The 141396-nt window shown below is 50.2% G+C and overlaps 3 protein-coding genes and 1 long non-coding RNA gene across 6 annotated transcripts in view; 3 read left to right on the forward strand and 1 right to left on the reverse strand.

Moving 5' to 3' along the window:
* Positions 1 to 2597: 2597 nt before the first annotated feature.
* BACE2 (beta-secretase 2) lies at positions 2598 to 75299 on the forward strand. Its single transcript, XM_053917302.2, has 9 exons — positions 2598 to 3221; positions 30676 to 30764; positions 37362 to 37578; positions 40776 to 40904; positions 41965 to 42099; positions 43711 to 43812; positions 47426 to 47575; positions 52889 to 53057; positions 69125 to 75299. The coding sequence occupies exons 1-9, from the start codon at positions 2922 to 2924 to the stop codon at positions 69376 to 69378; spliced, it is 1545 nt and encodes a 514-aa protein (XP_053773277.1). The 5' UTR covers positions 2598 to 2921; the 3' UTR covers positions 69379 to 75299.
* A 10941-nt stretch (positions 75300 to 86240) lies between these two features.
* On the forward strand, positions 86241 to 116878 carry FAM3B (FAM3 metabolism regulating signaling molecule B). Of its 3 annotated transcripts, none has more exons than XM_045195964.2 (8): positions 86241 to 86418; positions 98894 to 99037; positions 100122 to 100245; positions 100540 to 100598; positions 101490 to 101540; positions 103001 to 103088; positions 104485 to 104617; positions 116753 to 116878. In XM_045195964.2, the coding sequence occupies exons 1-8, from the start codon at positions 86256 to 86258 to the stop codon at positions 116840 to 116842; spliced, it is 852 nt and encodes a 283-aa protein (XP_045051899.2). In that variant the 5' UTR covers positions 86241 to 86255; the 3' UTR covers positions 116843 to 116878. The 3 variants fall into 3 exon arrangements, with proteins under 3 accessions (XP_045051899.2, XP_045051903.2, XP_024415579.2); XM_045195968.2 differs by lacking the exon at positions 86241 to 86418 and adding an exon at positions 87688 to 87763; XM_024559811.3 differs by lacking the exon at positions 86241 to 86418 and adding an exon at positions 94276 to 94534.
* Positions 106472 to 113465, reverse strand: LOC128779981 (uncharacterized). Its single transcript, XR_008426000.1, has 2 exons — positions 112877 to 113465; positions 106472 to 112329 (listed from the first exon to the last, which is right to left on the reverse strand). It is a non-coding gene; the product is annotated as an uncharacterized lncRNA (long non-coding RNA).
* A 3501-nt stretch (positions 116879 to 120379) lies between the features above and the next one.
* The window catches only part of MX2 (MX dynamin like GTPase 2), a 30486-nt gene continuing 9469 nt past the window's right edge, over positions 120380 to 141396 (forward strand). Inside the window, exons 1-8 of the mRNA XM_024559822.3 lie at positions 120380 to 120581; positions 126274 to 126587; positions 127117 to 127309; positions 128678 to 128818; positions 133094 to 133248; positions 135887 to 136025; positions 137505 to 137703; positions 141242 to 141320. Of these exons, the coding sequence (XP_024415590.2) occupies positions 126342 to 126587; positions 127117 to 127309; positions 128678 to 128818; positions 133094 to 133248; positions 135887 to 136025; positions 137505 to 137703; positions 141242 to 141320 (1152 nt within the window). The 5' untranslated portion in view covers positions 120380 to 120581; positions 126274 to 126341. The remainder of the gene's footprint in view (positions 120582 to 126273; positions 126588 to 127116; positions 127310 to 128677; positions 128819 to 133093; positions 133249 to 135886; positions 136026 to 137504; positions 137704 to 141241; positions 141321 to 141396) is intronic.

Below are 141396 nucleotides of genomic sequence, written 5' to 3' on the forward strand. Positions count from 1 at the left end.
AATTTTCTCAGTTTTATTTCCTAATTTGGTAACTGTTGGGGTCCTCAATTTTTAAGAGAATAAAGGGGCCCTAAGAACCAAAAGTTAGGGGCGGCCAGGGTCACAGGAAGTCAAAGCTAGTAGCCACGGTGGTCAGACCAACCGTGATGGCCGTCTCCCTGGCCAAGCACCACACACTTCTGGAAGAAATCTCTGGCTAGCTCCCATGGGCTGGAGGGGGGACCCTCTCTCACCTTCAGGGATGTGCTTACTGGCCAGGCCCCCTCTTTGTGAGGGGGGTGGGCCCATCTCACAGCAGGGCTTTGTTTCCCAGGGGACCAAGGAAGTGTGTGGCTGGAAACAGAGGCTTGGGGAAAGGGGAGAGGGAGGAGACAGAGGAAGGAGAAGGAGCTGGAGCCGGAGAGAGGAGGGGAAGCCTAGGGTGCACTGACCGGCAGTGGGCCAGTGTCAAAAGGATGTGGGGGGTGCTGTCCGGGAGTGAGGGGTTCACCCTCTCCTCCCTCCTTCTGCATGGCTGCCCACTACATGGGAAGTGGCTGCTTTCTTGGAGAAGTGCATCAGGAAGGGTAGGAAGAAAAACCGATGCTACCCCACCAGAGGACTGACACGCATGATTTCCACGAAAACACCTAGAAAGAAAATCATTGCTCCCCAAATCTGGCCAGCGCCGTCATTCCGCGTAGGGATCAAGAACTCTCAGACATTTGTAACAGCAGAGTCCACCAAGGGGCCGGTCATCGGGTGCTGTCACTTGGGCGGGCACTACTTTCCGATGAGACAGCTCTGCCATCTAGTAAGACGGCCTCGGCTGCTCTGTGGCCAGCTCTTCCAGGCGCCGGTTCACCTGCAAACCCGAGCTAGCCCCCCTCAAATGAAAGCTCAGGCGCACACCAGATGGAGCCAGGAGTTTCACGAAGGACAAACCTTAATTAGACTTGATTTTTTAAAATTTCCCTTGTGGCTCTTAATTATTAGAGAGAGCAAATGTCTCTGATGTTGAACTTACCCATCACATTCCCCTTTATCAAAGTCCTTAATGCTTTCCGTGTGCTTTTTATAAGGTTACCTCCTTCTGGGAGCCATCTGAATGGCTTTTCAGGCCCCTCAAGACTGGACACCGAGGAGTACAAATAGTATTTTTTTAAGTACACTCCCTCCACAGCCTTGATTTTGAAATGGGAATATATGACTGTAACAGCTCTGGAATAACTATGCAGATTTATGGGGCATATCAATTTAGGTTCCATCAGGGCACCCAACCAGGCCTTTCTTTGTGTGGCTGGGAACTTGTTAAAGGTGGGATATAGTTTGGGGGAAATGTGATTTACAGTTAAAGCCATCTGAAAATCGATGCAGCAGACGCGCTCTGACACAGGGGCCCCTAGCAGAGTCAGACCTGAGTCTAAAATTAAGACAGGAATAAAAATCAAATCTTGAGGAGAAGTCACTGGAAATCGCTGTGAGAAGGGAATTGCCCTGTGAAGACGGACTTATTTGTTTTTTAAAATGCCCGACACAATTCAGCTGGAGGAGATGGAAGGATTTTTCTACTCCTGTTGCAGGAGAAATCGATGGGCTCAGCGTGTGTAATCGTCCTCCCTGCCTTTAGTATCTAAAATAAAATAACCTCATTGCTTGAATTACCGACCGCTCCACTGCGGCCCCGGAGCCCAGCGCTGAGCAGGTATTAATTAGATAACCCGCCGCCTAGAGCCGCTGGGGGAGTGGGGAAGGTGCAGCGGGACCCCGGGCCCTGAAATTGGATGCTGACAGCGACTTGCTAGGTGGACCGAGGGCCTCCTGGAAGCGGTGAGCCGGCGGCTCCCAGCAGCACCGAACCCGCGTCATGGACGAGCGTGGTGCCGAGAAACCCCGAGTCAAAGCCAGCTGTGGACTCCACGCGCGGCCCCCAGCGGGAAACGGTGGGCGCAGGAGAACCGAAGCTCCGGCAGCGGCCAGAGCCGACAAGCCCCCACCCCCCACTTCCCCCCGCCCCCGGAATCTCCACCGAGGCGTCTCCGAAGCTCTCGCGTCCTCGCCCGTCTTCCCCAGACCTTGACCCTCCCCCAGCCTCCACCCAGACCACCTCAACAGCACACAGAGGCCGAAGTGGGACGCGGAAGGGGGAAGGGGCAGGAGTGGGGGCCGGGGGCGGGGGTCGGCGCGCGGCAAATGCACCAGGAAGCCGCCAGACTCCGGAGGGCTGGAGGGCGGCAGGAATGCGCTTGGCGAGGGGAGGCGCAGACTCGCTGGCTCTCGCTGCTCACCGCCCTTTTACGATCCCCCCGCTACTCTCCCCTCTGACCCCGAGGCGCCCCTGGCAGCCCCTGCGCCCGCGGGCCCGGAGGACTTCGGCGGGGCGCCCGCGCGCGCGGGGCCGGGGGTGCAGGGCAGGCCCTCGCTTCCCCTTTAAGGGTTCCCGAAACTTTCCCCCCTGGAATCAGAGGAGCCTCGTCACATCCGTTGGCCGTGGCCGCCTGGGCGCGCTCCGAGGAAGTTCGGGACACGAGTTTCCCCGGGAAGGGGCGCGGCCCGAGACCTGCCAGGGTGGGCTGCGCCCACCGGCCGGCGCGGACCCCGCGGACCGCGAGCCGCGCGGTGACCTTGGCGGCGGGGGCGGGGCGCGGGCGGGGCGGGCGCTGGCGCGGCCCGGCCCTTGCGGGGCAGCCACCGCCCGCCAGAGGGGGCAGCGGCGACCAACTTGCACAACTTGGCGGCGCGGGCTGAGGCGGCTCCGGCGCCTCCTCCTCTTCCCCGAGCCTCCTCCCTCGGCCCTCCTCTCCTCCGCCGTCGCAGCCGCCGCCGGCCCGGGGCGCGCCCAGCCGGTTCCCGCAGCCCCGCGCTGAGTCGCCGAGTCGCCGAGTCGCCCGACGGGACAGGACGGACCGGGCCCGGAGCGTTCCCCGGGCCCCGCCGCCGGCATGGGCGCGCTGGCCCGGGCGCTGCTGCTGCCGCTGGTGGCCCAGTGGCTCCTGCACGCCGCCCCGGCGCTGGCCCCGGCACCCTTCACGCTGCCTCTCCGCGTGGCCACGGCCACTAGCCCCGGGGCTGCGCCCACTCCCGGGCCCGGGCCCCCCGCTCAACCCCGCGCCGACGGCCTGGCGTTCGCCCTGGAGCCTGCAGGGGGTGCGGCCAACTTCTTAGCCATGGTTGACAACCTGCAGGGGGACTCTGGCCGCGGCTACTACCTGGATGTGCTGATCGGGACCCCCCCGCAGAAGGTAAGTCGGTGGGCGCTCGCCCACCCACACGGACCGGCGCCCTGCAGCTCCTGTGGTCCCTCGGCAGCAGCCGCGAGCTTTTGGGGGGGGCTCGTGGGAGCGCCCAGCCGAGCCTCCGCGCCGCTTAGCGTGGCCCCAAAGCAGACTGGGGGTGGGGTGGAGGGGCGCAGAGGGTGCCACTGGCCGGAGCGGGGCGGGCGCACTCGGGTGGCGGAGCGCTGGCGACCCTGGGGGGTGCAGCCCAGGGGTGTGTGCACGTGTTTCAGAACTTGTTCGCTCCCCGTTCCTCGTGGCCGGGCAACGAGAGGAGACCCGTAACTTCCATCTCAAGGGATTTTCTTCTGTCGGACCTCATCTCCTTCCATTGCGGAGACTGTGCCGTGGGCCTGGGCACGATGCTGTTATTTCGGGGGAATCACTTCGTATTACTATTTACACACCCCCTCCGTACCCTTCCTCCCCCGCCAACCTCCCCCACCCCCGGCTCGCTGTGCGATTGCTAAGGAGGCCGGTGGCCGGCCTCCCACGGCACAGTACCCTTGGAAAGGGAGCCGCTGGGTCCGAGGGGCGGGTTGCTGCGGAGCGAGCCGCCTTCCCACCGCGCGGCTGTCCTCGGCTGTCCTCCCCCGGAGGCGTCCGGTCCCGCTGCTGCCTCCTGGCTCGTTTGGCTGCCCAGCCCCTCTGCACTGGAGGAAGTGTCTGCACACGTGTGTGAAAAGTGTTAAATGCAGCAAAGCTCCTGGGAAAACAGACCGGCCGAGCTAGGCTTCTGGGGACCAAGTGGCCTCCCAGTGACAAAATGAAACCAAACAGCTTTCTTTTTTCTCATTCTCAGGATGGTTTTCATTTATTAGCACTTTTTGTAGCAAGAAATGAATGTGCCCGGGCTCGGTAATCTTAAGACAAAACCCCGGAATCGTTCCAGCCCGTTCTCCAACTTCTACTCGAAGTGTGATTTGAACTCAAGTTGTTCTTGTCAGTAGAATACACTGTCTGAAGACACTTTATTTTTATTTCTAACGTTGTCATTTGCGTTTTAATTCAGCGATGATTCCCCCATAAATAGAACAGACTCATGACTTTGGCGTAATTCTAATTAAATTATTCAAGACTTAAGAGGGAAGGCATGCCATGCTAATTCCTTTAAAAAAAGAAACTCTACTGAGTAACTTCTATATTTGCTTAATTAGGTTTTTTTTTTAACCTTCAAACATGTATTCTGCTGAAAACTTTGATTCCAGTCGCCCTTCATCTGAGTGTTGTCTATTGGATCTGGGGGGGGGGGGGGCCTGGAGGCTGGAGGGAGGGCAGCTCAGGAAGTGGGAGGAAGTCAGCTGAGGAGGCTTAACTGGACCACAAGATGTTGGTGCTGGTAAGAGCCACCACGTGAAAACATGTGCTGGTAGTGAGACCCTTGTACATTTTCTTTTTAATAGCACTGTTTTTTTTTTTATTTTATTTATTTATTTTCAGAGAGAGGGGAAGGGAGGGAGAGAGACATCGTTGTGTGAGAGACACACCAACCCCACGAAGGATTGGTTGTCTCTCCCATGGCCCAACCCGGCACTTGGCCCCCAACCCAGGCATGTGCCCTGGCTGGGAATGGAACTGGTGACCTTTCAGTTTGCGGGGACAAAGCCCAACCCACTGAGCCACACCAGTCAGGGCGAACCTTGTACAGTTCCCCTTTCACAAGATACGGAGGCTGGACCTCTTCTGTGGCCTAAAGATACCTGGTGCAACAGGCCCCACATGACTCTCCGTTTGAGAAAGGTGTGCCTTGATGAACGACTCTTGTTGGTTTTGGGGGGGGCTGGAATTCTCCTTACTAAAGTCAAGCAGACTTGGGGGCTGCACTAAATGGGTGCTGGTACTTGTCTCCCCCCTCCAGAGAAGAGAGGAAGGGGGGAGGGAAACCTCAAGAAGAACTGAAACTATATATATACACACATATATATATATAGCTCTAGGGCTCTCAAAAACAAACAAACTTCATAAATAATCACTTGTCTTTATTATTTAAATCCAATGACCTTCACTTTAAAATGAGGAAGTTTACATTACAGGAATGTATTCAGTACTTAATGCTTATATCTTTTCCTTGGCCAAGGAAGTGGTTCATTCAAGGTTATTTCTCAGTTAAACATTAGCAGGTTCCCAGAGAAGGCTGTTTTTAACAATGCAGATTTAATTTTTACATTTTGACAGGAAATGAAATATTCTGAGCCTCCTTCTTGGCCTGATTTAGTAATAAGCTGCGTTATAGCAAAATCTATGTGTAGGATCTCTCCAAATGCCTGCTGTAAACTCTTAGGTGATAGTGACAAGTGCATTAGGATTCATTTTTTCCCCCCCCCCGTGTCCCAGAAAATGCCTGACTACCGGCAGGGTGCTGCAGCCGGTCAGAGGGGCAGCCAGCCACAGGGTGACTTCTGATCCTGGAGTGAGTTTTCCTGCTCTCTCATGGCCAAGGGTCATGCATTTATTCTCTGCAGATTCCCTGAAGCCTAGAATAAAACTTGCTTAGGTGGAGAGAAAAATGGAATTGTAAATCCAAGCAGTGAAGAACCAGGAGTTTTTCGAGAATTAAGTAATAGTCACAGATGGGGTGAAGGACTCTCCTCCCGGCGAGAGCTGAGCCGTGTGGCGTGTGTGCGCTGCCCCTGAGAACCCTGACAACCGCCTCCTGGTTCTCAGACCCGTTGAGAGGAGTGGAGGACTGGAGCTTGGAGAGGTTGAATGACTTGTCCAGGGCAACAGGATAAGAAAGCAGAAGAATCAGAAGTTGAACCCGGGAGCTGGATTCCAGAATCCAAATTCTGAACCACCTGCTCCCTTGCCTTCCTGCCTCCTGGCTTCTTTTCTTTGCCTGTTGGCCTCAAACTGCCCTTTCCAGCCAAAGATCCCTGAACCTTGCATCCCAAAGGGTTAAGGACTTAACATATGACTGTTAAGAGAGTCCAACACTGGACTCTTCCCAACCCCTGCTGTTCCCCCTTCCTTTGGGGCATAATGAATAGTTGGATGCAGGCAAAGATTCAGCAGGAACCAGAGTTCCACCGACCCTCCTCTATGGGGAAACCAACTGTTGGACATATGCTGGTTCCATGAATGCTTGAATCAAGAACTGAGGGTCCCTTGTTCTGCCTGACACTCTTCAAGGCAGCGGACACACGTGCCCAGAAGCCAGGGTGAGAGCAGGACCCCGTTGGCATGGCGATGAGTGCTGGGTGTTTGATACCATTATGTGACTTCTAACAGGAGAGAACCAGCATCTGCTTGAACTGTGCAATTTGGTCTTGTTAATAATAATAATGGTGTTCTAAAATGATTATAATTACAGCAATTTCCATGATAAAAAAAAAAAGGACTTCCATGCTAACACAATAATTCCAACCGAAGATGCTAAAGGTCTCCATTTACATACCTTGTAATGGCCACAGAAAGGCTGTTCGGGGTTCTGTTGAAAGGTTTTCTGTCTTCTGTACTACTGCGGATAAAACAGACAGCAAAACAATTTTCATAGTTAAACATTTGAATGTGAAAAAAAACCCAAGAAATTATTTTGGGGACTCGCACTTTAATCATGGTGCGTTGGCTTGGGTATCACTTGGTACACAACTTTGGGGAAGAATTTGGACTGAAAATGCGAACTCCAATGTAGGAGTTTGTCTGTTGCAGAGTAAGCCATCCAGTGTCCCCAAAGTACATGAAGCTCACTGCCAGCGAGGCTGAAAAAAGGAAGGCAATGGCAGCAAGGAGAGAGGTGATAGGACAAAACGAGAAGGTAAACAATTAAGAGAAAAAAGAAAAGATTACTGGGGTTGAAAGAACCAGAAAGTCAAAACCAGGTTCTCACCAACTTTTTTGAGTGAAAGGTGGCAGCCCCTGAGCTGGAGAGAAAGAATTCAACATCAAAGGCACTATTAAGAAGGACTGCCAAAGGCCAACACAAGACATCCGCTCAAATCAACTTGGAGGGACAGTCTGAGAAACGAGTAACAACCGTAACATTAACAGCTGACCTTTATCTCAGGCGTGTTGCATGTTGGGCACCATGCTAAGTGTCCGCACAGATCGCCTCGTTGAATCCTGGCCATAGCCCTTGAAGTTTGTATGACTGTCTGACTTCATTTTCAGCCGAGGAAACTATGACTCCGAGAGGCCAGCCAAGGAATTTGTCCAAGGCCACGCTGGTGAGTGGCAGTGCTGGGACAGTGGTCGGCTCTGCCCAGTTCCACAGCCCAAGGCGCGCCGCGGCTCCTGCCCTGTCTGTGGGCTCTTACACAGCACCGCCTTCCTTAGCTGTGAATGACGTGGGTGTCGGGGGAAGCAGTCTGGGCTGGTTGCAGGGGCCTGATGCTGGTTGCATCGCACACGTGACCAAGGGCAGGGCTCGACCTCCCTGAGTTCTCCTTTCCTCATCCAGTCACGATCTTGGAGTTTTTCTTTTCCTGCAGCCGCTGTAACACAGGACCGCAAACTAGGTGACTTAAAACAACAGAAATGTATTCTCTCACTGTTCTGGAGGCCAGATGTTCAAAACTGGGGTGTGCACAGGGTGCTGCTCCCGCTAAGGGTTCCAGGGGAAGGCGCGTCCGCCTCTCCCAGCTCCAGGGCTGCCTGCAGTGCCTGGCTTTCCTTGGCTCTTAGCGGCATCACCCCGATCTCTGCCTCCCTCTTCCCCTGACTTTCCCCGCTGTGCGTCTCAGTCACTGCCCAGGGACCCACCCCGATCCAGTCTGACCTCCTCTTAGCTGGATGGCATCTATAAAGACAGGTGCCAGGGTTTAGAACTTCGACGTGTCTTTTTTTTTTTTTTTTGGAGGAGGAGGAGGGGACATAATTTAATGCACAAATGTGTTCTAAGTGTATTGTTCTGCAGATGTTTTTCTTTCGTTCTATACCATCTTTTAATTGCCAGTACCTTTATTTGGAATTCATACAGTTCTCACTGAAGGCCTCGCAAATTGTGCTTTTGGCACTGTATTCTCTAGGAGCCTGTGACAAGATCTTGCCGTAAGGGGACAGGCGAGTGGCAGGCGGAGGGGGGATTTTGGATTCTTTTTCTGGATTTCTGTGTTGGTTTCCTCCCTACAACAATTTTTTTTTTGGTTGTTAAAGATTTTACCTATTTATTTTTAGAGTGAGGGGAAGGGAGGGAGAAAGAGAGGGGGGAAAACATCGATGTGAGAGAGAAATATTGATCGGTTGCCTCTCACATGGCCTGACTAGGGATCGAACTCACACCCCAGGCATGTGCCCTGACTGGGAATGGAACCGGTGACCTTTCACTTTGTAGGACGATGCCCAACCAAGTGAGCCATGCCCGTCAGGGTTGCTTACAATTTTAAGGAGTCTCTTATCATGGTGCACTAATTCTGGAATTGCTAGAATTATTGCATAATGTGGGAAAGTCCCGTTCTATTTGCGCAAGTCCATATCCCTGGCATTTACGTGCCTATGACGGATGCATTCCAAGGTGTGAACGAGGCAGGTGAGGAAAGGCTTGAAAGGAAACCTGTACTTCAGGTTCGGAGGACTTTATAAGGCATCTGTTCAAATCTGGTGCATTTGATGGGAAATGCACACCTTTTCTCCTAAGTTCATCTTCCCGCTTAACCCAGCGCTGTCTTGACTTCTGTCTGCTTTTCTTTGTTACAGGAAGGTGGGCTTACCCTGCTCTGGGCTGCCTCTTTCCTGCTGGAATGACTGCTGACCCTTCTAACTAAAGACCAAAAGGGAAAGACCAAGGCTAGCTATTACGTTAGTGACTTCTCCTCCATGGTAGGACCGACTGGCCGTGCTGGACCCCAGGAGGGGAACTTAGGGGTGGCGTTTTTCCTTCCCTGTGGTGTCTGGCAGTGCGCTTTGGGGTTCATTTTATATCTCAGACTCTGAACGGGGCAGGTCAAGCCCTCGCTCCCTGGATTCAGCGGCCACCTAGGCTGAGGGTGTGGTTGGTGGCTGCCGGCTCTTGTCCCAGCCCCACACAGAGTGCAGCAGGAGCAGGCGCTGGGTCCTGTGCGACAGGGAGCAAGGCACTTGTCCACTCCACCTAAAGAGCTGCTTTTACCACAAACAATGGGCCCTCTGCTTACACTTGGCTCCAGTGCCACCTGTCACAGATTCCTCCTCACTCTCCCTCTGTTCTGCTTGTCCAGCCTGGACTTGGCGTTGACACCAGGGCTCATTGTACACTAGTGACAGCAGATACCACCTGGAAAACAGCGCACCTGTGAGGCAGGTGGGTGGCCCACCTGGCTCCTGCACCTTCGTGCACACGGGTGTGGGGCCGGAGCGTGAGTGAGGGTGCATGCCCAGCTTCTGGGCTGGTTTCCCAGGCTGTGGAAGATTTGTGTGTGATGCACAGTTGGACTGCTTGTCACTTGGCTCCCCTTCATCCTCTCCTTGGCCCAGATGGACTAATGCATTCTTTTGCCTATTGCTACTCAATAAAAAGGGGTTGCTTTTTGGCTCTTGGAATTCTCACAGAGGAGGAACTACTCTCCCAGTGCTGAAATGACCACAGTCAGAAAACAAACCTAGTAGGTTTGCTTTCGAGTGAATGCTCCGTATCCAGCACAGACCCTGGGGCAGGTGTTTCCAGATTTGTATCACGCGGCACGTGATATACCTGTACCTGGGAATGTGCCGTCTCAGCGCTGCCGCTGGAGGAAGACGAAGGGGACTGTCCGAAGAGGGAAGAAGGCAGGACTGGGGCCAGCTGCATCATTCCAGGGGGCCGGACAGGGCCGTGGGAACCTCTCCGTCCGCTTCCCACTGGACTTAGAATGGCAGAGGGGAGAATTGACACCTGGCCTCCCAAGGACTGCCTCGTGCTCCCACGGTCACCTCCAGCCCCTCCCAAACATAAGGGGCTAAATGGCCTTCTTGGCAGTAGGCAAGCAGCCCCTTCTGTTAACCCGCCACGCAGCCCCCCCGCCAGAATCCGAAGAAAACAGCCCGCAGGGCAGCCCCCTCCGAAGGTGGTGCCTGGGGAGAAAAGGTGGAAAGTACTGAATCAAAACCTTTCCCTGGTAGCACAGAGGGCGGGAGCCTCTGGCCTGACCCTTTGGCAAGGTGAGGAGGACTTGTGGCTAGAACAGAAGCTGCTTCTTGGTGAAGATGGGCTAGGATTCCAGAAGCCTCCGCGGGGCACCCAGAGCCCTTTCCACCACATCAGCTGCCTCCTGGGGAAACTCGTCGGCTTTTTCCAATTGGACAGGCTCCTGGGGAGCAGGCAGAACTGTGTGGTTCACACAGCCTTTGAGGGGTTAGGCATTTTGGGTGCTGATCCCAGGTCTGCTGCTTGCCAAGTGCTGGGTGTGGAGCACAGATTCACCCTCTCGAAGCCTCAGTTTCCTCACCTGTATTGTAAATTAGGCGATTTGACCAGGGGACCTGGGATTCCTCCTACAAGCTCTAATGCACCAACATAATCCATTTTATTTACGAGGGGGTTTAGTAGCTTTAATTTTCCTCAGTTATATGCAGGTAAGCCCCCAGGGATCTGTTCAAGTACAGAACCTGGATCACTGTGGGGTGTTGGGGGGCGAGGGAGAATGGGCAGGGTGGACCGTGGGTCTCAGGCCACAGCTGGGGTTCTTGCTTCACAAAGCCAGCTGACCACTGGCGAAGGCTAAGAATGCCGGGAGTTGGGTAAAAATACAGACTCCTGGGGCCCCAGTCAGACTTCCTGGGTGAGGCCTGCTGCCCTGGAGCTTGAGAATCTGCATCTTATTGTGCCCCCCATTGCCCGCTCCCCCCACCCCCCAGCCCCACCTGCCACCTGCCCAAGCAGCCAGCCTGGCCCTAACTCTTAGACACTATTCTGAGGCTACCAGAGAGGCCTGATTCTCCTCTGTTCTGGTGTTCTGTACAAAATAGGTATGTTTTTCAAACTCCTAAACGTAGTTGTTTGGCTAAATGTTTCCTCTGCCCGTTTGGAAAAGCTCCACCTCACGCAGACTGTGTTCCCAGAGCTTCCTCGTGTTGGCAGGGTGGAGCCTGGAGCGGGTTTCTTCCGGAAAGTGCTCTGAAGCCCGGCTGCTCAGTCTCGGCACAAATTTCTGGTTTCACAGAAAAATAATTTGTAAATCAATAAAAATGAACAACTAGGCAAACAAAATTTAAAGAAAGACGGGCAGACACAAGCGCCACTTCTTAAATTATTGGATTCAGCAGACATCCCGTTTCTCTGTTGCAGCAATTTTCGACTGGTGTGCCGCTAGAATTTTTAAAACATGCAACATCTGACTATTTTTCAGTCAGGGGCCCTGACCTCCCTCCCTTAGATTGTCAAATATATATATATATATACATATATATATATATTTGTGTATATATATAGACATATATATAGACATATATACATATGTATTATATATATTTATATATATATTTATATATATATATGTGTGTGTGTGTGTGACAACAGCCAACGCAGCTCCAAGGAGAATGAATCAAAATTATACCTACTTTTTGTCAGATCGACAAAATATATATATATTTTGCTGTGTCACATAATTTTTGTAGTTAGTTTATGTGTGTCGTGAAATGAAAAAGGTTGAAAATTGCTGCTCTGTTGCGCTCATCTCAAAGTTCTGGGGCTTCCTCTCCTGGGTCTCCCCTGGATTGTTGCCGGGTACTTTGTTGCCGATGTGTAGCTGTTGTGGGTTAGTGCCTTAGCGGACTCAGGGCTCTAAACGTGTATGTGCTGGACCAGTTAAAAGTTGTTACAAATGGGTCCCTTAGCAGATTCGTTTGGGGGCCTCCTCCCTTCAGTGGTTATTTTTGCTAAAGCAAGCCGGAAATGTGGTAGTGTTGGGTTCTGGCATTCCTAGCCCTTTCAAGAGAGGCTGGGACTGGAGCTTTACCCCAGGGGTGGCGAGTGGTCTGACTCAGTGGTTCTTAACCCAGGACATTGTGCCCTGCAGGCGACTTGACACTCTCTGGAGACAGTTTTGGTTGTTATAAGTTGGGTGGTGCCACTGGTAGCTAGTGGGTGGAGGCCAGAGATGCTGCTCAGCGTCCTGCAGTGCACAGGGCACCCTGCCCTGTGACACGCACACCTGCCTGCCCCCAAATGTCAACAGTGCCAAGGATGAGAGTTCCTAGTAGCTCAACGCACCAGCTCCACTGGCCTGGGAGCAGCTGGCCAGAGCGGTGAGGGGAAGCTGTCTGTTGGAAGCACCTGCTCTGGGCACAAGTAGGGAGGGGCAGCATGCTGACACCTGTTGACACCTGTTCATCCCTCCCCTCCCTTTACACTCCTGTCTTGTCCTAGCATCATCTTCCTCTTGCCAGGAACAGCAAGGAATCAGGAGAGTTAAAAATCACTTCTAACCGGAATGATTGGGGATTACAGAGAAGGAAGAATTTTGAATTAGACTCAAAGAATGAGCATGCTTTCAATCCTTCAACATATTTATTAAGCGCCGTCTGTATGCCAGTCCCTGTTCTAAGACCTGGGAGGCAATAGCAAGTAGACAAAGGTGCTCCTTGCTTTTATAGAACCCGTGTGCTTACTGGGAAGGCAGACTGTAAGAAGGTAAACAGAATTTAGTCAAGGGCTCTGAAGACAATGCAATGTGGTAATGGGCGTGGATGTAAGAAAGGGGGCAAAAGACTTTTTTTAGAAAGGACTGCTCAAGAAGACTTTTCTGAGGAGGTACAGTTTGAGGTGTAAGAGCAGAAGAGAGGACCCAGCCTTGAGAGGTTGGGGGAACCATGTTCAGTTTGAAGCCAGACAGGTGAAGGCCCCACCTGGGAGTGGGAGCATCTCCCTTAGGTCCAGCTTTGGGAGCAGCTCCTCTTTCGCTGACTTTACAATTGTGCCTTGGAGTTAGATTTCACTAGAACAAAGGCCTTACAATGACTGTGCAAATACCCACTTGAGTGGCTGGAGACGCAGGGCCCAGCAGTGCGGGCCCGCCCGCCGGTCAGCTAAGCATCCCCCAGAGTCCCGAAGCTGTTTTGACATTATCTCCTGCGTTGGTGCCGTTGATTAGAAATGGTGCTGTCTGATTCTTTGTATGCTAACTGTAGATGAGATGCTGAAGTATAGGAGATATTGTAGATGTGTTATTATCAGGCCCGGTGTTCTGAAATTTCATGACATTGTCTTAGGGTGGCTTTCCTTTTTTATTTTTTTTAATGCTGGGCGCTTGCTGAGTCTTTTCAGGTTAGAAGCATGACACTCAGTTCTGAGAAAATTTCTAGTAAAATGTGTATTCTCTCTTTTTTGATCTCCTATTATCCATGTGTTGGGCCACATCGTTTGGTGACTCCTGGCTTGCATTTCTGTCTTTTAATTCTATTCTCTATATTCATTTCTCCTGTCTAAACTTTAGTTTCCAGTAGCCCTTTGTTTGCCTGAGAATGATTTTGTTGCTGTTGTTGCTCCCCATTCTCGTTTCAGAGTTGTGTGTCTCCTGTTGCTCTGAGGAAATATGATTTTTTTGAAGTTTTCATTCTGCTTCCTGCCTTTTCTCTGCTGTCTCTGAGTTCCTTTCCTCGGGGTGTTTGTCAAGGTGCCTGCCTGGTGCTAGCGGCTTTCCTCAGACACCTGGTGAGTCCTGGCTGCCTGTATTTAGAAGAGAAGCGTTCAAAGGCAGATTGGAAGCACGGGGCTCTATCGGGGAGGGGTGTCCAATCTTTTAGCGTCTCTGTGCCACACTGGAAGAAGAGTTTTATTGGCCACACATTAAATACATTGTAATCACACACACACACAAAAATCTCCTAATGTTTTAAGTAAATGTGTGACTTTGTGTTGGGCCACAGTCACAGCCATCCTGGGCTGCATGCGGCCCGTGGGCCACCAGTCGGACACCCCTAGATAGAGTTTGTTTTCATCATTTATGTCCGACTGTAGTTTTTGAAACGTGGCAAGGACGATTCTGTCACCTGACCTGGGGCAGGTGTTTTCAGTTGGCTAATCAAACCTACTCACCTTCCCAACAGGAAGTTCTCTCCAGGCCGAAGCTGTCGCTGCAGCCTCATTTGCGACAAAGGACTCAGCTGGGGACGTGCACCGAAAGGGGGGAGTCTCCAGGGAGATTTCAGGGAAAGCTTCTGTTTTCCTGATAAAAGTGCCAGATGTGGCTGAAATGATCATTTCTCCTCCTTCCTGCCTTTGATAAAAACGCAAGGCCTTCAACAGGGACAGCAGCTTCTGACCTTGAGTGAGAGGTCAAGGGAGAGGGCAGGGACCTGACACTGACTTTCCCTGAGACGTTGATCTAACACCAGCAAGCCCTAGAGACTTCTAGGGAAAAAACGAGCCTCTCCTTGTTTGATCCACTCTAAATCTGTACTTTCCTGTTTACTTCCAGCCCAAAATATTCCAAATGATGCACCGTCATAACTTTTAGAGAGGGGAAAAAGAGATGATTTTTAAAATGTTGAAGGCAATTTGCCATTCTTTTCTTCTCCTGGAAATCTCCAGAAAAGAAGACAAGTCTAAACTCTTTTATTATTTTCTTTGTCACTGTTGTTGGCAAGACACTGTTTCCAGTGGGCAAGACGTGGACCCTGTCCGAGGGGGCTAAACTTCGGTCACCACAAAAGGAGCCCCACATGAGAAGACCACCAGAGGGGGTCTGTATGGGCTAGATTGGGTGTCGGCAAACTAAATCTGCCTGATTTGGTAAAAATCAGGCAGATTCCAATAGAGGTTTATTGGAACACGGGCATGCTGATTTGTCTTCACATTGTCTGTGACTGCTTCCCCGCGACAATGTCAGAATTGAGTAGCTGAGGCAGTCCCCAAGTTGCCAAAGCCTGCCTTCCTCACTACCTGCATACAGAAAACCTTTGCTGTCCTTGGGATTCGCCTGTCAGGTGCTAGAGACTAGGGAGGGAGCATAAGCGGCCAACTGGCCAGCAGGGGTTTTGCCCACATCTGGAAGTCGCAGGTGGGGTCACACCTGGTAGGTACAGGGCAGGGGAGGCAGTGGCTCTGAGGAACCCAACGCATGCCCCACAAAAGAAAGGCTGAGTCTGCAGGCACCAGCCACACCCAGAACATGCCAACCATGACGTCCAATAAGAATGTCCCTCCCTTTACTCCTCCTTCCATCCTGGAGGAATCAGAGACATTGTCATAAGCAACATGGGGACGTGGAAATGAGTTCCGCCACGCCTCCCCTTCCCTCCGGGAGGTCTCTGAACCCAAGACAAGCCCATGATATTGGATTCCAGATCGCAGTGCTGATGTTAGCTAGGACTAGACTTATAATACCTAAAAATAAAGGTATTACCACAAAGCTATCAGAAAACTTATAAGCTTTGCCGAAGATTTCACTCAAGGATGGAGAAGAACAATTTGCAGAGCTTGTCTAAAGGCAGCTGTGTGGCAAGGGAAAGGGCTATTAAAATGCTATCTCATCATGCAAACCCTGCAGAGGGAATTTTGGAGATATCGGGCCAATTTCCATATGCATTTATCCTTGGACTCAGAAATCCACTTCTGGGAGCTTGCACAAAAGTTACATTGGGAAAAAATATGAAGAGCAATTCACAAGCCTGTTCATTGTAACACTACTTGTACTATAATAGCAATAACTCGGATTGTAACAACCCGAGCACTCGTCAAAAAGTCACCGACTGGCACCGTGACAGACATAGGCCACCCAACGCGGTGCGACTGGAATGAATGAGGACTCTGGAGAACTCCAGGTGGGGAAAGCTGATGGAGAAGAGAGTGGATGACGTGTCTACTCATCTAAGAAAGCGGACATACTCGCATAGGCACCCTGCTTGAGAATCTGTCCCAGACAAAGGTCTCCAAAGATGGGGGCATCGTGCAGGTCAGCGAGCACGACCTCTCTTCCCTCCCGTGTCCCTTTGCTTGCAGCCTGGGGTGTCCGTTTGCAGACTTCAGCACTTCATCGGTCTGGTTTGGGTTAAAAAGGAAGACCTCTAAAGATGAGTTCCGGGCTTTCCTTGCCCAGAAAGCTGCGGCCCAGAGTGGCTGGCACTTACAGGCAATCACAACTGGCTGGCAGGGGCATGCTACTTAGGAGGTGTTGAAAAAAATAAACACATTTAAAATGTGTCCCTCTGAGGTGGTATTTTAACACTGAGTTAAACGCTGCTTTTCAGAAGAAAATCCAGCTATGGAGAGAGTCTTTTGAAGATATGTCTGAATATTTCCATTATTCTTTGATTTTTCTACCACCAAAGATGATAGCAGTTTGCTTCCTGCAAACACACACACACACACACACACACCAAAAACCACTTTGAACCTTTAATCTGGAAACAGAATTTACAACCTGTGTAAAAGTCTTCCAAACCATTCCAGTCCTTTAAAAAAAAAAAAAAAAAAGCCTAGAGGCAAGTAGTACTTTCTGGTTAATTTGCTAGAGCTACTGATGGGCGTTAGGGAAGATGAGGGATTACCATCCACTATCCCCATTTTACAGCTGAGGAAACTGAGGCTCGGACGGTTCCATTGCTGAGGCAATGCCACTCACGAGGGCAGAGCCAGGGTTTGAGACGGTGGGCTGGTCCCCGACCGAGTGCTCCAAACCAGCGCGCAAGCTGCCTGCTAGCGCGTGAGGTATAGAAGTAAATGCTCGTAGATAGGGTTCAGTGCTGAGAAATATTTTTTCCTGATGGCATATTTAACCCCAAAACTTTCAGTCATTGTTCCGTGAGAATTCAGGAGCCTTTGTGGGAAGGGTGGCCTGGTTTGGTTCAAGGGAAGCGGCCCGTGGCTGAACAGAGCCAACGTGTGCGGGTACTCAAGGCAGTTCTTGGGTCAGCACAGATGCTCAGCAAACAGCCGTTCCTTTGCCCGTGTGCTGGTCTGTCCCTGGCCCTTGGCCTTCTGGAGAGTACACTGGCCACCTTCTTTAATAAGGTCCTCTAGCAGAGCAGTCCCAGAATAGAAGGGAGCCATTGAAAGCTTGATCTAATTACCCCTCTCCCCAATTAGCAGGTATGAATTTCACCCCCTTGAGTTTTAGCACCACCCACTTTTGTACAGGATCAATCTCAGAAGTCAAGGTGCAGCTTGGCATCTGCTCATTTCTTCCCACCTGCGTTCGTGGGAGGCGGGTTGGCTGCCTGAGCCTGCTCAGCCCCTCTGCCTTCCTGTGGCCATGCCTCTCCCTCCTCCCCACCTTCTTCCACTGGGAGCCAGATCGGGGAGGAGGAGGAGATTGGCCTGGAGGAGGTGCTAGGAACCCCTCTGTGGGTGGCAGCACGACCCTGCCCAGGGCCTAGCAGGAGACATCGGGTCTGGTGCTGGATGAAAATGGCACACCCAGGGGACTCAATGGGCCCTTCTGTCCCGTCAGTGTGGCCAGTTCCCAGGAACGGTCCCACTCAGCTCCCTTTACTCCTGGCTTTGGATCAGGCCCATTAGGACAAGAGAGAAGCCCAAGCACCTTCCCTTCCAGTTTGAACATGGCTGCATTTTCCTCCACAGCAGCAGCTGCTGACAGCAGGTCCCTTACCACCTCTGGCTCCCAACCTGCCCCTTCCAGCCGGGATGGGAGAGTGCCGGGGCTGCTGTGGGGCTCTGAGTGCCCTAGCCTGTGCCCCTCCGAGCCCTGTCCATACCCCACAGGTAGCCCTCCACCACCCCTCCCATGAGCCCGGGGTAGAATCTCTCTCCTGCTGGGCTCTGCCTAGCATGGCTGGTGATAATGACAATGAGATCAAAACTTTGTTTAGTTCACGATTCCGACCAAACTTTTTAACTCAGGCCACAGTTTATACCTTAGTGGGTTTGTAGTGAATATACTGAGCTGAAGAAGGGGCCAAGGTCACAGTCGAATCTGCTTGCCGCCGTCTCCTCAGTGTTCACAGAGCCATGGAGTGGGACTGAAACCAGGTGCTGTGCAGGGTCTCAGCCTCGTCCCTGCGTGTGCTGGCCCACCTCCTGCCATGGGGGGAATTGTGTCCCCCCCAAATCACATGTTGAGTTCCCCACACCAGAACCTTAATGTGCCTGCATTGAGGGGAAGGCCTTGTTAGGGCCATTAAGTTATAATGAGGCTGTCAGGGCGGTCCCTATTCCTATCTGAGTGGTGACCTTATAAGAAGAGGCCGAGACAGAGAGAGAGAGGCACCAGGCATGTGTGTTCACGGAGGGACCACCACGGGGAGAGGCAGGAAGAGGGAAGGCATCTGCAAGCCAAGGCGAGGGGCGGCAGGAGAACTCAGCCCTGCTGGCACCTCGGACCTCAGCTCTCAGAGCTGTGCAGAGAGGAGTTTCTGTTGTTGGAGCCTCTCCAGTCTGGTGTTTTGTCACGGCGGCCACACAAATTAATACTCAGACGTCCCAGCCCCTGAGGGGAACCTAATGCACACGGCCCTTCCAGCTCTGCCTCCGCCCTCACTCTGGTTCCGGGTGCGGGGGCCCAGGTCCCCCACCCCTGCCATTCTGTGGGGCCTGGCCAGATCACTTGAGGTTGGCGGGAATGAGGGTGGGGGCTGTCTGGATAGAATCGCCTCTATGCTATCATATTCCCCCTGGCCTATTTTCTGGATCATAGAAACTATTTGTCTTATTAAGTCTTTTGTTCTTCAACAAATGGATGTTACTGTAACGGAAACCCACCGACACCCACTGTGCACCCACTCTTACCGCACTGAAGGCAGGGCGAAGGGAAGCGTGCTTCCTAGCGTTAAGTTTGTTTTTCACAAATCAAGACACATCTACTTGGGGCAAAATCGTGACATCCCGGCGACCCAGAAAACTATGGCTTCTTTTTGAGCCGGTCCTCCGGGGGCCAGGACCATCTTGCTGCCTGCCCTTCTGAGCTCTTGGAACAAAATGGATTGAAATGTTTTGTACAAAACCTGCCACTTAAGAGCACGGGGCTTTCTGCTGCAGCTCGTAGCGTCTCATCCCCGTCTCAGCACTTCATTGATCTCCAAGCCCGGCGTCCCTCCGGGGAGAGGACATTTCAAATTGGGCAGCCCACTCACATCTCCACTGTGCCCCAGAACTGAGGGGCATCACAGGTGTGCAAACAGGGCATAACACGGTAGCAAGGCTGGGAGACCTTTCCTAAAAATCAGAGTTCAGGCACTTGTGTGCTGATATCTGTGTTGGCCGTGGACAAGGCCATTTGAGTTAATCTGGGCAGTTTCAAAGAGTAATCAATATTTTCCCAACTAGCAAACCCAGCATTTTTTTAGGATCATTGTCAGTAATTAAAACTATAACTTGATTGTTTTAAAACTTCGTTCAGTTGGATGCTACCAGTTAGAGGCTCTGATTGGATAGGGCAGGTGTATTGGATGCTGAAAAACATCCATCTGCCTCAAGTGCAAACCCCACCTCTGTCCTGTGTTGGCTTTTATACTGTTTTTAATGTTTTAGGGAATTGTGAAATCATATAATACAATTTTTACTAAGAATTATTTTCACAGGTCTTTGCACTCAAGGGCAAGTGTGACTATAATCCGGTGTTCGCTGTGCATGTCGTGACCTGAATGATGTTTAGTTGACTTGTATGGAACTTGGTAATAAGGTGTTTGATCAGTGGATGGTTGGAAGCTGAAATGAGGCTGGATAGTGACATTAAATGGACCCTGAGAAGATACCATGATGGGGAAGGGGCAGGAAGACTTTGCCAAGGTTAATATGTTGCGCTTTTTCTTTTTCTTCTTTTGCCTAGCCTCCTTAGTTTCTCCTCTCTAGAGTGCTCTGGAAGATTTCTGTGTGCCTCTTCTAGACCCTAATGAGGAACACATCTGTGTGTAGCTGGCATAGAAGCAAAAGAGGAGTGTTATATGTTATTTCTCCTCTGAGTTAACATTCTTTCAGAATATCTGGACACCATAAAAATGGGAGATCGATGGAGATTTAAGGTTGTTCCTGAAAGGAATTTACTTGGAAGGGCTTTAAAAAATTTCTTTAGCAGAGGATGATGTCTTTGATCACTCTAGACCTATTAAAATACTTTCTCCTTCCCTTGTGGATTTAACAAGGAAAAAATAGCAAAGCCTTTTGCAAACCACATACAAATAGCCAGTTTCGTAAGTGGCTGGCCTGAAGTTAGTGCAGGGCAGCAAACTGGGAAGCAGTGGGCTTTTGGGGTTCCAAGTCGCAGTGTGGGCCAACCAGAGCAGCAGGCACCGAGAGTGTGAGCTGGGATAATGTTTCAGATGTGAAGAAGGTGTCAGCGGAAATGCCGGGTCACAGCATCCCCCACTGAGCCGAACACCTGAGGGATCTCGAATTACGGGTCATTACCATTCACACACTCAAGTACAGACATCACTTAGCTAGAAGGTGCTGGTCCCTTTGTGACACTGAGGGCTAAAGTCACATTTTCTGCTTTCAAAGCACTTAATGATCATATCGTACGTGTATTTTCGTAGAACGGGCTCGGAGAGGCTGGCGGAGCAGGCCCCTTGCTGGGTGAGTTTTAAATACTGCCCAGTCACTCCGTGTTCATCTGTAGGCACCCCTCAGAGTAACGGAGTGTGTGATTGGCTGTCCGTCACCCTATTGGAAATTTGCTTTCCTGATTCTTGTTGTACATGGTATTAAAACTGGTGATACTACCTTGACAAATATAATAAACCCAGGGCATTATTTTTTAAGTGTATTAAGTGGCAGGGGAAAGGGCTGAGACAGGAAACTTTTAAGTCAGTAGCTAAACCTTAAATGAGTCCGCTCCAGCTCCCTGCGCTTTATTCCTCACCAATCCTTTAGTCGATTCAACAGACTGAAAATCATCATAAAGAGAAAGCCGGTCTCTTGTCTGAATGTTAGGTGGTCAGTTCCGTAAGGGACACTGTACCTTCTTGGTCCCCATGGTCCAAGCATGTGGTAACTGCTCACTAAATATTTGTTGAAAAAAAGTCCTCCCAGAAGACGTGAAACAGGCTTTCAAAGAGATCCTTGTGCACCTGTGGTCAAGCAGCATTACAGTAACAGCCAGAAGGTGGGGGCAGCCCACGCGTCCCCTGATGGACTTTTAAAACGCAGCCTACACGGACAATGTGTTAACATTCAGCCTTAGAGGGCAGAGGACCCTCTGACACCTGCTAGAGAGTGTGGATGAGCCTTGCGGACGTCGCGTGCAGTAAAAAAAGCCAGTCACTTATTAGGTACAGAGAATAGCCAAGTTCATGGAGTCAGAAAGGAGCCTGGAAGGGGCCGGGCGCTGGGGGAGAGGGGCGGGGGGCTTGTTTAACGGGGACAGTTTTGGTTCTGCCAGGTAAATGGAGTTCTGGGTGGTGGTGGTGGCTGCACAACAGTGTCGGTGCACTTGACACCGCTCAACCGCACACTCGAAAAGGGGTCAGCTGGCAAACTTCACGTTACGTGTGCTTTACCACACGTAAAGAAAGGCATCTTAGCGCCCCGAGTGACAGTGAGGCCTCACCATCCTACAGCAATAGTGACTCGGCAATCCTGCCTGTGGCTGCACTTTCTCTTTCCATTTTATTTTTAAACATTTACCCAAAACTGACAATATCTTAGTGTTGGGAACTAGGGGTAATCCCTTGTTTTTTTAAAAGAAAATTCATATCTGAAATAGTTTTTCCTTCTTTTTTTTTAAATCCTCACTGGAGAATTTGTTAGTATTATTGCTGATTTGAGAGAGAGGGGAAGGGAGAGAGAAACCTCAGTCAGTTGCCTCCTGCACACACCCCGACTGGGGATCGAACCCATGACCTTTTGGATGTATGGGATGATGCTCCCACCAACTTAGCCACCCAGCCGGGGCCGAAATGGCTTTTCAATTGCCATTGGCAACTTGTAAGCAGGAGGGACCATTTAGTGAACCTCCAGAAATATCCTGAGAGTGAAGACATTGAACTTTTGATGATAATCTGTTTAAACTCCTTTGGAACATGTGCAGAAAAGAGCTGATTTTTAGTTAAAATGACATCTGAAACCCCTGAAAAGGCAGGAAGGGTGTTAGGGAGTGGTTTTAGTTGTCTCTCCAGGGAAGAGAAGACTAGCTTGCACTCTAATAGAGGTTTCCCTGCCTGTTCCCTTTCCCCCATAATCACCAAAATATGGGGACAGACCTGCTTTTGTCCTTTGTACTCGGGGCTTTCTGAGCAGCGGTTCGGTGTGAACGTGGGAAGAGGGGTCATTATTCTTACCAGCGTCTGTGAATAAGGTTCAGCCTTGTGACTCTCTCGCAAGACTCTTAAATCTCCGCCTTCATTCCTCAGCCAGTGTGTTGGAGTCCTGCCAGCAGGTACGTTGTGTGACCTCGGAGGCTGAGGGAAACGCCCTCAGCCCAGGCAGGGACATCCGGGCGCCATGACATCCTCCACAGAAAGGGGGCCCCTGTGCTCTTCTCTGCCCCCCCCAGACCCCTCCCAATTTTGCCTACAGAGAGAGAAGGACTGGCTGAGAGCATGGAAGCACCCAGACTTCTGTCACCGAATATCCTCTACAAACAAACAAGCACTTTCTGGCTTCCTGCTCTGACTTCCAGAAGCTCGGCTGGCATGAGGCTGCTCAGGGCAGTTCCCCTCTGAGTTCCTGCTTGGCTTCTGCGTCTGAGAGGCAGAGAACCAGGCACTGGATGTTGTGATCTCTGAAGATAAAGCCACCACATGCAGAAACAACGGCAAACGGATGCCTCCCACCGGTGGGACCCTGGGTGCTCCATGAGCTCTGAGCCCAGTGGGGAATCAGTGCCCAGTTCTGGCCCTGGACCTGCTGGCCCCTGGCCCAGGGCCAGCCCTGGGTGTGTGATCACAGCCCTGGGACTTGCATGCGGATGTCATCTCCGAGTCTCAGCTGCCTAAAAGGATAGCGGGAGCCTCAGAATAGGAAGTGGAACCAGGTAGGAGTCAGCTCTCACAGGTCAGCAGGAGACTGAGCGGGAAATCCACAGACAGCTTCACGGGGGCGGCGGGTTTAGAGGACGGTCTTCTCTCTCTCCCAAGGATGCTGTAATGCTATTGCTACTCTCCTGTTAAAAAATGTCCTCAGCGCCCAGCATGCTCTGGGACTGGAAGACTCCTGGACTCACCAGAACCCTGGGGAGGGCAATGGAACCTGAGAAACCCAGGCCACAGAGCTCAAACTAACTGGACTTCAGTCTCTCGGGCTAGGATGGCCTCAGTGATGTTTGGGCGCCATTCCTTCATTCAACGGCCCTTATTGAGCACTTACTGTATGCCCAGCACTGCTCAGAGCTCACAACACGAAGCCGCTGGGGTGACCTCTGGAGTAGCAAGGGGGACAGAGGAACATGAGCAGCTTCAAGAAGATTCCAGAAGTAGAAGAGACAAGACACATGGATTCGTGGAGTTGGAGGCAGAGGGAAAGGGAATGGGGGAGCTTGGGCACCCAGGGGACAGAGTGGGGAAGAAAAGGCAGGCAGAACAAAAACAGGATCGCGGACCCTGGGATTCCAGCTGAGTGCGGGCTCTGTCCCCCCCTCCCCATGCTTCAGCAGGTGGTCATGTCCATCTCGGCCGCAGCTGCTGCACACCAGGAAGGACTGCTGAGCTCGGCCTCCCAAGTGTGCGGCTTGCACACGCCACCTCAGGTCTGCGCATGCACTAACCTCCATGCAGAGACGCCATGCGGGGGGGGGGGGGGGGGGGGGGCCTGGTGGGAACAGGATGCAGGTCGTGTGGGCCCTGTGATGGGGGAAGTCAGCCCTGCCACCAGAGGAGAGACAAAGTCACTCCGCCCTCTCAGAGAAATGATGTCACCGAGTGCGCCGGGCGCTCGTCTGGCTGCATCGCACTCACCCCATGTGCCCCTCTGCCACACCCTGCCTTACACTGAGGCTCAGAGAGGGTGTGCAACTTACCTGAGGCTCCTCAGCCCACAGGAGGCTGAGCCAGGGCTCGGGTCCAGGTGTCAAGGGCCCTAAGCTGGTAGTTTTCATGCTATTCTGCCTTAGAGACAGTGCAAGGTGCATCCTGGGACCCTAGGTGGAAAACGAAAATGCCAGCATCCTAGGAACGGGCAGTCCTTGCCAGCACGTTTAAGGCTGTGGGTGCCTGATAAAATCTCACCCCCTTTCCCTTTCTACTCTTCCTAACAGGGACGGGTGCTTTGAAAGGCTGCAAAACATCGGGAGCACCTCTCCCCCCCAGTAGATGCCCCACCACCCAGGGACAGGTTTCAGCTGCAGAGGGTGTGGCAGCTCCCATGTCCAGAAGGATTCTGATCTAGGGACGACTTTTTGGCTCTTCAAACAGGGACCCTACACCAACCCTCTCACACTCCAGATCCTGCTGTCTCAGCCTCAACCTCCTGCGCCCGCCTCAACCTACCCAGCCCTGAGCGTTCCCTGGAAAACAGTCACCGTGGCTGGAACCAGGCAGCTGAGCCTGGGCCCCTCCCCACCACGCATTTGGCAGGTTGGGGATTTTTCAGAAGGAGCCAAGGAATCTGCATGGTTCTTGACTTGTGTTTTCCTAGGAGGGCCCGTGGTGCAATAGTGGAAGCACAGGCGTGCATGGGCACACATGCTCACACACACACGCAGAGCCTGAATAAATGGCACCATCAAGCTCCTCTCAGCGAAGTTCTCCAACATCTGGTTGTGTTAAGTGGAGCCCTTTGGAAACGATTTTCCCCCTTCTTTATAACAACAACCTTAATTTTAGATTGTAGAGAAGTGGCGCGTGGCAATTATTTTTGCTTTCTTCAACAAGATGTGTTTAAGTAAATGAGATTCATTTCTAGAATTGAAGCGCTGAAAGAACCTGATTAACAAGATCGGCACCGACAATCACGGGTAATAACTGTGGGCAAACAGCCCGTGTGGCCGGGCCGGAAAGGACGCTGCTGTGGGTTCTCTTGCCGGCAGCCTCCAGCAGATGGGCCGCTAATGTAATTAGGAATCGTTGTGTTAAATGAGTCATTATTTAAATTATCTGCTAATTTTCCTATTAACCTGCTGCAAAAGAGACAGTGATATCTGAGAAATCGTGGGCTGCTCATCAGTAACTAGATGTATCACGCAGTTCTTTCCTTTAAAGCAACGTTTTACCTCATCGCAGCAATTAGCAACTGGCTTTCTGCGCAGTTACTGCCCGATGCATCAACAGAAGGCCGAGAAGGGACAGTGGAGGCATGCAGCCTCTGTGCCAGCTCAGCCAGTGGGAGCCCGGGGTGTGGTGGATGGTGCTTCTCCCTGGGAAGATCTTAGCTTTTCTGACCGCTCTGTGTTCGTTTGTTCGGGGTCTGAGTTAGCAGATATTTGGGCTCTGGGCTGCATAAGGCAAAGTCTGCACGGCTCGGCCTCCCCTCGTCTCTCTACATGAGGCATTCATGGAGGGGAAGGCAGAAAGGACGGGTCCCGAGGAGCAGTGGGCGCTGGGCTCAGTCCTGCTGGGGGGACTTCTAGGGGGTGGTGGGGCACACTCTAAGCTGTCCACTGGAGGAGCGAAGAAACAGAGGTCACAGTCCATCAGCTGCTGTGTATTTGGGGTTGAGGTCGCTCCCAGCACCGTTCACTCTATGACCTTCACTCTGTGACCTTCACTCTGTGACCTTCACTCTGGGCCTGCCCCGGATGCTGGACGGTGGAGAGGTTGCTCCTGCAGCTAGGAAAAGCTGCCAGGGCCCATGGTGGGCACCCTCAGCCTCTGCTATCTTCTCACTTCTAACTTTGGTTATCCTTAGATGTTTAAGAGGTGGTGTGTGTTTATTTTATAGAGCAGGTGGGACATTAATGAGGGTAGTCCATCCTAACCAGTTCTAAAAAAATCTGAATAAATTGTTTGCACAAATGTATTGTGAATTTGGCCTGGTGAATTCTCTCCGGCTTCTTTCAGCTTTTCTGCAGGTTTGACCACCTCACATACTCTTCCTCCCCGTCTTAGGAACAGTAATTAGTGGGTCCCTCTTGTCCTCGCTCTGGGGACCATCAGAAAGAGACAAGGAAAGAGGACTTTGTCTTCAAACATGTAGGAGGAGCTCACTGAGAGGAAAGATCGAGCGAAGAAATTTGAAGGCAATAAAAGATGTCACCAGGGGTGACAAAATGCATTAGAACAAAATGAGAAAAATAAAGCCCCACAATATGTTTCAGTTTAAAAGTGAATGAGCTTTGTCTGGGCAGAGCAAGGCGTGGCGATAAGGTACTAACTGTCCCCAAGAGTGTTCCAAAAGGAATCTTCCTAAAGAAGCTGTTGGACTCAAATCCCTCTGGAACCAGCCCTGGGGCAGAGGCTCTTTGGGAAGGTGCGGAGTCTGTCCCCACGGCTACTGATAACTGACCTCAGTCCTCCTGTCTCCTGCTGAGAACTGGGCGTGTACTGAACACTGGCATTTCCCACTCACTGGCCCGAGAGCCTGCAGTTAACCCCCGTGACTGTGTTCACTCCTCACCAGGGCCTGTGAGCGTGGCCGAGCACCCCCTTCCTAGATGAGGGAGCAGAGAAACAGGAGAAGGAGCTGCCCAGACCCGCGAGTGGTGGAGGGGCACTTGCCCCACGCCCCGCGTGTATGTCACAGCTCGGCAGAGTGAAGAGGTCTGTTGACGTGAAGTCAGCACTCTCACCATGGGAGAAAAATCACCCCTGATCACCTTCGAAACATGTTCAGCTCCCACCCACATGTGGCGTGTGCGTAATGGTCATTCTTGTTTTGTGCTTACTTCGTACAATCTTATTAAGCAAGTTTGGGTAGGGCTGCTGGGAGTGGAGAATACTGCCAAAGAAGAAAGGTTTTGTTTGGGGGGGGGGGTGGAAATAGAATTTTCATACATCTTTCTTGTCTTCGAGAACAGACAGTTTAAAATCTTCCGCCCTCTTAATATTCTGTGTATAATCAGTAGGTGCACAATGCAGACTTGTCATAAATGTATCAACATGTTCCTTTTTCTCAGAACATGCATTTCTGCTACTTAGTCTCCACTCGGTGGAAGTCTCTCCGTCCCCCAGTCTCCTTCAATTATTCGATAACTGTTTACTGAGCACCTACTAAGCCCTGGGCACTGTCCATGGTACTAGAGAGGAACTGATGAACCATACACAAGCCTTGCTGTCATGGAGGGTGCCCCGTGCTGGGGACATAATCTGGAGAAGGCAGCTGGATTCTAGAATGACAATGATGCAGCAGGGGCTGAGGATGGAGAATTCTCAGAAGCCATATGTAAGGTGTTTCCAAAGCACAGCTAGAGGAGGGAGACCTTGGCCGCAGAGACTGAGAAGGGAGGGCCGTACGGGGACACCAGGAAGGTGGTGCTTTTGAAGCTTCAAGGAGGGGCTGGTCGGTAGTGGCCAGTGGAGCTAGAAGGCTGCAGGGGGTGATGGCAGGGTTAGTGCACTGAGGTCGCTGGTGGCCTTGGCTGGCACTGGACGGTGAGGCCGAAGCTCCATCTCGGCAGGCCGTGGGGAGAAGAGACCTGAGAGGGGAGAGGCCCTGGTGATGCTTGGCCGGGAGGGGGGAAGGCAGGAGCGGGAGGCAGCGTGTTTGCCGTTTTGGACGCAGTGCACCAAAACCTTGCTCGGTCAACTCCTGCACGTAGTTCGGAACCTGCCTGCGTCCTGCCACTTGGAGCTCAGGCAGGTTTTAGGGGGAGGCCCAGGGACACTTCAGTTCTTCCCTGCTGGACTGCACCTCCCCCCATCTCTGCTGCTTGCCCTGTTAAAAGTTTAATTTTGAAGGCCTTCTCCCTGTCACTCCACACACTTTTAAAAAACAATGCATTTCTGCATTCCTCCCTGCGGAGCACAGATAGCATCTTCCTGCAGCACAGATAGTATCTTCCTGCAGCTCTTCTGAGTCATTGTCAGCGGAGCTTTGAGAGCACAAACATTCCAGGAATTCGAGGCTCTGTGTGTGTGTTCAGTGTCTCTCGCAGGCTGAATGGCGCGTAGTTTGGGGGGAGATTTCCACCTGTGTGCCCCCGAACCCAGGAGGCAGGAAGTGACTTGGGGAATTCCCGGGATAATAGAAGCAGCAGGTGACGTTGCTGGCCTGTGGACTGGGGTCAGGTGTCCAGGAGGGACCTGCACCCTGAGCCTCTGTGTTCCGCCATTTTACAGTGGATCCTGCAACGTTATAGGGCAAGTGGCATTATTGTTATTTTTTCCTTTTCAGTTGAGACTACTTGCAACGAGGGAATCACAGCCCTGGGGAGAAATCCACCTGAGAAATGTCTGTTGGCTGCGTCATCAAGCCGAAAAAAGGTGTTGGCTGGTTTGCCGCTCAGAAACTTGCCTTGCGGCCCAGGCCGGAGCACTTACTGCTCCCTGCATGTCCGTCCCTTGCCAGACGTTGTGGCTGCCTCGTTTACCGGGGTGGTCTGTCTCCTCTAGGAACAAGCGAGGTGGTGACCGCTTTGCCTAGCTGTGACTCTGACCTGAGTTTTCTTGAAGGCCGGCTCCTGCTGCACTAGCTCGGAAGTCTGTGCAGAATGTCTGGGCGATTAGCTGTCTGTGTGAAGCGGCGCATCCTGTGCTTGGGGCAGCTTCCTCTGCCTTTGTGGGCCCTGCTTCTGTCAAGAGGGGCCGGCGAGCAGCGTGGTGTGGGAAGGGACTCGGTTCTGGTACGATGCAGAGGCTGTGGGTAGAATTCCACACTCAGGAAAGAAGAGTGAAACTGTCCGAGACAGTTCCCCGTCACTGGAGCCATTATGCCAAGGACAATAGTCTTGTGTATGTTGACCATGCCCAGTTGCTCAGGAGTTTGGGGTGGGGATGCGGAATGCCAGCCTGGGAACCCGGGCCTCCGGGTGCCCGGGTCTTGGCACAGCGTCCTGCCGGCCTGCTGGCTGTGTGGTGGCCAGCGAGACCCAGGAAACCATTGTACCAATGGGAATCTTACCTCATGGAGCACGAGCTCAGAGAGGTGCGGGCCCAGGAGTCTGTCCTCTGTTTATATCTGTGACTTGTAATGACTGGGAAAGGGTGCTGGTCATTGCGCCTTCTCCAGGAGGCTCCCTGTGTCTTCACTATCAGCTGCACGCTCTTCTCTGAAAAGCTGGAATTCTCTGATTTGCCTCAGGAAGGAATTTTTTTTAATAATTAATTAATATTTTAGTGGGAGGAGAAAAAGAGAAAGAGATGGAGAGGAACATTGATGTGAGAGAGAAATATTGATCTCTTGCCTCCTACATGCACCCCAACCGGGGACCAAACCCCACAACACAGGCACGTGCCTTGACCTGGAATCCCACCGGTGACCTTTCGCTTTGTGGGAGGACGCCCAGCCCACTGAGCCGCACCAGTCAGGGCTCAGGAAGGAATTCTGTGGTAGGGCCCTGTGAGCTACATCTGTTAGCTTCCGTCCGCCTGGACCAGGTGCCTGCTGTTAGGACCGTGGCCTTGGTGCTTGACAGGTTGCATTTGGACTTGGTTCGGATGGTGGATATGGTTGGGGCGCTTGCTGTTTTCCCATGGACCACGTCTGATACTGCAGTTTATAGGAAGGAATGTATGGGGTCGGGCAGCAGTAAGGCCTGCTTGAGTGTGGTTGGTAGGGTAATAATTTAGAGTTTCAATTGGAACATTGCACCACAAATGTCACATGGTGTGCTTGAGTGTGATATTGCTACATTACTGAATTACATGCTTATGATTTTGTAATAAAAATGGGTGTTATTTATGCTGGACCTTCTGTGTTTGGCCCAGTTCCTGGCAGAGGTCCAGGAACCCTTGGACACTCCCCAGTGATTGCAGTGACAAAGGACTTTTGTTATTCACAACAAGGCCCTTTCAGCCACACCCTGGGTACTGTACGAGCTGGCTTTGGAAACCTACCCTGGGATTAGAGGACCTTCAGCCTCGCCTCCCGGGGGCAGAGAGGGGCTGGAGGAATCGATCACCAGTAGACAAAGATTTGATCAATTATGCCCAGGGATGAGGTCTCCATAAAAATCCTAAATGACAAGATTAAAACAGAATGTGAAGTAGGAAGGGGTGGGAACTGCCGAACAGGAGGGATCGACGGGGAAGGGGCATAAAGGGACCTTTTGGAAAGAATAGCTTGGTTTGGGTACACAGGCACGTCTAAACTCACCAGTGGAAGATCTAAGATCTCGCATTTTTATTACATGTAAATTATACCTCATTAAAACTAAAGAGTGACTGACACCCATGGCAGGTGTCCCCAGGTGCCGTGCAGCGGAAGTGAGGGGAGGCCCCGTTGGATCAGGGTTTCCAAATGAGATTGGAAAGGCAGGAGTTGGGGAGCCCAGGCAGGTGACAGGCCTGGACAGCAGCCCAGGGGGAGAGAGGGTTCTGCCTGGTTTGCAGCGGTGGCTTTAAAGGGAAACTGCGGTTATTTCATGGAGTTTGTTTTCTGTAAGGCTTGCTGTGTATCGGGGGCAAAACGGTGTCCCCTCCCTGCTGCAAGCTTCCCAATGCACTGTGCTCAGATCTCAATTTTGTAACAGCTTTTAAAATTTTTTTTCTAATTGATGTTTTTCCAAGTAATAAGTTATTGGGACTTAGTTTTTAAAAGAATCATTCAAGAGCATGGCCTTATTCAAGTAACCTGACAGTGTCTCTCTTTTCCCCTTAAAAATAAAAGCTGCAGATTCTCGTTGACACTGGGAGCAGCAACTTCGCTGTGGCTGGCGCCCCACATTCTTACATAGACTCCTACTTTGACACGGAGAGGTGAGTGATGGATCTGCGGGCCAGGTTTGGGGGCACCTAACCAATACTTCCAAGTACCCGGGAGCAAAACAGCCAAAAGTCTGTTTCATTTTAAGGAAGCTGTGTGTCTGTGTACATGTTTGTGAGTGTGTGTATAGTGTACGCGTATGCACATGTGTGTGTGGTTGCATGTATAATGTGTGGTGTATGTGTGTATACACATTTGTGGCATGTATGTAGTGTGTGCACATGTTTGTGGTTGTGTGTGGTGTATCTGTGTGTGTGTGTGCATGGTTGTGTGTGACATGTAGTATGTGTGTATACACATGTGTGTGGTTGTGTGTGACATGTAGTGTGTGTGTGTGACGTGTGTGTGTGTGTGTTCATTCCGGGGGGATCCGTAGGGAATTCTAATGGTCTCTGTACATCTCCCAAGATTTGCTTTAGGAAAATGCAAGTGGGACCGCAACTTTGTAGCTGCACCCAAGCTGCAGGGCGCACGCAACCCTTCCATGCTTAGTGGGCCGTTCTGGTCCTAAAGTGGAGGCAGCTCGGGCAGGGACAGGGGCACTGGGCGAGAGTATGAGGCTGTCTGCGCCGGGGCCTGAGCTGATTGGAAAGCCCCTTTGTGCTGCCGGTAGTTTCTACAAGGAGTTTCTTCACGATGCCCTGAAATGAAGGGCAAGCGTAATGTAACTTAACCTACATACATAATTCTGATTGTCCTGATGTAATATAGGGGAGAGTAAAAGGAGGTCATTTGTAGAGAGGGGATCAGCACCTCAGTACGTGAACACTCTGGTTCAACTGCCAGAGACACGCGACGTAGGGGGCCCTGTGACCCCACCCCAGGCAGGAAGCGCCGGGGCACACTGATAAAAAGCGGACTGAGATAGACTCAGGCACCCAGAACAGTGGGTTCACGACGTGATTCTCCAGATCAGCAAAGAACCTCGGCAACGGTTCCCCCCACAACTGCCTTGTCAGTTTCAGCCCATTGGTGCCCCGTCACCCAGACCTCGGCCAGACATCCTCCTCTGCGAGTATTGCTGAGATTTCCTTCAGATCTGGAGAACATGGTTCTCATTTGGCTTCTGTCCCTGATGCTGCCTCTCTTGTAAAGAGAACCATTCTTCAACAGGGCTGCGGGGTTTCTTCTTAGCTCAGCCAGCTTGGGGCAGCACGTCTCCGACCTGCAGGCAGGTTCTGTGCCACTGGCTGCGTCCCTGCCCCATGCTGAGGTGCACATTGCCTTCTCTCCTCTCCTGTCCTGGGTTTTCCCTTGCTTTCATAGACGTGTATTAACACAGATTTATTATTGCAAAGCTGCGAACTATGCACATAATTCATTCTCTGTGTAAATTACCTTTGATTCATTTGTCTGATGCATTTGGGTAACTTTGGAGTTGGCTACGGTACACTTTCCACCGTGGCACTTGATGGAAGCTAAGAGAATGTTCTCTCTGCTTTTCCCAGTTTTCACAAAGGTCTGCTCTGAGAGGCCGCTCTGAGCTGTGATGTTCCTGTGTTTGCTTGTCTCTCTGATCTCCCGTAGTTATAATAAGGGTTCTGGTTGGGTTTTTTCAGCCTCTGATTCAAGTCCCCCAGACTTGGGGGTTAGAGTTTAGGGCCTCCTGAAACATTTCCCCAGTAATTGGAGATCTGGCCTGGGGTTCTTTGACAAGATCTCTTTGATTTGTGGAATGAGACGTCAGGCTACCATTGGTCATTTCGGTGCCTGTTCCCATCAGAAGCCCGCTTTTCATGGTGGTGAGTGTTCAGTGAGTTACCATGTAGCAGGAAGAAAACAGGGTGTTTTGAAAGATGTGCTTCTTTTTTAGCCAATCAAACAGCCTCCAGCCAGTTGGCTCGATCAGAGTCAGTATACTCATCCCTCTGACCTACTAATCTATTCGGGAAATTAAGTACATTTCTACTGAAATCTCTCCTCCCATGCCCACCTGGGGTGAAGCCCACACAGCAGCCACGGTGAGGGAGCAATTCCTTTTCCTCCACTGACGCCTGTCAATGGAATTAGAATATGCTAGAAGTACCTGGTGACCTCCTTAGAGAGGCTGACCTGGGCCTCTTCTGCCCAGGTGACAATGACAGCCATTCTTGTCTGATCCTTTAGCTAACTGCTCAAGCGTGCCGGTGTTTGGGTGTCTGGGTGGGGGGGACTCATCATATGGGACCCCAGCAGCCTTTGCTGTGGTGGAGAACGTTGAGGAACCACCAGGTTGACCAGGCTGACCAAGAGCCCCTGGGCCATCGGGACCCACCATTCCAGTCACTTCCAGAACTATGGAAGAGTCCCAAGGGTATCTGGTCCCCGGGTCAGACCAACCACCCTGAAGGTAACCCTCTAAAATGTGCAGACTCACCCAGGAAAGTGTCGGCAGAGGTCTCAGGGCCTCCCCTGGGCGGTGGGGGGTACGGGAGTGACTTAGGAGAAGCAGGGCTGACCCGAAGGCTCAGCTCCCGAGCTCTGCCCTTGTGCCTTCTCCACGTTCTCTGAAAACAGTCCTGTTATTTTATGAAAATGAAATGTGCTGGACTCTTTTCTCCTCAAATCAGTTGATTTCACTTTCCAATCCCGCATTTCCTGGACTCTCTTAGGAGAGGGAGAATGTCTCCTGAATTTGCTCCAAAGTGATTTTACTGCTGTGAGTGGACTTTTTCCTGGCTCCTCACATCCTTGATTGATTGCTGTTTCTAAGCACACAGAACGGATGCTGCAAAGGAGAAGCCAATCTGGGCTCTCTCTTGGTTTGGTTAATTAATGTGCAGGGTAATCGAGAGCCAAGGCCTTTCAATGCCAAGAGTAGTGGGTTAGAACGTGGAGAGGGAGGAACATGCTTGTTTTTTAACTTAGTGCTGGAGACTGTGTGTTAATGAACCTGAGAGCTGCTTGCAGTTCATCCCTGGGGCTTTTGCTCTGTGTGGTGTAGTTTGAGGATCCCGGGGAATACGAATATAGGGCTACTTTTCTCCCATTAGCTAGCACTGTGCTTTCCTCAAGGGTAGCCATTAGCCACATGCGGCTATTTAATTTAATGTTAAATGAGTGTTTGGTGTTTCAGTCAAACTGTCATCACATCGTAAGTGCTCAGTAGCCACCTGTGACTGCCGTATTGGATGCCGTCAGTACAGTCTGTTTCTTACAGCAGTGTCTCTTGGGCAGTGCTGGTCCGGAACACCACAACTCTACCTTTTAAAAACCTGCAAGGTGCCCTGGCTGGTGTGGCTCAGTAGGTTGGAGCAGCATCCTGTAAACTGGAAGATCGCAGGTTCGATTCCCAGTCAGGGCACATGCCTACTTTGTGGGTTCAGTCCCCAGTCGGGGCACATGTTAGAGGCAACTGATTGGTGTCTCTCTCCCTCTCTCTCCCTACCCCTCTCTCTCCCTCCCCCACTCTAAAATCAATGAGCATGTCCTCAGATGAGGATAAAAAAAGAAAGAAAGAAGGAAACAAACCCGCAAAGCTCCTCTACCTCCCTCCACCTCCCCAGCCACCTTAACCAAGTCTTCTCCCATACACTTTCCCCTTTCCGTGGGGACAGTTAGAATTCAAAATGAGGCAGTTTTTGATATTCAGTAAGAGTAACACTAGAGAAGCATTTTCTAGGGAAAAAAACTTACACTTTTCACTAGTTCATACATTGGATAAAGGTAGCAAGTGATTAGGTCATTGTAATAACAGCAGCTACTTTTGTTGCGTGCCTGCTGTGTTCCAGGGGTTTGTTCTAAATGCTTTGCGATATTCACTCTTTTAATCCTCGGAAGTAACCCCGCGAGGTTAATGGCACTACATTAGTCCCATTCTTCAGTTGAGGAAACGGAGGCGAGGGAGGTTAAATAGCTTGGCCCGCAGTCTGAGCTCACACGTGGTGGGACCGGCAGTCGGACCTGAGCCACGTAACTCCAGCTGCCTGTCGTCTCTCAGCAAATGGCACCCAAATATCCTGAATGTTCCCCCCAAGAGGGGAATAGCAACCCGGTCAGAAGCTGTATTAGACGTGCTCCATAGGTGTTCAGTCTCTTCTCGTTAACACTAGCAGACTCTGATGTGTTTGGTAGCCCGGATACAGTAACAGTAAAACAACTTCTCAAAAGAAAGTCATGGTACTTTCTGCTGTTTGAGGGGATAACTAGTCTTCAAGATCAAGAGTTGGCAAATGAGGACCCACAGTCTACATCAGACCTGCTGTCTGTTTTGTAAATAAAGTTTTATTGGAACACAGCCAAGCACATTGGCTTACCTGCGAGGCTGCTTACTCATTATCCTTGCAGAGCTGAAGGGTGGTAACAGTTGTAACGGAAGTCACGTGACCCACAAAAGCTGAAACTTTTATTCTCTGGCTCTTTACAGAAAAAGGGTGTGGGCCCTGTGCTAGATTGCATTCTCTAAGCATTTCAAAATAATCAGCATCTTCTGCTAGCAATAGTGTATTTTTGAACTTGAGCAATGACCCCAAATTGTCAAAAGGGACTGAATAGTTTATTATTTGTGTTACTATTCAGCATAAATAAGTGCAGCTCTGGCTGTCTGCCAAGCACACTGGAATCTCCGCTGGCACTACAGCTGGTCATCTCACCACTCCTCGGGGGCCCACCTCTCCGTGAGCAGACTCTGTGCATTACCTGTGTCATTTCTGGAGGGTCCCAGGGCCCGCCCACTCTCACATCCATCTGTGCCAGCCCTTATCTGGAGGTGTGCCCCCAAAACGTTCACTCCATGCTGCTCTCCCTCTAAGGTGTGTGAGCTACCACAGTAAATATTAAAGCTCACATTTTCACATTTTATATTTCATTATGAAGTCAGAATGAATAAAAATTCTCCAAAATTTGTCTGCCGGACATTTTAAAAATAATTTCCCCCCTAATTAAAAAAGTTGTATATGCAGAAAATGTGGAAGGGCCTAACCACTAGAGGGAGCATTTCCGCCCCGGAAAGCTCACCATGCAGTGCAGGGGTAGCCTCTGCTGACATCTGAGTGTAAATCATGGTCTTGAAGAAGATTCTGCCACATAGATACTTCGTTACGTTAATTTTTTTACGTCATTGAAAATCTCTTAGTAAATACTGTTTTTTAGTGCTGTGTAATATTTAATCATATGGATATACGATAATTTACTAAACAATTTCCTTTTCGCTGGGCATGGAGGTGGTTTCTAACTGTTTGCTGTGATCAATAAAACATAATGACTGTCTGTCTTTGTACATAAACCTCTGTCTGCTTCCTGGGCATTTGCTAAAGATCAGATTCTCAGAAGTTCAATTTACTGAATTAAAGGTTGTCGTTTTTCTAAAAGATTTTATTTGTTTATTTTTAGAAAGAGGGGGAGGGAGAGAAACATTGATGTGCCAGAGATATATCTATCGGTTGCCTCTCGCACGCCCCCAACTGGGAACCTGGCCCACAACCCAGGCATGTGCCCTGACTGGGAATCGAACAGGCAACCTTTTGGTTCACAAGCCAGCACTCAGTCCACTGAGCCACACCAGTCAGGGCTAAAGACCATCATTTTAAAACGTCTCAGATGCACCAAAAAAGAAGTTCTTGTCGTTTCTGACTGAATTCCCAAGAAGGCTGCACTTGCTCCTGTAGCTGAAACAAAGCCTTGGTAACCTCACTGTTTAGAGACTCGCTATTAAACAGAGTGAAACGAAAAATGCAAACCAACCAGAACGCTCCAGAGTGATCTGTTTGGTGATGCAACATTTCTCTTAGGAATCTGGTCATTCTCCTTGCAGGAATGTGCTTTCAATGCCCAGATTTTTGCCCAGAGATCTTCCTTGGGCTCCTCACTATGTACAGCCAACCTGCCCTCCCCCACCCTGCGCTATTCCCAGGGTAGCTCTCCTCACTGTCCGGAATTTCCTGTGTCCACGTGCCTGCTGTCTGTCTCTGCTTCCCGGCCCCCTGACTGTGTTAGAGTAACTCCTACCCTCAGGGCTCCATGCCCATGGGGCTGCAGAGGGCGTCCCAGTGCTTTGCGTCAAAGCGTGCCATCTACCTCATCCCCCACACTTTGCTGTGAGTCTAATCAGCTTTGGGGCATCGGAGGAGAGCCTTGAAGGAGAGCCGTGAGGCCAGGAGGCCGTGTGGGGCCTGAGAGGAAGGCCCACGGCATTGGCGGGCATGGCTCCATCTTTATTCATCACACGGGTTGTTTGTATGAACCTGAACCCTAGACCACTTCTGGCACACGCTGGTGGCTCCTCGTTCTAGGCTACTAGCCCCTCCCTGTGTCACAAAGCAGTGATGCCGTGTCCCCACATAGCCAGATGGCCAGGCAGGGGCCCGGGATCGGTGGTGCCTTCACAGGCTAACACGGTTAAGTAAAGCACCTGACCTCCGGGTTGTCTGGTGCACAGAGAAGTGTTATACGTAGGGGCCTCATGTTAGCCCCCAGTGTTTCCTTACACTGGACACAGAAGCACTGTCACCCAAACAGTAGTGATTACCTTTGGTGGGACATGTAGCTTTGTCGGTGGGAACACTGTTAGGAATCGCTTCCTGTTGAGTCTGGGTTTAGGACAGCTGTCGCTGGGCCACCTCCTGAGACAGGGACCCCCAGACCCAACACGATGCTTTCTCTTCTTCCTCCAGGTCCAGCACGTACCGTCCCAAGGGCCTTGAGGTCACCGTGAAATACACACAAGGGAGCTGGACTGGCCTGGTTGGGGAGGACCTTGTCACCATCCCAAAAGGCTTCAATAGTTCTTTCCTCGTCAACATCGCCACCATCTTCGAGTCAGACAATTTCTTTCTGCCTGGGATTAAGTGGAATGGGATCCTCGGACTGGCTTACGCTGCCCTGGCCAAGGTAAGACGGGTCCCGGGTTCTCGGTAAATCGAGTGGCGCGAGGAGATTCTGAAACCCCCTCAGCAGAGGGGCCGACGCGTGGGTCCAGGCTGTCGGAGGCGGTCAGCTAGGATCACGGGGTTGAAGCAGGGCCCTGATCACACCACGAATAGACTTCAAAGCGTTGTAAGATTAAAGGTACGTGGCACGGTTCTTTGAGCCTTACTGCAAGACAGACTGGGGCCGTTCCTTTTTTTGTCTTTGTTCTTATCTGTTTTACTTGTAGAGTTCAAAAATATTGCACTAATAAAATCTGAATCACTTTGATTGTGGTTTTGTCTAGGAGTTTTGATTAGCGTAGGATTAAAAGAAAACAGGTTTATTCAATTCATGCATTTCCATGAAGACGGAGCCCACGGGAGACACTGGGACCTTGGAGGGGGAGGTGGCCCCAGCAGGCTGAGAGAGCCTCAGGCTGCCTCCCTGTGGCTCCAGACCCCCTTGAGGGGATACTGGCCACCAAAGCAGGACAACAGGAAAACCTGGCCTGGGGTCGCCGGCCGCTTGAAGGAGAACCGTGCCCAGGAGGAACGGTTTGGAGCCCGGCTTCCGTCAGCATTGGAACCTTCACAAAACAGGGAAAGGCAGAAGTGAATGGTCTCTGATATTTTTTCTGGGCCCACCCAAGGGAAGCCATGCTGGTGTGAGGAGGGAGGCTGGCTCCCCAAAGCCTGGGGAATTTCCACCGAGAAAGGTGGCCAGAGGCAGGCAGGCTGGATGCCAGGGGTGCCTCTGGGCAGGACACTCAGCAAAGCAGAAGGAGGTCACCCCTCCTGCCTGTAATCGGGTACCACACCCTGTTGCTCAGGGTCAGGCGTTGAGCCAGAGCTGAGTGGGAAACAAAAAAGAAGCCTGCTTGGAGGAGAAGCAGCCCGGTGGCAACAGAGCCCCACTGGTCCACGAGGATCCCCAAGGGAAGGCTTGTTTTCTCCTCCTAAGAACTTTTGTTCCAGCTCAAGTTCCCTAGCAAACGGTGCAGGCCAGGTGAGGGGAGGGGATGGTGGGGGGGCGGCAAGCAGGGGGTCCCTGGCCCTGTGACTTCCCGAGGTGGAGAACATCAGACACCCGCAGGAGGCAGACTCCGTAAGACCGAGTTAGCCCCACTTTCAAACCGTGCACACTGAGGGCCAGGGGTCTCCCCCTTGCCCAGGGCCACCAGAGCCCCTGTGTCATGTCCTGCTCTGTCCACAGGACCCAGGCTGGTCCTGGAGCCCCCTCTTTTCTCAATACCATAGGCCGAGCTTAATGTGAGACTCAGAACTAGTAATAACTCAATTCCTAAGAATGTTTTCACTGACGATGTGACCTTGGACAAAACATGTCATCGTCCTGTGACTTTGAAAATGAAAGATGTGGGTATGTCTGTTTTTATGCTGGTTATTTGGAAGATGGTAGAGGAAGCATCTGGAATTAATCATATGTAAATCTCCCCTCGGGAACAAACTACTTGGGACTTTGGGGGGTCCTGTCCCGACTCCCCACATGACCTTTTATCTTTCATCTATGGAATTTCAAGATCACCAACAAGTGACTCCATGTTCTGGGCATTCAGAAGACAGTCATAGGCGTGTAGAAAGCAGAGCTGGCCACGGGGCGGGCAGGGCGGTCCTGGTCGTGGCCCAGAGGCATTTCTGAAGTAGTCTGAGCGAGCAGGGGGTGGTGGCCATAGTGTGTGGCACTCCCCAGATGCCGCCCACCAGACTTGTGTGTCAGAGCCCCCCACGGGCTCTCTCCCACGGCAGATACCTGGGTCTGACCACACGCCTCTGAGTCAGGGTCTCCTGGTCGTGGAAACGGTGCGCTTTGAAACCTGTGCAGGGATCCTGGGCACCGTCCTACTGAAGAATGACTTGATGGAATAGGGGCAGACCCCTCACCGTGTGCCAGGCACTGGGCTGAGCCCTTCACGTGGCGCCGACCCACTTAAGCCCCAGAATAGCTCTGGGAGCCTGATATGGTCCCCATTTTACAGATAAGGAAACAAAAGGGGCGAGTCACGGGGTTGGCAGGCGGTGGAGCCAGGATTCAGTTCCGGGCCAGAGACAGACGAAAGAGGAGCCCCAGAGTGGTCAGCACCCGGCCCCACCCACTCAAGAGTCACCCAAACACAAAGGCCGTGACAAAGATTACCCGTAGAGATTGTAATTCAAATTCTCCCAGATCCACCGGGGCTGAGTGGGAAAGAGTACAAACGGACTCAACAAATGGGAAGATTTGTATCTTTCAGACAATGGGGCGCTCTTCTTCCTGCCTCCAGAATTATAGGTAACGATTTTATCACGTTGTAGATAATAAGTGCCGTGCCTCCTGTTAACCCTGGGTGGTTTGAATGTGCTTGTAGCATCCACTACTGCTACTGCAGTTAAGTTTTCCCCAAGAACTGACAACACTTGTGTACTAACTCTTGTACCTTCCGGTTGTCAAAGCCAACATCCTAACGCAAGTCCATGACCTTCCCTTATGCCCACCAGCACCCCTGGCCCACCCCCAACTCAGAGCTGTCCCCACACCATCCCTCTTTCTTTTGAGTCCTGGAGAAATGGGGGCATCCTCTGAATGTGTGGCTACATGTCAGGGAGGCACAGGGTCAAATACGGCAATGGCAAATAATACAGCTTTTCAACTTGAGGACGATAGTGTTGTTCCTTTTCTGCGATGCCCTGCTCACCAGAGTTCCACAGGCAGCTGGCCCAGCTAAGCCATGTGTCGTGGTCTGGGATCTGGGCTGAACTGTCCCCTGGGCCAAGCACCTCTTACGCAACTGCAGCTGAAAGAGGTCAATGCAAACTCCCGCTCCAGGAGGCCCCGTTCTCTCCTTACTCCGAGATGTCTGCAGTCAGACTCCACCACCTGCCTCGGGAGCCCACTCCCACCTCTTCCCACGCCGGCGCCCGCCCGGGGCTGTCGTAATGAACAATGTGATAGCATCCCAGTAGTTTCCGGAAGTGCTCTAATTCTTACAGCCCAGCCGGACCAAAAGGAATAATGCCAAGTTGTAGCAAGTCCCGTTGGAGGTTTCTGAATTATTGTTGAAGGTACTTCATCATAAGACTCATTGTTTAGCGAGGAAAAAACTAAATATCAAGTGGTGTCCGCACTGGGTCATCCCTACGTAGACTGTGAGTCATGAAGCATTGTCCCTTCTCATCCTCTTACAGCCGTCAAGCTCTCTGGAGACATTCTTTGATTCCCTCGTCACACAAGCAAAGATCCCCAACGTCTTCTCCATGCAGATGTGCGGGGCGGGATGGCCAGCAACCGGCGCCGGTACCAACGGAGGTAGTCTTGTGGGTATCTTTTAGTCTCGAAGAGGCGAAACTCACACATCGTTGGGGCTCTTTCTTCTGTTTAAAGATGCTGATAGAAGTATTTTCATCTTTCCTAATGTGCCTGCCATGCCAAAGATGATTCTCGTTGCTTCCCCCAAATTCCATTAAAGCTTTTTAAAATTTCCCTTTGAAAGGCAACTGTCTTTGATGGGTGGGGGAGGGGCAAGAGAGTAATGGGAGGGTGTAGCAGGTGGGCCTTACTCTGGGGAGGGGAGGCAAAGGGGGATACCTATGCGTTCATAAGTTTGGAGAGACAGGGACCCCTGTATATCCTTTCTTTCTCTCTCAACAAACACACACAGCAGAAGTGCGTGTTAATGACACAGAATCATTCAAGGCCATCAGCACTCAGTGTCCCCTTAATGGAACCTGCACACAGACGTCTAAAGTAGGAGGTGACAGGAGAATGCACAAGAGGGGCCTCCCTCCGGGTGGCTGCAGCCACCACCTTTGTTCCCCAGCTGTGAGAAGCTGGCTCAGCTATTTCCACTGCTAACAGCGCCTCTGTTCTCAACACCTGTCTACCCTCCCTTCCAGGGGAGAGGGTAGCCGAGGCGTTGTAGAGCAGGGCTACGTAGTTTTGCAAAATGAAGTTTGGATTGAGGAAGCTCCATTTTGCTCTGCTTTCCATGCAGATGTGTTAGGGGGAAGAGGTCCTCCTCTGTCTTCTGAGGTGCTGAATGATTGTCAGTCTGCATGGTTCACAGTTTTACTGTGTGTCTCTGGGGGCGAAATCTCCACTTTGTAAAGCTAGAGATACATGTGCTTCCTTGACAATAGCAAAACCGCCAGAGCATCTTGATTAGACTAGGGCAGAATTCTGCTTGACCTTTGGATACGTGGCCCCCGAACGTTCCCTGTTTAATTTTCAAGCACATGTATTTCTTTTGTAACATCAGACTGAAGCGCAAGTACTGGTTCCGATGAAGCCTCGCCTTGCAAGTGCGTGCTGTTTTGTGTAACGTGTTGTGTGCCTGTGTCTTTCTTCTCTTACCCCTGTGACTCCTTTCCTCCCCAGGTCCTGGGTGGAATCGAACCAAGTTTGTACAAAGGAGACATCTGGTATACCCCGATTAAGGAGGAGTGGTATTATCAGATAGAAATTCTGAAACTGGAAATCGGAGGCCAGAGCCTTAATCTGGACTGCAGAGAGGTATCCACACCGGGAGCTCTTTGTGCCTGCCTGTCTGTGTGTGCCTGAGTCACCTAGATATTACAGCTGGGGCCTGACTGTGAAATCAGAGGGTGCATTACATTACAAGATAAATCAAAGATTCGTGACGTTAAAAGTTCCAGGGCCTTTTTGTATGACAAGTCTAAATCAACGACCCCTTTCTAAAGAAAAAAAAAGTTTTCTTACCACCACTTGGCTTAAGGGGAAAATTAGCATAAAATGGAGAGTCAGAAGGATCTAGAGCTACACCTTTTGCATTCACCTTGGCCTGCTGGTCCCTGAACTCTGTTGAAGGGGAGGCACTATATAAGTTTTTATCAGTGTGAGGGGACAGAGGGGGACTAAAAACAAGCCAACTGAAGCCAAAAGTAAATCACCAGCTTTATCTTTCATTCAGAGCTAATCCCCATCCCCCCCACCCCCCCAGGATCTAACTCTCACTCAAAGAAAAGCATTAGTTATGCTCTCGGGATTCGGACGGCGGCGTGCTGAAAGGAGGCAGGTGTGCAGAGCTGTGAGACCCAGTCTCCTGAACCTGTTCACATCCTCTCCCTGCGGTTTGGCTTGTTTGTGGCACACAAGGCCATTATGATTCTCATGTCCTGAGGGGGTCTCCCTTTGCTGCAACATTTTCAGAATGGTTTAGGAAAACTACTAGCATTTCGTTCTACAGGGTCCAGCAGAAGTAGCGCCTACCTGAGTGCGGTTGGCAGGGAAATAATATGGATGTAAGGGTTTACAGTTTTAATCTGAACAGTTCACCTACACTGTCATATGGTGTGCTTGAGTGTGATATTGTTATGTTGCAGAATTGCACGCTTATGATTTTGGAATGAAAAAGGGGTATTATTTGTGCCAGACTCTGTATTCCGACCTTACACCTCCCGCCTGGTCATCCCTCCCTTTCACATGTACCCTCTCAGTCCACCCCAAAGGCCCGTGCACAAGGGTGCCTCTGAGAAACCCACGAACACTCGATAAATGATGGTCCATTCCACTGTGATAGTGCCAAGTCCACAGATCCGAGTTCATTGTCAAGAGGCATGTATTTGCCGTTAAGGAATCCAGTGGTAGAATCAAAGGGCCTGAAATAAAATACAAACAAAATAAAATCTAAACTCTGTGTGTGTGTGTGTGTGTGTGTGTGTGATTCTCTTACTGAATGCAGCTCTGGTTCTCCTGTTCCATTGGCAGCATGATAGAGAGTTGACTTTGTGTGATCTGTGACAATGGCATTGAACATGTCATTGCAACCTCTGAAGACAAGTGGGTCTTGCCTCTTTGCCCGTGGAACTCCCTCTTTGACAAGGGAGTTTGGGCACCTCTGCGTAAGGGACCACTCTGCGCGAGGAGGGCTGTGGATTTTGGCCACATCACTTTCCCGGCCTCAGGTTCTTTGTCTGTGAAGTAAGAACTTTGGGCTAAAAGATCCTTGGTTTCCAAGGTCTGAGAAAATAAGATTAGTTGTAGCCACCGAGGAGGCCCCATGGCTGCCCGAATTTCTGTACAGCAAATGCACAGGGATGGGGGGCTGGAGCCGTGGGGGGCCATGTCACTCATTTGCCTTCCCCCACCCCCGCCCCTCTCTAGTACAATGCGGACAAGGCCATCGTGGACAGTGGCACCACACTGCTGCGCCTGCCCCAGAAGGTGTTTGATGCGGTGGTCGAAGCCGTGGCCCGCACGTCTCTGGTGAGTTCTCGGGACGCTGAGGAATCTCGGGGAACCCAGGTCATGACTACGTGCTGGGCGGCATCACCATGCACTCTAGTGGTCTCTCCTGAGGATTTTGAAGGGCTGTTTGTTTTTTTTAACTATTACTTATAAAGTTCACAGTCTTATTCTTTGATGTTAACCAGCAAAAAATTCTTCTGTTTTAACCTGGGAGGACTTAGATCAAATAATAGTGTAGTTGGTGCAACACCTTTTTAATCTAAAAAAAAAAAAACCACTTGGTAGTATACCACCTTAAAGTAAATAGTAAACCAGGAATATGTGTGTAGCCTTTAAAACTAAAGAAATAAATAAACCAAAGATCATACTGCTTCTAGGCCTTCATTCAAGCTGCGTGGGGATTTTAATTCTGTGAAAGGATGGGATTCACGGAAAACAAGGACCAGCCGGCCCATGTAATAATTACTGTATGGCCACGCCCAGCAACCCAATGAAATCCCGGTCAAGGAAGTTCGCCTTCTAGGGACCTGGCTGATGGTGTTCCCAGTGTGACCCCAGCTTTCCAGTTCAGGGCATCAGAGGGGACCAAATGGCATTGATGGGGAAGAACACAGCTTTGGGAGTCAGAAGGAATTACATGGCAAGTGTTAGCAGAGGGCCTGGGGAAGGGTCTCTGCCCTCCGAGAGCCTCCACGCTCTCAGCAGGGTCCTTCTGAGGTTTGGGGTCAAGTGCCTGGCCCAGCACGTGCTCAGTAAAGAGAAGCTTCTATCTCATGTCCAAACCCCGGTGCTGCTACTGTTTGAATGCACGATAAACATTTCCCTCAGCTTCTGGGGAGTCTTTAAAAGCATCTGTCCACACCAGGCCACCCTTGCAAAGTCCCTGAAAAAGGAGAGTTTCCTGCACTGACTCAGGCTGATGATTTCACTCTTCCATGGGGATGGCTGAGTTCAAAGAACAGTTGATAGGAGAATGTGGAGTAGTTACTTTGTTACAGCTGATGGTGGGAACTTGGGAAGGGACAGAGGGCTTGTGGTTGTCCTGGACCAAAACGTCAAAAGTCTCCATCTGCCTGAGAAGAGCAGCAGCAAACAAGAAGAGTACAGCAGGGAAATGAATGAGAACAAACACGGAGTTGCTTTTGGACCTGAAGGGTCTTCAAGGCAGCAGCCCAGAGCAGCGTAGTATCTGCTGAACCAGGAAAAAAAAATGGCTTTGAAGTTGTGAGAGCCTTAAATTTAGAAGGCCAGCTGCACGCCAGACCGCTCTGGACACATGAAGAGAGCTGCTGACTTTCCTCAACAGTGAAAATGTCCTCAGCGGAGCGAACACAGGCGTCTTCCCATGGAACATTCTGAGCTTTACACGCTTTACCGCCGTGCCAAGGAAAGGCTCGAGGCATTGGGACGTGACTCTGACAAGCCTCGCAGAGCCCTTCTCAGGGCCATGAGGATGCTGGCCCATGGCTGAGAGGCTCTGGCATCCCTGAGGCCACGTACCATGTGTTCGGCAGTGACTGACTTTGTAAGAACACCACGAGGTGGAAGGAAGGAAATTCCAAAATGCGTTTGCCTGGTCGAAAAGGATCCCGTGATTTTGGTGTCTGCGTCAGGAAGGAGAAAGCTGGGGAGGCTGTTTGTCTTGGGCAGAGAGAGCCCGACAGGAGTGGGTGGTGCCTCTGTCCCTTGCGTCCGCACAAAAGCAGTGTTTGTTCTTGCCATCTGCAGGGCCCGTCGGAGCTGCGCTCTCTGTGGGTTTTCTCTCTGGTTGAGGACAGGGCTGGCTTCAGAGAAGAAAAACAGTGTGAATGTTGGGCCCTGGCTCCCGGCACTGGGTTGTCGAGGTGGGATTTTAGAAAGGAATGGTTTGTAGGTCTGCACTGAGCTCGGTGGGGGGGTTGTGTTCGGGGAGACCTGGGCTCTCTTCCTGCCCAACTGCGGTGCCTGTGTGTGTGGTCGCATAGCACCCGACACCCCGGGTTCATCCTGTGACAGCGAGGCGTCCTCAGTCCTCGCCCCGCTTGATCTCCGCTGCATCCTGGCTTACCCGCCTCGGCACCCTCCCCCCGGCCCTCCTCCCTTCCCTGGGCCCCTCTTAGGGGGTGAGAGGGTTTCTTTGGCTGGCCCATTTTTCTGGGTGGGGCCTAGGCCCCTCTCCTCTTACTCTCTCCTACGGGATCCCATCCACAGCCACATGGTCATTTACCCTCCCATCTGGACTCTGGAATTCAGCTTTCTTGCTTGGCCCCACCCCTGGAATCTGGACTCAGAGAACAAGTGACCGACACACATCAGGCTTGGATGCCTTAGCCATATACCCAGTGTGCTGCAGAGCTCAGGTCTCTGACAAATGCTCTCTGATACATGCACAAGGGTGCCCTGGTTCTCTCCCAGCCTGTCCCTGGCCCCTTCCTGTCCTCGGCACCAGCCCCCATGGCTGTCATCATTGTCATCCAGAGGGGCATAACCCCTGCTCTGCCCTCTCTCCCTGACCATTCCTCACCAGCGCCCACTGGTCCCTCAACTCAGCTCAGGTGTTTCTACCTGGGACACTCCCTGAACAAACACCTCCCTTCCTCCCCATCAGTACTCTTCTAGCTCCGCTCCCATCTGACTCCTCCAGCAGTGAAGAAGGTCACCGAGCAGGGCTCTCTGCTGGAACAGGAGCCTCCAGCGCAGCCTTCCCTCTGGGAGCTGGCAGGCACCGGGCAGACCCTCCCAGGCACCTTCGCGGGTCCTAGAGAGATGGTGTGGCTGGAACGTGTAATTAACCTACAGATTCAGCAAGTGGTGGGCGTGCATGGGTGCCACTGCCCTTCCAGTCTCCTGATGAGAGGCACAGATGGACAACCTGTGTTCCCATACCTTCATATTTCCCACAAATCTTTCCTGAGTCTCTCAGACGGGCTGGGAGTTAGGACCCCAAGAGGATGGGGACAGCAGGCCTCTGTCCTTAGAGGACTCAGATCCTAGAGCAGGAATCAGAAGTTAACTAATCACAGTAAATGTCAAACTGTAGCCACTACAGGAAGGGGACACCCAATGGGGATCCAGCGTTATTTGGGGGAATCGGGGAGGGCTTCCTGGACGAGGCATCTTCTGAGCTGCCATCTTTCTGGAGGAGGAGAAAGATGTTCCAGAAGAGTGGAGAACCCACAGAGGGCTCTGCACCAGGAGGAAGCTTGCTGGGCGCAGGGAATGCAAAAGAGAGGTGATGCCAGAAAGGTCCTTGGGGGCCACATTGAGGATCTGGTCTCTGTTTTAAAGGGTCATTGCCAACTACGGTGTTACCTTAGGCAAGTCACCGTACCTCTCTGTGCTTTGGTTTCCTCATCTGTAAAGCAGAAGGGATGATGTTACCACACTGATGGCGGTGTTTGAGAATTATAGTCATTATTACAGCAAAGCACTTATAATGGTGCCTAATGCTAGTAAGCGCCCCACAGGCCTTGGTAATTTTAATCGTTGTTACTTTGTCATCCCCGTTCCTCTTCCAGAGGACTGATGTCTCCATCTCGCAGTCCAAATTAAACGTTGTTTATCCCTGCGGGCATCTGGCAGGGAGAGCTGGGAGCTATTTCCTGTTGACGTGCTAGACTAGTCGTTCCTCTCGTGATCATGTTTTGTCTAGATTCCAAAATTTTCTGACGGTTTCTGGACCGGATCCCAACTGGCATGCTGGACGAGTTCCGACACACCTTGGTCTTACTTTCCTAAAATCTCCATCTACCTGAGAGCCGAGAACTCCAGCAGATCCTTCCGCATCACTATCCTGTCTCAGGTAGGAGCGTGGGCTGGTGCTTTTCTCCCTCTGATGTGTAACCTGCAGAAGTGAAACATTTCGTGCATGATGGGTGCATCTCGGTATCACATTTGTGTGTGTGTCCACGAGGAGGGACACAGTGGCGCTGCGGGACAAACAGCCGCTTCCATCAGTGAGCATTCACTCCTGCTCCTGGCCCAGGGCAGGCCGGCCGATCTCGTGGGCTTGCTCACCTATGCGTGGCTGGGTCTAGGCTGGCCTGGATCTAGGGTGGTCTGACCCTCACACACCTGGTGGCTGAGTCAGTGGAGTGATGAGCCTGTGTCTCACCGTCCAGCAGCTGACTCGTATAGTGGCGACCGGGTGCTGAGAGAGAAGAAACTCAGGGTTCCTGAATGTAGGCCCAGAACTAGCCACCATCTCCCACACAGGGCTGCCCACATGAAGCCAAGGCCAGCCCAGATTCCTGGGTGGGGAAGTAGAAGCCACCTCCCCAGTGTGGGGAGCTGCCATCTCCTATCTCGGGGGTGAGGCTACAGGAGAGGTCAAGAATTGAGGACATTTTTGCAGCATCTACCACAACACCAATATATGGGTCTTTCCTCTTCATTTAGAAATAAAGAAGAAACGTGGATTCTCAGAGATGAAGGCATCAGTTTTTGCAGTATTCACTAAATCCTTGACTCCCTCTTCATCCCAAGCATCTGATTAAATAGACCCAGCTCTGTCCCTTAGCCAGGTTCTCACCTCATCCTTGTCCTCTCCTTCCTGTAGCTCTCATCACTCGTGTCACTCACGCCCCCTCTCCACCACTTCAGGACCCTCCAGAGTGCCCTCCAGGCATCCCATGTCACCACTGTTTTTGTGTTGAAACTAATCTTCCTAAACCACAGCTTTCCACCCCATTATTCAAATGCTGACAGCCGCTTTCCCTGATGTGGCTTTCGATGACCTCCACGCTGGACCCTTCCTTGCTCTCCAGCCTATTGCCTGCCACACCCGTGGTCCTCCACTCATTGGTCCCTGCGCCTGCTCCCATCTCCTAATCTGTTTCCGCCACCCCCCTCCACCCCCCCACCCCTGCCACCCCTGGCCTGAAATGCCCTCTGGTCCCACTCCATCTGTGTATCTAAATTCTTCCCATCCTCTAAGACCCGACTCAAACAACCCGTCTTCTGTTGAATTTCTGTCGAGCAGAATAACCCGCTTGTGAGCTTGCCCTTCAAACTCATAATGCGCGTTTTCTAGGCTGCTCGTCTGGCCTGGGGTCATATCTTCGGGTGTGTTTTGTTCTTGTCTTTTTCCTTTGATTTCTGTTTTCTGAAAACACACACACACGTATTTCTTTCTCAGTTAAATTATTTCCTCGAAGATGAGAACCATGAATTTTTTTTAAATTTATTATTTATTTATTTATTTATTTTTAATTTTAATTTTTTATTGTTATTCAATTACAGTTGTGTGCCTTTTCTCCCCATCCCTCCACCCCGCCCCAGAGAACCATGACTTTTAAAAGCCATCCCTAACAGTGCCCTGCCGTATACCTTGGGTCCGATAACAATTTTTTAAATGGATGAGCCGTGGTGTCTCTGTTGTAATCTGGTGAATTTGGGATAAAGGACTGGGAGCGGGAGTGGGGGGATAGGAGAGGAGGACTAATTTCAGAAGAAACAAGGAAATGATAATACTGCCTTTTTCCCTTTCCAACTTTATATTGGGGGTGGGGGGCATTCCTGTTGGGGAAAGGATGGAAATATAGCCCAACAGAGCACACAGACGCAGAGAGCGAGAGGCCCTGCCCGTGACTCACACAATCACTCTGAGCAAATCACTTCGCTCTTTCTGCGTCTGCCTCTTTAACTGTCAAGGAGAAGTGATGGCACAGTTCTCACTAATGACATTTCAGAAGGCGGCCGTATCCTTGGGTGAATGGCGCTGCAAAGAGTGAGTTAGCATGATATGTTTTCGGCGTCTTTACAATCATGTACCCTTTATGATTGCATTTTGGTCTGCCAACCGGCCAAACGTGGACATTATTTCATCAGTGTGGTTTGGAACTAAAGTGGAAACCTGACTGGAGGACAAAGGTGGACGTGTCCCGGCAGATAAATGGCATGTGGGTGGTTGGCAGAGTCAGGGACTCCTAAGAAGCAGGAGGAAAAGGCAGGCATTCCGGGGAAAATCTATCACACCCGGCAGCCATCAAAACTGAAGGTTCACTGGGGACTGTCACTGCCTTCAGGACGCGGCACTGGGTGAGCGTGGAATATAGGAGGTGGCGTTAGAAGGATCGCTTCCGTCTGCAGAAGAATTCCGTCTTATTCGGACTTAGGAGACTGGATTTTTTTTGTTTCACTTTGATGTGGTCACATTTTAGATTTTTAAAATTCAACTTTCCCCACTGTTTTTTATTTATTAATATTTTTTTAATGCAACAGCACCACATTCGCTTTCCGTTGCCTAGTTAGGAAGGACACAGATGGGCGCTAGGACCAATCACCTGATGAGAACCTCGCACGCGCCCTCTGCTGGTGACACATCTGCGTAAGGACAGCTCTGGTGTCATCTAAACCTGGGCTGTGCAAACCTAACATTAGGGCAATCACAGGGCTCCCTGTCACCAAAGTACTAGACCGGGGCCCCTACCCGGGACCTTTCGGGCACCGGCAGTAATAGCTGGACAAATGACTGCTAGGGCAGATGGGAGTTGTATCAAAGGCAATGAATGGCCTTAAACTTGGTCTGTCACTGGCACCGTTTTCCAAACATGCATGAGCTAAATCCTCTTTGGCCTGTTAAAAAGCCAATCCCCAGCTCACAGACAAATTCTGACTTTTTTTCCACATAGCCCTATACGTGTAAACAGTTTCAGTCTAAATGCCGCGGGTTCGTCTATTTGTGTTCATTTTAGTTCAAGGCAGACAGTTTATTCTGAGATCCAGCAATACTGACGCTTCCCTAACAAGTTACAAATTTACAATCTGGAGCTTCTATTGGAAGTCGACTGGGACACACAGAAAGGACAGAGTGACATACAAACTCTGTCTGCATCGAAAGCATCAGTTGCATCGTACTTGGTAATTGCTCGGGTTTCATTATGGAATTAGTTCATTCAAAGGTAGGGGTGTATGTGTGTTTCTGTGGCAGCTAAGCATACCCCCCTTTAATTTAAACTGATCCTCATGAGAAGTTGTATATTTCGTTTAAAACTGATCAAAGCTTAGCTCGCTCATTCATTTTACGCACATGCATTGAGGTCTTCCTATCTGCCTGGCATACGCTGGGTGCCCAGACGCCAGGCGTATAGTGAGGAACAGAAAGAACAATTCTTTGCCTTGAAGCAGGGTTTACAGCCGGACAAAGCAATCTGTGCTGGGTCCTAACTGCTGGAACAGCTCCCTGGACACAGCAGCTGCTGGGTGCCTAGCAGCTGGCGACTCCAGGAACAGCCCCCTGTGTCCTTGCTCCCTCTCTGCCCTAAGACTCCTCTCCTTCCAGTCTCGCCTGCACGTGACAGCAGTCCACCCCCCACCCCCTGCCCCCCACTGGTCTCCACATTCCCCACCTCATATTCCCGCCAGCCACAGGGCCCAAGGCCACCTATCTGTGAGTCTCCAAGTTTTTCTTAGGGCTTTTGTCCTTTACGGCAAAGTCCTTCTCCCTTATTTGGTGCTTTATTGCTTTTTTTCCAATTGTCAGTATGCCCTCCTCAGGCACTCCAGTTCTCTTAATTGCGTACCTGTTAATACTTTGCCCCTAAAAACCAGAGGGAATGTTGTCACTGATATGGTACTGATTTCTCACTGAGTGTTTTAAGTTTTGACTCAAGGCCCGAGAGACTGCCGCCTCCAGGGGATCTCAGGGGCCACATCTGGTGTTTATTTAAGGTACCTAGCCCTGTAGGGCACGGTCCTCCCGCGGTGAGAACGCCTGGTCTGGTGATGCTGGCTGTGTCCTCTCTCGACTGTGGTGGCTTGTCCCTGTCACGCTGAGGAAGTCATCTCAGCTGTGTCATGCTGCCCCTCAGATGGAGGGTGACACCATCACTTTGGAAAGATGGCATCCTGGGCTGGGTTACGGCCCTGTGTCGTAGACCAAGAGAGGAGAGGGCGGGGCTTGACGCAGATCTCGGCCCGCAAGATCTGCTGTTGAGGTTTCAGTATTCCAATACACATACACACGGACTACAGAGGTCCTGTGGGGGAAAAGGGACGGCGGCCACTCTCTCAGGAGGAGAGTGCCTCCGATTGCCTCGGCCACTCCCTCAAGGGGGGAGCACCCAGAGCATTGCCATCACCAGCCTTTATAGGTTTTTAGGCTCTTAACATCAAAGAAGGTCCTCCTTGACTATACAAAGGCTTGTCTTGGGTGGTTATCTTTTGCTGACAACAGAGAGGATGTCACTGAATACATCAAAGGAAGACATTTGCAATGTAAAAGGAGAAATGGTCGAAAGGGCTCTGTCCCATACCTGGAGGGTCTAGCCCAGATTCTTGGAAGATAAAAATACTCAGTAAACATTTGCTTCCTCAATTCAGGGTGAGGGAGTTTTTTAGCAAGAGCAAGTCTCATAGCAGTCTAAGTACAATGCAGGCCTGATTTCCCACTGGAGAACTTATCCATGGACGTGGGTCCTGCCCGCCAACCTCGCTCCCCACTGGCTTTTCCGAGTGGGGGCTGAGCCACATTTCCCACACTTGGAATGGTTCCCCACAGGGCTGACCTAGGCCAGGGTGGTGGAGAGGGAGAAGGGAGAAGGGAGAGACATGGGCCGTGTTTCAGAGGAAGGCACTGGTCCAGGTTGCGTGGAAGGGAGGAGACACTGACCCAGCACTCTGAGGTCTGAGGCGTGGCTGTGTCATGGACTGAGGGAGACAGAACCTGCCACCCCCAGAGATGGGGAGCTTTACCCGGGCAGGAGCCATGCGTCACTCATCTTTGTGTTACTGGTACCAAGGACACTATCATGGCCATCTGAAGGGCTCAATAAATAACTGGTGGGCAAGTGGTTGAATGGATGGACAGGTGAATGGATGGTGGATGGATGGATGGATGACTGGATGGATGGGTGGATGAAATCTTTGTATGGTTGTACCCGTGTATAGTCACAGGTGGCATACATATTTCTGTCACTTTCAGTAATGTTTGTCACCGTGCTTATGATCTCAACTCCTCGATGGCTGGGCTGGTGTCTTCTTCTTTCTCTGTAGTGTCCCATAGCACCTTGGAGGGTCCTGAACACATGACCCTTGGAGGGACATGTGTCCATAACAATCGTGTGATGTTGCCTGACTTTTGCTTTTTCTTGCTTCTTTCCTCTTACACGAACAGCTTTACATTCAGCCCATGATGGGCGCTGGCCTGAATTACGAATGCTACCGATTCGGCATTTCACCGTCCTCAAACGCGCTGGTGATCGGTGCTACCGTGATGGAGGGCTTCTACGTGGTATTCGACCGAGCTCGGAAGAGGGTGGGCTTTGCGGCCAGCCCCTGCGCAGGTAAGCGATGCTCGCCTTGGACAGTGAGGCAGAACTAGAGTCCTCATGTCAGTTTGCTCACTTGGAAGAACTTCTTGATCAGCCAGTTGCCATTGAATTGATTCTCTCCTGCCCATTATCTGCAATCAAAGTCTTATGGATAAAATGCACTGTGCATGGCTGAGCGGGAAAGGTAAGATCACCCGTGTGCGATTGCGGCACAGGACTGGGCGCACGGCAGACGCTCGGTAAGCGTTGGCACCACCCTTCCCTCCCATGTTAAACTTGTGTTGGTGCCTTGTTCCAGGAATAAAAATGCTCCAAGGGGCCTGGGGGATGAGGTATAGTGTTTGACAGCGGACATGGAAGGATAAAAAAGAAAATTCATAGATAAGCCACATATATCTTTCCCCTCAAAGAAATCTATGAAATAAGAAGTACACACCTGTCTTCGCTGGTTCTCCAAACGAGACCCAGGAACCCGATTTCTGATAGAATTCCTTTGACGACACGGCACGAGGGTGGCACAACAGCGTTACTCTGCGAAGCCTGGCCTGAGGCTTGGCCAGGTCTTCAGAAAAGCCAGAAGAGCCCAGCAAAGTGGGCAGGATGGGTAAACTCCCTGAACCTGAAGACGTCTTCAGGCCTGACAGCCAGCTTGGAAGGGAGTGTCCCCACTGCCCACGGTTTGGTGGTTTGGTGGTTTGGTGGGAGGATCAGGTACTTCTGACTATCAGTCGAGCTACCCAGGAACATGCAAGTCAGCGATGGAACGAGGGAGACTGGGGAGAAAGTGTGTGCGCAGGGAGGGTGTCAGAGGACTGACAATGTCTGGTGCATAGGTCAAGGTCAGGAACTGAGGGAAATCCTAAGCTGCGCTCCTAATATGCCAAGGGCTAGAACAGCTAAGCAGTTGTGAGGTAGGGAAAAGAGCTAATGACCAGGAAACGGAAGGAAAAGAAATAAATTGGGGTTTATAGTGAAACCCGTCCTGAGGGAGAGGGAAGAGGATGAAAGAAAGCCCTCCACCTGAGATCTACCGTATTTTGCCGTGTATAATGTGCACTTTTTGCCCACGTTTTTGAGGGAAAATAAGGATGCACACTATACATGGGCAGTACCTGAAATACCTCACATCTGTTCTTGTGTTTGGTAATTGTTTGTTACATAAAATTTCTTATACCATAACATGTTCAAAAATAAATGCTAAAATCCCTTTATAATACAAAAAAACAAGTATCAAAATATAAATAAATAAATAATTTGATTTAAAAGCTTTTTTTCCTGAAAGTTTGGGCCAGAAATGTGGGTGCACATTATACACAGCAAAATACAGTAGTTGTAGGCTGGGCAGGAATGCTCACCTACCAACTAGGCCTTCACTCTGACCTCACACCCACCAGAGTTTAGGGGAGAGGTGGCGTGCAGGCAAAATGCCCATCACTGCTGATTTATTCGGGAGGGAGAGATTTCAGCCCTTACTCCCCATGCTGTGCTCTTAAAATGGGAGTCCGGGAAACCCAGTAGGTAAGTGATGCTTCATTTTCTTGTCTGAGCACGCTCACTCCTGCAGCATTAAGTGATTTGGAGAACAGAAGAGAAGTATGAAAAGGGAACATTACACCTGGGATCTTAGGCCAGTTCCTAGTCTGTGTAAGCACAATCCCCAATCCACGTACATGTTTCAGTGTTGTGTGTGATGTACTTTCTGAAATGTCCGGGCAGAGTTTTTCGTGTTGGTGACCAGACTCGGGGGCCTTGGGACTTGTCTTGTTTCAATCTCGGCCATGAGCAGATGGGACCTTTCAGGTGGGCATTAACTCTTTCAGCCCGTGTGCTGTTTGTGGAGGGAGATCGCCCTCCGTGTGTTGGCTGGGGCTGTTTGCAACCAGAAACACCGTATCTCCCAGCTGTAGACATCTTACTTCTCTTAACCCAGAGAATCTAAGAACCAAAGCAATTTTCCCTACAATTCCCGTTCTCTCGTTAAATACCATCAAAGGAGAGGCTACTATGGCAACAGCGGTCACACGTCCACTTCGGTTAATACAGCCGAGCCGCCGTCAGCCCCGTCCGTTGCTATGGGAAGTGCTGTCGGAAACTGTTGATCACTCAGTATCTGTAGGCAGAGACGTTCCCCTGAATTTCACCGTGGATTCTTGGTTAGGGGCTCTCACGGAAGTTTGATGTGGCTGTTTTTTGAAAGGTATTTAAGGTTTGGGTGCTTAGCCATTCGATTTTAGCAGCGGTGGGAAGGCACACTGATGCGCATCCACTTCAGTGCTGGTGGGTTAGCCATTAAAGTAATTGCTTCCCTCGGGCCGCGGTTCGGAGCCAGGCGGTGTCTGTGGCTCCTAACAAACGGAAGAGATAGCCTGCCCTTTTTTTCTGTCTCCAAGTGTTTATTTTTAATTTATAACATGTTTTAAATAACAGAGAAAATGCTTAAAATCACAGGAAATTGTGTACTGTGCACACACTTACAGATCACCCAGATTTAAGAAATGCTAAGATTCTGTTGTATTTTCTGCAAATGTTTGTCATAGAAATGAAAAAATAAGGATAGCTAAGGCCCCGCCTCACCGCCCTCCCTAGAGTTACCTCTCTCCTGAGGCTGGTGTATGTTCTTCTCACATTTGCGGCACGTAACAACTTCACCGCATCCTTACAAGTACCTTGGATTCTTTTCTGTTGCTGTGGACCCACTTGTCCCCAGGTTAGCCCTTTAAGAGCGTGTTTGGGGAACTGAGGGGGGCTCAGCCAGGTGGTTCTGGTCCAGGGTCTCCCCTGAGCCTGCAGCACTGAAGGCTGGGGGCCCCCTCCCAAGCTCAGTGATGGGGTGGTTGCAGGACCCCTCCTTCCTTACCATGTGGACCTTGCGCCTGGCCTGTCTGAATGTCCTCTAGATGCGTCCGTGGTCACCCCAGATTAAGTGATCCCAGAGAGAGGGGGGGGCAACTGAGCCTCTAAGACAGAAGCCAGTCATTTTATAAACTGATCTTGGAAGTGACATGGTGTCCCTTCTGCCCTATTCGATTGGTGGGTGGGGGAGGGGAGTACAAGCCAGGAAGTGGGCCATTGAGGGGCACCCTAGAAACAGACCATCATATACCTGTAAGTAAGTATTTATGACAAAACAAGGGTTGGTCGTTTGGATTTCTCGGTATTTCTTAACTTATAGGAATGCTGCCGTACGGCACGTGCCCTTTGTCAACCTGCTTTTCTTCTCCAACATTACGTTTTCTAGACTTCCCACATTGCTGCCCCGAGAGCTGGGCCGCTCTTCTTGACTGCTGTGTAGTGTGCGGTCGTGTGAGTACACCCAGGGGCCTCCCCCGTCCCGCCTGCGCTCACGTGTGCCCGTCTCTAACGTTCGCAGTCCTCAGCAGTTCTGTGGTGAGCAGCTTGTGCACGGGGCTGAGGTCTTCGAGAGGTGGAATTTCTAGATGATCTGGCGCTCCGGTCAGCAGTGCTGGGCACTGTCACATTTGTCCCCGAAGCAGGTGGACCACCAGAACTGCATCAGAATTTCCATTCTGTCAAAGGGTCATCATAGTCGTTTTGGTGTCTTGCTATCTAAGTGTGTGAAACAGTATTATTTTCACTGATTACTGCTGAGATGACTTACCTCCTGATGTGTCTATGGGATGTTGGAGCTTCTTTGATAGTTGATTTTTCTATTAACCATTTTTGCATGTTTTTCTACTTACCCTTTTTATTGATATATATGAGTTCTTAAATATTTGAGATTGATTTTGCTGGGTTATGTGCATGGTAAACCTCTTAATCTCTCTGGCCTTTTTCACTTGGTTTTGGGGTGTCTTTATTTACATTTTTTCTTAAATTTAGTGAAATAAAATTTACTAATCTTTCTTACAACTTTTACTCTGCTTTTATTTAAGAAATTCCTTAATCTAAGAAAATAGAGTTATCTTTTTTAAAAGATACTATATACTTTCTAATTTTTTTTCCTAAAATGTGAAGTAGGAACCGAATCTTTATACATGGATATTCAATTTTCTCAGCATCATTTACTGAACATGTAGTTTCTCCTCTGACTCTTCTCAATATTTTATTATGAAAAATTTTAACATGTGTATTGGCCACTCTCTCTTCAGCTGTCTTCAATCTTTTTAATCTATTTAGTGAATTTTTAATTACACTGACTACATATTTCATTTCTAGAAATACTACCTTACACTTTTCCAGACATACTAGCTCACTTTTTGGGCGTGTTCTGTAATTTGGTGTGGCTTGTATTTTCTTTATACCCATTATTATTTTTAATTCAACTTGCAAAGTTGGCCAGGTGGTATTTAAGTGCTACGATGAATTACCTACTGCCCCAGTCCGACACAGTCACATGAGTCACAACGTGCTCCCTCGTTATTATTTTTTCAGCCTTCCCATCTTCCGTTCTGTGGATGGTCCCCAGTGTACTTCGCCAATCATTATTGGTAGGCGTTTAGGCTGTTTCCAGTCCCTCAGTGGATACATTTACACATATCTGCTCCCTCATGCGGAAGCATGCCTCTGGGTGAGATTATTAGAAGTAGAATTGCTGGGTTAAAGCGCACAGCATCTGTCTCTGTGGTGAATATGGTCACGTGGCCTCCGCAGAGGTCACACGGGCTTACATCTGGCTAAGCCAGCTCTCTGGCTGTGCCTGTGACAGCCCGTTTCTCCAGGCAGCCTCGCCAGCCTGGTGTCACCACACTGTGGGTAACTTTCCCATCTGATAGTTGGAGACCATTGTCACAGAGTCATTTTAATTTGTTTTCCTTATTTGGGTGAGGTGGATTTTATTTTCGTATTTTCATATTTCTAAGGGCGTTTGTTTTTCCTTTTCTGTGAACTAACCACTCGTGTCTTTTTCCCGTGTATTTTTCTGTTGGGTTTTTATTTCTCTGTATTTTTCTGTAGGAGCTCTTTATGTGAGTAAGAAATTAACCATTTGTCTGGGGAAATATCTCATATCAATTATTTTGGAACATAATGAACTTTAACATAAAACGTTTACTTTCATGTGTTTAAACATAGCGATCTTTTGCTTTAAGGCTCTTAGGTTTAATGTCACATGTCAAATGACCTTCCTCAGTAAAATTTTTTTGGGGATTTATTCAAGAACTTTCATGTTCGATTTACTCTGGCACAGAATGTTTGCATTAAACTATTTTCTCCCAAGAGGACAACCCCAGTGCCCCCATAACATTTATTGAATGACGCATCTTCTCGTTACTCATTTGAAATCTCACCATGACATCAGTAAATATGTCGGAGATATATGATTATTTCTAGGTTTTCTATTCTGTTCCACTGAGGTATCTTACAGTATTCGTTTCTTTTGATTATTTGTCTTTTCTAAAACTTCCCTGCTATTCTTTCTTAACTTTCTTTCCTTTCTGAACTTTTGAATTAGCTTGTTTAGTTAAAAAACATCTTGTTGGTATTTTAGTGAGTTTTTAGTCCTTTTAAACAACCATTGTGTGATCTCAAGCAGATTTTTCTAGTTTCTGTCTTAGATGGATAGTTAATCTCATCTTTATGTCTGTGGACTTGTTCTCTCATGGTGAATTTTTTTCTTGCTGGCTTGCAATTTTTTTTGTTGTGAGTTTGTTTCGTGAGAGTTCCTCCCCATTCCCCACGCCCCTGCCCTCTGGGAGAATTCATTGCACTCTGGGTTGTACAAATGCTGTTAATGAGCAATTGTGCATTTGCTTCTGCTGAGTTCCTCAGATCATGAAAACTTCAGGTTTTCTGCAAACTGTGCAAATTTAGATCCCAGCCATGGAACCTTGAGGTAGCGTTGTGGAGGTTCCATTTCTCATGGGAGAGTCTTTCTTGTCTTCCTCACCCCCCACTCCTCAGGCCTTGGACAGTCCACCTTCCATGTCGGTGGGGTTTTCCAGCTCCTCCCACCCACAGACCAGCACTTCACGGGCCTCTGGGCTCTCGGGTCTCCTTGATGCTCAGTTAAGTCTTCTGCCCCTCTCCCCACCACATACACATCTTGGCTTCAGAACCCCAGCCATGGGGCCTATTTCTGGGCTCAGCTCCATATTTAAAAATTGGGAATTATATTTTCTCCTCATTTGTATATGTTAGCGCTGGAGGCATTTCCACCCTTGTGCCAACTAGCACATGACGGAGCCATAACCTTCGGGAGCTGCCCTTGCCTCCCAGTGCCTCTTATTTTGGCTGGCATTAATAATCTCTGTTTGACAGACGTCACTTAGCTCAGAGGATTTGGCTTCTCTGCAGGGGTGGGGACAGGGCAGGAAGGAGACCACTGAGTGAGAGATCACTTTGAAGAGTCAGTCTCCGTGGGAGCCTTTGAAAACGCACGCACGTGGTTCTCGCCCTCGCCTCCTTTTTCCACCAGGGGCTGTCAGGATGGCGGTGGGGATTTGGGGAGAAGATCCCCACGTGTTTCTGTTGTGCTGCCTCCTTTCAACTCCCCGCCCCCACCCCAACAGAGAGTCGCTGTTCTAGTCTCAGGTCAGAGCCAGAGGAACAAGGGGGCCGTCCCCGCGTGTCACGGAGCTGGCTAACCTGGATCCTCCTCACACCTTGGGAACGGATATCAGAGACTGGAGCAGGAGCAACTGCCCGGTGCCCAGGGCCCAGCACCCTGGGGCTAGGAAAATACTCGAGTGTGAAAATTGACAACCCTCTTCATGCAGCCAAAGCTTCTGAAACACCACCCATCTCTTTTTATAGATGGCGACGTCGGCAGCCCCCTCCCCGAGCTGTGTAGGTTTCAGCTTAGACACCTCGAGACACATCATGGACTTGGCAGTCGTTTCACTGTGAAGTTTCTTTGCTGAAAGTAGATCCTCTGGCACATGTTCCCGTGTAAAAATAGGCATGCGCGCTGGTCAGAACAGAGCTGCAGAGCTGTGCTCACGCCTTCTATTTAGAATGCGGTCCAAAGATGTGAGAGCCACTGGGCCCCGTTCGTCAGGAGAGGGTTCTGAGGCTGCACAGCAAATCGGTGCAGCCAAAGGGCCCTGCATCCTGACGCCTGTCCCGGAACTCCAGAACACTCCTCGGACCTCACCCCCGTACCAAATCACTGGTCTGGGGAGACAGTTCGCTTTGTTTTGTAGGCTGTGGCGAACACATCTGACCGTTACAATTGTTATCGGAGGGAAATTGGTGTTTCTTCCTCAGACACCCATCATCCACTGGGCCCTGATCTGGGCCACAAGGCAGAGAAAACACGTGATTTGAATTTTAATCCAAGACGTTGATGAAAGAATTAAACATAGCACTAGGTTAACGGGTGATTCTTAGGAGGCGTGGCCTTACCCCAGGCCCTGTGATAAGGGCTTAACTTCCTATTCACTTGGTTAACCACATACAAAAGACGTTGACTTGAAGGTGCTGTTGTCATCACCATGAGCAGATGAGGAGCCTGAGGGGCAGAGAAGATACGTGACTTGGCCAAGATGCCACAGTTCATAAGTGGGAGCTCAGATCCAAGCCCCAGAAGTCTGGCCCCAGGGTCCGTGCTTGGAGCAACTGCTTACTCTAGCCTCTCATAAATAAATGCCATATGGAAAATTAAAATCTATTCCATGACCGTAGAACTAGTAGTATATGAAATAAATGTTTGGTGAATGGCATTCCTAGAACACACCCTACAGAAGTATGTTTTAAAGACTATATTTATTTTATTTTATTTATTTTAGAGAGAGGGGAAGGGAGGGAGGAAGAGAGGGAAAGAAAGATTGATTGGCCACCCCTCATTTGCACCATGACCGGGAACTGAACCCTCAATCCAGGCATGTGCCCTGACCAGGAATTGAACCAGCTACCTTTACCCTCTGCAGGACGATGCCCCACCCACTGAGCCACACCAGTCAGGCCCTACAGGGGTGTTTTTAAATCGCCTTCCCTTTAATGGTGAGTGGCTAGTTCGCCAGTGCAAGACACAGGTGCTTCCAGATTGCACAGTATGTCTGACAACATATAAACTGGGGGTGGTTTACAAAAGCTTTAAAAAATATATGTAACTTTTCTGATTATAGAAGTAACACATGCTTGAGGAAAGTTTGATTTTGTTGGGGTTTACAGTTTTCTCGTCTATATCGGCAGCACATATGAAACAGTGTGTAACTCAGGTGTTCCCCTTGAAGAGCCATGGTAAAGTCGATCCCCCACGTACCCGGGTAGCTGGGCGTGGTTCTGTTTTTCTTTTTTAACCCAAAGGTGATCATATCACAGGTGTTGTTCTCTGACATACTTTTTTGGCTATCTTGTTCTTTTCATTTTTTTAAACAGCTTTATTTAGATATAAACAGTATAAAATGAACAGTTCGTGTTACGGGGTAGAACTTGATAAGTTTTACACATATATGTACCCTTGGAACCATCACCACACCTGAGACAATACATATTTCCAACAAGCCCAAAAGTCCCCTCGTACTTGTTCGTTCTGCCTGCCCCAAGCCCTTGCTGACCACCCCCACGCCCAGGTGACCCCCAGTCTGCCTTCTGTCGAAACTATAGATTACTTTCCACTTTGAGAGTTTCATATCAGTGGAGTCACGGTATGCATCCCCTTTTGTCTGACTTCTTCCATTCGGCACAGTTATTGAAATGTACTCGTTTTGTCTCATGTATTAATAGTTGAGCCATTTTCACTGCTGAGCAATGTTTAATTGTGTGGATATACCGAGGGTGGTTTGCCCCCATGCACCCGTTGAACTTTGGGGTCTTGTCCAAGTGTCTGCGCTGTTCCAGATACAGCAGCTATGAACAGCAGTGTAGAAGTCCTTGGACTTACCTTTTCGTCTTTCCTGGGTAAATCCATGGAGTGGAATGGCTGGGTCATGTGACAGAAATGTATGTTTCCCTTCCTGAGAAACTGCCGAACTGGTTTTCAGAGTTATGTTCCCACCAGCAGTGTCTGAGTTCCGGCTCCTCTATAGCCTCACCCACCTTTGAGATGGTCGGTCCTTCTTCCCATTTTACTAGCTGTTCGGTGATACCTCATTGCGGTTTCAATTTGCGTTGCCTTAATGACTAACAATCTTGATCATCTTGTCATGTGTGTGTTGCCTTTCACGCATCTTCTTTGGTGAACCATCTTTTCAGACTTTCTCGCCCATTTTACATTGAATTTTTTATTTTCTTATTAGTGAGTGTCAGGGTTCTTTATGTTCAGAATTCAAACCCCTTATGAGAAATGTAACTTGCAAGTATTTTCTCCCAATCTTTTCTTGTCTCTTAATATTATCTTTCAAAGAGCTCTTAATTTTGATAAAATAAAATGTATCATTTTTTTCTTTTGTGGTTGGTACTTTTTGCTGTTGTAATTAAGAAATTTTTGGCCTAACTCAAGGACATTTTCTCCTGTGTTTTCTTACAGAATGTTTATAGTTTTAGAAATGTGTTATTTAGTTTCTAGATAATTAGGGATTTTTCCAAATGTCTTTCTGTTACTGACTCCTAGTCTGTTTGCACCACGGTCAGAGAACACAGTATAAAACAAGTCTTGTACGTGCACTGAACCTGTCTTACGGGCTGTGTTACAGCCCGTCCTCGTGAATATTTAATGTGCCCTTGAAAACAGTGTATATGCAGCTGTTGGGCGGAGTATCCTGTAAAATAAATTGTCACTTAGGTCAAGCTGGCTGGTAGTGCTGTCCAGTGAGGCCGTATCCTTACCTCTCCTGTCTCCTCGCTCTCTCTATTGTTGAGAAAGACGTGGAGAAACCTTGGGCTGCCTCTGTGGATTTGCTGGTTTCTCCGTGCAGCTTCATCATTCTTCTTCCATGTGTTTTGAAACCCTTCCTAGGCACATAAACGTTTAGTATCGTTCTGTCCTATTTATGAGTTGAACATTTTATCGCCGCGAAATTACCATCTGACTCGATTCTGTCTCGCGTTAACATGGGCACGCTGGGGTTCTTTTGATTAGTATTAGCGTGATACATCTTTCTGCGTCCTTTGTCTTTTAATATATTTGAGTATTTACATTTAAAGCGGGCTTCTTGTAGGCAGCATATGGTCACAAAATTAAACGTCGCTTTTTATCTGACTAGACAGTCTCTGCTTACTCGTTGGGGTGTTCAGACCACAGACTGGCAGACACCAGCGTGCCAGCCAGACCTGGCAAGTCGCCTGTTTTAGAACTAAGAATGGTTTTTACATTTTTAAAAGTTTATGTAAAAATAATTGAGAAGACTATATCACAGAAGTCACACGTGGCCCAAAAAAGCCTAACATATTTTCTGTCTGGTCCTTCAGAGAAAGAGTTTGCCAACCCCGGGTTAGACTACATTTAATGTGGTGATTGATACGGTTGTGTCTACCATGTGGCTGTTTGTGTTCTCTTTGTCTTATCTGTTCTTCCCCCACCCCACCCGGTTTTCTTCTTTTGCTGCCTTCTTTTGGACTGAGTATTTCTAGTTTTCTCTCCTTGGCCAGTTTGTTAGCTACTGCTCTTTGCTGTGCTGTTTTAGTGTTCACCTTAGGGTCTGTAGTATCTGCTCTCGATTTATCACCGCTGCTTCCTGCAGTAAAAGAAGCTGCAGCAGTGAGCTTCTCTTCTCCCCGTGGCTCTCCGGGCTGCTGCGGTGTGCAGCTCCCCTATGCCGGTATCGTAAACCACCCAGGACGCTGTTATTGGTCTTGCTTTCAGCCAATTACCTTCCTACGTATTTACCGTTAAGAATGCAGGTGGTATATTTGCCTCCGCAGTTATGGTTCCTGGTGTTTACCGTTGCTTTGCGGAGCTCTAGGTTTCCGTCCGATTCCGTGGATCTGCTTGCAGGGCTTCCTTCAGTGCATTTTATAGTGCAGGCCGGTGGTGATGATTTTTTCCCTTTCCTTTGGCTTTGCTGAGGTATAATTGAAGAGTAAAAGTTATATATATTTCAGGTGTTTTTATAACACATGCGGTGTAAAACGATCGCCACCATCAGACGAATGAAGAAACGCATCCCCCACCTAGTTGCCATTTGCTTTCTTTCTCTTTTGTTTCGGTGGTGGTAAGAACATTTAAGACCTACCCCCTTAGCAAACTTTAAGTATGTGATACGATATTGTTAACTATACTCACTGTGCCGTACATCAGCTCTCCAAACTGATTCATCTTGCATTCCTGACACTTTATGCCCTTCGGCCCCTGGAAACCACAGTCTGCTCCAGGCTGCTTAGGTGACTATTTGAGATTCCACACATAAATGACATCCTACAGTGTTTGTCCTTCTGCGTCTGGCTTCTTTCCCTTAGCGCGATGTCCTCCAGGGCTGTCCAGGGTGTCACAAACGGCAGGGTTCTTCTTTTTTGAGGCTGGATGATATTCCAGTGTACGTGTGTGTGTGTGCACACATCTGCTTGTGATGAATTCTCGCAGCTTGTATATGTCTCAAAATGCCTTTATTTTTTCTTTGTTTTTGAAAGATATTTTTGCTTGATTAGAATTTTGGTTGACAGGGTTTCCCCCCACCCCGTGCCTTACCGCTTGCATTATTTCTGGCATGAAATCGTCTTTAATCCTTTTTGTCCCTGTACAAAATATTTTCCCTCTCTCTCTCTCTCTCTCTGCTTTTAAGATTTTCCTCTGTATCACTGGTGTTTAGCGATTCACTGGTGTAGTCTACTTCATGTTTCTTGTGCTTGGAGGTCTTCAAGCCTCTTGGATCTGTGGTTTACAGTTTCCATCATGTTTAGCAAATTTGTGTTAGATCTTTTTTCTGCTCCTCATCCCCGTCTCTCACTTGGGTAGGCTAATGGCATGGATGTACAGGCACTTTAAGTAGTCCTACTGTTTACCGATGCTCTCTGTATATATGTTTCTCCTCTGTATTTCATTTTGGATCGTTTCTATTATGTTTCCAAGTGCACTAGTCTTGTTTTCCTCAGTGCATAGTCTTGTTCACACAATGTAGTATATTTCCCATCTTACATATTGCAGTTTTTATATCTGGAAGTTTGATTTAGGTCTTTTTTTATAGCTAGTGTCGGCACTGAGTTGAATTCTTGGACGCCTTGCTGGTGAGCAAGAATTGCTCGCTGGTGTTGGAGCCACCCCCCCACCCTCACTGAAGTTGGGCGCAGGAGCCCCAAAGAGTGCAATGCTTTTGTGTCCTGACGAATATTCCTGAGGTTTGTTCTTGGTTACAGTTAAGTTACTTTAGAAAGAGTTGATCCAGTCTCATGTTGCTTTTAAGCTTCACGAGAAGGGCTCAGAGGCGTGGTTAGTCTGTGGTTAAATTTTCCTATTACAGACGAAAGACCCGTGGCGCTCTAGGTGATACCCTGTGAATTGGCTTGTTCTTTTCTCTTTCTCTCCGGAAAACTGAGTGAACAGGAAGCGGCTGGCAGTAGGCACCGTCCCCAGCCCTGTGTGTGAGCCCCAAGCACTGTTCCTCCTGAGCCTCTCTGGTGGTTCTTTTAGGGGCCTTCACTCACTCGTTCCGTCAGCACTCAGCTGAAGGCCAGAGGGAGGCGCTCTGGACGGTGTGGGGTTTCCCTGTGGGCAGCTGTCCTCTGTCCGCTGCTCTCCCTGCAAACGGGAACGGTTTTCTCTCCCTCTGCCTCCCCAACAGGGGGAGCTCCGCTGGTCTCCGCCTGTGTCTCTGTTCCCCGGGCCATAACCCAGAAACTTTCTCAGGTCAGTAAGCCGGGCACTCGTGCGACTCACATCATTCCTTTCTCATCTCTCAGCACTTACTGTCTCTCCCCGCCCAGCTTCCAAGATCTTCAGTCTTACACTTTTCTATATACTTTGTCCCGTTTTTTAGTTATTTCAGGGGGGAGGGTAGATCTGGTCCCTCGTACTTCATCTTGTCTGGAAGCAGAGGTGGTTTCAGGTGATTTTTAATTTCTTGATGCCTCGCCGGGTTAGGGTCTCTGCACTGAGTATGTGTCACTCTCATCAGTGCGTCTGTGAAAGCATCTTTATTTACAAAGTCAATACATTTTTTGAAAGACAAAGGACCCACTGTGAAAAGACATTTGCAGCACAAGAAATTTTGCCATATAAAGGATTCGTACAAATCAATGAGAAAATTACAGAAATTATAATAAAAAAAAGGGTAAATGGCCAATGAGTGTATTCCTTAAGTGGTTTCCCCTCCTAGTAAACAAATAATTGAAGGCTTTATGGTTTCGGGTTGAGGACCGCCGTTACACCTTACGTTTCCAGTGCCAGTGAGTGGGCAGGGGCTGTTCCCCCGCACTCTGGTGGGCGTGGATACTGGCTGGGCCTCTCTTGTGGGCGATTTTTCAGCAAATATGCGGATGCTTCAAAGTGAGCCTACCTTGACCCATCACTTTACTTGTAGTAACTCATTCTGAAAAAGGGACAAGACATTTCGTACACCAGTGTTTACAGTGGAAAGAGCGCTGGGAACTTCTTACAGGGTCATACATAGGGATTGGTGAGCGAAGTTGACACACCCACGATGTGGCTTTTTGTGTGTGTGGGTAGTCATAAAAAGTGGTATGGTTGAAAATTAAATGACAGGAAAAGATTGTTATCGCACGTGAAGTGAAAATATAGTTTACGAAACAGCATGTCCTACACGATCCAACTTTGTTTTATTTTTAAAAAACTGATGTGTAGAAAAAGATTGCATTCTAAAATATAAATACTGATTATTTCTGAGTGGTGAATTTATATGTTTTAATTTCCATACTTTCACTTGTACTTTCAAGTTTTGTACCATAAATATGTATGGCATTGCCTTTGTAATAAGAGTAGGCTTATTTTTAGTTATCTCCCACGTTTGTTCACGGTTTGCATTTTTATGCTACAGGCCAGGGATTGGCCAGCTTTTACTGCCACAAAGGGCCAGGCGGCCAATCCTTTAGGCCTGTGGGCCAGATGGTCTCGGTCGCAGCTGCTCCACTCTGCTGTTGTAGGGAGACGGCCGCCACAGACAGTATGGAAATGAAGGAATGAGGCTGTGTTCCAACAAAACTTGATTTGCAAAAAGAGATGGCAGGCCAGACTTGGCGGGTAGGGTGTCTCTTCTCGCCACCCCTTGGGTGTCTGGATTTCGTGAAGGCCCCCCCCTCTGTTCGTAGGTATTTGCAGACTTGCATTCCTTGCTGCTCTCTCCCAGCATAATGAGAGAAAACCAAGAATCTACAGTGGAATTCCATTAGCAAGACAATGTATTGATCAAGGTTTTCTTTCTCACCCTCATTTTAAACCATTCTCTTAAAGCCATTATTCCATTGTTATTTGGACGTTTTCTTTCCTCAGTCAGAAAAGGGTCCTAATTGACAACCCTTAGGGCCCTGACGCTTTAGTTACAGAAAAATTAAATGCTTAGCAACTTGAGTATCTGGTGCCTAAATGTTTATTTCTGCAATTAAATATGCACACAATGGATAACGAGGGCTTTTTCTTTTCCTAAATAAAACGTCAAACACTAAACAAATTCTGTATTCCTGAAAGGGGCAGGTAAGACTCGTGTAGATCAATAAAATACTGATAATCCCCAAAACTGCTTTCAGAAATCATCTCAACTGCCCCCGCACCGGCCGCCCAGTGAGAGCACCATCCGAGTTTCAGCTGCATTTCCCTTGGTTCTCCCATTGCGTCATTAACTCCCTGGGGTGCCCGTGCACCACTCTTGATTCTGGGTCCTCCGTCCACTGTGGGTGGCACATAGGACAAATGTGGGGTAGAGGGGCCTCCTGGGCCAGTCTGACCCAGGGGTCATGGACTCCATGAACAGTGTGGGTCACACCGGGCTGTTGTGGCTCAGTGGGTTGAGTGTCAGCCTGTGAACCAAAAGGCTGCTGGCTCGATTTCCGGTCTGGGCACATCCCTGGGTTGTGGGCAGGGTGGCTCTGTTGGGGGAGCGGGAAAGGCAACCTACATCAATGTTTCTTTCCCTCTCTTTCTCCCCCCCTTTCCCCTTCCCTTTAAAAAATAAATAAAATCTTTTTTTAAAAAGTTGGGGTTTAGACTAGTGTAAGGCCATATCTATTGTAGAAAGTTTTGCGGTTGCTTAATACACTCTTTTCAAACGTTTTAAATGTAAGTGTAGCTGACATACCATAGGATATTAGTTTCAAGGGTACAACACAGTGATTGGATGTTTGCATACCTTACAATGTGATTAGCACACCAAGCCGAGCAATCATCCGTCACCATGCATCGCAACATTAACCACATTCCCCTTCGCCGTTTTCATCCCCTCTCCCCCTCCTCCCCTCCGGAACCTTCAGTTTGATCTCCATCTCTGAGTCCGTTTCTTGTTTGTTTGTTTTTTAATTCCACATGTAACCAAAACCATGCCGTGTTTGTCTTTCTCTGTCTGGGTTATGTCACTCAGCGTAACCCTTTTGGGTCCATCCGTGTCGTCACGACTGGCAAGATGTCGTTTTTATACGGCTGACTAACATCCTGTCGTACATATGTACCGCATGTCCATCCATCCATCCATCCATGAGTGGACACCAAGGCTGCTTCCATATCTCGGCTATTATAAAATAATGCCACAGTGAACACAGGGGTACATATGTCTTTCCAAATTATGGTTTTTGCTTTCTTTGGATAAATACCCGGGATTGCCGGGTTGTATGGGGCAGCCATTATGAAAAACAGTATAGAGAGTCATCAAAAAACCAAAAGTAGAACTTCCATGACGTAGAATTAGAATCCACCAGGGAGCACGGGGCATGGGACTCTGCCAGGGACGTCCCCGTGACTCAGGCAGGTCCAGCTGAGCTTGTGGCCATGGACGCTACCGCTCTCTCCCCTTCCCACAGCCGGCCCACTCAGCCGCGATGCTCAGCTGCAGAGCTCTCCTGCCCCACCAGCCCTGTGCGAAGCACCTGGTGCTTCTGTGTGCGCCTCCTACCATGCAGGTTCCACACCAGCAACCTTGAAATATGCTGTCATTCCAGTCACAGGGGACTGGACCCGCTGAAGACACGCTGCCACCGAGAGCCCCCCCCCACCCCATCCCGGTGCACACTCAGATGGCTAAGCCATTGGCACCTGGGGCCAGGGTGACTGTGGTTTGATAAAGCCCAGGGTCATCTCTCTTGTCGTGTGTTCGAGATGGACTGCTCGTTTCACAGCTGTGGATTTCCCCCTTCTGTCTCCTCAGAAATCGCAGGCATGCCGGTGTCTGAAATTGCGGGGCCCTTCTCAACAGAGGACATAGCCAGCAACTGCGTCCCCGCCCTGCCCTTGAACGAGCCCATTTTGTGGATCGTCTCCTACACCCTCATGAGTGTGTGTGGGATCATCCTTCTTATCTTAATCATCCTGCTGCTGGTCCCGGTCCGGTGCCAGCTGGGCGCCCGCCGCCCCGAGGTGGTCAACGACGAGTCCTCTCTTGTCCGGCATCGCTGGAAATGAAGAACAGAGCCTGAACTCGGGCGGCCTTGAACTCAGCTATGAAGACAATTAAATTTCAAGCGCAGCAGGCCAGGGGTTGCCAGGCCAGGTTTCTTCCTCTGTCCGTTAGTCTTAAATCTCTGTTCTGCTCCCAGATGCCTTCCAGAATTCACTGTATTTTGATTCTTGATTTCTTAACTTCCTTCTTCCAAGAAAAATGGTAATAAAAAACACCTCATTCTAAACCAAAACAGAGTGAATTGGGCTTCAGACTTTCTGCGACTGGTATACCAAACCGTCTTGATGTGCCTCGAGATAAAAAGCAAGCCGTGGCTCGCTCTCCTCGCTGCCGTCCGTCTCTGGAGAAACGAGTGCAAGGCGCTCACCACTCTGCTCAGCTCACGGCCACCTTTCTGTACGAATTGCACTTAATGGTATTTTGCACCAGGTGTCAACCAGGGTCCCAATGGTCTGAGAAGGCTCCCAATATGACTACAGGAGAAGCAGCCTGGGGCCTGATGGCCGCACGGCCTGCCCCTTCTGAGTCGGAAACAGCAGCAGGCCCCTTTCCTGGGTCTTTCTGTGCCCTGAATGGAGATCACCACCCAATGGTCCTCACCAGCCTTTTCTGAAGATGGAACGCCTTTGCCCACCACGGTGGGGTGAGAAGGAAGCCCACCCTTTTGTACTCGATGCTTCCATAGTGTTGTTGGTATACAAGTTTCAAAAAACTACCTCTGTTGAGACTCTGCCCAGGGTCCTCGCCCAGGTGGGGGCACAGGGGGCCGGTTCCAGCCGTCACCCACTCCTGAAAGAATCCTTCTTCCACCCAGCCAAATGGAAGTGGTGCTGAGCCGGATGTACATCAAGGACTTCTGTCACCAAGCTGGTCTTTAGCTCAAATGCGTATCTTACTCAAAATCAGTAAATAGCGCTTCAGTGAGAAAAGCAAATTCTATGTCACTAGCTTAGTTGTTCCTTTTTCCAAATCTTCTTTGATTATCACCCTTTAGCAAAACAGAGAAAGGGCTAAGCGGCCGTGCGCCTGAGCAGCTCTTGGGGGACGGAAGATGCAAGACACCCAAAGTGCCCGGAGGGGCCGTCTCGTTGTTCCCATGCTCTGAAACCCTGTGTTTCCACTTGCAGAGCCGCCTGGACTCCAGCACGCCCAGGAGAATCAGCTTAAACAGATCTGTGGAGCCGCCGGCCCACATGCTCCCTCCCTTTGCTGGGCTTGTCCTAGGTGCCCCACTGGGTGAGCAGTGGTGTCCTTATTTGGGGAAATCTTCTCTTGCTGTTATTTGAGGCCTTTGCCAAAGACAAGCAGAAACCTGTAACTCGATATAATTCGCCTTATATGATCCCATGTAATTAGGAGAAGGGTTCAAAGCCAGCACCCTTCTCTCCCGTCCGTGTGCCAAGTTCAATGTTCACTTTGCTTTGCTATCGCGAGGAGTTGCGTATGTAATAAAATTCCACTGGAAGGGCTAACTGTGGAGTCTCCTCCGGCTGGAGTGTTACTTGTGTTCCCTGTGGGCTCAGGTGGATGTCTCCGCCCTGCGCTTTGCTCACCGGACCCCGGGGCCACCTCCATCTTGAGAAGTAGACAACAGGGGCAAAGAGGTGTGAGGTCACTTACACATGTCCTGGTGTCCTCGCAGACTGTCCAGCGCTCGCAGACCCTTGTGGAGGAGAGCCTGAATTCTCTGTTATCCACCGTGCAGTAGAAGCATGGCGGGAAGGAGCCCCTCTCGGGGTGGGCTGGTGGGACAGAATTAGAGATGCTCCTCATCACAGCCAGTCTCGGCGAGCGGAGGGGCAATAATCCAAAATCTATTTCAGAGTTAGAAGTCTCTGGAATTGCAGTCCTCTTTTGCCTTATTGGCATTTTCCCTGGCTGCTGTTCTGGGGACCACTTTGCATAGAAATGAAGGCAGCCCCCGTAGGTGGGGCCTTCCCCTGGCCGTGAAAACTCTGAACCCCTGAAATCAAAAAAGGAGATTGCAGGTGTGGGCTGGTTAGTGTTGCTTCTTGTTTCTTCATCAGGTGTCCTGCGTTCTGTTTCCCTTGTCGGGTTTCTAAGCCCAGAATCTTCCTGCCGCAGCCAGTCAGCAGACCCTGTTCCCACAGTACATGATAATAGCAAGTTAGATTCCAAGCCTGGGTATTTGAATGAAGCTTGCTATAATTCTTTGTATTTTGTATCGGATTTCTCTTCCTTTTCATCTCTGATGTCATTGAGTGTGACATTTTAATGGGAACACTTAAATTACGAAAGTATAATTTAGCAACAAGAATGAAATAGACAATTAAATGTGGGACATTTTCCTGGCATGCCTGGCTGCTGAAAATGGAACTTTGAGTCAAAACCCTGTTCGGGACTCCCACCTCCTGGAGTTTTGTAAATTGAGACTGAGTTGTGGGGGTGGGGGCTCGGGGACCTTCAAGGAGGCTTGTGCATTCAGCAGGAAAGGAAGTGGTAGCAGCCATTTGAGGGTATCATCCTGGAAGGTGGTTCTTTCCTGAAAACTGCGACTTAGCATTAGGTTGCTGTCAAGCCCTGTCAGCTCTCTGAGGGGTAAGGGATGCTCCTACATGAACATACATAAACAAAACTTTTTTTTAACCTGGTGATGCTTTATATTCCTGATAAGGTATGTGGAAATGTAAAACGAGATCCTGTCTTCAGCAACTGAAACTGTTTATGAAAAAGAACAAGAAGCAGGATGGGGAGTGAGTGGGGTTTTTTTTTCCCCCTTGGAAATTTAAAAGCACCACCAAGTGATGGATTGGGGGTCATCTGCTATTTCCAAAGCACGATTTTGCATTTCTTCTGCACCCAAAACAAGTATGCAGCGAGGGACAGCAGAGGAGGTTTCCTGAACCCAGCGCACGCCCTGCCGTGAAGAAGGATTTCACCTGGTGCATCGTGACGCGCAGCAGCTCGGTTGGAGGTAAATGTGGGGTTAATCGCAGTCCGGAACTATGAAAGTAGTTCCCAGCAGCATCGCTCACTCCGCAGACCTTTGAATCATAGATTTTGCAAAGCAATTGTGATTAGGAGATTGTAGTATCTCATTTAAGACGCGAGGCAGGAGCGTTTCATTATTCAGTAGGTTCCCTGAGAGAATGAAATTTTGTTAATTTCCCCTTTCCGGGTCCCCCATGTGGTGGAGCTGCCAAGCACGGTTCCCTTCTGAGTTCTGGCCTCGTGCCACTCGATGTCACCGGGAATAAACGGCTGCCCCACAGCCTGCTCCATCAACGACCATAATCGAGTTTCATAGGCGTCATCCTGATTAGTGGAAACCAGATCACCGCGCGGGACCCCAGCTGTGTTTTCACTCACACAAACTTGGTAGAATTGATTACGGAACTGTTCAGAATTAAAACTTGCCACTAAAAGTTTTTTTCTCCTTTTAGGAAAAACAACTAGACACCATAAAAATGTAGAAACATGGTTTTGCCAAGAAAGATACTAGGTATTTAGTGCCAAGAAAACGGCACACAGTGGAAGTTGCTGTGTACGTTTCTGGTGAGTCCTGAGAAATTCACATTTGAACTGACTACTGTATACCAATTACACAGCACACGGGAAAAATCCATTTTGAGAGCAGGGGAGGAAAATAAAAACAAGTTAAAAGTATGTAAGAAAACAAGCAGAAATTGCTCTTTTGCAAAGTAGCTTTAATTCCAGGAATCTACAGATTTCTTTTACCTTTAAAGTTGTGGAATCCATTGGGGATGGAAATGATTTTACACAGTTGCAAACCCCAAACTTCAGGAATATTCCAGCTCGGTTCCTGAGCCCAACAGCAACTTGGATGGCATTGCCCCAGCCAGGTGCTGGGCATCACCCAAAGGTCCATGCCATCCTGGATCTCACCCGGTGCTGTTCAGGGTCCGTGCACCTCAGTGGGCGCCCCGAGTGACTCTAATGAGCACAAACTGTGCATTTGACCTTGAGCAAGTGCCCGGGCCCGGGCCGGTGAGATTGTCATCCTGGGCAGGGGAAGACAGCCTGACACCACAGTCACCTGGATTTGTGCACGTGAGAGCAAAGCCAGGCCTGGCGGTGGCCTCGGTGTGTCTGCCCCTCGGTGTGTCTGCCAAACCTCTCGTCCCCTTAGTTACTGGAATTAAACACAGTGCGGGGCAAAGGTAGGTTGACCGTTGTTCATATGGAAGATAAGCCGGTAATTAATAAATAACAATCCGAGAATAAACTCTTGTGTTTTGCGTACTCCCAACTGGAAGCCTGCTTTTGCCCTGCCCTGTGTGAATGTCTCCAGGGCACCCAGTTTAACCGATGTCTCACCAGCTCTGAGCTTATGATGAGATATTACATGCAGATGGCCTGTGTTTCTGAACGACATTGGACTGTGTGATTTCGCTGCACGCTCGCTCTTAAAAGAGTGCCAGTTAGCTACGGGGTGGGCCAAGGGGCACAGAGAGGAAGGCGTCCCAGGCAAAGCCTCCCAAGGCTTGTTGGGGCACCATTGCCAAAGCAGTGGTTCTGCAGGTGTCCAGTGAGCATCTCGGGGTAGAGGAGAGAGAGTGATAAAATATCTGTCTGGCCCCTGGACACCTGCTGGACCGAGTTGCGGACGCCTGTGAAGCAGTGATGGGAAGTGGGCGGTTCCCTTTGCAGGTGGAGAACTATTTGTATCAGACCAACTGGGTGGAGTCTCAATTGTAGTTTCCACACAGGGGTACCCCACGCACGTCAGTCTGAGTATCTGAGTAAAGCCGATGTGTGAGTCTATAGGTACCGATCACCCAGATTTATAAAGTGGATTTTGAGTCTGTCGGGCCCAGCTGCCCGGGTATCGATCACTACAAGGAGGCTTGAAAGCTTGTGCACCTTTCGAGCCTATTCTTCACCATTGGTGTTTTCCCACAGAATCTCCTTTGTTTCGGTTGGAATTTTTGTATTTTTATTCATGACGGAGGCACAGGTCAGATTATCACGAGAAGGCCAGTGTCCCCATCAGGCGCCAGGCCTTACTTTTTTTCCCTGTTAAGTGCTGTTTGTGAGGCGGTTGAAAGTTTGCAGATATAAACGAGGGTTCAGCTTGCTCCTTTCACCTATTGCAGTAGAAGTGCACATGAGCCTCACATTTCTGAAGTGAACGTTTCTGAAAGAAAGTTAAGAAAACATGAAAGGATAATCTTTTTGTGATAAAGAAAAAATTATGCAAATCAATGAAGGATCTATTATTCTATAACGAAAATCACCCAGAATAAACTTTCTTAACTTCAGTTCCTTACACAGTGCCGTGTTCTTTGTTGCTGGTGGTATCGACCTGGAATTTTTCCCCACTTTCCTTACTGTAGATGCAATGTTCTTATCAGGGAGGTTGGAAAGAGAATGCATGAGACTGGTCATGTAATAAAAGCTGATTTTTTGTAATGTAAAATAATGCATTTCCTACTATTTTTGCTCATTGCACAGTTAAAAATACTGAAAGTTTAAAATCGTTGTGTTCAGCCATTCAAAGCAGCCACTCATTTTTTTGTAAAGCTAGGGGACTTTGCTCCTGCGTTAATGTTTCTGTGCAGGCGGAAGAGCTGCGAACGTCGTAGTCTAAAACGGACGCTAGAGGGCGCGCTTTGCAAAATGTATTGTGTGTATCTCAGATTAACAGCCTTTGATGCACAATTCTTAAGTGTAACTTAGAAATACTCAAGTTTATTTTATACCTCCCTTTTGGAGTTTTCCTCTATTTTTAGTACACCGTGTTGATTTAAAATTGTGTTACGACCCAGAGTTGGAGTCAAGAGGTATTTGCTCTGTCTCAGAAGAGGAACGGTAGATACTGTCCAAATTGCGCCCGTCAACTAGTTTTCTAAAATCGTTATTTTTGTACTTACATGCCCCACACATGTAAGAGTAAAAAAAAAAACTTTGGCTTGTTTGAATAAATAATATTCACAATTTGTTGGGTTTGGAATTTTTTTGATTCCTAGTTCAAGTCACGCTTCTGGAGTGACAACGGCGATGTGCCGAGGTCCACTACTTTGTGGAGGTTCCTGGGAAGGATCAAATACAAAATTGAATGGAGGCGGGGCCCAAGCTCGATCACTAAGATGTGAAGCATACTGAAAATGGGAGAAACATCAAGTGCACTAGAATGAGAGACCCGTCCTCGGAGTGGAGAGAAGCTCGTGTCGATGGGACACCCAGGAAGTACATTTAAGTGGTGGTAGGGATGGGACAGGGTATGCAGCCTGGTGCTGGAGACAGAATATGGCCGGACAGGAAACTCCTGTGCCCCTCCCCCCCCACACAAACTTCCCCCCCCACCCCCCACCGCAAAGGAGATGGTGTTCTCCAAACTCTACAGACAAGAAACCAGCTCCTAGTCGCACGCCCAGAAGAACAGGCCAGAAAAGTGTTTGCCTTGGGAGGACACCCTCCGCCTCCAAAAGCAATTCTCTCTCTGCATCACTCACGAGGTGCTGACTCACGCCTTCCGGAAACGTGAGGGTCCTGCTGAGTGGGTCAGTCTCCAGAGGGGTATGCATCAGGTCGGGTGAGTCAGAAATGATGAATGGAGACGACATCACCCACCAGTGGTGATCTAGTTGCTACACATATCCTTGAAAAATACATTTCTTTCCATGACTGGACACTTTTTGTTTGATGATATCCAGACAAGATTTTTTTAAAAAAGAGAAATTTCAAAACATTAGGAAGTGAAGCAACAGTTACTTGAAAAACAGAATAGGATATGTGCTTTCTAATACCACAGGAGATCATTTGATTTCCGTTTTCACTGGTTTTCTAAGCTCGTTTGTTACGTTTTTCCACATGTAAACTCAGTGGCCGGGCAAATGTGATTTTGCATGTTTGTCACTAGGTGGTGCTGTTGTAGGACTTTGGGGCATGAGTTAGTGCTGCCTTTTTTTCCCACCCCCACTCTGTGTGGCTTTCACAGGCAGCTTTTATCACGTGGGCGCATACCATTAAACTACATCCCAGCAACTAGTTAAAGCTGCTCAGCCCTCCATTCTTCTCTAAAATGCAATCTGCAGAATATGCTGGCTAGACGTCTAGTAAACCTTGGGGGTAATCCACAATAGCCTCTCCAGCCCTGGCCTGTCCTCCTCGCTGTCTGTCCCACAGGGAAGAAAACTGAGTCGCAGAGGTGCCATAAAGTCTGCAGGTTCTCCCTGTCGGTGGCAGAGTCCAGAGTCAAAAAACCAGCTTGTCTGACCACCAGACCCCTGTTCTCAACCATAATGCTACTCTCTTCATCAGGTTAAACATTGGAAGTTGAAAGGAAAATCATTTTTTAAGTAAGAGTGATGTACGCTACAGTCCAAATGCTACAAGGGGAAATATGGGAGGATATATTTGTAACAAATATATCAGGGCAGAAGCTTACATTTATCGAACAGCAGATTCTAGACATACGTATGAGATATATTACAACATTTTATCCTCAGAACAGCCCTCACAGGTACACACTGTTACTAAAAACTAAAAAACATTTCTTTAACCCTGGGTGTTCACCATTGTATTTTTGCCAGCTTCCCCAGTTGCCTCTGGATTGGATAAAGTTTTCTTCTAGTAGTTTCCTCAAAAGGGACTTACAGAAATAAAAGTTGCTGAGCTCTTGCTTGTTAAAACTATTTGTAGCCTTTATACATACAGAAAACCTTGGCTGGATAGAGAGGCCTCGTTCTGACTTTCTTTGGCTGCCTGCAGGTCTGACAGCGCGGCCTGCTGGTTTGCACGTTGTGTTGGGAGAAGCTGAGACAGCTCTCACGTGGCCTCTCTTATTTTAAGTGACTTCACATTTTTTTCCTGGCTGCCCAAAAGGTACTGTTCTTATCTTTAAAGCTCTGTAAGTCTAAGCAAGCACTCATGCTAACCATTTGGGTTCATACTTCCTGTGCCAGGAAATTTGAATATTTCTTCCGATCCTCCTGTTTACGTGGACCTCAGTTCCACAGATGTTAGATGTGCTTTGCTTATCTTCCATATCTATCATATTACAGTGTTTTAAAAATACTTATTTTCATGCAGTTTTTTACTTGCTGCATTTCTAGCTACTGTGTTCCTTGCTACGTCTTCATGAGTATCTATTTCCTCTGGGGCTTCTTTTCATGATTTTGTCTTTTCTTTTACGTTGAGTTTGGTCCGCCCGAATTTCACCTCCTGTTATTTTGCTTTCTTCCTCCAATTGCATTTCTTCGTCATGGGCCTCTGTTGAAAGAATTCATCCCATAAGTTGTTGCTGCCGCTGCTGCTGAATTTGTGATAAACTGGGATGAAATGCATGTTTTTTGTTTGCTCTTTGAAAACCTTTTTGCTGGTGAACGTTCTTCATTGGATGGTAAGTTTTGCTACTCTTTCTCATATTTTGTAACAACGTTTGCTCACCAGTGCTGCCTGAGATGCTTTAGTAAATCTGTCGCTCACTCGCCAGCCGTTTGCGGGAGGCTCCGGTGGGCAAAGACGGAGACCAGGTTTCACAGCAGGGACGCTTGCTTGGTGGCCGACGAGAGGACTGCCTTCTGGAAACTGGAACCTGTGTGTGTGTGTGTGCATCCTTGCACAGGCCCGACTCTTCTGAGTGTCTGAGAGGCACCGCCGGCCCCGTGCCCTCTTCTTTCCCTTCCCCACAGCCAAAAAGAAGGAGCGAGGCTTTCGCACTGCGGGGCGAGCCCCTTGTCTGGGAAACTGAGTGTTTTCTGGTGCCTTCTGAGGTTGGCCACTGCTGGCCCCTACGGCCACCTGCTGTTCTCTGCCTGTCCGCCCCACCTTATCTCAGCTGCTTTTGGAAGCATCGACTTGTTCTTCCCAGCCTGCAACTGATCTCTCCCTCCTACTTTCACTAAAAATGTCGGCTTCAAGGCCTGTGGTTTATTTCTTGTTTCATTTCTCTTGTTTCTCTTCTACAATTTCCAAGAGTAGAAGGAGGAAGTTGCTGACATCCATGTTCATACCGGAAGTTTGGCCTTTGGTTCGTACTGTATTTCGACATCATTTTATTGGGCTTATCTTTTTTTTCCACAGAAATGTTTTTAGTTTGGTTATTTAAATATGTTTAAATTTTTTATTGAAGGTTCAAAGTGTATTAAACATATTCATTGCTGGGCTATTCGGGGTGAAAAAAATACAGGATCTAACCATTCAACAGTAAAGAAACAGTCACCTTCACACGTCCGCAGGGTGGAGCCCTCAGGAACCATGGAAAATATGTGCTAGTAATTTAAAGATCAGGAGATGATTATTTTAAGAGGGAAATAATATAAACTGTGCAGCGAGAGCAACAATTTTCTTTTTTTTTAAATTTTTATTGTTATTCAATTACAGTTGTATGCCTTTTCTCCCCAGAGAGCAACAATTTTCAATGCACCCCCACACACTCCTACAGAGGCACACACACACACAGAGAAAAAGGGGCCAAAGCCTGGAGACCAAGGCACCCAGAAGTCGAAGCAGTTATCTCTAACGGAACTACAGGTGGTTTTAAATATTCTTTCAAATATACTCTATTTCCTAAATGCAGGGTGAGGCAAAAGTCAGTTTACAGTTGTGAGGACACAAAACACAGGGTTTATTCTTTTATTATTATTTATTAATTGTATCATTTTCCATATGAAAAACTGTAAACCTACTTTTCCCACCCTCTATATCGTACTCTTTTTAAAAGATTTTATTTATTTATTTTTAGAGAGAAGGAAAGAGAAAGAGAAAAAGAGGGGGAGAAAGATTGATGTGTGAGAGAAACATCAGTTGCCTCTCACAAGCCCCCAGATGAGGACCTGGCCCGCAACCCAGGCATGTGTCCTGACTGGGAATCGAACCAGCAACCTTTCTGAGTGCAGGCTTGCACTCAGTGCACTGAGCCACACCAGCCAGGGATGTATACTGTACTTTTATAATCAGAAAACTCTATGCAAAATACATTTTAAAACCTTGCTCATGGTCTTTTTTCTGTTCCTCAAACCTCATCCTGTTAGGTTTTCATTCTGTCGTGATGGGTGGCCCCCCACCCACCCACAACCCTGGCAGGAAACCGAGTCACTCTTAGTTCTTCCCCTCCACTGCCCACACTGACCTGCTCATCAATTCTTTCAGTTCTTCCTCCAAAAGGGCTCAAATCTCACCCCCCTCACCAGGCTTGTTCCAAAGACCTGTCGTTTAGACTCTCGAGTTGGTTTCCTATTTCTCTCCAGGCCCTTTGCCTCTCCCACCTGGAACCCACCTTCTCTGTGGTTTGTACCACTCCCAGCCTGCATTCCAGCACCGTGCCTGGAGCTGGGAACAGCCAACAAGTTATGTAATTACTGGCACACAACAGCCGACGAACCACCAAACTAATGCCGGTTGTGCCAGCGGCTTTGGGCTGGCTGCATCTGTCCTGCTCGGTAGATGTGGCTTAAGTGGGTGAAGCAGGGGCAGGGGGGTGGGGGAAAGCTGGCTCCGTTCAGCACCCAGCACCCAGTTCCAGACTGAACTAAGCCATTCTGAATGAATGATGACTTTTTCTCCCCAGGTCCCTGCACTCAACCATCCAAACAGCTGATTCGTGTTTTGATCCGTTGAATAGTGTGTAAGGACAGGAAATGCTCAGGTGCTATCTCCCTACTTTCCCTTTTTCCGTGGACCTTTGTGACAACTTCATTAGAGGGCTGGAGCAGATGGCATGGCCGGGTTATAGGACACGGACGGTCTGTAGGGTCAGTGGCCTGGATTCTTTTCCTGTGATGATATCCAAACTCACCTCCCCTCAGCAGTGGACGGGATAGGTCACCTGACTTGCTAATATGATTTGTCAAATGCTTGCTCATTGCAGAGGCATCTGCTTGTTGGTAAGATTATTTTTTCTGTGCATCCTGTATTTGTGAACTGTGCTTCGTTTCCTTGGCCCCCTTTCCACGTGGGGTTTCAGGGTTGCTCTGCCTAAGAGCGTTAATGCTTTCATGGGTGAGCTGAACTCTTCGTACGTGAGGGGGAAACATTCACACCCACGGCCCAGAGTGCAGACACTGAAAGGAGAGCCAAGAGTCTCTGAATCAATATCTTGTTTATTGATTGTATTTCCCTCACTTGAAGCAGAAGTCTCCGCAACAGAGAAAAAAGACACCAACAAAACCCTGACCTGGGTGAGTGGAAGGAAACCATCTCGGTGTTGCTGGCCGCACTCAGGAGAAAGGGAGATGGACCTGGAGCAGTGGTTTGCTCTCGCTTGCTCGCTCTCTCTCCCTCCCTCTCAGAGTTCTCTTGGTCGAGCTTTTCTGGGTTTAACACGTGGATAAACCACATAAATCACACCAGGATCTTGTTAAAATGCACACCCTGGTTTGGTAGGTCTGGGGCAGGGCCTTTCTGGCAAAGGGTTGCCACTGGTCCAGGGATCCTGTTAAGTAGCAAGGTCTAGGTTCCCTCCTGTCCCCCATCCCACCTTCAGTAAACACCCTACATGGTTACTGCCTCTCATCATCCTTCAGACCCCAGCCTGGCCTTGCCTCTTCCTGGAAGCCCTCCAGGTTCTCCTGAGCTGGGATGAAAACTGAGCATCCCCCATGATGATGTCAATGAGCTCATCCTGTATCCCATGCCTGCTGGGAACCGGGAAGTGTGGTCACCATTGTTCCACCAGAATCCTGCGCTATGTCTGGCTTGGGGATGGTGATACTACGGTCATCCCCCTGTATCTGCAGGGGCTTAGTTCCAGGACCTGCCTCAGATGCTAAAATCGATGGATTGGTATTTGCACACAAGCCCATGCTCCCCTGCACTCCTTTAAATCTCTAGGTTACTCACAACACCCAATGCAATATAATTGCTATGTAAATACTTGTTACACTGTATTGTTGAAGGGTCAACTTCCTGGAAATTTTTCTGGAATATTTTTGATCCGCAGATACAGAGAGCTGTCTCGCTCTCTCATGCATCAGTGAATGAGTGGTTGGTTACTTGCCCGCATTTGTCTGAGCATTTTACAATCTCATCACGACGTTTTCAAACCCCAGGCAGCAGAAAAACTCTAGGTATGCGTGTGTCCAGATCCGTGTCTGTACCATGCACCCTGGTTTCATCCTTGGAGAGCTGCGGTGATTCTCCCCACATCCACCCACACCACCCAGCCCCTTCCAGGCCCTGCCCCCTGCGCCCTCCCACCCTCCCACCCACCAGTCGGAGTACCCAGGAGGGAGCAGCACCGTGAACTTACGCTCCAGGAGGAAGAAGGCGGTGGCCTGGGTTATATGTGTAGTGGCCTGGGGCGTTTCTTCATGATTCCCGATGGTCAGCCTTGCTTCCACTACCAAAAAGACCTTTGCTTCTCATGCCCTTTGAAACTAACTCGCGCTCTGAGACGCAGGCCGGCTGTACACCAGCCTCCATGGTCAGACAAGGGAGGGCCCTCTGACATCCCTTGCCCATAAGATGGGGACGCTAACACCCACTGTACCAATGACAGCTCAGGTTTGCATGACAGAGGTTATGCCTTTGCCTACTTTTCTGTCCCAGCACTTGGCCTGTGGCCTGACAGATAGTAGTTCTCACTGGATACTATTTCGTTGAATGTATGAATGAATGAATGAATGAATACATGCATGCATGAACTTGCAAAGCCAAACACTTAGAAGGGAAATGGGAGGTATTAATAAAAGCAGGGTTGGGTTTTTTGGGGGTTTTTTTTATGTCTTTGAAAGAGAAGAGATGAATCCAACCAACAGAACTATCCCCCAGGAAGAGCGAAATTCTCAGTCCTCGGCTGGGGAAACTCCAAGTACCTTTGTGGAAAGCAGGTAAATATTCAGTGAATCAGTCATCAGAAAGGAGTGGGGAAAGGAAGGCGTGGTTCCTTCAGTTGTCGTTAAAATAACCCGGGTGTTTATCTCTCGGCTCATTTGTCCAGTCATTGAACAAATATTTGGGGAGTGCTGACCATACCCAGGTCCTGCCCTAGGCCCTGGTCATTCAGCTGTGACCCAAAGCCCCCCATCCACATGGAACCTGCAGTCTATCGGACAGGGGCTTACATTCTAGATAGTAAGTTAACAAGAAAATGTCAAAAATGATGCCAGGTAGTGCTCCGGGCTAGGGAGGGGGGACAAAGGGCAGAGGACAAAGAGGGAGCGATGGGAGAGAGTGATGGAGACTTTCTGTAAATATCACCATGGCCCATTTCCACAGTACCTCCCACTCAGGCTACCCTTCGGTGGCCTCCCCCACCCTTCAGAGTTAACCTTGAGATGTGTGTTCCAGCAAGCTCTCCCCTGCACATATGTCAGGGGAGGTCAGAGGGAACTCCAGGGCCTGTTCTTCCTGGAAACGGGGTGGAGTGCCAGTCGGCAGGTCTGCTCTCCATTCCCTACCAGCCCTGCGCTGGTGGCTCTGGCCAGGCCAGTTCAGTCCCACCCAGGCTTCTCCACTCACCCTTGCTGCCCCAGGGGACAGCCCCTTGCTCATACACCCGGAGAGCTCTGGCCCGGCATTACTGTAATTTTCAAGACGTCTACAAGGGAGGGACAGCCTGTCTCTGTGACAGCAGCAGACTCCCTCTTCCAGCTTCCTGGTTATTACAGTCATTCAGGTTCCCCTTATTCAGCTGTCCCCACCTTAGGCGCCTCTCGCCCAAATGAGCCCGACTGCAAGGAGCCAAAGCACCACAGGGTCCTTCCTGGGAGGTTTAGTGACTTCCTGGTGCTTCCCACCTTGACACCCTGTGGCTCTAATCTCACATCCTCTGGATACAGATGATCAAGTGCTATTTTAATAGACCACGTGCTTCCGGGGGATAGGGGTGGGGGCACACTGGTGGCCTGGCAGTGCTCTTGCACGGTCACATGCACGTAACTTGCCAGGCATCTTGTGAAAACAAGGACTCCACTTGGGGTGGGGGGTCTGCCGTTCTAACAAGCTCCCAGGCGGTGCAGGTCCTGGGCCTACCTCCACCCCCACGCTGAACATCAAAAGCTGCAGTAGTGCCTCTCCTCCCATCCTTTACTATCAGACTCAGTGGTTCTCAGCTGGGGGCAGCGGTGCCTCCCAGAAAGACAACTTTTGGTGTCACAACGGGGGAGCTGCCCCTGGCCAAGTAGTGGACAGACAACAGGAATGCCGCTAAGCGTCCTACCATGCACAGGGCCACCCCCACAGCAAAGAAGCATCTGGTCCAGAATATTGTGCCCAGGGTGAGACCCTGCACACTAACCCAGAAGTATTCAGTTCTGTCTATACACCAGAGTTCCCTGGAGTTCTAAACGTCAGTCCCAGGGCCTCTCCCAAACAAGGGCCTTGGCATATTTGGGGTGAGGCCTCGGTTCTGTGCTTTCACGTGCAAACGGGGGCTCCAGTGTGCACTCCAGCTGAGACCGCAGCCTCCACCACCATTGACTGTAACCATGAAAATCAGAGGCAAGGAAGAGGGCTCATATTTGGGGGCTTTTTACATTCCCCATAATTGCACAGCACACATTTTTCCTAACACTGGCCAATGGGGTGTGGGGCAACCTGAAGACACGCCACTTGGGGGAATGTGAGGGACCCTCTGTGTGGGGGAATGAGGGGGAAGGAAGGTTCTGACTGCCCTGGTGCAAGGGATCGCTGGCTGGGGTTCTCTTCTTCTCCCCTTGCAGTAGCTCCATTGCACACAACATCTGTTGTTATTGGCTTCAAACACCACGGGGACCACAAGGGTGCTCTTGTTCCATCTTTATGGAAACTATGGAGGTGGATGGTTAATGACAACCATCACCATCATGTGATGTCACCGGTGAGAAGATGAAGGGCCAGGAGAATTAGTGGGCTAGCTAGAAAAATGGCACAGCTCATATTAGAACCTAGAATGTGTACATTCAAATCAAAGTCTTCACTTTCTTCCGTTGCTTTCATAGAGTTTATTTGTTTCTTCATTCATTCATTCATTCAAAACACGTTGACCATTGGCTATGGGCCAAGTCTCATTTTAGTTGCTGGATAAACAAGTCTTACAGAGTCTTTGCCCACCAGTAACACACAGGTACGTGGGCGGGAGTGTGACCCATACAGATCATTACAACACAGTGTGATAAGTGTCCCTAGAGGAGCCCGAAGAAGGGGGCCCAAGTGCTGCCCTCATGCTGAGTCCCACCAGCCGCGTGGCTCCCCACACCTGTCCTCTGTACAGTGGGTGTGAACCCTCCCCTCCCCGGACTCTGACAACACGATGACACCGCCGGAGGGACAGGTCCAAAGTCACTGTTTGGTCATTCATTCGCCTGCTTCGTTAAGATACTGTATTGGATAAACAGACAGACTTGGTCAATAAAAACGTGAAGACGTATTTCTCCCTTTAGAAAGAAGGCAGCCATTTTTATTAAAGAGGTTTTTGAAGGTTTCTTGTCATCTCTAAAAAAGAGGTGTGTGTGTTTCAGTTTTTTCCACTCCACCCAGCACCGTCTCACTTTATAAAGGAAAAGTGGCTCTCGGCTCACATCTCCAAGGGAGACGTCCTTTATAAGAACAAAAGAAGCCGGGTTCGTCGGCAGGGCTGTTGTAAGGCCGTGTGGCAAGGAGATTTGCTTTTGATCCCTAAGCAGGTATTTTGACTTCAGTTCTGCACGATGAGATCAAGAACAAACTTTGAGGATGAGTTTAGTGTTTTTATTTCTCTCAGCAAACTGTTTTGTCCAGAAAAGCCTGTGCTGATCAAACACACCTTAGCTGTCAGCATCGATGACCAGGATTATTGCAGGCATGGCATTGTGACCTAAACAAATCAAACAGCTGTTTTACCAGCAACGAATTGTCATTCTGGACATTCGGCTTAACAGCAAAACCATAGGTAAGCCTGGAAAACAAAGGAGAGGATTGTTCTTTTCACAGAGGAAAGAGGGAGTTGGGAGGGGCTATTACACAGTCCGTTGGAGGAAAACAGGAGTTCCAAGTGTAGTGGCTTTTCATCGGCTGAGTTATGACTGTCTCTCATGGACTGGGCTGTTGCGGGGCAAGGAGAAAACCTTCCTACTTCCTGCTGGGGTAGTAAAATAGAGAAACATCTTCCTGTTGGAGACAAGGTTTGCCTTTTCCTACCTGGGGCAATTAAGAATGAATGGTAGAGCCTGAGAGCTCCCCTATAGGCCCTCATAACTCCAATTTTAATTGAGGTTTCCTTTATTAATTTTCAGAGCATCAACCCCCTTTTCCTGATCCTTGTGGCCTGAACTCAAATTGCAATTACTGGTAGGAGCCAGAAGCATTATTTTATGTAACAAACATTGTTCCAAAAATTATCAGATTATTATTACTCCCAGCTGAATCCAGTTAGAGGCCCTTGAAGATCAGGCCTCCAAAAGAGATAAGATTTATACATAACACATGTGTGCGCAAAGCATCGCCATTGACAAGTCACCTTACAGGGATTCTCAGTTTCCCTATCCGCAGGTTAAGAGTTTGGAGAGCAGACTCCCCATAAGAAGCCTCCCTCCAACTCCTGGAAGGTTGTGTGACCCTAGGTTTGGATAAGCCTGCTGTTATAGACTGAATACATGTGCCCCCCCCACCAAGTCATATGTTGAAGCCCTAACCCCCAACAAGGTGCATGTATTTAGACATGGGACAACTAGGTGTAGATGAGGGCACGAGGGTGGAGCCCTCGTGATGAGATTAGCGCCCTCTGAGAAGAGGACGAGACACCAGAGGGAGCTCACTCTGGCACACCCAGAGGCCATAGTGCAATGGCAGCTGTCTGCCTTCGAGAAAGGCAGACTTCCCCAAGAAGCTGAGCTGCAGGCACCTTGATCTTGGACTTCTAACCTCCAGAACTACAGAAAATTAACGTCTATGGGTTAAGACACTGATCTGCAGGACCTGTTACAGCAGCCCTAATAATGCAACTACAGTCAAAGGAAAAATGCCTCGGTGCACCCTGGTTCACAGTGGCCGAGACATGGAGACAAACAAAGTGCCCTTCGACAGAGGACTGGACACAGAGGACGCGGCCCATAAACGCTACTACTCAGCCGTGGGAAGAGACGAAAGGCTGCCCCTTGCAACAACGTGGATGGACCTTGAGAATACCATGCTAAGTGAGATAAGCCAGCCAGAAAAAGGTAAGAACCATATGATTTTACTCATACATGGGATATGAAACTGAAACCCACGGGCACAGACAAGAGATGGTGGCTGCGGGAGGGAAGGGGGTGGGGCGGTTGTATGGGGTGAAGGGGCCAGATATACGGTGGCGGAAGATGATTGGACCTTGAGTGGTGGGCGCACCACGGGAGATGCGATGATGCAGCAGGGGGTGCAGCTGAAGCCTATATGATCTTGTTGACCAGTGTCACCCCAATAAATACAATTTAAAAAAATAAAAAGAAGAAAAATGCTGGATGGGGTTGACCTAAGTGAATTCTGGACTGTTTACCAGCTCTGCCTTTTAGTAGCCATTCATTCGACATCTAATTCCTGATGCTTGCTGAGCGCCCCACCCTGCAGGGCACTGGGGACATGGAGAAATAAACACGGTCCCTGCCTTCGAGAAACCCACAGGCCAGCAGGTGACCTGACGTGCAAAGGAGCCCTCACCCCCACTTGATGACAAATACGTGAAAATCCTGGGCATGGGGGCGTGGATCAGAAGTCAGCAGGGAAGCATTTTCTCAAAAACAGTTTAAGATGGAAATTAATTCTAATGTACTTCAACTGAGGCTCCTCGAACTTTTGAAAAATTTATTTTTAATGAGACACGATTATAAAAGGGCTGAGGATAGCAGAGAGGAAGCTAAGCCCCGACTTGATGAAGCTCCCCCAGATGTGAGGGTCGATGTGGGCCAGTGCATCGCCCGAGCCCCAAAGGGGGCTTCGCAGGAAGAGGGCTCACACACCCGTGCATCTTGAGCTCTCCGGGAGCCGCTGCGGGCAGGCTAGATGTCTGGAGGCTGGCCAAGAGGGCGGCCATCTTTCCCAAAGCGGCCATGGCAGCGCCCAGCCTTTCTACACGTACTTCTCAGCCTCAGGCACTTCCCTGGGGGACTTTCACGGACTGTCACTTGGTTGAGCAATTTCCGCAGGCACAACCTCAGGAAAGCTTAAGGCAGTCGGGGGACCTGGGGTAGGGCAGCCTGGGGAAGGACGCTGCACAGCAGGAAAGGCAATGGTGGGCCCAAGGCACATGGGGGACCAGTAAAGGCTGGAGGGCCCCCACGCGACACGTTGGGGGAGAGGGGTGGAAAGGTGGAGATGGACCCAACAGCCACACGTGGAGTCTGCGACAAGGGAGCTGCCTCCTTCCCTTGGATCCACCGAGGGAATGGGCGCAAGGACACCTTGTGCTGCCGCGCCAAGAGCCGCAAGGAGGCGCATAGACGCACCGCGCGTGCGCGGCCTCGGCTGGGATGGCGTGGGCGCGGAGGCACAGACTGCTCCTGGGACGCAGAAACCCGAGGCGGCAACTGGGTGAGAGGGATCCCGGCAGGACAGTGGTGGAGGTCCGGGTCGGGGTTGGGTCAGGGTCAGACTCATACCTGGGACCCGGCCTGCGTTGGGACGAAGGACTGCCCTGCAGGCCTGGACCCGAGGGGTCAGAGGGGACTGGCCTGGGATTCGTGGGGAGAAGCCCTAGGGTCTCGCGAAGCTGGTTGTCCGGGGATGCATACGAGAGCCGGACTCCCTTAGACACCCCAGCGGGTGGGAGACCTGAGCCCCTCCGCACCCTGCTGGGCCTGGGCACGAACAGCAGGCCGGCCTTGACCCAGGACCTCTAGGCTGGCCTCCACCTGTGCCCCTGACCCCACTGGTGGCAAGGGACCCTGCCCCTGGCAGAGGGTTCCAGAAGCTGCTGGGAGGGAGGTGTGAGTGCTTTAGGATCAGCTCCTCATGCTTTTCCCTGGAGGTTTTAACAAGGTTCCCCACGAGCATGTGCAGGACATCCGGAAAAGAGGCGTGGCAACAGGTAGGGGACAAGTTAGGTGTTGTCAAGGGCAACCAGGTTGGGCAGGGGCTGTCCGTGATGTCCTCAGAAGCGCATGACATAGGGACAGGTAGGAGTAGAGGGCAGTGTGGGACCCCAGGTGACTTCCATGTTAGCGAAGGGACTGAGTGCATGGGATTGGGGACCTCCCTGGTGCTTGGTTTCTTTTCCAAGGTGTTCAGATGGTGCTTTCCAGGCCTGGAGCCCCTGCGGGCAGGCTAGGTGTCTGGAGGCTGAGCAAGAGGGCTGCCATCTTTCCCAGCGCTTCACAGGAAAAGAAGATGCCCTTGGCTGGGGTCGGGGGTCCAGGCAGGATGCTCTTGGCTTGATGAGTGACAGCTGGGGTGACAGGAGAGGGTCAGGCAGCCCGACACAGATGAGGGCTGTGTCTCGTCCAACCTGTGAATCGCTGTGTTTCAGAAATCACTGTTTTCTGTTTAGCAGTTTTGGACTATTACGTTCATATGCTGTAGAGATGTTTTATCTTGTTTCTCCCCAAGGTCTCAGCTTTAAGACACATTTTTTTTCTCTTTGGAATATTCTAGGACAGGTGTCACACAGTGTTTCTTTGGTAGTTCCCTCATAATTCTTTGTAAATCAAGACAAATTCATCTACTTTTTCTCTCGATTGCTAAGACAGTGAAAGACAAGACGCCCCATTAAGGTAACAGTAGTGACCATTTATGGGGTGCCTCTCTGCATTGTTCCGTGTACCTTCCTTCTGTTCTCTCACCCCTGAGATGGGCGTTGTGACCCCCATTGGCTCATATCCCAGACCACAGAACTCAGAGATCCCGGTTAGTCTGATCCAGTTTCCATGCTCTTCCTCCTAAAAGTTTCAGCCACTGAAGCCAGGAAAAATTCTTCCCTAAAGAGTGAGTACCAGCGGCAAAAGACGTGACTTTGGATATTGGGTTTCCGGTTTGGTTTGGTTTCTCACACAGCTCTCGCTCCAAGCCAGGTGCAAGTCATCAGGTCCCAGAAGAACGGTGAGGGCGAGGAGGAAGACACGTGATGCGTGGTGCACTCTCGCCTTGGCCCTTGAGCACCTGGGTCGCCTCAGTGAGGATGCATCTTCATGAAAGCGGACATGGCACTCCAGGAATCGAGGACACTGACTGCAGGTTTTGGGACTTAGAAGACCCAGGTTCCAGCTGAGTGGCCACAGGCTACTAATGTACCCTTTGCACTTTCAGCTGCCTCACTATACCAAAGGGGGTGACCAGGGACCTGGCGTTGAGCACAGGATGCCATACTGTTCGAGGGAGCACTGAGTAACGTCCACTCCGGACCGGCCGATCAGATCCCGTACATTATAGCACCGAAACCTGAAGTGGCCAAACCCTCTTTCCCAGTGGGCAGCGATTACTCTACCGGGCGCCCCTTCAGAGTTGTTCTCTTGTTTCTGTGCCGCTCAAGCTCAGGAAAATCAGGTGCCTTTTCTTTCCACAAATGAGCCGCTCCTACCTGAGGGCCTCTTGCGTGAGAAGTGTGAACTGTGCTTCAGTTTCTCCCATCCACCGCGCTGGCTGTGAGCACCATGATGATGCAGAAAACGTGTAAGCAGTCATTTGAACTGTGGGATGTAAACCTCCCCGTCACAATTACAGGGGCCAAAGACAGTCCAGAAATGTGGATGCTCCCGAAAACCTTAAGTGTGTGTTTCAAGGTGGATCTCTGCAGCTAAGGGTGTGACCCAGCACGTGGTTTCTGCAGGTAACACCTTTCCAGAGGAAACCCTCTGGACTTTCTGCACTATCTGCAGAAACACATCTGGCACCTTCGGGAGATTCTCGGAGAAACAGTCTGCAAATCAGAGCTTACAAATAGCATAACCGAGACCATCAGCAGAAGCTTAGACACGCACCCGCCAGCCCTTCCTAAGAGCAATGGCTGTTCACGGACCAGCAGGTGGACGGTCCACAAGGAACCTCCATGTGGGCGTCACCATCTGGCCTGTCCAAGTAGCAACCCAGACAAAAGGGAGCAGCCCAGTATGGCAGCTGAAAGAATTGGCCAAACACCCATTTATACTCTCAGCTCCCCTCTCTCCTGCCCTGTTCAGACTCAGAGATTTCTATACTACCTGGGCTTTCTGCCAGGAGTTCCCAGGCCCCTGGATGCTGCTGACAGAGTTATGATTTAGAAGGTTGAAAGTTTTCACCCAAAAGGTGCCTTCCCCAGCTTCAGGCTCCTTCCCGTTCTCTCTCTCATCTTGCTCTGGAGCAGCCTCATGTCTTCTTGTCACCACCTCCAGCATCCCGGCTCCAGCTCCCCAACATAACCAGCGCCTCTCCTCACTATCCAAGGTGCAGCAGCCTTTGCGGCGGTGGGGGGGGGGGGCACTGCACAAACTCAGCCCCTCTCTCTTGCCAAGGGCTTTCTGTGGGTCATGCCCCTGTCTGCACTCTGTCCTCCTTGGGAATCTGTTGTTGCTTCACTTTCCCAAACTTTGCACCAGAAGGTGAGCTGTCCAAGTTCTGTATCTTTGTCATTTTGTTCCCTGATGCACCTCTGGGGCTTAAACAGTGCCTGGCATCTGAGCGTGCTTCGTAAACATTTGACAAAATGAATTGAACTGAAGTGAGACCTCTACCTTTCACAGAGCTGCTCTGTCTGGGATGCCAGCCCCTCAAAAGACGAACACTTCCTCCACCAAGGTTGGAAGAGCTCTGCGGGTCAGCTCTTCCGCTGCACTGTGGCCGTCCCCGGGTGTGTCCCAGACGTGGAGAGTCTTTGCTTTGCTGGTAGCCAGTCAGCTGGCCAGGATTCTGAACAACTGCACCCCAACTTAGCCTCCGGCCTGATGAGACAGTGCGGCTCCCATGAACAGTGACGTGTCTGAGCGCCTCCTGCCTGCTCTGTGAGCGTGTGCCGTGCACGAGCTCCTTACACCTTAGCAGTTCTGAAACTGTTGTTCTTCCCATTTCACAGATTGAAAAGAAAAAACACGAGGATCGAGGGTAGTAAATCAGTTGCTCTAAACGCCTTAATGTGGTGGAACAGGGGTTGAAACCCAGGTCTGCCTGACTCCAAGCCCAGGTGATCTGACCCTTTGGGGGCTAAAGGGGGCCCGCTCAGCATTTCGGCCGGGCAGTCCAGAGCAGCGGGCCTCAGGGGTTTCCGTGTCAGGGTCCCGTTGCACCCCGAATGTGATCGGGGCACCTGGAGCCTTTGTTTCTGTAGAAGGTGCATTCATAATGAACAGTGGGGCCTTTTTAAAGTATCTGTCAATGCATTCAGAAATGATAACACAGCACTCCTTTGCATGCTAACATATCTTCATGAAAAATAATTTTATTTTCTGGAACAAAACATGTAGTGAAAAGAACGGCTTCGTTTTACATTTTTGCTAATCTCTCTAATGTCCTTAACAGAAGACAGCTGGGTTCTCATAGCTCCTCTTGCATCTGGTCTGTTGGCAAACAGTCTGGCCTTCCAGAGGCACGTAGCTGGGATGGTAAGCGGAACCTCAGTGTCCTTTTCCGAGGACTATGGATATTCTTCCTTGATGCTAAACTAAAACTCAACAAGGGTAGTTTCTTTTAAGATTCGTTGCACTGTAGAATTTTTAAAGGTGGATTTTCCTAACTGCTGTGCTCAAAGGTTTTGTTCTGTTCACTCTGATTGGATCTTTTGCCCTGGCGTGATTGTGTATTTCATCAACCCGCCATTTGGGAAATGGTGGGTTGCTGAGTCACACGGATCTTCTCGCTCTACGGTTGGAAAACCCTACTGAACGCTCCTGAGAGGGTGAGACTGGAAAAGGCAACCGATGTCAGGGTATTTTTTCGATGTCATAGTATTAAGTTCTGGCCTCATCAACTCCTGGAGCGTCTCCTGGACGCCCAGGGCCCCCAGACCACCCCCGAGGGAACCCCGGGTCTGTGGTATGAAGGGATGGCCACTGAATGCAAAGTCCTGTGAGCAGTTGCGGGAGGAATAAGAAGTCCAGTCTGATAACCTTAACATTTAAAATGGAAACGGAAATATGTTCAATTCAGTATGTGAAACTAAGGAAGGACAAATGAAGATACGAGCGCAGAGAAGTTACGAAACAGTTAAAAAGAAAAACAAAAAACCTCTAGGTCTACACTTGACTGACCTAGGCAGCTGGCTGCCTGTGACCCCAAATCACACCCCTTCCGTGGCTCTGGACACCACCCTCCCATAAGCTCACGGGTGGCTGGAGAGTTTGGGGTGACCAGAGGCCTGTAGGGCCAGGGGAGAGGGTGGCAGAGAGGAGGAGAGGCTTGGTGGGGTAGCCTCGAAGGGAGGGCAGGAGAGAGTGGGCAAGTTCATCCAGGTTGAGGTGGGGCCACAGGTGGAGCACTCCAATGCTGCTGAAGAATGGTGAAGATAGCTCATAGAATGTGCCACCAGCCAGAGCTAAGAGCAGGCTTCAGAGGGGCCACCCCGCGCCTGGAATGACACCTGACGGGGCAGCTGGTGGGTGCTGCGGTAGCTAGACCGAGCCATAAATGTCGTCTGGGGCTCAGGGACCTGCGCAGGCTCCCTCTCCTGTTCGGCTTTATCACTTTTATGTGTTCGTTGTTTTCTTTTTTTGATAACATACTTTACTGAAGTATAATGTATATGCAGTAAAGCACACAAATCCTAAATGTATACAGCCCTATAACATTTTGCTTAGTATTCTTGTGTCCTCACTGTCCAGGGAAAGATAAAGAACTTTTCATCACACCAGTGAGTTGCCCCACGCTCCTTCCCTCCCCGACGCTCCAGGGAAACCACTGTTCCGTCCTCTGTCACCATAAATTAGCTTCGTCGGCTCTTGAATTTCATCTCCTGGGCGAGAAACACAAATATGTGGAGACTAAACAACCAATGGATCGGAGAGGAAATCAAACAAGAACTCAAAACTACCTTGAGACAAATGAAAATGAAAACACAACTTTCCAAAATTTATGGAATGCAGCAGAAGAAATTCTAAGAGGGAAGTTCATAGCTTTAGAGGCCTACCTTAAGAAACGAGAAAATCTCAAATAAATAAACTAAATTTACACCTAAAAGAACTAGACGTGGAAGAGCAAAGCAAACCCAGCGTACGTAGAAGAAAGGAAATAATGAAGCTCAGAGTGGAAATAAATGACATTGAGACTAAAGAAGCAAAAGAAAAGATCAGTGAAACTAAGAGCTGGTTGCTTGAAAGGATAAATAAAATTGACAAAGCTCTAGCCAGACTCATCAAGAAAAAAAGGGAGGAATAAATAAAATCAGAAATGAGAGAGAAATCCACCTGGCACTACAGAAAGACTCAGGGTCACCAAAGAACACTGTGGACAATTAGATGCAGACAAATGGGACAATCTAGGAAAAAATGGCTACATTTCTAGAACCATACAAACTTCTGAGACTGAAGCAGGAAGAAACAGAAAATCTGATCAGACTGATTACTAGCGATGACATTGAGTCAGTAATCAAAAAACTCCCAACAAACAAAAGCCCTAGATGGGACCGCCTCACAGGTGATTTTTACCAAACATTCAGAGAAGGATTGACACCTATCCTTCTCAAAATATTGCAAAAACTTGAAGAAGAGCAGTGCTTTCTTCAAATACCTGCCTGACCCCACCCTGCCTCCCCCCAGCCTCTGAGTAAACAAGAGGACCTGCAGACCTAACACTGACCTTGGGGCCTGGAGCATGGTCCTTACCCCATTTTCCCTAGTCAGCCCCTCCCCAGGCTTCCCCCCCTCCCCACCGTGTAAAGAAAGTAGCAGAGGTGCTGCACCCATGCTGGGCTGTGATAAAGCAGTGGACAGGGAAGCTGATCTGGGAGAAGCAAAGAACCCTGGGGTGGTGGCCCAGGGCCACTGGAACTCAGCTTTCAAGTTTAAAAGGCTTAAGTCCTGTTTATCTTTGCAGCCATTTCCCTTTGTGAGATATTAAACTGGGGCCTGGGTCCATGAATCGTTAAGGGACACAGTGTCCTCCCTTCAGAACAAACCCTGTTCATTCTGTCTCACCCCCAGTGGAGGAGCAAAGAGCTCAGGGGCTGCAGACAGGGAGCTCCTGGGCTCCACCCAGTGCACCTGCCGGACAGCCTGCGAACTTCCTAGTCTGCACCTGCCCGGCCCGGTGTCTGCCTTTAGCCTGCCCTCCCCGCCACCTGCTCCAGAGCTAGTTGCCTCCCAGTCCTCCTCGTAGCTGGTAGGAGGTCCCCAGTCCACCAGCAGCTGCCGCCTAGGGCCAGGAGGGCGGGCAGCAGCACCTGGAAGATGCGCCCAGTGGCTGTCGGTGAGTTGCAACCCCCACCACCAAAGGAGGAAAACAGGGACCCAGGCAGGGGGAGAGTCACACCTTGCAATTCCACCCCACTGAGCCGGAGGGTGGGGCTGGCGCTGTGGCTGATCTCTCAGATCTGGGACTGGGAATGCAGAAAGCTAGTCCAGCAGAGGTGAATGGGGTGGGGGGGCCAGGGGTGGGTTCTGATCAAGTACCCTACAGCGTTTCCTGGGGCTCCCCCTGCCTGTCTCCAGGCGCCCAGCTGGGATTCAGGGCAGGGGAATCAGTGAGTGTGATGTTGAGGCTTGAAAGTAGGTATTTGCTGATCGCAGGCAGAGTGGGACTCAAGGTGGGGCAGGGAGGGGTCCGAGCTCGAGGGCCCTTTCCTGGGAGAGCAGGTGCCTGCAGTGGGGCCCTGGACCTCCTGGGCCAGCAGGGTGCTGTCACCTGCAGTTAGAGGCACTTGTGGACTCCACCTGAGGTTCCTCTGCTGAGTCATTAGGCACATGTCCAATGAAGGGACAAGTGAGACAGCCGTCTCCATGCCACTGGAGGATATGGGTGGGTGAGAAGCGGGGACTCGTTAACACGGCATGCCCCTTGTCGCTAATTCTAGCTGTCCAGCTGCATCTTTTTATCGGGCTGATTTCATTTTCTCCATTTGTCAAACGGCTTGGGACTGTGGGATGTTTGGGGTAAAAAATAGGAAAAGGGGAAAAAAAAGCAATTATTTCCTCAATCATTTTATCCCTCAAAGCCCGTCTTTATGACGGTGGCCTCTGTCCTCTGTCACTTGCCTATCTCTCTCTACAGGCGTTCTGGGGTTCAGGTGTGAACCACCTACCTCTGTCATGCGTGCCCTTCCTAACGGGTTTTGCTGTTTTCTTTCTGTCACCTGAGGAGTCTGGGTTCCTCCTTAGGGGAGGCAGCAAGGCAGGACAAGAAAACAGGGTTCTCTTGGCCTCTGCAGGGGTCGTTGCCCTGCCTTGGGGACAGGTCGTCAGCCGGGAGGTGTTTGCAAGGCTAGCACTTCTAGCACTAGTGTCTCTTGTGTGGTTGTTCACACTCCAGAAAGTTCTACACACCACCTTTCTGCTCCATTCCCAAAGTGTAGGAAAGCCAAATTCTAAGATTTCTTTTTAATTTATTGTGTAAAATAGTCATGTTTTCTCTAAAACCATTTATTTGTGAACTGTTTTCGGGGACTTGTGTGGATTGTAGGGTAAATGGGGGGAGGCATACACGTCTCTTTTTGGAGGAGCAAACACCTCCCTTGGGGCACTGACTTTCATGACGGATATCTTGGAAGACTTTTTCATCATTTCCATATTACATACTTATCATTTCACTGGTTACTGAGTAGAAAATGCTGAATATTGTCAGGTTGCCTCTCCCACCCACGGCTTTTCCGTACCCGCAGCCTCATGATTCACTCATGGGCTGTGAGGTCCGCTCACCTAAAGCTTGGCTGTGACACCAGGTGTTTGTCGGTGTGTGAGGCTGGGAGAGAAGTCAGGTACAGAAGCTGGGAGCCATGTCACCTTTGACTCTGCGAGCTAAAGGCTTGGCCGAGTCCCTGGAAGCAACGTTTCAGAGGATGCGGTCCAACACCAGGTCTGGCTCGGGGCAGCTCACAGTTCAGGTTCAATGGGCAAAATAAGTTAAGCGGCCAACACCCATCACCTGTGATCCACAGCCCTCCTGCCCCCTCAGGGACTCCTCCAGGGTGAGGGCATTGTCTTGGCCAGGCTGCCAGGGACCAAAGCTTCCTCCTTCCACCTCGCCCTTGTTCCCATGGGTTGAAGGAACTCCCCCCTGCAAGTGTCTTCAGAAGGGCTCTCTTCAGGGCCCCTGGACTGGAGGGGTGGGGGCGTCCCGAGACCTCCCCCTACCTGTAGCTGGTTTGAGGACTCTTCTCCAGTGTTAGCTTCCAGGACCAGCCTGAGACCCCTGAGGACCAGCAGGTGGGATGAAGGTAGGGCACACACACACAGGCGCCCGCACACCCGCATATGAGCACGCAGGCCTGCACACGTACACACCTGTGCACTAAGTGAGGGTCTCAAGGAGGAAGTTCACAGACTTCCTGCCTGTGCTCAGACTGGCCTTTGCCCTCAGGAGGAGGCTGTGGGAGGTTGTGGGCTGATGAGGACTTGATTTTCTTGGGAGAAAGGTCAGATTCTGATTACAGAATCACAGAAGCTCCCCAGTCTCCTGGACTTTGTGTGTTCCTTTCCCCGGCTAACCTCTGAAGCTGCTGGACTCACTCCCACCATAGCAGGCCTACCTGGGGCCCAGGAACTGTCTTAGCGGAGTCCCTGGACTTCCCCCTTTCCCAAGACGAATCCTTACATGTGCCTGCCTGGCTGCTGAGTTCTTCTCTGCCTCTCGTGTCCTACCCACTCTGCAGTCACCCTCAGGGACTGAGCTCCCACTGCTGCTGTTCGGCCCAAGGACACTGGGCCACAGCTCTCCAGGTGCTGCTGGCCTGCTCCTTGTCCCTCGCCTCCTGGCTCCTAAGCCTGTCTCCCTTCAGCACTCTGGATGCTTCCGTGACTTGCGTCAGACCTGTGCACGGGTTACACGTGGCCCACCACCAGCCCGCGCCCCGTCTTTGCTGCTGGACCTGCCCTCCCACCCTGGAGTGGCTCTGGCTCTAGGCCTTGGCTTCTCCCAGCCACCACAGGAAACCAGGCTGTCCCCAGCCTAGAGGTCATCAGTGGCACCTCTTGCCCGGCCCACAGGTACTTTTCAGCCTTCCTAGGAGCCCTGAAAAGTGTGGGGACAGGTGGCCGTTGCCTCACAGGTGGGTCAGCCCCCACTTCCAGTTCTGCTTGAGGACCCGCAGGCCTTCTGTTCATCCTTCACTTTCTTCCCGGTCACTTCCATCGACCTGTCCTTGTTCACGTGGTGACCAACTGGGTCTTCCTTCCATGTGGCCGTCCTTCACACATGTGACAGGTGGCATCATGCTCCCTCTCAGTCTCATCTAAGCCAGTCCCTGGTTTGCCAATTTTCTTCAAATACGACACCTGGATAAAGTAGTCCTGCTGTGACCCAACACACAGAGGACACAGCGGGCCATCGTTTCCGCTGAACCTGACACCGCCGGTGCTGACGGGGGTCGCCAGCTGTTGCCTCTCACAGCTCCCCCTGCGTGTGCCCCGTGGCACTTTCCGGGACACCCTGTGGAGCACGCGCTATCCTAGGTGTGCGGGCACAGCCCTGCAGGGGAGGGACCCTTGTGTGCCACACCAGCAAGGCGTGTGAAGGGCTGCCATGGGGGGCCTGTGCGGGCCACAGGTGCGTGGCAGGCTGCACCAAGGTGGGGCCAGGTGGTGCGTCGGGGAGCCTTGGAGAGGAGGAGAGGGAGATGGGTGGGGGTCTGTGTGGGACAGCACCCCAAGGCAGAGGGGCACACTGCTCCAAAGCAGGTCAGCACAGCTGAGCGCACAGCCCCCCGGGAATTCCAGAACAGGCACCGCAGTCCCCGGGGCTCTCATTCGTAGTGTGTGGCTGCTTTTTCCAGCTTTGCGATGTCCCTTGAGTCCAAGAAACAGCAGTGGCCACACAGTCCGGGTAGTTGGCCTCAGGAAGCCCTCTGTGCACAACATTCTAACCACCTTGGGCTCCGCGTGGTTTGGAAAATGGGAAAAATTATTGATGCTGAAATGTGTCGTTAAGGGGAAATAGAAGTGTCCAGTCCCCTGAGCGTGATGACCTAAGCTAAGGAGCCACGCACGAGTGAGCACAGACTTGATAAAGCACAGCAGGGGAGGGCCCACAGACAGCTGTGCTCACTCACGGGAGAAACGGGGACCTGTGGGTGCAGGAAATGACAGGAGCAGAGATTCCTGAGGGCTGAGGTCAGAGTGACAGACACAGGTTTGCATATGACAGACACAGGTTTGCATGTCGTTACCGCTAGGGAAGCCTTGGGCTGTGTGCTGGGGGGCTGGGGTCCTGCCTCTGTGACAATGGCTATGAACTTGGAAAAGAGGGCCCGGGAGCACCACCCCGTCATCTCTGCTCTGGGTGCTGGGTGGGGAGACACCAACCCTCTGGCAGCCACCGGGTGTCCCGCAGTTCAGTTCGGTCCTGACACTGACCCCCAGCAGTTAGTGTAGACCCTGCAGGTTAAGAGCGAAGCCCCCACCAGCTGCCCTCTCTTCAGCTGCTAGCCACCAGAGTCTCGGGACAGCTCGCCCTTGCCACCAACCGGCTGAGAACTTGGGAAACCCCACAACTCCTTTAGACCCCATAATTCAGCAGAACTGGCCGGTGGAGTCCGGCAGGGCTGAGACAGGACGCGTGGAACGGAGGAACAGCCCCAGAGGGCTGAGCACCCACCCCCGCCTTGTGTGTCTGCAGGCACTCTGAGGGCAGTGCTCTTCGCCGGCACTTGTGTGTGCGCCTGGTACGCCGGGTACCTGCTGGCAGAGCTCATTCCGGACGTCTCCCTGACTGGCGTGGGCTATTGCATCCAGAGCATCAGCCAGAGGCCCATCCTCAAAGGTCAGTGCTGCGGGTCCCGGCAGAAGGACATCTCTGCAGTGCGGCGCGGTGGCGGGCAGTGGCTTCTGGCCACTTCCAGGTGATGGTAATGACAATGAGGAGGAGGAAGTATGTGCTCCTTTTGTTTCGGTGCCTGCTCCTCCCGAGGGAGACTCCAAGGCAGCCCGTGATGTTGGGAAAGCAGAGAAACTTTACATGCAGGTTGTGTTAAGTAAAACTGCGTATTTGGGATGCAACTCAAATTGGAAATTATAAAATAGTCATTCAAAATGACGTTGGATAAGGTGTGGGGCGTGAAAGTAATAATCTGTACCGCTTTACAAAATCTCGGGAGTAGATATGCTGGCATGTTTTTAATATAGAAATGATTATACAAAATTAATTTAAACAAATACAAAAAACTGAGTAACGATAAAAAAGTTTTTGGTAGAAGCCATTCTTTATCAAGTTGAATTACCTTTTAGGATGAAAAAAATAAAAAGAACTTTCTAGGAATTGACTGTGGCCGGGGTGTTGGCATCTGATAAGGTTTCCACAGTGGATTTGCCCGGGACCAGAGAGACCAGCTGCACACAGTCCAGGGTGGAGCCCGGCACGGGGGGGGGGGGGGGGGGGGGGGGGGGGGGGGGGCCCTCCGAGGGCTCACGCTCTCATTCTCCCCACTTTTCTTCCGAAATCAGAAGTCTGTGCTGGACACGGCTTCCCCTGTGAGCTGCCATCAGCACCAGGCCTTTGGCAGAGCCGAGCGTGTCTGTTTGACAGCGAGCCATGGGCAGGGAACCCCAGCTCCTAAAATTGTCACGCCTGCAAAACACCCTCTCCATTTTATATACTTGTGATTTTAAGACAAAAGCAGATTAAATTAACCTCGTATCTTTAGGCGAATTTCCGAAGCTCCTCATCAAAACTGGTGACTCCTTTCCTATTTCTGCCCCCTTCTGTCCCCCCTCCCCCCACTGCGGCCCATAACCTTGCGACATGCGGGGGGTGAAGTCCTGGGGCAGAACGGCTGCGTTCACGGTCAAGCAGTGAGCTCTTTTTGATAAAGCCTGACATGACCTTGTTATGTCCTTGCTCATTGCAGCCCCAGTCCCCAAAAGGCAAAAATGTGACCACTGGGCCGCGTGCCCCCCGAACACCTATGCCTACCGGGTGCTCAGCGGCGGTGGCCGGGACAAGTACGCCAAAATCTGCTTTGAGGATGAGCTGTAAGTGCCGGCGTGGGACAGGAAAACCTTTGTCTAAATTCTAAGAGGAATGCAGTTTCCAGGTTCCCCGAGGGACTGAGTCCGCAGGAAGTTGGGGATAGGTGTGTGTGAAGTGAGCGTGGGGGGTGACTGTCCCAGGAGCTGGCTCAGGCCGCTGCATGTCTGCAAGGGACAGGTCGGTGTGTCGTGGTGGCTGGGCAGGGACTCTGCCAAGTGAAAACCTGACCTGGCAGGGAGGGCTCCCTCTGCCTGCTAAGAAAGGAATTCTTTCACTCACGTTTGTTTGCCTTTCAGGCTCATAGGAGAAAAGACTGGAAACGTTGGGAGAGGAATAAACATTGCCATTGTCAATTGTAAGTTATCAAACGTTTTCTTTAAAACTCCTCTAAAAGCCCTGTGATTGGATTTCCAAAGGCACCTTGGGTTTTCCATGGTCTTTGCACTTGATCTACTCTAGGTTTTTATTTTAATGCATTTTTAAAATATGTATTTAATTATTTTTGCAACACCTCGCTCTACAGATTATTTATGGTTCCTAAAAAAATCACAGGCCTGAAACCAAATATAGATTTAAGAACAAACCAAAACAAAGGACTGGCAGAGGCAGGGTGAAAACATGCAAGCAGACCTGGGCCCACAGGCCGCCCCCCTCCGGATCTGAGCCCCACTTCTGCTCTCGGATTCCAGGTGGCCCAGAAACTAGGGCTTCAGGGGAAGCAACGCTCGGCCTCCTCTCAGGCCTGGGAAACAACGTCCTGTCAGGATCTCCACGATGGGTGGCCGCCAGGGACCCCCAACAATAACAACCGCAGTGGGTCTGGGACAGGGCTCTCCTGCCGCGTCCCTGGGAGCAAGCCGAGCACACCGTCCAGGAGGAGGGGGCGGTAGGCACCCAAGACAGAATGGCCCCATATGATCATCGGGAGGGGACCCCAACGAAGCAGAAAGGGCTGAGGGGGGACTCCGGGGTCTCTGTGGGAAGAGGCAGGTAGGACAGGGAAGGGCAGCATCAGATCTCCTGGGAAGCAGGCGGCAGGAAGTTGCAGAGCCGCTGAGGGTCCGTGTCTCTCCGCCCACATCGGAACCGCCCTCCAGGGCAGGCAGCCACCTCACAGGTGCGGTCCTCACAGCAGCCACGCTCCCTGGAAGGACAAGGGAAGACACAAGCCACACTGAGAATTCTGATGCCATAAGCCCACCGCGAGTCCCGATGAACTTATAGAAACTGTTCCTTTTATTTTCAGATACAACTGCGAAAGTGATAGCAACACAGTATTTTGACATGTATGAAGGTGGTAAGAAAATTCTTTTCCTGTTACAATTTAAAGGAATTGTAAAACTAAATTAAGATTTAAAAAAATCAAACAAATGCCAAGCATTCTTATTTTGTCTGCTAAGGAAATTGTGAGAAGTTCATGTTGAGTATTTTAAAGATTTTGTTTATTTAGTTTTAGAGAGAGGGGAAGGGAGGGAGAAAGAGAGAGAAACATCAATGTGTGGTTGCCTTTCACAAGCCCCCCGCTGGGGACCTGGCCCACAACCCAGGCATGTGCTGACTGGGAATCGAACCAGCGACCCTTTGGTTCGCAAGCTGGCACTCAGTCCACTGACACACACCAGCCAGGGCTCATGTTGAGTATTTTAGAATGGTCATCCATACGTCCTCTTAGTCTCTGAGTTCATGTACTACAGTTTGAAGGCATTGTCTAGAAAATTCCTTTTCTCTGGTCACACTTCTCCTGGATCTTTCCTTCTGTTCCCTCATTGGATAATGGGAAAGAGACACCTTTACATCGAGTATCTGTCAGATAATACCATCAGCACCCAGCCCCCCATCATCCGCACCCTGTGTCTGGCGCCCAGGGGCCTTGGTGCCCACTCTCCTTCATGCTCTCTCCATTCTGGGCGCTGCGTCTTGGCTACAGTTGCCAGTCAGGACATACCAGCCCCTCTTATTTTTATTTAACGCTGGGAGTTATTGCCGTGTTTTGCCGTGTACAATGCACACCCACGGTTCTGTGCACAGTATACACGGGATTATTATACCCATTATCATACCCATGGCATGTAATCATTATACCCATGTATAACATGCATCCTTATTTTCCCCTCAAAAATTTGGGCAAAAAAATGTGCATTACACACGGCAAAAATATGGTAAAAAATTAGTCTCTATAAAGATAATGGAGAAGAGCAATGAGAAAAGCCAGGGTGCCATTCACGGGAATTAGGCATTTTGCTCTGCAGCTAACTTACGCGTAACTGTGAAGAGCAAGCGCCGGTGGAAAGTAATGGGGTTAGAGACTCACCTTTCTTTTTTCCTGTAAGGCATAGACAGGCCCCCTCTCGAAGACTGCCCCACGCAGGGTCTGGTCTGTATTCCCACTCCGGTCTGCACATCCGTACCTGGAGCTGCTCTGATCTAAGATGCTCACGCGTGGGTCTGGGCCGCAGGAGTCTCTGCAGGGAACGCTCCACCTGGGCCGCCAAGGTTGCAGCTTGTTTCAAGTTAGATCAGCAGATCTTTGGGACCTGATGGTGCCCTGACCTCAGATGGCCCCGCCCTGAAAGCCCAGCAGCCCTTTACTAGTAAAGAGCTGGCGTGCCCTCGTGCCCTCGGCATGGTCGAGAGGGGAGTTCTGAGAATCAGAGGCCTCCCAGTGGATGCAGGCACTGAGGGCAGAAATAGCACAGCACACAGGGCCACAGTCCCGGTGAATCACGCCCCTAAAACTGGTTTGCATTGACCCCACAGATAACTCCGGCGCAATGACACAGTTTATTCGGGGTGCTCCAGTGAAGTCTCTGCTCTTCATGGTGACCCACGATGATGGCAGCAGCCGGTGAGTGTGCGCAGCGTCTTCACAGCCATGCGGGGGGACAAGGCAAGCCAGTGGGACCGAGTGGGCCGGCCCGGTCAGGCTCCCTCTGCACCCTCTAGGAAACAAGAGGCCAGGAGGCGTGATGCTTCTTTAAGGAAAAGGGGTGGAGACTGTGATGAAGCAGACTGCGTTTCAAAGACACGACCAGCCAGTGGAGCCCCTCAGTACTAGAAGGGTTCTGTCCGGTCACACGACAGAGCCACGGCTGAGCATAATTAGAGTGGCGCAGCCAGGAAAGCTACACCCACGGGGGACTTACAGAAACAGGAAAGGAAATTGAGAACATTTCTCTTATAGGCGGAGCCAAAGAAGGAAACACACACGTACACACACATGTGCACGCACACACACACATGCAATGTTTTCCCTGGGGAGAAGCTGATCTGACCCCGGGTTTCTCCACCCCTGCTTGTCTAAGTAAAGGTGAATCTTCTCTGCTGACCTTCCAAGAATCTCGAAGTGCTTATTTGAGTTACTGTGAATTTCCAACACGGGGCTCCTGAACACAGCATTTCCTGGATTACTTTAACCTCAGGTTTTATTTTTTTAAAGATTTTATTTATTTATTTTTAGAGAGAGGGGAAGGAAGGGAAAAAGAGAGGGAGAAGAACGTTGATGTGCGAGAAATACATTGATTGGTTGCCTCTTGCACACGCCCAGTTGGAGACCCGGCCCACAACCCAGGTCTGTGCCATGACTCAAGACTTGACAGTCAGGAATGGAACCAGTGACTTTTTCAGTTCACAAGCCAGCACTGAGCCACACCAGCCTGGGCAAGATTTTATTTTTAATAGAACTTCTTACCAGACTGAAGTTTTTTTGATGCATATGTGGAAAAACTCAGATTTAACCCAGTTTGGAAAATCTGAACTTGTTACTTTTTTCTTTTCCTTCCTACCCACCTTCCGTGGCTCACTCACGCTGCACCCTTGTGCAATGGGAATAATTTTTAGATTTTTTTTTCTTTTTGGATACTGGCCTTTCTGAATAGGAAAGGGACAGTTTTGACCTTTGCTTTCATCTTTCCGCAACTTCTGCCACCTTATCTTGTGGTCAGTGAGCAGGAGGGTCAGCAAGGGAATGGTGTCGTCTGAGAGCGTGGGTGTGACTGCACCGGACGACACAAGGGCTTTTCAGAGCTAAGAATTTAAAGTCTGTGCCCCAAACTGAGTCCCGCAGAGTCCTGGATGTCGCCACACGTTTCACTAGAAATCTGGCATACTCGACCGGCATGTAAACTCAGCCTGGTTATACCCGGAGAGGAGCGGCTTCAGAACCCTCCGTCTAGGACAAACGCGCTGTGGCACACGGGGGTCCCCACGCGAGATGTTCAGACGCGCTCCCTTTTGTCCCCCAGACTGAAGGAGGATGCCAAGAAGGCTATAGAAGAACTTGGGAGCAAAGAAATCAGGAGCATGCAATTCAGGTCAAGCTGGGTATTTCTCACAGCGAAAGGCTTTGAACTTCCTGCAGGAATTCAGAGAGAGAAGGTAAGTGGCAGTGGTGTTTTTTTAAGTACAGTTGGTATATGATGTCATACGGGGTCTGGCAGAAGCAACACCACTGAGCGTGGTTGGGAGGGTACATGAATGCCGCGCACGAGATGGACGGCAGTTTGAACATTTCACCTAAAATGTCATACGGTGTGCTTGAGTGTGATATTGTTATGTACAGAATTAAATGCTTATGATTTTGTAAAAAAAGATTTTTTTAAAAGATTTTACTTATTTATTTTTAGAGAGAGAGGAAGGGAGGGAGAAAGAGAGGGAGAAAAACATCAACGTGTGGTTGCCTCTCACGTGGTCCCTACTGGAGACCTGGCCTGCAACCCAGGCATGTGCCCTGACTGGGAATCAAACCAGCGACCCTTTGGTTCGCAGCCCACGTGCAGTCCACTGAGCTACACCAGCCAGGGCAATACAAGATTTTTATGTAATAAAAAAGGGGTGTTACTTGTGCCGGACCCTGTATTAGTTCCAGGTAGACGATACAGGGATTCAACATTTACATACCTTACAATGTAGTCACCACAGTAAGTCATGCAAACTTAGCACAAGGGGGTTGGTTTTTAAACATCCCTCCCCACAGCTGGTTAGTGTAGTGCGGGCTGTGATTTGCTGGTGGGTTACGACTCTGTCTCTGAATACAGCCTTGTGTACAGGACACACCACACAGGGCACTACGGAGATGGTCCCTTGGCCTGACCCCTTGGTTCTCCGCTGAGGGTTCCTCATTCCTAAGTCTGGGAAACGTCCCACCATCCACTCAGTAGATGCTTGATAACATCATTCCAGGGAAAACCTGCCATGCTAAGAAGTTTGGAAACCTTCCCCGTTAGATCAGCATTAGAAAGGCTCTTGGCTGAAATTTCAATTCTCAAATCTCTTTGAAGTAGAAAATTCCGAATGGGCTATTGGAATTGATTTTCCATCACGCTGCAGCCCCCACAGTCCTCTCTCTCCTTGGCCCCCTCGTGGGGATCAGATCTCGGTGGGACTCACCGTTAAGGTGGGTCGGCGGCCACCCGTGCCTGTGCCCCTGAAGCTCATCTGACGGGGAGGACACCGGACGCTGGACAAACACAGCTCTCGCTGCTGCTGCTGCTGCTGTTGTCATAACCTGTTCGTGACTGATTTGAAGTCCTTTTATTTCCCGAAGTGAACAGCAGGAGAATGAAGTCCTAATGTGTTAACTTGGTCGCCTGTGAAAATTCCAGCTGACGGGTGGGGACATGTCATGGGATCTATAAGCTGATGCCCCCAGGGATGATGACACAGTGTCTCTCAGACAGTGCTGCCCTGGGAACAGAAAGGGAGGGAGCTGGCAGCCTGCCAAGGAGCGAGACGTCTGACTCTTCCTTCAGAAAAGGGTCTTCTCTTCTTTCCGTGAGCTGCAAACTCAGAGGAGGCAGAGAGATGAATGTCTCCAGCAGGGCCCACAGGTGGCTTCTGACCGCAGGCGAGGACATTTGGTCCCGGTGCCCTGGTCAGGCTGTCCAGTATGGTGATGGGTCTGGGAAGGAAGACAGACAGAAGCAGGCGGGCCCCTGGGGGTGGAGAGGAAGGGGGCCAGATGGGTGTGATTTCAGTGTGGCCACACAGCCAGGTAACTCATGACTGACGCCCAACGGAAGTTCAGCAGCTTCTCTGATGCCCCTGTTGTCACCCTCCGGAAGCTCAGAATTCATGGAAATTTCAGCACGCATCTCAAAGAGCATGCTTTCTCTGTGTAACCCCCATGTTCTTCTGCATCCAGGAAGCCAGTCCTGTAGAAACACTTACCCGAGGCCCCTGCCTCTGTTGTATCCCGTACGCGAGCAGAAAATCAAATGGAGACGTGTGGAGTGCACTTAGATGGTACTTTATTTTTACCTGCGCAGGGGCGAACTCCCAGGGTGCCCGTTAAGGCTGCAAAGGGGAGTCGCGCCGAACGCTCACAGGCTAGCTCTTTTATACGGTGAGAAGCAAGCAAGCAAGTTACAAAAGTGGGAGTTGCGGTTATCTCTGCATAGCTCTGGGGTCAGGAGGAACTATCTGTCTGTCTCCTGTTGATAAGAACCATCTGTCTGTCCCACTTAATTTGTACCCTCAGTTTAAAGATAAGGGTCCAGACCCGAGATGAGTCTGGCACCCAAAGTTTTATGGCCCTCTAATTGGCTGTAACTCAGAATAAGCCCTCTGCAAATCACATATTGTTTACCTTTACCCTTACTTTGGCCAACAATGTTGTTTCTCTCCCCTATCTATTCTGGTGACCTTCAAGAGGTTTTCTGCTTAGCAATGCTTAAAATTGGCTAGCCCTCTTTCCTAGCTCTCAACATTCCCCCATTTCCTTGTTGGCACTTATGAGTCAAATCCTTGAATCATACTAATGATGGGGCCACAGGTTAAACAGAGGAGTATAATTAATAAAGGCCCACTAATAGAGGAAATCAGGGTAGTCAACTATGGGGACATCTTAATAGATTCCTGCGTTGGTTCTTCTAGATTTTCTCATTCTTTTAGTCTCTGGGTTAAGACCTTGATACTATCTCTAATTATCCCTGAATGATTAGCATAAAAGCAACAAGTTTCTCCTAATGCTGCACATAATCCTTCTTTCCTTAAGAACAATACATCTAATCCTCTCCGATTTTGGACAGCTACCTCTGCTAAGGAGTCTACCAGTCTTTCTAAATCAGCTACCTGATCTTGCAGCAGAGATATGTCCTTAGAGAAAGTCTGCAAAAGCTGCCTTAACTCTAAATCTCCCGAATGAGGGCTGCAGCACTGAGTGCGGGGGACCCTAAGATCCTAACAGTGGCTACTATGGGTATAAGAAGGGGAGTTTTTTTTTCCTAGTCCTAGAGGGGAGAACAAAATCTGGGTTTCCTGCATAGAGATACACTTGGGGAATTATGTACCCAGTTACACGAAATTCTTGATAAGAAATTGGTGGCAAACAAAGATATATTCCTTGGAGGCATATAAACCAAATACCCTCAGGGGCTTTCAGTAATCCTGGATTCTTTTCGGAGGAGTGGGTCATGTTCCTTGTTGTTAAACAACGATTTCTATAATCGGCTTACCTAAAATGGTGGTGTACCTACATGGCTTAGTATCCAATTCCTAATATTCATGCAGGCTCAGCTTATAGAGCCTAGGGGTTCACTTCCTCCCCAAACCTGAGCACAGGTTCCCTTAGTGCCACCTGGGCTCACTGAACCTGTAAGTGAGCAGCCAGGGGCAACCTGGAAGCAGCATAGTAACTGGGAGCAGCATACTAACTAAACCATTATCTACTATATTCCCCCCTTTTGATGCAAAAAGTTGTTCTCGGCTCCTTTAGCATCACTATAGAGCTGGCCATAGTTCTGGGTATCAGTAAACTGCCTTAGTTTCTGGTACTGATGCTGATAATTCTGAAGGGCCAGCACCTTAGCTACTGCAGTACGAGTGACTGTGGCTTCTAGATTCTGAACTAGGGTCTGTAGGATGCAAGGCCCTAGGCTTAATCCCCAGAAGAATTATGAGTAAGGGGCCTAGGAATGGTACACCTTGAGTTCTGGACCCTATTACAAATCCCTTCCTGGGACCTCCTCTTGGCTGCACCCTGCTTCAATCCTTCCTTTCAGATATATAACCCCTTTATAATTATATAAAGGACAATGGGCGAAGGTCTCATCTTCTTGTAACTGCTTCCGGCTGGACATGGACGTTGTCCTACCTAACCTTGGGTCAGGGGTGCCCTGAAAGGGGGTGCAGCACGGAGGTAGTCCTTTCCTGTAAGGGGAAGGACCTTATTTAATCCAAGTCAGTTGGCTGTCACTGCGAAGTTGCAAGCTCGGTGTCCAAAGGCTGGCATTACTGGACAGTTGGCATCCTCGTCGTATTCTGGAGGTGACAGATTTGGCAAGAGAGTTGGAAGGCACAATTAAATCATAATTACCGAATCAGAAAGGCAGGCACCTAGGTAAAGAATGGCTTATCTGGAGGAAGGGAAGGTGTATGAGACATGCTACACCTATCCAAAACCCTGTGGCTCACTACACTTCACTCAGGCTGAGGGGAATATATCAGGATTTCTCTCCTTTCAGATCTCTGGGCCCTTTCTGTCTTGGCTATTAGGACAGAAAAGGGAAGATAAGCTCTGAAGTGAAGCCCACAGATCTCTCAAACCCTTTACCAACCCAACTACCTAGTTTAACCAAACTAGCTGAGTCTCAGGGGTAGATGATGAAGATGGGCTCCTTAAGTGAGGCCTATATTGCAACCATTCTCTCAGGTAATGAGGCCATAGTCCCACGCCCTATGAAAACAGAAGGAGGAACACGCAGGTTAATTTACACAACCACTCCCAAGCCAGTCTCTATGCTGGTGAGACTGTCTTTTGGGAAGACATTCAGTTGCAAGGCCCTTGCTGCGATGACATACAGCAATGGCAATTTGACAGGCCCTTCGTGCCTGTAAATTGAACATCTTCGGTAATATTACAAACCCAGTTTCAACTTTCAAATGAAAGCAAACTTTCAAGACAGCTGCATGATTCCTATATCCAATACTGAGCATTGTGATTTTCCTTAGACCATGATTTTTCTCCTTAAGAGCACCCTCATCGTTATTAAAGAGACTACTTTGAGTCCAACGTTTAATTCTGCCTGTTCGTTTGCATAAACACACCAAGAGCAGCCTGGATCGCCTATGATCTTTAAGTTCGCTTCGCTGGAACTCACTCAGGGAACCTTTAGACTGACTTCAGTCTGCCCCTCAGGGCACAGAAGCAGAGCCACACATCTGCCACCTGGCTTCACCTGTACCAGTTGTTTCACTTAAATCCTTGAGGCTTTCGTTGTGCCTACAGGTTCCTTTTTATCCATCTTTCAGGAAAGCAACCTTCGTTCCTTCCCTGGAAAGACTGCCACGAACCACACAATCAACCAAGGTGCCAGGCTTCTTCCTGTGGGCTTTTGCTAGCTTCTCAAGTCAATCCCAGTTCCTCGGGGCTTCCTGGTGACAACCAGAACCCAGACATGCCTCCTTCAGGCGTGACATTCCAGTCAAAGCATCGGTTAACAAACTATTAATGACTGGTCTTAATGGATTTATGCAGAGAAACCTTATGTCATTACTCACTCCTTCAGAATGCCAAATTCTGGAGGGATCAGGTAGGGAGAAAAATACCAAGTGCGAAGGAAAATCCTTTTCCTTCTGATATCTACTAAGATTGCATCTCTATGCCTTATACCTTCTATTACTGGCCCCACACACTTTCTTTCCAAAACTTTCACAAACTTTTATAACCTTTTACACACCTTTTTACAAACCCTCTTCTATCTTTACAGCTTCCCATAGACCTTCTGCAACATCCACTAACCTTCTGTATCCTTTCATACATCTTCATTTACATATCTTGCACTTTCCCTTGTTCACTTTCCTACAGAGTGTGAAGTTTTAACTATCCCTGGAATCCTCAATTTTCTTTTCAGAGAAGATACAGAACAAAATCTAAAACACAGACGGAGTTCTATAAGAACAGCACACAGGTAGAGGCATCCTCTTGCACCGGTGCGTCTACTGGAGCCTCCGCAGAGACATGCCCTTCAGGTCCGGTCTCTTGGCAGAGACATGCTCCTTTGCCTCAGGCTGAAACACACATCAGGCCCAAATGACCCTTCCTGGGTCCTGAGTGGCAAAGGCATTCTCTCCAACCGGTTACAGGCGACCTTCACTAGGTATTCAGGTGACCCTAACTAGGTCTTCAGATACAGGGGGTTTCTGATTAGAAACGGAAGCAAAATGAAACTACATTACCATAAAACCAGAAAACAAGTAGTTGAGGTTTCCTTTCCTCCAGGTTTAAAACTTTCACAACCTTTCTACATATTTTTGCCCATCCAGATTTAACTACAGTCTACCTTTAATCCCTGCTCCTTTCCCACCCTGGGAAGGACTGTACTTAAACTCAGCACTTAAACTCAGTACGTGGCAGCCAAAAGTCCCTACCAGTACAGGCATCTTCTACTCAAAGTCCCTAGATATGCAGAGATATCCTGCAGCTTTCTTAAGATTAGACCTTGCAAACGCCCCATCAACTCCGCCCTCTGGGCTGAAGTTCCTTTTGGCAGGGCTTGCTGCCAAAGGACTTCAGTTTCCGTGGTTACCGCAGCCCCCGTGTACCGCTGCCCTTCCTTAAGGAAACTACTGCTATCCGAGAACAGAGCGAGCTCTGGTTTTTTGTATGCCTCATCCCGCAAGTCTGGGCGCATGCCTGTGACCTGCTCTAATATTTCATGGCAGCTATGCATGATGGTTGGATCAGGGGCTGGAAGCAGGGTGGCTGGATTCAAGGCGGCACTTTTCAGGAACTGGACTGATGGGGAATTCAGCAACTGCACCTGGTACTGAGTTAGCCGTGCATTAGACAACCAGCGATCAGGAGAGGATTTCAAAATTCTCTCTATATGATGCTCCCCAATTATCTGCAAATTCTGTCCAAGGGTGAGCTTGCTGGCCTCCTTCACTAGCATGGCTGTGGCAACTAGAGCTCGTAAGCAGGTTGGCCACCCTGAGGCTACTGGGTCCAATCTCTTGGACAAATAGGCCACGGGCCTTCCCCAGGGTCCTAAAGCCTGGCTCAGCACTCTCTTTGCAATGCCTCCGTTTTCTGCCACAAACGGCTGGAACGGCTTTCCTAAATTTGGCAGGTGCAGATACCAAAGCTGCCTTAAGCGCCTCAAAGGCTTGGTTCTCTTTTTCAGTTCAAGTTATATTTCCCTCTTTTCCCCTCGTAAGTTCATGGAGAGGCTTGGCCAATTCTGCAAACCCTAGAATCCAGAGGCGGCACTATCCTATTGCTCCTAAGAACTACCGCACCTGCCTGTAGTAATCTTTCTAGGAAAGCAGCGGGAGATTCCTCCCTCCCCTTCTCCCAACACAATCTTTGCAACCTCCCTATAAATTCTTTCCCTTTCTTCTGAGGTAAATAGAGTCTGACAATCATCCCAGGTTGGCTGGTGAGTCCTAAATATAGTTTCTAGTAGGGAAATTAATCCCTGCGGTTTCTCAGAAAATGGGGGATTCTGGTGTTTCTAATTATACAGATCACTAGTGGAGAAAGGAACATATATCAACCGAGGGGGTGCTCCAGCAGGGGCACCCGGTCTGGGCGGTGCCTCACGGAGTGGCAGAAGTGCCGGAGGTGCTGGGAATACTAGAGCCTCCTCCCCTTCTCTAGTTCCCCCTCGGGTGTGAGGAGGGCTCGAGAGTGTCCCTCCCTCCTCCGGCTGGGTAGAATGCGGCACTTCCCTCCTAGGGTAGGGAGGGAGCGCATTCAAGGGGTCTAACATGTCCTCCCCAGGTCCTGGTAGTGGTGGGGGTAGAGTTTAGGCACCCTCCGCCCTCTAGGCGCGGAGGGCTCCGGGAATTTCTTTTTGTTTTCCTCTTCCCCCGGCTAACAGAACCGTTCTTCCGCGGGAAGCACTCCTTCTTAGACATTTCTGAATATAGCCTGGCTTGTCTGGGGCTATATCTACCCACACATTGATGTAAACTATCTGATCGGGGTGTGGGGCTCTATAAACTGTGGCCCGAACTGCAAACAATACCGGGAGGTCGAAAGTCCCCTCTGCAGGCCATCCGACACCAAAAGTCAGCCACTCTAGCTGGCAAAGAGTCCGCAGGAACTCCGGATCGAGCTGCACGCTCACGTAGCCGCGTGCACGACGCTGGAAATCAGAAAAGTTATTCAAGATGCAATCAAGCGGGGAGTTCGGGGGTGGACTCCCGCTGGCCCATTTTCACAAGGGTTAGTTTCACGTAACTGAGACAAGCACAATATCGAGACAAACAGCTAACGAGGTCGGAGGATATTCGCCTCGCCCGCCTGGCCTCTCCTCTCGCGAGGACTTAGGTCTGTCTTAGCTAAGGCTGCCCGCGTAGAATTCGGGTTAAACTCCCAGCCGTTATGCCGTATGACAGACTAAGGAACCGCAGGTTGGGGCCCACGCACACTCCGTAGGCTGATGCCGGTGGAGCCACAGACACAATCACACTCTCATTCTCACTACATTAATAACATACCTCCGACAACATAACACAGACAAACACGACAAGGCCGCGCGGCACAGAGACAAAACCTATATTCGGAAGTGGCGTCCCACTATTCTCCGAACCCCTGGGTAGGGTTCCGGCAGCGTCCTGCCTACTACCTCAGGGCAAAGCCTCCGGAGGACTGAAACCAAAACCAAAACAGGATCCTGACAAATTACTTACTGAGTTCGAACTGTCCACCCAGTCTCCAAAAGCAAAACTCCCAAAAGGGAGATCCCGCTGGGGCCTCCAAATGTTGTATCCCGTACGCGAGCAGAAAATCAAATGGAGACGTGTGGAGTGCACTTAGATGGTACTTTATTTTTACCTGCGCAGGGGCGAACTCCCAGGGTGCCCGTTAAGGCTGCAAAGGGGAGTCGCGCCGAACGCTCACAGGCTAGCTCTTTTATACGGTGAGAAGCAAGCAAGCAAGTTACAAAAGTGGGAGTTGCGGTTATCTCTGCATAGCTCTGGGGTCAGGAGGAACTATCTGTCTGTCTCCTGTTGATAAGAACCATCTGTCTGTCCCACTTAATTTGTACCCTCAGTTTAAAGATAAGGGTCCAGACCCGAGATGAGTCTGGCACCCAAAGTTTTATGGCCCTCTAATTGGCTGTAACTCAGAATAAGCCCTCTGCAAATCACATATTGTTTACCTTTACCCTTACTTTGGCCAACAATGTTGTTTCTCTCCCCTATCTATTCTGGTGACCTTCAAGAGGTTTTCTGCTTAGCAATGCTTAAAATTGGCTAGCCCTCTTTCCTAGCTCTCAACACCTCGACCTCTCATTACTAATGATCAGGTTTGGACACCCCATGTGCTTGAGACCTCACGGACTTGTCCTCACGAGTGAGGCATTCCCGGGACTCTGGGTGGTGGCTCTCCCTGGGCTACCACTGCCTGGACCTGCAGGCGGGTGAGATGAGCTGGCACGGCTGGGAGAGGGGGCTTGGTGTCCAGGGTCAGGTTCGTCAGGGGCCACATGTGATCCTGAACAGCCACTTCGCCTCCCGGGGCTTGAGTTTTCTGATCTGCGTAAGGAACTGAAAGCTAGGTAATTCTTCAGCAGCTGAGATGTGGGTGTGTGCCCCACTGACCCTTGGCCTTCCTCGGGCTGGCTCTGTGGAGTGAATCAGGACCACCTTCTCTTCCATCCCATGTACCAATCCGGCATCTTATGGATCTCCAGACTTAACCTATGTAGCTGTGTGGCTGTAGGCAGGTTAGTTAACCCCTCTGTGCCTCAGAATCATCCCCTGTGAGAAAGGGGTAAAGACAGCTCCCGCATCTTACAAGAGTCGATAAGGACAAGGGGGAGCAACATGTGGGGCTCAGCAAGGAGCTGAGCATAGAGCCCTGAAATCCAGAGCAACTGGGACTTTCCTTAGCTTCCCCTGCTCTTTCCAACCCATCCTCCCCAAACTGTCCTTCCCAACCTAAGCCTCCCCCAAAAAACACAGACGCCCAGGCCAACTGGACTAGAGTCTCAGAGGGAGGGGCCCGAAGGGGGTTCCGATGTACGGGGAGGGTGCACCCACTGCACTGACTGTTTTCTGAGGAAGTGGAGGCCCTGGCCCATGTGCACATCCACACTCCCCCTTCACATCCCAGCTGGCTGTTTTATAGCCATGGCCAAGCAGATCCTAAAATTCATACGGAAATTCAAAGGATCCAGATAGCCAAAACAATCTGGAAAAAGAAGAACATTTTCCAACTTCCAAACTCGCTACAAAGCCACGGTAATCAAGACAGTGTGGTACTGAAGTAAGGCAGACCTATCAACCCATGGAGCAGAATCGAGAGTCCAGAAAGAAAACCTCACTTTTTTGGCCAGTTGACCTTGGACAGGAGTGCCAAAACCACTGCGTGGAGAATGAGTGGTCTTTTCGCCTTCTGGCGCTGAGACAACGGGTCACCCACGTGCAAGAGGATGAACCTGGAGCCCTGTGTCACACCATTTGGGGACATTAAGTCCAAATCAGTCAGATGACTAAATTTAGGAGCTAGAACCCTAAACTCTTAGAAGAGAAAATGTAGCCATAAATCTCTGTGACCTCAGATTAGGCAGTGATTTCTCAGATACAACACCAAAAGCACGAACAACAAAAGGAAAAAACAGATACCTTGCATTCAATCAAAACTCAAAACTTTTATGCATCAAAGAATACCACCAAGAACATAAAAAGATAACCTACAAAATGGGAGAAAAACATTGCGAATAAAGGACTTACACCCAAAATGTATAGAGAACTCTCAGAGCTCACTAATAAAAAGACAAATGACCCAATTAAAGTGGGTGGAGGATCTGAATACACATGTCTTCAAAGAAGACATACAGATGGCCCAGAGGCACATGAGAAGATGCTCATAATCGGCCATCAGGAAATGCAAACAAACGCCGCAGGGAGACACTGCCTCACCCTCCTAGGTGGGCTGTAGTGAAAAACACACCCTAAGACGGGTTCGCAAGGGTGTAGAGAATTTCGAACTTTCAGGCCCTGCTGCAAGAAATGTAATATTAGAGCTGCTTTGGGAAACATTCTGTCCCTTTTTCAAGAAAAATTAGGCATATAGTTACCAGGTGACCTAATAATTCCGCTCCTAGATATACACCGAAGAGGATGAAAACATGTGCACAAAAAATATGCGCATTAAAAGAAAGTGGACATGAACGTGCATAGCAGCCTTATTCATAATTACCAAAAAGTAGAAACAAGTCAAATGACTTAGTGTATAAAAATATGTAAATAATATACGGTGTGGCCGTACACTGGAATGTCGTTCAGCCATGAGGAGGGATGAAGTGCCGATACACCCGCAGTATGGATGGGCCTGGAAAGCACGCTGGGGGCAGCAACCAAACACAAAAGACCGCTCATTTCACTTACCGTATTTTTCCGTGTATAATGTGCACTTTTGTGCCCACAATTTGGAGGGAGAAATAAGGATGCACATTATACGTGGGTAGTGCCTGAAACACCTGTATCTGTTCTTGGGTTTTGTAATTATTTGTTACATAAAATTTCTTCTGCCATTATATCTTCAAAAATAAATGCTCAAATTCTTTATAATACAAAAAACAAGTATCTAAATATAAATAAACTAAAAATCAAATTAAAAAATTCAAACAAAAGATTTTTTTTCCTGAAAGTCTGGGCCAAAAATGTGAGTATACATTGTACATGGCAAAATATGGTATATGAAATTTCTAGAGTAGAGAAAATCCACAGAGAGAGAAAATAGACTAGCGGGTCCCTAGGGCTGTGAGGGGTGGGGAGTGACTGCCTGTGGGTGTGTGGTTTCTTGTGCAGGGGAGGAAAACATTCTAAAATTGATTATGACAGTTGCCTGCCTCTGTGAATATAGTGAAAGCCATTGAAGTGCACACTTTGGGTGTATTTTGTAGGGTGCACGTTATATCTCAACGCTGTTATATAGAAAGAGTGTGTAACTAGAATTCCAAAGGTTAGAATGCATATTATTCTTCTGGAGTGTAAGTGAAGGCACTCCATTATCTGCGAAAGAACTGAAGATGTAAAAGGCTAAGCCTGCATCAATATGAACTCGCCTTTGCTGAGCTAGGAATTCTGCAGTTACCTAAAAAAATACATAGTCCCACTCCCGAAGAACTAGAAACTCAACATTGCAGCTATGCTGTTCAGTCCAGCAGCGGCGAGCCAAACTTGCATTTACGTTTATTAAGTGGGCATTGCATTTATTACAATTAAATAGAACTTAAATTCAGTTCATCACTCCCACTAGGTGCATTTCAAGTGCATTATAGCCGAACGAGGCTGGTGCCTACTCTGCTGGACAGTGTCGATCACAGAATGTTTACATCATTGCAGAACGTTCTGGAGCTGCATTAACACCTGGCTCTAATAGTATTTGGAAGCACGTTGAGAGAAAATCAAGCACCCAGAGCGAGTTGGAGCAAATTCCATTCTAGGAAGCAATCAAGAGGATAACCTCCTAGCTATAGGACTTTGCTCATGGCTGACACATTAAATATTTGTTGATTAGCAAAACAGGAAAATTCTTTTCTTTCTTTTCCACAGATCAACCACTCTGATGATGCAAATAACAGATACTTGGGCTGGCCCGCAGAAATCCAGATAGAAGGCTGTGTACCGAAAGAACCAAGCTAACATTATGCAGACAATAAATGGTTTTTTATAGACAAATGGATCATGGAGTGGCCTGTGAATCTTACCCAACAGTCAATATTTGATGTTTTAGGTTTTGTCATCAACCAACCAATATTTGCTGGTGGCTCAGCACGCAGTATTTTTATGCCAATCTGTGTGTGTGAAGATATCCATGAGCAGGAAGACTGCAATGGGTGGAAATTGTTAAATGAAGGGATCCACCCCGGAAAGGAGATGGTAGGGGGAGGTAGCCACTGCGTGCCCGTGTGTGGAGTATTCTTTGTGATCGCATCTGGACCCTGCAGTCCCGACAGCTCTGCCAAGAGAAAACCTTGACTCCGTCATCACTGAGCAGCCCCTCAGCTGGGCAGTCAGCTCCTGGGAGAACAGGCAACAGTCAGAGCGCTTAGCAATTCCACCTCGCCCAACTCCATTTGAGCCCTTGCTCTCTTCCTGTGGGTCCATGCACAAATCTGGGCACCTACTGCCTTCTGCCTTCTGCCACCGGGGGTGCCGTAGTGAAGGGACACAGTCTCTGCCTCCCTTCCTGCAGGGGTGACACACCACTGGCCAGCCCCTGTTTAACGGGGTGGGGAGGGAAGACAATGGCCAGGAAGCAGAATCTCAACGGACTGAAAAAATGCTGCGGAGAAGGGCAGTTCCGCACTTCATTTTACACAGGGCTATCAAAGCGAACTGTGCGGGAGTTACAAGAAATCCGTTGGTAGAGATTAGGGAGGTGGGAGAAAGCAAAGGGGGCAGGGATCTCTGGGACTGGATAAAAAGTAAAAGCAATAGCCGCATCCTTCTTTTACATTTGTGGGTATGGGATGGTTAACAGTTAACAATTAACATGATGATAACAATGAGGGGATTTATGGTCTCTGCTCTGGCTCCCTGGTTGTGCCGTGAGATTCTGGAAAAAGGCAAATGACTTTGATATCCTGAAGGTATGTTATCTAGCATATTATCCTAGACACACACGCATACACAGACCCGGACAGCTCAGTCAGAGTAAAGATGACCTTCGTGGGAAAACACTGCCCTCGGACCTGACTGCCATGAATGGACTTTGGTTAGAAAGTTTTCACTTCAGAGCGTCTCTGAGTTTCTAAGACCGCCATGCAGGCCTCCCCTGAGCTGGTGGGGCTCAGTGTGTGGCCCCCTTTTTCACCCACAGTTCCCTCCACCTCGTTGACTTGGGGAAACGGTTTGCCTGGTCTCCTTTGTATGTGGGGAACATGCACCTGGAAGGAGAGGTCCGTCAGAGAGTGGGCCCGCTCTGGCTCAGTGGGCTGGCGGCCCAGTGAGCTCACAGGGGCGCCGAGAACCGGCCCTGTGCTCTGAGGCTGCTTATGGCGTGGGGTTCCTTCCCGGGGCCTGTCACCACCCTCTGGCAACAAGGACCCCGTGTCCTGCAGTCAGAGCGTGCAGGTGAGCAGCTGCGGGTGAGGGGTGTGTGAGGGGGTGCTGTGCTGATGGGGAATGGAGGGTCCCCCAGGTGTTCGTGCTGAACTAGCATCACTCTGTCCAGCTTCAAAGGTGCCTTCTGTTAAAAAAAAGAAACAAGCAGCCCAAATGGGTCACTCGTGCTAAGCCCATGTCACCAAACCGAGCCTTAAAAACTAACCGGACTGCAGTTCTTCCCAAGGATGTAGCAACCCTAACTGGTCAGTCTGCAATTGCAGGGTCCACAGCAGTTAGGTGTTCTCCAGGATAGGCCCCTTCGGTCCCCCAAAGAAAGATGCCACAATTCTTTTTTTCCGTCTTCCGCCCCTTCTGCCTATGGAGACCTTTCACTCAAGCAGCCACGGAGAGCTTGTCTTCTCTCTATCTGCGTGCGAGATGGGAGGCTGCCCCATTCGCAAATCATTAAAGCCATTTTGATTTTTAAATTCACTCAGTTGAATTGTTTTAATCCTCCCCTGAGGATATGTTTATTGATTTTAGAGAGAAAGCAATGGAGGGGGGGAGAAACATCCATCATTTGCCTCCCTTATGAGCACAGACCAAGGATCAAACCCATCTTTTTGGTGCTCCGGGATGATGCTCTAACCTACTGGAGCACCCGGCCAGGGCTACTCTGTTGAATTTTGGTCTTTTAACACTTGTGTCTTTCCTAGAGCAGTGGAGGTGCTGGCCCATTAGAAAAGCTATCCGTGCAACAACAGAAACTTCACCCTGCAGAGTTGCTGGGTCTGCCCAGAGGACCCAGGTCCTCAGCTCCCACTGGGACTCTGGGGTGGTGGGGCCAGTATTGGGTCCTGGAGGACAGACCATGAAGACGCCCCATGACCTCCTAATGCCTCCATTTTCACCCTGGCTGCTGTGGCTCAGTGGATTGGGTGCCGGCTGCCAACAGGAAGGCGGCAGTTTCAATTCCCGGTCAGGGCACATTCCTGGGTTGCCGGCCAGGTCCCTGGGTCGGGGTGCATGAGGGGCAACAGATGGATGATTTTCTCCCTCCCTTCCAATATATTTTTAAAAAACATTTTCTAAGCCTCTGAATTCCTTCTACAAAGAAAAACTTGCCCACAAAAGCTTTAAGTAAAGAGGTGCTCAAGATTATTTTCTCTCCCCAAGCCACCTGCCATCAGTCCTGCCGCTCCTCCTCCCCTTAGTCCCCACCCCCAGGACCTTCTGCTTCCCAGAGAGGTAGGGACTGCTCCACTTCGAGTCACTTTAAAAAAAAAGGATTATTTTTTCTTAATTCATAGAGTTTTGGAAAGAGGGTGGGAGTAGAAACAGACCTGAGGCCGGCTCCCCCTCCCCTGCCCCAGCCCCACACCCGGGGGGCTCCGAGGGGTTTCCACCGCTGCTCTGGTGGTGGCAAGGGTTGGGGTCTCTCCACTCCCATCAGAGCCCTGGGGAACCTTGGGACGTGTGGGGGGGCCCCCTGCCTCTCGGCAGGTGAAGTACCTGAAGATCAGAGGACCACGCAGGCTCTGGCGGAGTTAGGATTAGGGTCAGGATTAGGGTTGCAGTCCCAGGCCTGGAGCCTGGGGTTGAGCCTGGCTCCGCCCTTTTCCTGTCTCACCCAGCTGCCTGCGAACTCTCCGGTTTTACGGGAATCTGTTCACTTCCCCTCACTGGGTAGCCAGCACTTATCGCAGGGCGGTGAGAAGGGGCGACATCTGTCTGGTGCGACTCAGGCTTGAAACCAGCAGAATGTCTCAGGACTTTCGAAGCATATACATGAGTAAACACCCCGTGCCCCAGAGGCCCAGAATGGGCATCACATACCCAGGGGCCATCTACACGCATTTGAAAGAAACAGTGAAACTCTCAGTTCCTCAGTCACATGAGCCACATTTCAAGGGTTCAGTGGCCTTCTGTGGCTGGTGATAGACAGCACAGAATAGAACAGTCCCACCACTGCAGAAAAGTCCCCTGGGACAGCACTGCCCTAAGTCCCTGGCTCTCTGAAAGCGGCCCCAGGGCAGCCTCCCCCAAGACTTGTTAGCAATGCAGATTGTGGTCCACGCCCCAGAGCACCGGCCGCAGTCCCTGGGGGTGGGGGTGGGGGGAGCTCTCTGTTCCCAGACACCCTGGGGAGACTCATTAGAAGAAAGATGTTGATCTTTCAGTTTCATTTCTGTGGTCAGGACATTGGTTTCATTTCTCTGTCTGTTGGTGAAGAGTGGAGAGGAGTGTGATTCACACGCCAAATAAAAGGGAAACGCTGGAAAGGAGAGACGTGATTTTCAGACCCCTGGGTCCCCATCCTGAAGGCTTGCAGGTAAGGGCTGGCCGGGCCGGGAGGGCTGCCTTACAATGTCTTAACAAACAGATGTGACTTTTCTGTTTTTATTTTTAATGATATTTTATTGATTATGCTATTACGGTTGTCCTGATTTCTCCCCTTGTGTCCCCCCTCCACCCAGCAATGTCCACCCCCTCGGCAACCCCCCCACCATGGTTCACATTAAGTTCTTTGTCATAAATGCTTTGGCTACTCCATTTCCTATGCTGTACTCCACATCCCCATGGCTACTCTGTAACTACGTGTTTGTACTTCTTAATCCCCTTGCCTCTTCACCCCGGATTTGACTTTCCAAAGGATTTCCTGGTAAACCTGGCTGGTGCTGGAAGGCAGGAGCCATAAGATAAGTTTCTTATCTTGTTAAGACCCGTGTGGGTGCTGCTCCCCCATTCCTTCACCCCCACTCACCGCTGGCCAGCCCCCGGAGGACACATTCCAGAAAGGGAGTGGCTGCTCAGGAAGCCCAGTGCGGCCCTCCTTCCTTGCGGGGTCTGTGAGGCGCACCCATCTGGGGGTGGGGGGGAGCTTTGGGCCTGTGTGATACTGGGGTTTATAACAACACGAAATGTATTGACTGTAGTCACCGTGCAGTATGTTACAGCCCACAGTTAATCACACTGAATTGTGTGTCTGACCGTTGCCGAGAGAATAGATCTCAAAAGTCCTCCTCGTCCCAGGAAAAGAATGTTGTAACCGTGTGTGGACGGGGTGTTAACTACACTTACTGGGCTGATCGGTTCACAAAATATGCAAATATAAAAAAAAAAAAAAAAGAAATACAGTCTATTTTTTGGCCTGTGTCTCAGTTCCCGTCACAGAGCTCCTAAAACCCTAGGGATTTCCTCGGTGATGAGAATGTTGTGGTTTGTGAGGTGAATGAGGTCACATTTAGACAGCTGCTGAATGGGAGCTGGTCACCCAATGCTGTGATTAGAGGGTCCCCAACTGTCAGCTCCACCCCCAACCTCCAGGGAGGGGACAACCTGTCACCGATGACTCCGGAGGAGGCCGAATCAGTCACCCAGAGTCTGATTCCATCAGTCGTGCCTGTTTTGAAGCCTCCATAAAAACCCCGAGGGTGGGGATTGGTGAACACGTGGAGATTTGGGGAGAGCAGAGGACCTGGAGAGGGCGTGGGGGGCCCGTGCCCTTTTCCCCACACCTCGCCCTATGTGCTCCTCTGTCTGCCGGTTCCTGAGTTACATTCTTTTGTGATACACCAGTGATTTGGGAAGGAACATGTTCCTCCGAGTTCTGTGAGCCGCTCTAGCAAATTATTGGAAACCAAGGAAGGGGTCGTTAGAACCTCTGATCTATAGCCAGTTGGTCAGAAACACCAGTGACAACCTGGACTTGGCCTTGGTGTCTGAAGCGGGTGGGAAGGGGGCATGGGCAGGCACAGCGTTGTGTAGTCCAGTGCAATCTCCAGGCAGATAGCATTGGGGCCGTGGGGGTGGGGGGTGGGGACACGTAGGGATTGGTGTCAGAATCAGAGCCTGGTCCCTGGGCTTCGGGAGCCCTTTGTGTGGTTCTGGTGGCAGAGGGCCACCCTCCTGAGGAGGACAAGGCACCGATTTCTAGCATTTGCTGATGCCCTGTTGTAACGTGCGGTGACTTACTATGCCTTCCGATTTTTACTTGGAGACATTGAGGCCAAGTGTTCCCGGAAAGCAGTGGCATCTGGGGGGAACAGACTGGATGTAAATCCTGGAGCATTAGCGCCCTGAGGCTGCTGTAACAAGGTGCCACAGCTCAGTGACATAAACGGTAGAAACTGATTCCCCCCGGCTCTGGAGGCTGCTATCTGAGATCAAGGTTTCGGCAGGGGTGGCTCCTTCTGAGACTCTTCCTAGAATCCTTCCTTGTCTCTTCCAGTGTCTGGTCTTTGCCAGCAATCCTTGGCTTTGTCTGGGACAATATCTCCAGATGCTGTGGTGGCCCCTTCAGGTCATGCCACCTGCAAGAAGAAACCCAGGCCACATGGTCACCCATGACACACGACCAACCTGGCAGATATTACCGGACGGTCAGACAGCTTGCAGTCCCCCTGCCCTTCACAAAGAGCCGCGAGGTTCAGCGGAGGAAAGGCTCAGACTTGGTCTCCACTTCCTTTCTCTTTCCTGGAAACTGTGATAAAATCTCAGTGGGCCCGTTTGTTGTTGCATGCTGCTTTGAAGAGAAACTAATTCCTCATGAGTGGGAAAGCAGGCAGAACACCCCCCCAGGCCCACCTGAGGGATCATGAAGATGTAGCACAAGATGCCGGGCCTAGGGAGGGATGTTCTGAAATACAGCAGCTCTCTCCTCCCTGCGGTGTGGCCTCCGCAGCAGACCCGGGCTGCCGTGCATCCAGGAGGCCAGGCAGGCCTGGGAATGCACGCAGGGCGCTGGGATTCAGGCCCGTCATCGGTCCTTCCAGGACTCCCCGCAGGCTCAGTGCAGCCAGTGTGTGGGAAGCTCGAAACACACTCAAGTCAAAAACAGTCCAGAGAAAGAGGCTCAGGGCAGGGGAGCGGTCTCCTAGAGGGGCATTTCTGAAATCTGCCTGTCACTGGTGGCATTCTGCCACGTGGTTCCAAAATCTGAATAGCTTTACTGTTTCCTTGATGTCAACGTGAACTATTGTCCATTGGCAACCCAAGGCTCTGACCTTCCAGTGGGGGGGGACAGTACCCCTATTGCTTAACTTGTCTGAACTCCCCTGCATGGAAAATTCAGGATGATGTAACTGAAGTGAGCAGAACACATACCTCTGTCTGGGGCCCCTGAGGAGCAAGCCCTGGGCCCCTGGGACTTCTGCCTGACCCCCTTCCTGGAGACAGTGCAGACACAGGGAGAAGACAGCCACCTACAAGCCAAGGACAGAGGCCTGGAGCAGGTTCTTCTTCACAGCCTCATCCGGAACCAGCCCCCAGGCTGTGCGCTTGGCTATGGCAGCCCCAGTGAAGGAGTGACCAGGCTAGGACAGTTCCAAGTGCAGGGTTGATTTAGGCTCTCGTGGGTGGGTGATGCAGACCCATGACGAGGAGGTGTGGGCTGGAAAGAGAAACCACGCCTGCTCTAATCCGTGGGGATCATGGAACAGAATGGAATAATTTTGTCAGCAGAATTCTGGTGTCCCCATGACTGATGGCTGATGGCATGTATTCAAAGAAGGCTGCAAAATATAAACTAGGGCCTGTTCTAACTGCTGTCAGAGGAGAGTTCAGCAGGAGGACACATACGCAAGCCACAACTTCCCCACAGAGCACAATGTGGCACTCTCAGGTCCCTGAAACTCCAGCCTCTGCCGGAAGGCTCCGCCCTACAGGCCATCAAAGGTTGGCTCCACATTTCTGGTTTGCAGGCACATCCTCAAATACTTCTTCCGTGAAGACTTGACCCGGGGAAATAACACCACCCCCAGTATATCTACCCCGCTTGCTGTCTTCCTCCCAGAACCCGTTCTTTGTTGGTTGGCTTGTTTACTTCAGGGCCTCCCGCTAGAATGGAGATGCTGGGAGCGGGATTTTACAAGGCTGGTGTGGGCGGGGATGTGCCTGCCCCACTGGTGTGCAGACTGGGCCCTGGAATTGCTTTCCTGGGGCTGTCATCCCCAGATGCCCCAGGTGAGGGCAGCTTAAACAACAGATGGTTATTCCCTCACACTCCGGACAGTGGAAGTCTCAGGTCAGGGTGCAGCAGGGCCGTGCTTCTGAGGCCCCCTCCTTGGGGTATAGACAGCCTGTCCCCAACCCTGGGGCCTGGTCCTCTCTTCTCACAGGACACCAGCTACATGGGATTAGGGCCTGACCTCACGGCCTCATTTTTACCTTTTCACCTCTTTGAAGGCCCATCTCCAATGAAGCCCCGGTGGGGGGACACACAGTTCAGCCCCTAACAATCCTCAACAAGTATTTCTTGAATGAACGCATGAACTAGGCCTCCTTTTCTTTTTTAAGATTTTATTTATTTATTTTTAGAGAGAGGGAAAGGGAGGGAGAAAGAAACATCAGTGTGTGGCTGCCTCTCACAAGCCCCCTAGTGGGGACCTGGCCCGCAACCCAGGCACGTGCCCTGACTGGGAATCGAACCGGCGACCTTTTCATTCACAGTCCGGTGCTCAACCACTGAGCCACACCAGCCAGGGCGGCCTCCGTTTTCTAAGCGGGCCTGACACACACAAAACTGCGGATGTGCGCATGTGTTTTGAGGAGAGGGAAGATTTGGGCCCAGCATTCAGAGAAGAGGTGCCGTCGATACAGGAAAATTCAGTTGGGGCCACACTTTTTAGGGACTTGGTTCTGAGAAAAGGACACCAAAATTTCTAGAAGGAGTATTGACTCGAGATCCGGCCCAGGAAGTCAGGGTGCCTCTGCCCAATGTCAGGAGGGAGAGAGGGAGGGGTGGGGCTGAGGGATTGCAGCTGAAGAAGGAGTGTAAATGGAATTTCCCAAGTCCAACTGAAGGAGTGCCCGAGGCCTTGAGACTCTAGTCCCCCACACTGCATCAGTGCCCCGAGGCTGCGTAGCAAATTACTGGAGCCTGGCAGCTGGAACAACAGAAACGGACTGTCTCCCAGTCTGGAGCCCAGAGCTTCTGATCAAGGTGTTCGCGGGGTTAGCTTCTTCCAGAGACTCCTTCAGGTGGCTCCTCCGTGTGCTTGTGTGTGTGTGTGTGGGGGGGGGGTCTGTCACCCCAGTCTCAGCCTCTGTCTTCCCGTGGCCTCTACCGCCCTGGGTCTCAGCATCTCAAACTTCCCCCTGCTTGCCTTATGGATTTAGGGCCCGCTGTCATTTGCATATCCTTACCTTAATTACATATGCAAACACCCTTTTTCTAAATAAAGTCACATTCAGGATTCCAGGTGGCCATGAAGCTGACGGGGTGGAGGAGCCACCTTTGGAGGAACTGCCTCAGTCCTTTCCTAGAGGGGAGGGTCTGTGCAGGTGGAGTGGGAGGTGCAGGAGGGCTCACGTTGCCTCCAGTTGCCTGCTGGGGCCTGAGCCCTGATTTCACCAACACCGGGAGCTTCCTGTATTTAAGTTTCCTGACCCGGAAAAGGCAGAACGCAGATTAGCAACTAACATGTAGGACTGTTGTCAAAACAAAACAAGCATAGTAGAGCAGCCCTAGGTGGGTGAGGCCAGCCCCTGCCCCCCCCACCACCAACTGTTTCTCACAGTGCTGCCTTTATCTGATTCCAGGCCACAGACCCTGGGAAAGGAGACTCACACCCTCACCCCTCGCAGACTCCCCAGCAGACTGACCGAGTCTGGGGGACAAACAGTGGCAGGGGTGGGGGAGGGCACCAGGGCTGGCTTCCAGAGGGCCTGACAGATGCCACCTCCCATCTCTCCACACCTAGCAGTCTCCTGCTTGATCCTGAGCCACAGGTGTCTCAGAGTACAGGGGGACATCCACACTCTCCCATGGAAATGTGGAGTCCACTGCCCCTGTCCCCAAGCCCTGGGGACCCATGGAGACCCCACTTGTTCTCTGTGTGTATTTGCCACCCACAACCCCTCCCGCAGACAGGGGTCCTCTGCCAGGACCCTGGGCTCCCCCATGCCTCTGTGCAGTGGTGGGTTGTCCTGGGGCTGCATGAACTGGGGCTGGCAAGGTACAGCCCTGGGAAGGACCACTCGGGGGTGACTTTGGGCCACTGTCTCATTCTGTGTCTCTGCAGAGCTTGTTAAGATCACAGGTGCTGAGCAACAGGGAACGCACCCACCAACTCCACCTGGCTGCCAGCCGATGCCAAAAGCCCACAGGTCTTGGCCACAGCAGGGACACAATCAGTTTTCTTCCCAAAACCACCCGCACGTAGAAATGAACCCCTTCCCGCAACAGCCGCCACTGTTCACACCAGGAGGGCAAGCGAGGTTTCCCCCCAACAAGCCAGGGGGAGACAAGGACCAAGTTCATCTCAGCAAGAACTTCAACTCGATGACATTAAACTCTCAGCAGCCAGGAGAAAGCAAGGGACAGCAGGGGACAAAGGTAAGTCAGAAGGACATTCAGGAAAGACATGTTCTGGTCACTGGCCCACCACCTGCAAAAATGTCACAGCGGGTGCCCCCAGCTCTCCCACACACGTCCCACAAATAGGTCAGACTTACCCAGTCTCAGGACCTTCCTTGAAGTGAGTCTGGGGGCTTCTGTTCTGTGGCAGGGGGGGGGGGGTCTCCTTCCAGGAGCTTCTCCTCCAGCTACTCCTGCCAGGTCATAGTGGCCAACCTCCTCCAGCTCTGCAGCCCCAGGGCTCAGCCCCTGCCTCTGGCTGGCAGTTCCCACCTCTTGGTACTTCAGTCAGGCACCTCCACCCCCTGCCAAGTATCCCCTCTTCAGTGGAGGCAAAGCCTCCATAGGAACGAAGCACAGGGACCTCCCTGGAGGCCCTCCTAGACCCACCTCTCGCTGTGCTGCCCGCGGCCCCACATCAGCAGATGCCCACATCTGTACAAAGTCCCCACCGTGGCAGGAGCCTTCTCAGAGGCCAAGGATGTGAAGTCTGTTCTGCCTCTTCCAGGGACCCGAGACCACCCTGTACAACCAGTACGAGGAGAAGGTGCGCCCCTGCATTGACCTCATCGACTCCCTGCGGGCCCTGGGCGTGGAGCAGGACCTGGCCCTGCCTGCCATCGCTGTCATTGGGGACCAGAGCTCGGGCAAGAGCTCCGTGCTGGAGGCCCTGTCGGGCGTCGCCCTCCCCAGGGGCAGCGGTGAGTGGCTGGCCTCCTGCAGACCCCAGAGCGTCTGCGGGGTACCTGTGGAGTAAGAGGCAGGCTGCTGGGGAGGCCCCCGGGAGGGCAGGCCCTGGGCAGCTTTGGTCTGGAGATTGTGGCCTGGGTGGCCCACTCTGCCCCAAGTTTTCCAAGTCCACCTTCACCTGGCGATAGCCATCACCGGCCCGAGCCGGTCAAGGTCCTGGAACCTGGCTCCTTCTCCCTGGAGGTCTTTGCAAGGGTGTGGGAGCATTTCCTCTCTGACCGGGTTGCATTTGTGTCAGGTGACAAGCGAAGTCCCTTTGAAGAATGAATTTTCTCAGCGTTTTGAGAAGCTGTTAGCTAGGATCATGTGTGATAAGACACATGCTTTTATTTAAAAAACATAAAGGAGCTGTTGTACAATTTAGTAAGATATTTATAAGGGGAAATAAGCAGGAGAAAGACAATATCCTCACAGTGGTAGATGAGGTGATCCTGGACCCCCTTGCTCCCATGTCTGGTCAGCCCTGCCCAGGGGCTGGGAGGCCCCGATGCCACCCTGCCAGGGCTGTCCCCCGGCACAGAGGAGGGTGTGGGGACCCCAGAGAGCTGCACAGTCCCCCACAATAGTCTGCATGCCAGGCACTCGGTCTGTGCTCCCTCCCAGCCGCAGGCAGCCTGGTCCTTGACAGCAGGGGCTCCTGGAGGCCCCCGTTAGCTGGGCACCTGATCCTTGAGAGTGAGATTCAGGAGCAGGGACTCCTTCTCTCTTTTCTGGGTTCACCGTTTTGGGGAGAGGCATGACAGGAGGAGAGCCTGGGTGCCAGGAGCCAGTGGCAGGCATGTGACCCTTGTGTGTTCCCTGGCTGGGTGAGAGATGGCCCTCCTTGCGGGACAGTACTCACTCACGCTGCAGGCACTCGGACTTCGGCCCCAGGAAGCTCTGGGCAGCTCCAGCCTTTCTGAGCTCCAGCTGCATGGCAGGGTCCGTCCTCCCTCCCCACCTAGCACCTCCACAGACCACGCTCTTAGAAGGTCCTGGGACCCCTCCTTCCAAATGTCTGGCTCCTCCGCAGGCTCTCGCCACCTTACCCCTACATCTTGGGAGGGTTGGGTGGTCATCATCACTCAGGGGTCTCACTGCTTCCATCTGTCCCCCTCCTGGGCTGCCACCTGGACAACCTAGGTCCAGAGGCCAATGCCCACAGGTTTCTAGGGCTGGGTAGTGAGTGGGGGGCATCTGAATGGGGCCCTAGACAGGGGCAGAAATGTCAGACGAGGCCTCTGGGGATGGTGGGGCAGGTCCTGAGGTGTGAGAGCAAAGGGCACCTTTGACACTTCTTTTTAAAGAAAACTTAGGGTGTTTGGGACACTCTCTCTCAGGAATTGTAACCAGGTGTCCGCTGGTGCTAAAGCTGAAAAAGCAGCTCTCGAGTGAGATCTCTTGGAGGGGGAAGATCAGCTACCAGAAGACAGAGCTCCAGCTTCAGGACCCCTCCCAGGTGGAGAGGGAAATCAACAAAGGTAGGGTCGCCACGCTCTCCTCCTTCCGGGCACTCCCACATGCTGGTGCCCCAGCCTCCTTCCACCGAATTCCTATTCTTCCTTTGGGTCTCAGTTTCCCCTCACCCCTTGGGAAGTGTCCCCCGCAGGACCCCACCCTGCACCCCGGCTGTCCTCATCAGCTGTCCTCATCAGCTGTCCTGAGTCGCTGCGCTAACCTAACCCTGGCTGGTCACCTGGTAGCCATGTCTCCACGCAGCTTCCCCAACACCAATCCAAGCCACCTGTCATTCCTGGAAACACAGCCATCCCCCGACCTTTGAACAAAGTCTGTCAAAGCTTGAGACCAGTTTCAGGTAACGACAGAGTGATACAAAGGTTCAGGTGCTCCTGGAGTCCACCTCCGCACCCCAGGAGGGGCCCTGGAGGTCACTGCCCACCCACGACACCAGAGCCTGCCCGTGCCCCTGCCCGTTCCCTGATGTTTGGTCTCAGCCAGGCAGGCAAAGGTGACACCGATCACAATAAGACTCTGCAGGCTCAGCCTCAGTTCCAGGAAGACGGGCTTTTCCTGCTAGTAAACAAAGGACCCAGCGCTTGAGGGGGAGGCCTTTCCATGACACCCTGGGCTCAGCTCCCGGAGAACCCCACATCTGTAGGTTCACCAGAGGGATCCTTCCCAGAATGGAAAGGTGCTGGCCCCAATTCTAGTGTTTACCCCCAAATATAGAAGCTGCTAGAGACCCGCAATTGGCAAGTCTCCTAGCTTGAAATCACAGCTCTGTGGCCAGCTGTGCCTGCAACAGCCGTCCTGGGGCTGCCTGGCACCCTTGCACTCTGCAGTGTTTGCTGACACCTTTCCCCAGCTCTGTGGGCAGGACCAGGAGGGCTGGGCGCTCGCCCCACGGCAGAGCTCAGCACACATGGGTGTGTGCTGGCCAACGGCTTTGTGTGAGAGTGTGTGGTGAGCGAGCCGTCACAAGGCGTGTGCAGAATAGCATCTGGAAGTCCCATCTGCTGCTGGGGGGTGTGAGTCGGTGCAGCCACTTTGGAAACTGGCAATATCCACTGAGGCTGGGGTTGCGCACCCCTGATGCTCCAATATACCGCTCCTGAGTGTCACCCGGCCAGAAAGTGCCCCGAAAGCCAGGCCCGAGGCCACTCATAGCAGCACTCCTGCGATAGCCGCACGCTGGAAGCACCCGGAGGTCCCTCGGTGGCAGACTGGACTGAGGCACCATTGCACAGGGTACCCCGGCTACAGGCTCTGATGTGGGCGCATCTTCCAAACATAACATTGAGTGAAAGAGCTGGATGTGAGGGAGCACGTGGCTTATGATTCCATTTATAATGGCGTGGGACCCCATGAAGTTGTCATTCTCGTATTGAAAATGGTCCCATATCAGCAAACTCGTTTGGCTTAACTGCATATGAAATTCAATTATGGGCCAAAGGAATGGATGCTGGTAGTGGCCGGGATAGCGGTCACTCTCAGTGGAGACTAATGACTGTCTGGAGCGGGAGGGGCTTCCGGGGGCCAACCATGCTCTGTTTCTTGGTCCGGGTGTCGGTCACCCTGGTGTACTCAGCCCATGAAACACATCAAGCCTTGCATTTAAGACAAGGAGTATTTCTCTACACATGTTACACTTCAGTGCGAAGTGACGAAAGCCGTATCTTAAGTAGTGACTGTGAAATAGTAACTAGGGCAGGAAAAGTTTACGAAGGCACAGCCTGGTTTTCCACAAGCTCCTGGTTCCATGTCCACAGGATTAGGCAATGAACTGGGGCTGTGGCTTCAGCTGCTCCCCTGTTTCTCAGATCGGGGCTGTCCCCGAATGTAGGAGAAATGTGTCATTGCCCCCAGATTTCACTGCTGTGCCCAGAAAGGTGCCAGCGTGTCTCCTTCAGCAGGCTGGGGCCCGGCAGCCCACTCAGGGAGAACCCTCAGTGTCTCTGGGGTGGGCACCAGCATAACTTATGATGGCAGTGCCCCCTGGAGGTCCCAACCTCGCAGCCTTCCCAGGGGGCCTGTACCTAAAACTCTGGAGTCAGGCAGAACTGGCCACAAATAAATCACACGTCCAGTGAGTTTACCATGTAGCAAATGCAGACTCGGTGCCCAGCAGGCAAGGCTGCTGGAGAGAGGAGGGTATCCCAGGACCCACTTTCTGCCCCAGGGAGGGTGCGAAGGCAAATTCTGAGAGGGGAAGGAAGGTGGGAGGTGTTGAGGACACAGACACCCTCCATGACCTGACAAGGAACTGGGGGGCCCTAGGGAGCATCACCTCACGCTTTCATGCTTCCCCTGAGCTGGTGACCAGTGACCTTGTGTCCTTGTCTTGTCCTTGGCATGCGTGTTCTATGTATCCCCCCCTCACCTAGACTATCCCTAGGGTTAGACTCATTTCAAGATGTTTTTACAGGTTCTCTTAGCTCCTGGCTTCCCAGGGTGGGTCCTGGTTTGCCGCAGCGACATCACCTGGGGATTTTTGGAACTGCATGGTCTCCAGCTGCAGCCCAGACCTGCTGAGTCAGAATCTGGGTGGTAACCAGACCTCTGACGTCTCCATCCCTTGCGCTTACATTTTGAGAAACCCTGACCAGAGCAAGACTGGCTACATGATTTGAAGGGCTCAGTGTAAAATAATCATAATCAAATCACTGTTTATTATAAACTTGAAGTTTGGGGTATATGTGAAGTATGTAATAAATTAATCGTGTATAGTTCTCAAGAAGAGATCTTTTAAACCTCCTATAGCAAATAATCCATTTTCAGATAGAATTCAAGAGAAGAAATAATTTCTCTTCCCTTCTTCTTCCCAGGACTACTTCCTTCCTTTCCCTCTCCTTCCTTCAACACCCTTTAACCCCCGAGGGACAGTACAGTAGGGTTACTACAAAATCTTTCATGACCAAAGATAAACAGCAAATACTACTGAACAGTGACAATGCCTGTTAGCGACGTGCCCCACTCGGTTACGTGATCTCGTCTAGCCAAGGGGTCCTGCCTCCTTGAGTTCCTCTGCGGTCCCTGCAGCAGGCCCTGGGGTAGCTGGCAGTTGTCTTTGGGAGGATATCCCCTCTCGGGTGTCTGCTTAGCCCCAGACTGACCATTGGCCTTTAGATTGGCTCTGGTTCCCAACAGACAGAAGTGGGCAGACAGGCTTTGCCTGAAGTGTCCTGGATTGGAGGGGTATCTACGCTGCCGCGAACATACCTGGCAGGGGAATTTCACGTGTGGCGTTTGTCACATGTGTTTATGTATGTTGCACATTTATGCACATAAAATGTTCGTGCGTGCACATTTATGTACTAGGGTATGTTTGTATGCATTTATGTATGTGTTCAAAGAGTTGGGTAGATATAAAGAGACGGAAGACCCTGTAATACTGTCCTAGAACACACACACACACTATATGTGTATTTGCATTTGTATTTATATATACACATTTTTCTGGTCACAGAAGTAATACATACCGCTATTAGTTATCTATTGCTCCATAACAAATCACACCAAAATCAGCACCTTACAACACAAGCATGACCCTCACACAGCGCATGAGCGTCAGGGGTGCAAAGTCCGCTGGGCGGCTCTGGCTCCGGGTCCAGACAGCTGCAGTTGAGATGTTGGCTGGGGCTGTGTTATCGGAAGGCTCGCCTGGGGCCCGTGAACTCTCTCACCTTGGCTTTAACAGGGGCCACGGTTGCTTCTTGCTGGCTGCTGGCAAAGATGCTATTGTCCCCCACATTTGTGGGCCTCTCTGTAGGTCCTCTGTAGGTTCTTATGATGGGGCAGCTAGCCTCCCCCAGGGGGAAGCATCCAATAGAAAGTAGGAGTAAGCCAGGGTGCCTTCTATGACCTGGTATCACTGTTGCTTCCCCCACATCTATTCTTTAGACCTATAAGTCCCTCTGTCCAGCCCCTACTCAAGGCCCCACTTTTGGTGGGAGGGCTGTTGAAGGATTTGTGGACATATTTCAAAACCATCGCCACACCCAGTGAAGAATATTTAAAAACATAAAGGAGGAGGACAGAACCCCTCCACCATGTCGATGTGGTAGCTTTTGCTCTGGAGTTTTTGAGAGCACATCGCACGCTGCCCCTGCATACGCACGCGGCCACCTTAGTGGCCTCAGATCACTCTGCAGGCTTCTGGGAAATGTTTCTTGGCACCACGGCCTCTCTGAAGCTCCCATATTCCGAATGTAAACCATCACCTTCAAGAACAACTGCTTCTTCTCAGGTGGGTCATTAATTTAGACTCTGGGTTTCTCCTGTCTTGGCCTCCACAGCCCAAAACATCGTGGCCGGGAATGGAGTTGGCATTAGTCACGAACTCATCAGTCTGGAGATCTCCTCCCCTGACGTTCCAGATTTGACCCTCATCGATCTTCCCGGCATCACCAGGGTGCCTGTGGGGAATCAGCCCGTGGACATCGGACAGCAGGTGAGCCTTTCTGGAACTTGGAAATGGGCCGGGCTGAAGCTGGGGAGACTTTGAGATCTCTGCTGGCCATCCCAAGGGTCTGGTGTGCGTTCCCAGCCCTCGTTCTAAGTGGGTGGGGAGGAGAGTGGGGTAGTCCTCCAGGGCAGGGCCTCATACTCAGGATCTGATGAGAGAGCGCCTGGCAGGTCAAGGGAAGATGTCATGGTGGGACTGGGGGTGCACGGGACAGCTCACACCCTGCCTAACGTGTGAGAATATCAGCCCAGTGTTACCAACTGTCTTGAAAGTGGGAAGAAGCCAGAAATTTGCCTTGGCCGGGTGGCTCAGATGATTGGAGCATCATCCCATAAACCAAAAGGTTACAGGTTTGATCCCCAGTTGGAGCACATGTGGGAGGCAACCAATCCATGTTTCTTTTTCGCATCGATGTTTTCTCTGTCCCTTCTCTCTAAAAATCAGTAAATGTATCGATTTTTTTAAAAAGACAATGAAGCAGCCATAATTTTGGATTTTGACATAAAATCTGCCAATTTTAGCAACAATTTAAAAGAATTAACACAATGTAAAATAGTCAGAACATGGTCTGTGATCTCTGGTTGGGGTGTAAGAAGGCCAGCCCCACGGGGAGGGATGGCAGCCACAGGGCAGACCAAGAGCTGCCGAGCCTGTTGCTGCTTTTCCCAAGGCCTTCCCACGTAAAGTTGCTTGAGAACACAGTCTTACCGCGATGCTTGAGTCACACGTGATCTTTGGGCAAGGCCTGTCCTTGGGCACCCCACCCCACCCTCACCCCTCCATCTCTGCACCTGCCCTTTTCTCTCCCTGACATGCTCTCCCCACGCAGGCTTCCACATGGCACCTTCTTTTATCTTCAGGGCTCCGCCTAAGTGCCACCTTATCTGGGTGCCCTTCCTGGTATCTGATAGCCTGTACCTGGCCCTTCTGATTTCACTTACCCTCCTTATGGAGTGCATTTGGCCCCTATTCCCTCCTGGGATGTTAGCCCTTAGGGGATTGCCTGTACAGTCAATGCTGAATCTCTAATGGGCTCCGTACCTGGTGGGCACCCAATAACCATTTGGTGCATGAATAGGTGCTCTCTGTGGGGCTTATCTATGTAGGCAGACATTGTGGGGCGCGGTTATCACACCCAACAACCTGTCAAAATGCATGCGAAGGGGAGTGTCTCGTACAGAGGTTCCCAACCCAAGTCTGCGTCACCCCTAAGGGGCATTGGCAATGTCTGAGATATATTTGGTTGTCACAACTTGGGAAAGTGGGGTTGCCACCAGCACCCAGTGGGTAGAGACCAGAGATGCAGCCAAATATTTTACAATGCACGGGACGGCCGCCCACCACACAGACTGATTGATATCGTCGACAGAGCGGAAGCGGAGCGTCCTGGATTGGGGGCCTGTTCACGTGCAGACGTCTGCAGGACCATCACACGGCTGTGACGGAGGGAGCAGGCACCAACAAGATACCTTTCCATTTATGGACAGCTAACTTTACAGCTCACTGATAAAGGCCGCTTGTAACTGTAGGCAGTTAAAGTCTTCCATGGCCAAGACTAAACTGGGCCTGTTTTACAGTTGGCATTTTTTTAAAAGATTTTATTTATTTATTTTATAGGGAGGGAGGAAGAGGGAGAGAAACAGCAATGTGTGGTTGCCTCTCACATGGGCCCCACTGGGGACCAGGCCTGTAACCCAAGCATGTGCCCTGACCAGGAACTGAACTGGCAACCCTCTGGTTCATAGCCCACACTCAATCCACTGAGCTACACTAGCCAGGGCACAGTTGGCCTTTTTATTTCACCCCAGGCCTGCATTGTTTACGTGACTCTAGTTTGTGCTTCTGTGATGCAAATGTCGCATTTTGTGGCTAACTAAAATAATTAGTTAGGGCATTGTATGAGCAAAACTGCATATAAATTGTGCCAAACTTAAAGAAATATGCCCCAAGGTGCCAACCTTTCCCACGGTGGTGTGTATTGTCCACGGGGGAAATATTACTCAAATTTGTCGTTTGAAGGCTCTTGTTGCCCACATCTCCCTTTTGCTTACAAATTCTAAGAAATGTTATTGGAGTTCTCTCATTTGAATGAGTTAGACTCCTTCCAAGAACAAACTGCAGAAAAAGTCGTTAATATTAGGCGTGAACATGTGGAGGTGTTGTCCTCAGATACTGCTGTGAGCGGGCACAGAGCACCTGCCACCAGGGGCGTTGTGCTGAACTGGATTCTGCAATAAGGTGCCACAAATCACTACAAGGGCACCCCTGGGCTTCTGGGGCAGGCACCACACAGAAACAAATCACGCTAATAGATTACTAATAATCGCAGAAGCCTCCCAGGAGAGATGTAGAGAGGAAGGAGAGGTTTCATCCGGCTACAGGAATCAGAGTCTTTGGGAGAGAAACAATACCAGTGACGGGCTTTGAGGAGTAAGTAGGAAATCAACAGAGAACTCCATAGGGGCAGGTAGGGTGGGCATTCCAAAGAAAGAGGGCAGGCCAAGCCACAGCTCAGGAGTGTGAAAACTGGGTCCTGCTCTGGGACAACAGCGACGGGGGTGTCTCGCTGTGTCGCTCGGTAACCAGAGATGCGTTCTTCCTTTGTGTGATTCTCTGGCCTCAGACCAAGGCACTCATCAGGAAGTACATCCAGAGGCAGGAGACCATCAACCTGGTGGTAGTCCCCTGTAATGTGGACATCGCCACCACAGAGGCGCTGAGCATGGCCCAGGAGGTGGACCCCGAGGGAGACAGGACCATAGGTGAGAAGAAAGAATCAAGCTTCCAGGAGATGGGGAGGGAGGGGGAACCTTCTCGTATATGGGGAAGGTCTGGGAATGAGGTGCACTGTTAGAGATGGCCACATCCGACGTCAGGTCCAAGTGCAGTTCCAACAACAGCCCCGTGCGCCCCGGGGGCATCCATGCAGCCGGGACGGGTCATCCTCACTCTCGGTCGGGGTGAGATGAGTGGCCAGAATCTGGTTCTTCACCCTCTTCTTCTCACCCCTCCTTTGCACTCATGACCATCCTGGATGGTGGCGGCTGCACGGCACAGTGGATGTGCTCGACGCCTCTGGACCGCACAGTTAGTTGGAATGGCCTGGAATGTTCTTTCTCCATCCTCTTATTCAGAGGCCGTCTCTGAACACCTAGCCTAAACCTGTGCATTCACCCTGCCTATTGTCATTTCTTTGCTTTTATTTTAATTCTCTGCATAGCACTTACCAATATTAGACATTTTTGTTTATTTCTGCTTTGTTTACTAGATTAATTTATCTGGCTTTTGCCACTAGAAGATGGAGGGATATTCATGAAATCAGGGACTTTGCAGTCTTGTTCACTGCCACCTACTTAATATCGACAGCAGGGTGCTTAGTGAATATTTATTAAGTTAATACATATGTGTAATGTATTCAGGAATAAATAAAAGAGAAAAAAATTAAGCATCTAAAAATTGCTATCAGCACGCCTGCCACTAGGGGCGCTATGCGGAACTGGATTCTGCAATAAAGTGTCACAAATCACCACAAGGGCACCCTTGGGGGTTCTGGGGCTCAGTGGTTGAGTCATTAAATGAGGCTTATGAGCTAATTCTGTAGATGGAGGCATGACAAGTTCTCTTTCAAGTCGAGGCACAGTACGAGAAGGCCCTGTCTCCCCAGCTAGGGGGAATTCTAACTGCCAACCTCCATTTTTGTTAACTTACTCCTTTGTCTCAGAATAAAGTACCGGATGTAGGCGTCCATGAATGATTGCTGGTTCCAGAGAAGGGCATTCCTGGCTGCTATTTCCCCTCCCAATGGAAGGTGCAAATGTAGATTCAAAGATGCCTTAGTCTGTCAGTAACACCAAGGTCTGTGAGGATAAGGCTGTGTGCTCTCAAATAACACCTTTGGGTAAGAAAGCAGAGAAATTCAACTGCTCAAGTGCCAGGAAAGCTTCTTAGAAACATGGCGATGTAGCCGGTCAGTCGTGATGACGCCAGCTGCCCCAGTGCTGGTATACAGCAGGCGCCCCACAAACCTTTGCTAAGTGACACAAGGCAGTTAGTGAACTGAGTGGGTGGCGGGAGCAAAGATGAGGGCTGATGGCAGAAGGAGTGAATGAATGAGTGACTGTCAGGCACTGGGCCACCAAGGCTGCAGAAGACTTTCTTGGTCCCATAGCCCAGCAGGGTTCAAATATATTTGAGAAGAGAACTGACTTTTCTGTCTGTGTCCTTCCCTAATCACCTCCCAGGCATCCTGACCAAACCAGACCTAGTGGACAAAGGCACTGAAAAAAATGTCGTGAATGTGGCGCAGAACCTCACGTACCGTCTCAAGAAGGGCTACATGATAGTGAAGTGCCGGGGCCAGCAGGACATCACAGACAAGCAGAGCTTGGCAGAGGCCACCAAGAAGGAAATGATGTTCTTCCAGGCACATCCGTATTTCAGGTGAGGTTCTGCAGGACAGCCCAGAAGCAGACTCTGTGGAAGCCAGCCGCACCTACCAGAATTGGCCAAAGTGAGAACCAAACTGCATATAAAAATTATACAGTGTAGCAGAACCTATCTTTGTCTTTATTTTAGCGTTAAATGCATTGGCTTGTTTAAACAAAACATTTTCTCGTGGGCTGTTATGACAGGGCTGATTAAAAATTGTAATATGGCATTTCACAGAGCACAGGGCACTTTGGTGTTCCAAAACGTTTTCACTTGCTTTCTCACTTGCATCCCACAAAATTGTAAGACATATGTACAGCAGGTGAGCTTCTTCCCATTTTTATAGCTAAGGATAATGAGGTCGAACCAATAGTGAATAGAAACGGGACTGGAAACAGATATCCTAGCTTCCAGAAACTAATGCTGCCCATCGTAACTGGTGCACATTAAAACGTGCTTCAGAGCCTGCAGACTCACCGGTTGTATTAAATATAAATTATCTTGTAGAGACACAGCAGTTTGCAAGACACTGGCTTTGTCCCCATTGTGTTGGGCACTTTGCGCTTTTATTTTATTCAGGAGCTTGACGGTTCCAAGTGATGTGGCAACAGCATAGTGAAACCCAGAGGTCACTTCTGCCTTAAGGAGAGAGACAGTGGGTGACCAGAATGTGGGCCGACCAGGTTAGCTACTCACTGTGTGCCCTTGGGAAATGGCCCGACCTCTCTGAGCTTTTGTTTTCTCATCAGCTCAGGGAGTGCCACATGACTGCTTCATAGGATTGTGTTTCCGACTACGTAGTAGGACACATGCAAAGGCCCTGGTGCACTGAGAGCCCGCACTCCATAAATCCTACCCAGCTCCTCCTTTCGTCCTCTCTGCTCCTGCCTTAAATGGAAGAAACCGCTCGTTTGCAATAGCAGCATTGGAGGCCCACACGGAGAGACAACTAACTGCTCGTGGAGCAGAGAACAGATTCTGGAGTAATCACACCCATGGTTCTCAACCCTGAGCAGCAGAACCTCCTGGAGAGTTTGTTAAGATCCAGCTGGTTGTGTCCTGTCCAGTTTCTGGGGTCTGGGGTGGAGCCCAGGAGCTTGTGTTTCTATCAGGTTTCCAGTTGAGGCTGGTTATTGCTGGTCCAGGCATCCCACTTTGACAACCACTGCTCAAGGGCCTGGGCCGTTGTTCGGCAGTCTCTAGAACGTACTCAGCTTGCGTCACTGAACCTGGAGGCCCATTGCTTGTCAGCTGCCTGCCCGCCCACCCCCAACCCTGGCAACCACCATCCCACTGTCAGATTGTGTGACTTTGACTATTTTAGATTTCAGCCCTGTCTGGGGTGGCTCAGTGGACTGAGTGCCAGCCTGTGAAGCAAGGGGTCGCTGGTTTGATTCCCAATCAGAGCACATGCTTGGGTTGCGGGCAGGTGCCCAGTAGGGGGCCCGCGAGAGGCAACCACACACTGATGTTTCTCTCTCTCTCTCTCTCTCTCCCTTGCCCCCATGAAAAATTTTTTAAATAGATTTCTTATGTGAGTGAAATCATATAGTACTTGTTCTATTGTGACTGGCATTTATCACTTAGCATAATGTCCTCAAGGTTTATTCATAGTCACCTAGGACAGAATTTTCTTCTTCTATAAGGCCAAATCCTATTCCGCTGTATTGTTAAAATTAACCACAAACAGAAGCCAGACTTGGAAATTCCTGGAGTAGGCAAAACCAGACTCATCATGCAAGCAAATCTTAATTTAGCTTCTTTTCCCTGTACAAGCAAGTGCACACAGCTCTTCCTGTTCAGGCTTCTGAAAATCATAAATGAAACTTAAATTGTTCCCCAGAATTGAGGTGAAGTAACCACAAACCAATTTCCTTACATTTAAGAAAATTCTAGAACTAGAACCAATCACCGGGGGGTGTAAACTGCCACTGCTTTCTCATACACATGCCGCTTCATAGCAGCCCGTCTCTGAGCCTCACTCCCTGATTTGGTTGGAGAGCTCCTGGTGTGCAAATGGTGGTCTTGCTGTGTGCACGATACACTCCTACTGATCACGACTCCCAGGGCTCATCGGTGTTGCATCCATTTTTTTCTGGACTTCTGACGGCGTGTATGTACCATATTTTCTGGACCCACTCATCTGCCCGTGGACGTGCAGGTTATTTCCAAGTCATAGCCATTGTGAATAGCACTGCTGTGAATGCAGGAACAACACTGTCACTTTGAGATTTTGATTTTCATTCTGTTGGATAAATATGCATACATGGGATTGCTCATCCCATGGGGGGTCTATTTTTAATTTTTTGAGTAACTGCCATGCTGCTTTGCATAGTGGCCTCACCGTTTTGCATTTCCACCAACACTGTACGAGGGTCCCGAGTGTTCCACATCCTCGCCACTGCTTGTCTTTCGTTTGTTCTTGTTTTTTTATAGTATATATCCTAACATATGTGGCATTCCGCATGCTTTAATTTGCATTTTCCTGATGGTTAGTGATGTTAAGCATCTTTTCCATGTACCCGTGGACCATTGACATGTTTTCTCTGAAAAAATCTTTATCCAATGCTTTAGCCCATTTTTTAATTGGATGATTAGTTTTTGGAGGGTTTTTTGCTATTGAGGTGTAGGAGTTACCTACATATTTTGAAAATGAACTCCCTGTCAAATACATCATTTACAAATATTTTCTCCCGTTTTGTAGGTTCCCTGTTAATTGTTTCTTTGCTATGCAGAAGCTTTTCAGTTTGATGTAGTCCCACTTCATAATTTATTTTTGCTTTTCTTGTCTGTGCTTTTGATGAAATCATTTCCGAGACCAATATCATAAAGATTTTCCCCTGTGTTTTTTTTCTACGACTTTAACATTTCATATCTTATGTTTAAGCCTTTGATAAATTTTCATTTGACTTTGGTGTATGGTCTGAGATAAGGATCCAATTTCATTCTTTTGCATGGAGGTGTGTACTTTTCCCAACGTTTGTCGAAGACAGTAGTACCCTTTCCACATGTGTCTCCTTGGCACCATTTTTGAAAATCAGTGGACCGTATACGCACGGATTTATTTCTGGACTCTTTATCTGGTACATGTCTGCCTTTATTCTAGCGCCGTACTTTTTTGGATTAGTAAACTGAGCTTCTGAAGATAGTTTGAAATCAGGATGTATGATGCCTTCCACTTGGTTCTTCTTCCTCAAGATTGCTTTGGCTACTCGGGGATAAAAAGTTGTCACAAGAAATAAAATCCCAGTTTGGACAAGTCCCTGAACTTCTATGAAGTTAGGTGTGTGTGTTCTCCCAGAGGTAAAATGATCGCTTATCCATCAGCTTGCTGGGATGGCAAAAGGAGAAAGTGAACGTAGCCCTCCCAGCACCATGCTTGCCTAGCTCAGCCCATAGCGAGCAACTGTCTTTCTCGTGCACTGCCAGGCTTTCCTAATGCCACGTGTCGCCCTGGAGAGCTGAGCTCACCCACCCACTTGCCAAGCCCAGTACCGGGAAAATGACCTCCTGGGCCCTTCCTGAATTCACGCGTGCTGTGTCTTTTTAGGGCGCTCCTGCAGGAAGGAAAGGCTACGGTGCCCCGCCTGGCAGAAAGACTCACCACCGAGCTCATCTCGCACATCACGGTGAGTCAAGAGGCGGTTGCAAGTTATAACAACTGCAGCCTGCCCAAGCCACTCTCGAGGCCATGGGTGGGCTAAG

The sequence above is a fragment of the Desmodus rotundus genome, chromosome 2 (genome assembly GCF_022682495.2).
Source record: "Desmodus rotundus isolate HL8 chromosome 2, HLdesRot8A.1, whole genome shotgun sequence".
Taxonomy (NCBI): Eukaryota; Metazoa; Chordata; class Mammalia; order Chiroptera; family Phyllostomidae; genus Desmodus; species Desmodus rotundus.

What these genes read in the sequence shown, in the direction of transcription:
- BACE2 (XM_053917302.2), top strand. Translation starts at nt 2,922, where the DNA reads ATGGGCGCGCTGGCCCGGGCGCTGCTGCTGCCGCTGGTGGCCCAGTGG. An exon ending in TCGGGACCCCCCCGCAGAAG is followed by an intron (nt 3,222 to 30,675) that starts GTAAGTCGGTGG and finishes TAAAAATAAAAG; the next exon opens with CTGCAGATTCTCGTTGACAC. An exon ending in CTTACGCTGCCCTGGCCAAG is followed by an intron (nt 37,579 to 40,775) that starts GTAAGACGGGTC and finishes ATCCTCTTACAG; the next exon opens with CCGTCAAGCTCTCTGGAGAC.
- FAM3B (XM_045195964.2), top strand. Translation starts at nt 86,256, where the DNA reads ATGGAGACAAACAAAGTGCCCTTCGACAGAGGACTGGACACAGAGGAC. An exon ending in CCAGAGGCCCATCCTCAAAG is followed by an intron (nt 99,038 to 100,121) that starts GTCAGTGCTGCG and finishes TGCTCATTGCAG; the next exon opens with CCCCAGTCCCCAAAAGGCAA. An exon ending in AAACATTGCCATTGTCAATT is followed by an intron (nt 100,599 to 101,489) that starts GTAAGTTATCAA and finishes TTTTATTTTCAG; the next exon opens with ATACAACTGCGAAAGTGATA.